General features: G+C 42.0%; 8 protein-coding genes across 11 annotated transcripts; 7 read left to right on the top strand and 1 right to left on the bottom strand.

Annotated features, from left to right (window-relative positions):
- Positions 1 to 4,227: 4,227 nt before the first annotated feature.
- Positions 4,228 to 8,857, top strand: LOC104038232 (ovalbumin-related protein Y). Its single transcript, XM_009492547.2, has 7 exons — positions 4,228 to 4,395; positions 5,041 to 5,091; positions 5,749 to 5,877; positions 6,650 to 6,767; positions 7,005 to 7,147; positions 7,492 to 7,647; positions 8,456 to 8,857. The coding sequence occupies exons 1-7, from the start codon at positions 4,228 to 4,230 to the stop codon at positions 8,855 to 8,857; spliced, it is 1,167 nt and encodes a 388-aa protein (XP_009490822.2).
- Positions 8,858 to 25,482: 16,625 nt separating this feature from the next.
- LOC104038231 (ovalbumin) lies at positions 25,483 to 30,991 on the top strand. Its single transcript, XM_009492546.2, has 7 exons — positions 25,483 to 25,650; positions 26,280 to 26,330; positions 26,923 to 27,051; positions 27,709 to 27,826; positions 29,066 to 29,208; positions 29,381 to 29,536; positions 30,596 to 30,991. Exons 1-7 carry the CDS (start codon positions 25,483 to 25,485, stop codon positions 30,989 to 30,991), a joined length of 1,161 nt encoding a protein of 386 aa, XP_009490821.1.
- An 11,697-nt stretch (positions 30,992 to 42,688) lies between these two features.
- LOC104027794 (leukocyte elastase inhibitor) lies at positions 42,689 to 50,014 on the top strand. Its single transcript, XM_075706256.1, has 7 exons — positions 42,689 to 42,856; positions 45,081 to 45,194; positions 46,831 to 46,965; positions 47,373 to 47,490; positions 47,873 to 48,015; positions 48,594 to 48,749; positions 49,610 to 50,014. The coding sequence occupies exons 1-7, from the start codon at positions 42,689 to 42,691 to the stop codon at positions 50,012 to 50,014; spliced, it is 1,239 nt and encodes a 412-aa protein (XP_075562371.1).
- A 1,889-nt stretch (positions 50,015 to 51,903) lies between these two features.
- LOC104027793 (heterochromatin-associated protein MENT) lies at positions 51,904 to 60,119 on the top strand. The gene is made up of 8 exons (XM_009478632.2): positions 51,904 to 51,991; positions 53,326 to 53,502; positions 54,430 to 54,516; positions 54,916 to 55,053; positions 55,598 to 55,715; positions 56,427 to 56,569; positions 57,685 to 57,852; positions 58,931 to 60,119. Exons 2-8 carry the CDS (start codon positions 53,335 to 53,337, stop codon positions 59,342 to 59,344), a joined length of 1,236 nt encoding a protein of 411 aa, XP_009476907.1. The 5' UTR covers positions 51,904 to 51,991; positions 53,326 to 53,334; the 3' UTR covers positions 59,345 to 60,119.
- An 8,144-nt stretch (positions 60,120 to 68,263) lies between these two features.
- Positions 68,264 to 79,651, top strand: LOC104027792 (heterochromatin-associated protein MENT). The gene is made up of 8 exons (XM_009478631.2): positions 68,264 to 68,313; positions 70,181 to 70,357; positions 71,456 to 71,542; positions 73,153 to 73,290; positions 74,296 to 74,413; positions 74,954 to 75,096; positions 77,603 to 77,770; positions 78,657 to 79,651. The coding sequence occupies exons 2-8, from the start codon at positions 70,190 to 70,192 to the stop codon at positions 79,056 to 79,058; spliced, it is 1,224 nt and encodes a 407-aa protein (XP_009476906.1). The 5' UTR covers positions 68,264 to 68,313; positions 70,181 to 70,189; the 3' UTR covers positions 79,059 to 79,651.
- Positions 79,652 to 80,108: 457 nt separating this feature from the next.
- LOC104024087 (serpin B6) lies at positions 80,109 to 89,379 on the top strand. 3 transcript variants are annotated; one of them, XM_075728206.1, is made up of 8 exons: positions 80,109 to 80,128; positions 82,304 to 82,412; positions 82,859 to 83,036; positions 84,081 to 84,218; positions 85,333 to 85,450; positions 85,688 to 85,830; positions 87,483 to 87,650; positions 88,578 to 89,379. In XM_075728206.1, exons 3-8 carry the CDS (start codon positions 82,869 to 82,871, stop codon positions 88,980 to 88,982), a joined length of 1,140 nt encoding a protein of 379 aa, XP_075584321.1. In that variant the 5' UTR covers positions 80,109 to 80,128; positions 82,304 to 82,412; positions 82,859 to 82,868; the 3' UTR covers positions 88,983 to 89,379. The 3 variants fall into 3 exon arrangements, with proteins under 3 accessions (XP_075584321.1, XP_075584319.1, XP_075584320.1); XM_075728204.1 differs by lacking the exon at positions 80,109 to 80,128 and adding an exon at positions 80,926 to 80,950; XM_075728205.1 differs by lacking the exon at positions 80,109 to 80,128 and having other exon boundaries at positions 82,276 to 82,412.
- An 889-nt stretch (positions 89,380 to 90,268) lies between these two features.
- On the top strand, positions 90,269 to 100,368 carry LOC104027535 (leukocyte elastase inhibitor). Of its 2 annotated transcripts, none has more exons than XM_075728208.1 (7): positions 90,269 to 90,298; positions 92,424 to 92,599; positions 94,632 to 94,769; positions 95,584 to 95,701; positions 96,298 to 96,440; positions 97,192 to 97,359; positions 98,112 to 100,368. In XM_075728208.1, exons 2-7 carry the CDS (start codon positions 92,432 to 92,434, stop codon positions 98,511 to 98,513), a joined length of 1,137 nt encoding a protein of 378 aa, XP_075584323.1. In that variant the 5' UTR covers positions 90,269 to 90,298; positions 92,424 to 92,431; the 3' UTR covers positions 98,514 to 100,368. The 2 variants fall into 2 exon arrangements, with proteins under 2 accessions (XP_075584323.1, XP_075584322.1); XM_075728207.1 differs by lacking the exon at positions 90,269 to 90,298 and adding an exon at positions 91,119 to 91,146.
- Positions 100,369 to 109,411: 9,043 nt separating this feature from the next.
- Positions 109,412 to 134,819, bottom strand: WRNIP1 (WRN helicase interacting protein 1). Its single transcript, XM_075705626.1, has 7 exons — positions 134,283 to 134,819; positions 124,534 to 124,725; positions 123,315 to 123,559; positions 116,430 to 116,659; positions 111,076 to 111,231; positions 110,179 to 110,258; positions 109,412 to 109,687 (listed from the first exon to the last, which is right to left on the bottom strand). Exons 1-7 carry the CDS (start codon positions 134,817 to 134,819, stop codon positions 109,412 to 109,414), a joined length of 1,716 nt encoding a protein of 571 aa, XP_075561741.1.
- Positions 134,820 to 142,130: the final 7,311 nt, after the last annotated feature.

Below are 142,130 nucleotides of genomic sequence, written 5' to 3'. Positions count from 1 at the left end.
CATGCCATTGCTAACTACATTAATGCTGCGAATTGGCTGTTATGAAACAACTGTACTGACTCACTGGACATGTTTGTAGCTACTAAGTTACAGGCTGTCTGCGATGATCCAAAAGTGATTCAGGTAGATGGTGCACAAACGCCAAGGTGGCTCACATATGGCGAACCAGAGCACACCGCTAGACAATTTGATTGTCAAGGAAAAAGATTCAAAGCATACTTAAATGTTAGAAGTGACAGGGTAAAACATATTGGCTAATCCTTTGACTTCTGAGCTGTAAAGTGTATAACAATGAACCATGGCCGTGAGTGTTAAAGCCTGTTTGAACAGAAACAAAGCAGTCTTAAACAGGAAAGACTGAAGAGGCAGCAGCTGCAGGAACAGCTTGGAGTTTAGGGAGCACTCCCAATTGTGTGATTAGAGGTATTCACCATGTACAGACACATTCACCCACTTGACCTGTCTTTCCACCAGCATAGTGATACCATTTTCAGCTAAATGGGACTCACAACAAGCACTGTCTTATTAAAAGTGGTGACCAATTTACTGTGCCATGTAAAGTACTAGTGGTATGTAAGTGCACCAGTCCAGACCGAGCTCTTCAACTGTTATTATTGCCCTAGCATCTTCAGCTGCAAGGGACTAGTAAGAATCATATTAGGGAGAAAGGTACAGATGACTCAGAGGCTTTCCACTTGCATAGACAACTAAAAGGGTTAAAGAGTCCACCTCTTCTCTCCAGAAGCATAATTTGTTCTAGACAATTTCAGAGGCATTTTGTGTATTGACTTTGGATTTCTGTTTTAAAATCACATGGCATTTAGAGAGGTCAAAGCAGTTTCTTTTATTGTCTGTTCATTCTTTTATTTCAAAGGAATTATGCGATTGCTTTCTGCTTGCTATTGTATATTATGACTGTCCTGCAGACCATGAATGTTTCTTCAGCTGTTTTGTTCACCTGATGTGCCATGAAGTTACTTGCAGAAGATCTGTAAGAATGGCCTCTGTATGTACAAAAGGCACATTTTGAACCTAGCATCTGCTACTATGACCTGTGGAAAAGGAAAAGAACAACTCACCTTAAACTACCCTTCAAAATTTTAGCAGTGAGTTCAAATCCTTTTCTGGTAGCATCTGACTGGGATCTAAATATCCCAATGCCTGAATTTAAAAAGCAACAGAAACCTTGTCTTTCTTCTCTGCTCAGCCCCTCTTTCCCCATCACACCTTTCTTCAGCTCTGTAATACTTTTCTATACAGATGCTCTGAATATTGCTTTCAAAATTAATTTGTATTCCTACAATATGCTCACTGAAGGTTTTGTTCCACTGATGTGTTGTGCAGACTGTGACCATGTCTGAGTTCCCTGAGTTAGATTGCTCTAGGATGAAGAACTGTGCTCTGTGAAACACTATGTCTGTGGTCTTTTACAATGCAGGCTGTAAGTGGCACCGGACAATTACATACAAGTTTTTGCAGAATAATCTATTTCAATATTATTAAATTTGGCAACTAACATTTGAAGGATGTGCTCTTTCTCAAGTTCCTTGGTAGCAGAAGTTTCTCCATTCCTCAGCAAGAGCTATGGATTCTGGTGGGAAGAAAGACTAGTGATATTGGTAGTCCAGCCAACAACAGGAGAGAGAAAAGTTGCAATAAGTATAGTGTGGGCACACCATAGCAAGCAGTCCTGCATATGCTGATCTTACCAAACTTTCTGAGTTCACAGAATGGTGAGTGTGAGAGGGATCTGGCCTGTCAGTACTCATTACAGTGGATTAATAAGGAAATTAACTCAAAATTCCTTAAAGACATTCTGCAAGACTGAATTTCTCACTTTTTTTGTTTTATTTTCACGAGCTATGCCACGCTATTTGCTGCCATAACCAAATCATACTTACTGTTCAAGTTCTAATGAATAGCTTTTATCATTATTTTGGCTTCAGCCATTTCAGTGTGCTCCTTCCTTTTCTGCAAGGTTTCATGTGCTATGATGAATGAATCTTCCATTCTGGAGATTTTAGGGTAAAATACTTTCATTCAGGCTTTTTTTTTTTTTGAAAGAATGGACTTATCCCCAGTAAAAGTGCATGTCTGACATTGAGCTCCATCCATCACTTTATTTGGTAAACACAGAACAGGCAGCATGGGGCGTGTCACAAAATTACACAAGATATATTTCAAGGAGTTCGGCAAGTCTGCCCCAAGTACAGCTGAGAAGCTGTACTACTACCTTCGCAGGTGAAGCTGATAAGGTAAGCATTTCTTTTGATTATGATGTAAGTTTTAATCTGCAATTTTAAACCAATTATCTGTTACAAAACTTACAAAAAGATTGATGTAACCTAGTGTTTATGACCTTCAATATCAGTTGAAGAAACAAATGATTAAAGGATACCTTCTGCAGAAACCTCATCTCACCTTCACATGTGTGTTCTGCATTATTTTACTGTTTCACATTCTGCCATGCATAAAGTCAAAGTATTTGTTTGTATGAACTAAAGCTTTGTTTACTAACTCTTCCACATTGGTGATATGTTATGACAGCCTTTCTTCCTTCTTCCTCTATACCTTCAACTTTTCATTTAGAATTAAAAGACAAAATTGAATTTGTTTAAATTCCAGAGGATGCAACTAAAGCTCAGTTGCAGGGTTTATGGAAAACATTCTCTGAATGAAATTAAGGAATGCAACATGTTCAGGTGACCCCAGCATACTGCAGCTTTGTGTTGTCTTTAATAGTTACATTTTCTAAGATTACCAAAAAAAAAAAAAAAAAAGCATTTGCTTCATGAATATGTTTCTTCACCAAGACTACAAATGGAGCTTAAAGCCTAAAATATAATAGCTAGCAGAACTGGTAAATAAATAAAAAAATCTACCTTGTATCACCTATATAAGAGGTTCAATTTAGAGAGAGATTGAGCATCCATTCTAGCACGGGAAGAGCTAGGTGCACTGTTGTTGAAATTATCCCACATTAAGAGATGACTGTCACATGAATGTGTTGATTCCATGGGGACTGTGATACATATGGCAGTGTATCCTGGATTTTGTTCTCTAGCAGCCACAGAGGGAAACCAATTAAAGTTTGCACTGCTTGAAGATCCCCAAGAGCTAGTGGAAATTCCACCCTAGCAAGGTTCTCTCTGCTTGTGTCAACATGTGGGAAGTTATAGGTGGTATAAACACTATACTTCTGCATGAGACTTTACAGTACTGTATTTTCTACTCTGTGTTGTCTTCTTTACTAAAAAATCCTTCCTTTCAGTGTTAGATGAAATGCTAGGTGCTGAAACTACAGGGAAAATTTTACAAGAACGTCAGAAAAAGGACAGAAAAACATTTAAATATTGAAGATGTGAAGATCTCTGCAAATTAAACACAAGGCTAAACAACCACTGTCTTATTAAAAGGTGGATTTTATGGAAAAGGTGATAAAAATTAAGGAACAATTTTTTAAAACAGAGTGAGATATAATTGAGTCAACAATGAATGGAATGTACTAGTTATAGATGTTTGTCAAAAACTGGATGAATTTGGTAAATCATTTGCCGTCTCCATTGCTGTGCCTTCATTATCCTATTTAAAAAAATTAAGGTAATGTTGCTAACATTTGAGACCTCTGACAATGTAGGTGGTGTAAGAACCTAGCTTGCATTTACACTAGGCTGAAATTAGGGTAAATCTAGCAAAACTTATGCCGTTGCTTCAGACTTGCACATTGTATATTGGAATTAACTGTAGTTTGGATCATAGAGGACTGACCTGTTAACTGATCTTAAAAGTGACGTTAAAAGCTATAGTGAAGAACCTGGTTTGGAGTCTCAAAAAAAATGAAGACTGAGAATAAATCTATGTGTGCTTTTTTCCTTAAGAGATGAGAAAAGACTGTTAGTGAACTTCTTTCAAGGTAACGAATATTCTTCACAACATTTTCAACAATATGGTATATTGTTGCATGTACAGAGAAGGAGAGCTCAAGGTTTGAATAAAACAATCACCAGCCTATGCATAACTGGTAGCTATCCAGCATTTTGACTGCTCATGAATCCAAAAGCATGTCTGCCTTTTAAATCCACACCACTGGATTCTGTTTGCTGAAAAAAAACCCTGTGCACCAAGTTCAGGAGTTCAAGCGCGCTGACTTTCTTGCATTGCAATTAATATGTTTCATCATAATAAATCAGAATCTTTCTGTTTGCTTTAGACAACACTGATTTCACAATGGGCTCCATCAGTGCAGCAAATGCAGAATTTTGTTTTGATGTATTCAAAGAGCTGAAAGTCCACCATGCCAACGACAACATCTTTTATTCTCCCCTGAGCATCATTTCAGCCCTGGCCATGGTTTATCTGGGAGCAAGAGGTAACACTCAATCTCAGATGGAGAAGGTAAGTTACTTACATGGATGTAAACTGACCTCTACTTGTGCTTGTTGTTCCTTCTAAGTAACATCACTGAAATGTATTATCCACTGATGAGGTTCTCACCTGTTTTAACGCACAAGAAATAAGCCAAAGTCATAAAATGGAGAACTGGATCGAGAGCTATTTAGAGAAAATACTAAAAAAAGATGTATATTTTCACTATCTGGGCAGTTAGTTTTGACTTAGGAAAAAAAATATCAAGGACAATAACAAAATGGGTTACCAGTCAGCAAATTTTATTATATGATTTTTTTCTAAATTATGACATGTTCCAGATAATGTGATCAGACATAAAAAAGATAAATCCCAGGAAGAGAGAAAGACAGAATATTATTAGCAGTACATAAAATGTAACTGAGTTAATTTCTAGACATTCACTAGAAAAAAGATCATCTAAGCAGAGTGGTATTTACAGTTTCCAGGAAGGCCACAGAGGGCATAAACCAGTTGGAAGCTCACTTGTAAATTTTTAGTTCATCTATGTTCTTAGCACTTTTTTTTTTTTTTTCCTGAGCCAACAGCTTTGCCTCAAGCATCGTATGTAAATCTCAAATTCACATCATTGTTGGTCATGCTTGTCATTTCTACCACTGGCACTTTCTCTTGCAGGTTCTTCACTTTGATAACATTACAGGAGTTGCAGACACTACTGACTCCCAGGTAGAGAAATAACTTGATCTCCCTTTCTGTCTTATTTTCTCCTCAGAACAAAACTAGAACTGTTCTGCCTCTCCTCCTGGCAGTTTCAGACCCTGTCAAAAACTATGGTAATGCTCTCAAACGAAGGAGACCTGTGGAGGGAGGGAAGGAGGGTGTAACCCACCTATTTGTTAAAACCCGGGGAAAGAAGGCGGGCTGCACATCTTGCTCCAGAACAAGTGAGGGTGTGGGGCAGGATGCTTTGGGTACCAGGGTGCCTCTCTGGGAAAGTGCTGCTGGGGGACAGCACGTGAAAGGGGCTCAGCACCTAGAGCCAGGGTACAGCAGTCAGACGTCAGACTTGCAGCTGAAAGACTCCAAAGCAGGGCAGGAAGATCCTGGGCAGAGAAGAGCCCAGAAGTCTCAGTGACAGGAGCACAACGGCACTCTTACAAAAAGCACATTTCAGGGGACTTATCTTGAGAAGGATGAACCTGTCGGCTCAATGCACCATCACCACAGCACCTGCTGTCCCAAAGGTGACAGCCCTATGTCTGTGGGGAAGGACTCCACTTAAGTGGAGGACTTAACTAACAGGGACAATCTTTTAGGGTCTTATTTCCTAGATAAGAAGCAGCTAATGCAATGTATCTTCTTATTTTCATGTCATCACCTCAGTGTGGCACTTCTGAACACATCCACAACTCAGTCAAGGATCTTCTCTCAGACATCACCGTGCCAAATGCTACATACTCACTCAAGATCGCTGACAGACTCTATATTGAAAAAACATACCCTGTTCTTCCGGTGAGTTGAACTGTGACCTGACTTCAGCGAGATTCCCTATAAAGGCCTCTGTGATTCTACCCTAGAGAAGCACCACCACCAACAGCCCACTGTCTGTTGATGAAGAGGTGATTGTGAGCCATGAGGGAAACGAGTCCAGAACGAGTTTGAACCTTCCTGTGGTTGTTAGGTGGAGGCCAGGAAAAAGTACAATGGTGTAAAATATGTCCGTGTTGCAACAGTCACAGGGAGTAATCAAGATTGCTGTTCACTTGCTAGAAAATGGCTTTTAATGAAAAATGTAACTTTTAAGGGAAATGAAATACATTTTATGACTTGAAAGCATGAAGACTGAAATTGTCAAATTTGGATTTTTTCCAAGTCAAATATCAAATCTCCCCAGTGAAAGGAAGCTTTGTTTTTGAAACCTAAGAATGTAAGAACACAGTATTCGAAATAAAAAGTGGGCACAAAGAGAAGGAAACAAACATTGTCTGACCTTAAAAATGTTTGTTAAACTGAAAGTGTTTTGGTAAAACAAAGAAAATATTTCAAAATTTTAACTTAGAATCCTATCTGGGAAAAAAATGCCAGACCTAAATATGTGAAGCAGTCTTTCTTGTCCAGCTTTAAGATTCAGTTACAGGAAGACAGCTGCGACTGACATGTTCAAACACAGGGGTAGAAGTTCACTGTTCTTTTAACCATTCTGCTTCATTTCACAATCTTGCATTTCACATCCATGCATTTTCAAGTTCCGTCAGTCTGACAACTGCAATCCTTGTGCTTACAGGAATACTTAAAATGTGCAAAGAAATTCTTCAAAGCAGGGCTGGAAGAAGTTAACTTCAAAACAGCTACAGAGGAAGCAAGACAGCTCATTAATTCCTGGGTGGAGAAAGAGACAAATGGTAAGGACTGAAAAATGGATAGCAGATATTTTCCCCTACCTACCACAACCTATACCCTTGTCTTCCTCTCCTCAGAAAATCTAGGAAAAGTGGATCAAGCAAGAGCAGGTTGCTTATTGCTATGAAAACAAAACTCCACAAATCAGCACCCCCCCACCCCATGTCCTTCATTGCAGGCATTTGTGCACACTAGAGGAGGTGTATCTTACCACTCTCTGCCCTGCTTCTTTCTTAAAGGACAGATCCAAGATTTCCTTGTGTCAGGTTCTGTTGATCTCGATACTGTGCTGGTCCTTGTGAATGCCATTTACTTCAAAGGGATATGGAAGACGGCATTTAAAGAAGAAGAAACTCAGGAAGTGCCCTTCAATGTGACAGAGGTAGGAGAGCACAGAGGTAGGAGGGCACGGACGCAGCTTCTGGCCAGGACCCAGCAGTCTGGGTGTCACACATACAAACTGTTGCTGTCACAGGTTGGGTGATTTAGCTGGGTCCCTCACTGTCAGTTTCTGCACCTAAGGACAAGGAGTGTTTGCAAGAGCTGTGTCTGACCAGGCTTCCAGAACATACCAGCAGGCAAGAGAGGAATATGGAGACACAGCTCTTCTTCAAAGGCAACATGCCTGAAGATCGAGTGCTGTCCCTTTCAAAGGGATTGTACATTTGCCTGCCTAAACGAAAAATTGCTCCCCGGTCACGTTGTCTCACGTTCCTGTTTTTGCAGCAAGAAAGCAGACCTGTGCAAATGATGTGTCAGAACAGTACCTTCAAAGTGGCAGTGGTGGCTGCAGAGAAGATGAAGATCCTGGAGCTTCCGTACGCCAGTGGGGAGCTGAGCATGTTGGTATTGTTGCCTGATGACATCTCTGGCCTGGAGCAGGTACGGCCCTGGCAGGGGAAGCAGAAGAGTTACCGCTTCAGTGGGACTTGGCTGCCATCAGACCTTTTGCTGTCCATTTACACCCCAGCTGCCCACACCAAGGCTGTGCTGGGCAGGCAGGGGAGCACACCCCACCCCACCCCCCCCAAGGTGCTACCGGGTGCTCAGGCAGAGACGCGCCTCTTAGGAGAGCTCTGGACTCAGTCTAATAAAACAAAGGCAGAGGAGCGTAGTGCTGCTGTAGCCCTGCACAAGAGGATGTTGCTATATGCAGTGATCTCCATAGGTGCCAGAAACAGACATGCTAGCGGGATTTTTTTTTTCATTTCAAGTGATTTCAATCTTCCAGGAGAGCACTCAATGGTTTGCTAAACAAGAAAAATTTATGCAAGGAGAAATAAAAAGGGAAGTGATGAGGAAATGATTCCAAGAGCTGACTAAAAGGAAAATGGGAAAAGTAGCATTAAAAGGAACGGAGGTGAGGGAAGGGATCAATAAAATATGCTCCAGGAGGAACAGATTTGGGGGCAATTTGATTTAATGTTTTCAAAAACGTTATTTTCACAAAAAAGCGCCTTGATCTGATGACGTAATTTTCAGATGACAAAATTTTAGAGAACTTCATCAAGACAATGAGCTATAGGCTGTAGCCTGGACGAAGCATACAGGATAAACAAATAAATTTAAGTATCAGTTCTATTGTGTACACAAAGCAAATGGAAAAAAATAGTAACAAGTGGTAGAATCGGAGCCATTAATGCCATTGCACTCTTGTCTGAGGCATTTAATTCCCTGACTCTCTTTGCAGCTTGAGAACAAAATCAGCTTTGAAAAACTTACAGAGTGGACCAGTCCTAATGTGATGGAAAAGAAGAGAGTGAAAGTGTACCTCCCGCGCATGAAGATTGAGGAAAAATATAACCTCACATCTGTCTTGACGGCCTTGGGTATGACCGACCTGTTCAGTCCTTCAGCCAATCTGTCTGGCATCTCTTCAGCGGAGAGCCTGAAGATATCTGAGGCCATCCATGAGGTGTACATGGAAGTCAATGAAGAGGGCACTGAAATAGCAAGCTCAGTGGAGGTGATGGGAGACATCAAACATTCCCCTGAGTTTGCAGAGTTTAGGGCTGACCATCCTTTCCTCTTCTTGATCAAACACAATCCAACCAACAGCATCCTCTTCTTTGGTAGATATTGTTCCCCCTAAAGAAAGAAAGAGCTGGAAATAATCCTTGCCTTCCCCTCAGAATCAGACACCCCCCCCTTACTGTATTATAGTAGTATAATCTCATCTCTTCAACATTTTCTGCAAGTGGAAAGCCTTCAATGTGTAGGGAGATATTCTTGAAGAAGCACGTGAGTTTTCAGCTCTCTAGATGCATGTATTTTTGCTCACACAACTTGTATTCAGGATTTATATCCAGAGTTGAATGAGAATTTCAGGACGTAGCTTAGGAATATTTTCCATTGAACAACTTGAGAGACAGGGCCAGTGTGTTGATTTTTGTGAGAAATCCTGCCACTGCTATTGAGAAACTGGTTTCTCTATAGGAGTTCTGTGAAATAAACACAACTTCCAGAATAATCCGGGTCCTTTCTGTTGAACTTGCTGGCCTATCATCCTGGAATTGGTGCTTAGACAACTTGCAGATGAAATTCTAAACTTCAGCAAAGCATTCTTCTTCCAGGAATGCATTTGGGCTTCTTTGTGCTGCACGTGCTATAAGGCTGTGTCTCTTGTTCTGAGAGAGCTTACCACTTCTTTATAAATCATCATGTCCTAATACAGCATCTTCCTGACTAATTTCCTGCCTTCATTCCAGTGACATATCATTGATTTATGAATGTTAATTGGTGGTCCTTCTATTTATTCTAATAAAAGCATTGCAAACTAAACACGTCATTACGTAGTCTGGGTTATGGCACCACACAACCTGAAACATGATACAGTGGGTAGTGATTATTGACAGAAGTGGTTCAGACTAGGATTTGGATCCTATTTTCAAAATCAGAATGTACCCATATATGAAGTCACTAAAGAGCTTAAGAATGTTTTCAAAAATTTTGATCTTAAGCAAGGTAAACCATACAGCTCCTATACTTACCTTGAGCTTATCTCCATATAGCATATCAAATAACTAAATTATTTGAATTTGTCATTGTATTTCCAGATAGTTTTAAAAGATTTCCTCTAAATAAATATATCAAGGTGATGCCTAAGAAATGTAACTTCAAAAACATGAGAAGAGTGTTTGTCTTAAAAGCTGGACTGCTTCACCTCTCTCATACCCACAAGGATCATATAAGGAAATCTTTCTTACCGCCTCTTGATGTGATGATAATCCTCTAGACATGTTATTTCCTATTTCACAGTCTTTTAGAGGGAAGGTTCTTTAGGTTACGGTTTATCTAATTAAAAAGATTATTAGTGTTAATTGCCAAGTTAAGCAATCTCCCTTCTGCTGGGATACACTTGCGAAATTGCAGATTACAGTATCAGTACTTAAAAAGTGTTAAAAAAAGGAGACACGTGGCGGTATTTGGAGCTGCCTCAACCATTTGAAAAGTCAGCATTAAATATAGCTTGCTATGATGATGCTGGCAGCAGGGAAACACGTTTTCATACTTGTTATGAAGTTCTATGGGAGAACTGCAAATACTGGTTGTCCCAAGACAGTTGTAAAGGACTAGCTACGGTTAACACAAGTATTCAAGCAAAAAAGTATTTCAAGAGATATAACATTTCAAGGTTTATTGTGTACATTATGTTCTGCTTCCTTATAGCCAAAAGTAGTCTACAGAGCTTTGCTACAACTAAAAAAAAAAAGAAAAATAAAAAGGCAGGACTTCTAAGACATTGTCCTAAGGAGCAGAGTGTGTAAGGTTACTAAGCAATTGTAACGCTGTTATTAACCTGAAATAAGCATGTCTGTCATTCTGCACTTTCTAGGTACAATACTAGTAAAACTATCAATGTTTGTTATGGAAGTATTTATTGCATAACATGAAGAAAATAGCTATTCTGTGGCTTAACCTTTCTTCTGCTTGATGATTATTTTAAAGCGAAGAAATGGAGAAAATCAAGGCAGAAATGGTAAGCAGCTTCCTAAAACTATACACGACAGAGGTTTTCAAGGCACAGAGCCCACCTAACGTCTTCACTGTGAAACAGAAGCATTTGACTCTTGTTTTAAACTGGTCCTTCAGGTGTCACTAGGGATATGAAGTGATGTCTATCAGTCTTCTGAAAGACAGATATCCGTTGAAAACTAGGTTTGGGAGCTTAATGTAGGTTCCAATTTTGTTCTTACTTTACTTTTGGTGCAAGTAGATGATTCTGACCAATATACTGAAAATGCAGGCACTGTGCTTGGAACCCAGTAATTTTTTAAGAAAAAGATACAAATATTATTTGGTGAAAGTCCAGAGGCATTTTAAGATGTCTGTGCCCTGAATGAAAAAATAATATCACAGTCAAATACTGTAGAAGGGCTAGAGCTATTTGGCTTATGAAGGAGAAAATGTCCTCCATAGAGGCCAAAATGAGAGGTAAAAGTGGAGATTCAACAAAGCTGAACAAAATCTGTACTCCCAGTATCAATGGCTGGGCCCAGAACTGTGCCTGTGCATTGCTGGTCTGGGCCAGCAGGACCTGCTGTAAAGGAGCTGTCACAGGGAATGTGGCTGCTGCAGCCCCCATGGGAAGCAACACTGCAAAGCAGCTTGGAGGGTGTTACAAAGGGATGAAGGAAGAGCAGCCATGAGGGGAGCAAACAGTGCCTGCTGCTTCTGAGCTCAAAGTCCAGCAAGAGTTTAAAGCCATGAATCCTAGTTCCTACGAAGTCTAGGTATTGTCCCATAGTCCTTTTTTTTCCCTGGCAGCATGATTGAAGTTGGTATGTCAATAAATTGCCATCTGTCCATCTGCTACACTCCATTTCCACTATGTGTTGTGTTGTTTTGGATACAGAGTACTCCTAGGGGTCTGTGAAACAACACCAGCCACATGCAATCACATTCTTTTTAATGCTGCATAGGATAGCATTAGAACTGCTGTGTGGACTAAGTGTGCCTTTCCTTCTTATGTCATTTGGGGAAGGGTTGGAGCTGACATATCTTCTCTGCCCTTTGGGGAATATACTTGTCTGACACCATTCCACACTTCTCTGCGCATTTGACTTGCAAGAAAGGCCTACCTTCTCCCAAGCAAACCAAATTCATGGCTGAAGGCACAAGACTTTGCAGGCATTATGCGCTCGTCATAGTCACCAGAGGAAGAGCACTCAGAGAACCTCCTGGACTCCAGGGGGAAAGCTGTCCTGGGCTCCCAAATGATATTTGAGAAAACATAGCATGCTGAATCAAACTGAAAGCTACATATTGGCTGGGAAGGACTTTGACACAGAGCAGTGGTTCAGTTTTCTGTTTCTTGCGGCTAGTGAGCTAAGATTCTTCAATCTGGAAAAGAGGCAGCAGAGAAGAGATTGTTGAGGAGCAGCAGGGGTGAGGCTGCTCAGCAAGGGAAGGGGACCCAGGGCAGCAGGTGACAGCCAGGCCAGGAGGGCAGGGGCCTCCCCGATAAGGTGTTCACTGCTACAGTTCCCAATGCTCCCGCCACAGTCCAGTGATTCCCGAACAAGTCTGTAGCAATGAGGTAGGTTCAAATATCAAGCCTGGAGGTTAAGTCCAGACCTGAAGAGTGTTGTACGTTGTGGAATTAGTGACCCACATAAAAGTTGACCTGATCAGGCACAGGCATGTGCTGTGCTGTGCTATGCTGTACATATTGCTTGGCTCCAGGCCTATACTATGCTGAATGTATCACGTGGCTGCAGGATAAATTTAGCCTGCTATTCATAACTGAGATTGTAGATGGCCCCAGATTGGCACCTGGTAATGATGCTGCTGGCACATCCTGATCTTTATCTTGAAGTGAAGCAGCATGTTTCTATATAAATACACTTTTCTTTGACAGTAGAAATGATAAACAGAGTTGTTTACTTCTAAGAACATACCTATAAAAGCTGTAAAGATCACACCACCAGTGAACCTCTGCATGCATGGGATATGCACAGTGTGCTGTGCCCTGAATAAAGATCCACCCAATGCCACACAGCTTGGGGTTCCCATCATCTGAAGGGACATGAAATTATCTATGCTGTCTCCTTTTTCCCTCTCATGTTATCTCCAATAAATTGCATTTTAACCAGTTTCTTACTAGTGTCCAAAATGAACACTTGCAGTGGTGCATTACAGGATCCAGCTCGGTGAGGTTCATGGCTAGGCACAGGCCTGCAAGGTAGCAAGGACCACAATCAAAAGACTCCGTTTAAATCCTTTTCTCAAGTGAGGGGGATGTAGACCCCCATGGAGGCATCTCACAGCTCTATCACAAACAGCGCTCTGATTCAAGGCTGGACAGTTGCTTCAGATGTGCCTGAGTCCAGGCAGCCAAACTCCTCGGAGAGGCATGTTGTTCTCAAGAGCAGAGGTTTCTGAACTCCTGGAAGATATGGAGATGATGACAGAGATTGACTATTCAGTATCTCTTCTGACACAGGAACTTAAGGGTATTAAAAGAAGTTAGTAGAAAGCAGTTAAAAAAAAAAACACATTGAGGTACCTGACCACAAACAGTGGAATGATGGACCTCATGGTCAAAGGATACTGGAGATGAAAAATTTTGCGTGACTTTAAAGGGAAACTTGACAAAAGCATGGAAGATAAATCCATTGAGAGGTAATAAATATATAGAAAATACTACCAGCTATTGAAGTCTGAGGAATGAAAACAACCAATGTTAGGACCCTGATGGCATGACCAGCTTCCAGCAGGAGCCTTCCTCCACACACTCTGCGCCCTCAGGAGCCTGTATTGGGCACTGGCACCATTTTGGTGCTAGGTGTGATCTTTGTGAGAGGAGGCCATGAACTGTCCTCAGCCAGTCACAGCCAGTTGCAGCTGGCCCTGTAATGGGTGAAAAGAACTCATTGTACGCCAAATCTTCAGACAGTCAGAGGAGCATATGGCACCTCTGCTCAAGTGTAATTAGGAAAGGGTGGCAGAAAAAAATGAGATGTTTGGAGAAACAAAACAGAGGAGACGTGTGGAAGGGAGCACAGCTGAAGCCACATTCCTGGGAGGAGGTGCTCTGTGCCAGAGGAGGCACCTCTGAGGGACTGTAGCCACAGACAACCCATGCCAGGGCAGTGACTCCCCAGAGGTACTGCAGCCCACAGATGACCGACACTGAGGCAAGGACATCTCTGTGGCACTGCAGCCATGGAGCAGACTAGAGCACAGGAAAAAAGTGAGCAGCAACAACTGGCAGATAGAAACAGTTATACACCAACCCCAACCTCTTGCATTGCCTGCTGCTTCATCAAAGGGACTGGGTAGCACTGGGTGTAACAAGAAAACTGAAACTAGGAAGCAGAGAAGCAGAGGTTGTGGACTGAAGTTGAGTGTGGGGAAGGGGGATGAAAGGTCTAAGTGTCTGTTTCATAGTTTGTTACATTGTTTTTTGTCAATACCTGAATCGACAACAAAAAATTTATGTTAATGAGCAAAAAATTATATGAAACTCCCCAAGTCAAGACTGTTGCCCACAACAGAAGCCCATTTCAGCTGAGCCTTGTCCCTTCAGTGCCTGTCTCCAGGCCTGCCTCCTGATGGACCTCAGACCCAAGCCTTGTAGCCTCATCTCCAAGCTCACCTCTTTTGCTCCTAAGTGGGTGACAGGGCCCTGAGTGCACCAATAAGCTTTTAATGGTCCTGACCAGCCACACCTGGAGCCTCTACCCACACCTATGGGCCCAGGAGCTCTATTTAAGCTATGGTCTGGACCTTCAGTCATCTCTATTCTACATCAGAGGTGTACCAGTCTCCAGTTCAAACACAGCTGTGCCCATGCCTGTCCCAGGACTCCTACTGTGACCTTGGCCCTGCCTTGTGATCACTGGACCTTAGCCTAGCTCTGACATGTGAATTGACTTCCTGGTTTGTCCTTGGACCTGCCTCATAGCCATGACATTGCCTTACGATCTGGACTTATGGTTGGAGCTGGCTGTGATGTCTTCATCTGCTTTTCAGATCCTGTGGGACTGAGCACTGGCTGGTGAGGCTCCTGCCATGCTGGCTGTGGGACCCCGCCTTGCCTCCTGGTTTGTCTTTACTTGGGGAGAAGCTAGCCCTTGCTGCTCCCTGACAGTGAAGCCTCCTTGAGCCCTCTGCCAAGCACCAAGGAACCCGGTCTCTGGTCATGCTGGGCCTTGTCCTTACAAAACTTCCTGATCTCTCCACAGCACTCCCCTGTTACTGAGCTCCAGGTGAACCCCCTTCCACCCAGCTGGACCCTCTTTCCTGCCTGGCTTTTGCCCACCCAGCCTCTGGGGCCCGTTGGGGCAGCCTGACCAACTCACTCAGCCCCAGGGTTCTCATGCCATGCCCCTTTCCAGTTCGCTACCCTTGCCCTGACTCTGCATCCCCTGAAACAGCCCGCTAACACCCCACAGCCACTGAGCCACTCCTGAGCCCAGGACTCTGTAAGGAGTGGGCACACAACTTGCTCAGAGGGGATGCTGCTCCATCTGACCCCTGAGGGCACTAACAGCCCTTGCTGGCCCTGACCTTCCATGGGGCTTCCCCTACCTGGCCCATGGCTTAGGACCCCGTGTCACCCCCCCCCCGGGGCCATCAGCACCTGCCCCAGTGATTCCACAGCAGGGCCAGTCTCCAGCTCCCCACAGTCCTGCCCTGCCTGGCTGTGGGCCCTCTTGACCCTAGCTTGCAGATTGATTTCCCGGCTTGACCTTGGACCTGTCGCTATGATATTGCCTTATGATCTGAACACTTAGTTGGATCTGGCCACCATTTTGTGGTCTGTCCTGCTTCCCTTGCTCAGGTACCATGGGACTGGGCCCTGGTCAGTGAGGTCTCTGTCCCACTGGCTCTTGTCCCCATGGCTCCCATCCCACAGGGAGCAGCCAGCTCTCACTGCTCCCTGACCCTGGGCTCCCCAGATGGATCCTGGACCTGTTTCTTCTCTTGCTGTGTCCGGGGCTGTTGATGGACCCTGTTACTGGCATTCAGCTCTGACTCCCTGGGGTCAGACCTTGTGGTGTAGCACCAGTTGGTGAAGGCATTGCCCACCCTGGGGCGACCTCTGGCCCGGCTCACTGTCCTCATGGAGCAGCCCTGCTCCTGCTGCTCCTGGTAGTCCAGCTAATTTTCCGCCTGCGTTATCGTCTGCTTATTCAGTCTGTATCTCTCTAATCTGGCTACAAGGATACTCTTGGAGATTATGCTGAAGGCCTTACTAAAGCCAAGGTGTACAACAGCCTTTGCTCTCCCCTTGTTTGTAGAACAAGCCATCCCATCCTAGAAGGAAATTAGGTTGGTCAGGAGAAATTTGCCCTTGGTAGAACCATGCTGGCTTTTCCCATCACCTTTTTTTTCCTTCATGCGTCTTGAAATGCTCCCAGGAGGCTTTGCTTCATAGCCTTCTGTAGCGATTTGAACTCAAATACAACTGTACATCAAGGAGCTGGTGATCCACATAACAGTTGACACAAGAAGGCACAGGCCTATGCTGTGCCAAGCATATAGGTTGGCTTCCCATCCTGTGCTGTGCTGCCCATACCCCTGGGCTGCAGGGTAAACTTTACATTGCCAGTCAGAAGGAAGGAACCTGCAGGTAGCTCCTACTTGGCATAGGTGGTTGCACCACCTGTGTCTTTGTATTTATTGTAAAGTGAAGCAGCATGTTTTCATATGAACATCCTTTTGTTTCACAGTAGAAATGAATAGAATTGTTTTCATTTTTAGAAAATCCTGCAAGAGCTCTGAAGCCCAAAGTGTCAGTGAACATCTTTCTCCATGGATGGGACCTGCACTGCATGCCATGCCTTGACTGGTGGTCTGTCCAGTGCTGCACAACTTGGGATTCCCTGCATCTGAGGGAATGTAAGATTACCTACATTATCCTCTTTTTTCCTTTTAATGTTAGCTGCAATAAATGTTATTTTAAGCAGTATCTTACAGAGTCTGAGTGCCTTTCTTAACACAGATCATAACAAACACTAGCCCTAGTGCCTTGCAGCAGTGTGCTACACCTTTTCAGTGACTACAGAGACCTGCAGTCTCCTGAATTCTCCTCCTTTCCCTTTCTGAAAATTAGTCACTTTTTCAAATCAACAGGAACCCTCCCCAACCATTCTGACTTTTCCTTAGTTTTCTTTTTGCTGTTCTACCTAAAGAAGCTTTTCTTACTGCCCTTCACACCCCTAGTCAGTTCTCCCTCCAGCAGAATTTTCACTTTTTAAATTCTATCACTGCATGCATGGGAAAAGCTTCTGTACTCCTACCAGGTGGAGTGTCCTTGCTTCCACCTCTTGTGCACTTTCTTTTTGTATTTGAGCTCAGTCAGAATGAAGGCACCTTCATCATCAGAGACAGCCTGTATATTGCTTCAGCAGCAAGATATGTGGCATGTATGGGAGCAAGTGAAAGGCTTTGCATGTAGGTGAGGCTAAAACTTATTCAATAACAGTGAGGAAGACCTTCAGGTTCTGGGTCAGATACTCCCATCCAACCTGTTGCTGGCCTGTGGGATGTGATCATGCCATGAAGGCCACATCAACCTATGTCAGATCAAATATTCATGGGGAGCATTAACAAATCATCAGCTGTACAATGAAGGTTGAGCCCATGTCAGGTTATAATGAATGTAAGACCTGATATGACATATCCCAATGACAATCAAGAGCAATGACAAATGCCCCTGTCACAATCTGTGAGAGATCAAGGCAGCGCTGCAGGCAACAATGTCAGTCTCTTCAGAATGGCACAGCACTGCTGCAGAAAGATGCCAGGTGGGCTATTATCTCCTGTCTGAAGGAGCTTGACCAGAAACCTCATTTTATTTGGCCTGGGAAAAAAGCACAGTCCCACAGAACAACTGAGAGAGAAACCACCACTGAGAGCTACAGCACCAAGGTCTCCAATGACAACCAGTTAGACAGCTACAGTCACTCTGGATAAAATGATTTCTCTCTATGTGAATGGTTGCTTCTGTTCCTCATGGAAAGGCAGCTTTCAGATTCACAATGTGGAATGAAGAGAAACACAAAAAAATTAACATACTTCTTTCTACTGGCAAAAGAGCAGGAACAAGAGGAGAACAAAATCTGAAATTCTGCGTAGGTTTTTGTGATTGGATGAGAGGCTTTGGTCTGGGAGCTGACCTGGACTTCATATCCTTTTGGATAAAAAGTGCATTTTATACTCTCAGGTGTCCAAGGCTCAGGTACTCAAGAGTCTGTTGGTTTAGGGACAGCTCCACAATGAAATGCCTGGCAGAGGAAAGGGCAGCAGAGCCTTAGCTGACCTCTTTTTGGGACAAGCATTGTCAAGCAAGGATGTGTGACAGAACTGTTTGTACTGCTTTGCACAGCTGTGCTGGACAGGGCAATCCATTGCCAGTTGTCCCAGGTAGCCTTCCAACTGCAGGAAGGTTTGCTTTACTCTCTCTAGACCCCATGTCAAGCAGACTATACAAGACCTTTTGTGTGTTGACGCTATCACAGAATCATAGAATGCTTTGGGTTGGAAGGGACCTTTAGAGATCATCTAGCCCAACTCCCCTGCAGTGAGCAGGGACAGCTTTAACCAGATCAGGTTGCTCAGAACCCCGTCCAACCTGACCTTGAATGTTTCCAGGGTTGGGGCCTCCACCACCTCTCTGGGCAACCTTTTCCAGTGCTTGACCACCCTCATTGTAAAAAATGTCTTCCTTATATCCAGTCTAAATCTACTGTTCTTTAGTTTAAAACCAGTACTCCTTGTCCTGTCACATCAGGCCTTGCTAAAAAGATTGTCCCCATCCTTCCTGTAGGCCCCCTTTAAGTACTGAAAGGTCGCAATAAGGTCTCCTTGCAGCCTTCTCTTCTCCAGGCTGAACAACCCCAACTCTCTCAGCCTGTCCTCTTAGGAGAGGTGCTCCAGCCCTTGGGTCATTTTTGTGGCGCTATCCTGACAGCCTGTTCTCATCCAGGTCTTCATTTGCTCCTGGGTAGATTCTGTTGCTTGCAACTGGCCTTGCATTAGCTACCAGTATGAGCACAGAAAACCAAAACAGGCTTCTAGGAAAGAGCACAGCATGTCTTTCTCATACACTACCAAAGCAGAGCTTCTTATCCTCCATGCCTTTGCTTATTGTGGGTGTGTTCTGAACCTGAAACTCCAATTCTTGGAGAGAAAACATGGCTTTTGTATAACTCATGAAACAAAGCTCTGCATCAAACACATACAAAACTGTTGTGCAGGTCTGCAACCAGGACACCACACAGAAGTCAAATTCACCAGGTATAAAAAAACACATCTGGGTTCATTTTTATTCATAGACTTGTAGAATAACTCAAGTTGGAAAGGACCCATAAGGATCATCAAGTCCAACTCCCTGCTCCTCACAGGACTACCTAAAACTAAACCATATGACTAACAGCATTGTCCGTCCAGATGCCTCTTGAACTCTGACAGGATTGGTGCTGTGACCACTTCCCTGGGCAGCCTGGTCCAGTGAGCGATCACCCTCTCAGTGAAGAACCTTTTCCTAATGTCCAGTCTGAACTTCCCATGATGCAGCTTCATTCCATTTCCTCGTGTCCTATTGCTGGTCACCAGAGAGAGGAGATCAGCATCTCCCCCTACGCTGCCCCTCTTGAGGAAGCTGTAGGCTGTGATGAGGTCACCCCTCAGCCTTCTCTTCTCCAAGCTGAACAAACCAAGTGACCTCAGCTGCTCCTGGTAAGTCTTGCCCTTGAGGCTTTTCACCGTCTTGATCACCCTCCTCTGGACACACTCTCATAGTTTGATGTCCTCCTTAGATTGAGGTGCCCAAAACTGCACACAGTACTTGAGGTGGGGCCGCACCAGCACAATGTAGAGCAGGACAATCACCTCCCTCATAGCTAGCTATGGTGTGCTTGATGCACCCCAGCACAGGGTTGGCTCTTTTGGCAGCCAGGGCACACTGTTGACTCATACTCAACTTGCCATCAACCCAAACCCCCAGATCTCTTTCTGCGGGGCCTCTCTCCACCCTCTCATCCCCCAGTTTGTATGTACAACCAGGATTACCCTGTCCTGGCTGGAGAATCCTGCACTTGCTGTTGTTAGATTTCATATGGTTGGTGATTGCCCAGCTCTCTAGCCTATCCAGATCTCTCTGTAAGGCCTCTCTACCCTTGAAGGAGTCCACAGCTCCTCCTAGTTTAGTATTGTCGGCATATGCTCACTTTGGCACGTTCTCTTCAGCTTTTTAATCTTCAGCTTTGAAGGTCGCCTGATAACCATTACTTTGTGGACATGAGGTGGGTGTTGGCCTCTTCTCCCAAGTAGTTAGTGATAGGACAAGAGGAAATGGACTCAAGCTGTGCCAGGGGAGGTTTAGATTGGATATTAGGAAAATTTTCTTCACGGAAAGGGTAGTCAAGCATTGGAACAGGCTGCCCAGAGAGGTGGTGGAGTCACCACCCCTGGAAGTGTTCAAAAACCGGGTAGACGTGGCACCTGGGGACATGGTTTAGTGGGCATGGTGGTGTTGCGTTGATGATTGGAATGATGATCTTAGAGATCCTTTCCAATCTTAATGATTCCTAGTTTTTACTTTCATTATAAATGATCCAGCCACCAAGCCAGGAGGCGTGGGGTTGCTACTCTGCCCTTAATTGGTTTAGTGGTGGACTCGGTAATGTTAGGTTAATGGTTGGACTGGATGATCTTAAAGGTCTTTTCCAACCTAAATGATTCTATGATTCTAAGATTCTATGAAGCTTAAAAGCAAAGCAAGGTGTGATGCATTCCCTGTGACTCTCAGGGTCCAGGCACACCTCCCAGTATTTTATTATATGCCAGATATTCTTCTGGCCACCTAGCACTAGAAAGCACTTCTGCCCCTCCTGATGTCTGTGATACCACCTCACCTCCTGAGCTACACAAATGAAATGGAGACCCACTTTGCCAGTGGACACAAAAGAGGGAACGTGGGTACTTGTTTAAGTGTTCGGTGCCTTGGCTTACTGGTACGCCAAACTGTTGGGTGAGAAACACCTTGCTGTTATTCACCACTCTTAAGACAGGTTATGGTGAAGTGTTAATAAAAGCGTTTATTCATAACATCCAAAGGAGGCAACACACTGAACAATATTCATAAAAATGTAAGTAATTAAAAAAAAAAGAAAAAGAAAAGCTTGATTTTATATGCCAGGGTTACTTTAGAAACACCTTGCCCTTACTGACCTGACCTGGTGTCTGCTCAGACAAAATGGCTGACAGTTTTGGCCACAGTGGATAACTCGCCCCTTTTCTGTAGCGGAGACTCTTGAAAGACAGAAAGTATTCAGGATCCTCCATCTGACAGCTCAGCCAAGGACAGAGCTTCTCCCAGAGCGTTTCCATTAAAAAAGCACCATATTCTCCTAGTTTCACAAGGCTTGCTCACCCCTACAGCTGCTCTACCTTTGAATGCAAGCGAGAGTGAGTTAGGAGTTGTGGTACTAGCTGAGCTGCCCAGTCCCCTGGGCGTATCCATGTGACGTGCTCTCAGACCAGGCCTCTAGAAAGACTGAAATTTTCCTTCTAAAACCGCCTCCTTACTGCCTCCCTCTCAAGCAGATCTTCGACCATTCTTCTCAACTATGGTAGCACTGTCTTGATGCTTTAAAGTATCTGGAAGCATCCCTTTGAGGCTGGATGTCTTCTCCAGCACCTGGCTGGCTGGTAAACAGTTCCTTGCCTCAGTGAGAGGCGGACCTGTCCTTCTTTTCCTTGTTATTTCACCAGGACGTTTCAGCATGGCAGGACCACCTGGTCTACACTGATTTGTGTATTAACAAACAGATACGAAGAGCTAAGGAGAATACATGTACACAATTTGTTACTGGTGTTTGATTGACCAGATGGTGGAGATTTTTGATTAACAGTGCACCTGGGAGACTCATTCCCCATTCCCTTTCTCCATCAGCATACTAATACATATTTTATAGGTAAGGATGTTTTCTGAGAAGCACTTCTATCATCAGAAAAAGCAGACAAGCTTTTTAGGATTTCTTAAGGGCTGAAACAGAAACAGTAGGCCTGACTTAAAAAAAAGTGAGAATTATTCTGTGCTTAAGTATAGATACGTATCTGTCAGCCTGTCTGCGGGAAAACAAAAAAACCAAACCAAACCAAACCAAACCAAAACACTTGGCTGATACCTGTGTAGTAGAGATCTAACAAAAAATAACATTTCCACTACAATCTTGCTTAAGTCCTCAGACTGCCTTGGTGACAACAACTCAGCAAGGAGAATGTAGATTTCTATGGCACATTTATTTTCACAAGAGGAAGCAGACTGAGGCAAAGAAAACTGCAGTGTCTAAGCTTTTGACAGTGGTACAGAAGCCTACCTCTTCTCCTTAACAGAGATCACAGTCATCTCCATATACATTCTAAAGAATTATGTTGTACTGACTTTGGGATTCCCTCCCCCCTTTTTTAAAATCACATAGTGCTTTACAGAGGTCAGAGCAGTTTCTTGACTGTTTGTCCATTCTATTATTTCAATATAGAACAATAGCTTTTATGACTGAAATGCTTTTATAACTGAAATATATTTGCTATTGTATATTATGATTGTCCCACAGACCATGAACACTCCTGTAGTTGGATTTCACAGTTCCTCTGTCATCTGCCAGGCCATCAAGTTACCCATGGAAGATCTGAGACATATATTGCAAGTGCATACCACAGACGCATTTGGAATTAACTACTTTTTACTTTGTCTGGGGCTATACTTTGCTATTACTCCCTGAGAATAAAGGACCTTCACACCCAACAAAAGATCTTTTTTAAATAACCCAACTTTTCAAAGAAAATGTGCCTGCTTTTGGCTTTCATCTCAATTGGTTTCCTCACATGCACCCTTCTTTCCCCAGTTTTCTTAGTAGAATAATAGGCCAAGTCCTGTTCTCACTTATCTTCTGTCTAGCATGGTTCAGCTGCATTTTGTACATTCAAAAAGGATCAGTTGAAAGAATCATAGAATCATAGAATGCTTTGGGTTGGAAGGGACCTTTAGAGGTCATCTAGCCCAACTCCCCTGCAGTGAGCAGGGACAGCTTTAACCAGATCAGGTTGCTCAGAGCCCCGTCCAACCTGACCTTGAATGTTTCCAGGGTTGGGGCCTCCACCACCTCTCTGGGCAACCTTTTCCAGTGCTTGACCACCCTCATTGTAAAAAATGTCTTCCTTATATCCAGTCTAAATCTACTGTTCTTTAGTTTAAAACCAGTACTCCTTGTCCTGTCACATCAGGCCTTGCTAAAAAGATTGTCCCCATCCTTCCTGTAGGCCCCCTTTAAGTACTGAAAGGTCGCAATAAGGTCTCCTTGCAGCCTTCTCTTCTCCAGGCTGAACAACCCCAACTCTCTCAGCCTGTCCTCTTAGGAGGGGTGCTCCAGCCCTTGGGTCATTTTTGTGGCCCTCCTCTGGACCCGCTCCAACAGCTCCATGTCCCTCTTGTGCTGAGGGCTCCAGAGCTGGACGCAGTACTCCAGGTGAGGTCTCACCAGAGTGGAGTAGAGGGGCAGAATCACCTCCCTCGACCTGCTGGCCACGCTGCTTTGGATGCAGCCCAGAGAGTTCTGGTCTGTTACTACAACCATAATAACAAATCGACTAATTATTGACAGATTGACTAGTAACTGCTAATTATGTTTTACATCACTAAGGTTTTCACATTTTTTGTTTTTATTAACATCCCAGTATCTAGTTGCAAATGAGGCTTAAAGGAACACGACCGTTATTTCCCTGTCTTTTCTCCAATCCAGCAGTCCTGATGTACTGGTGGAAAACGCTTTGTTATACAGAATAAAAAACTAATATTTGCTCTCCCTTCAATCAAAAATGGACCCATTGAAATTAAAATCTGACCTAATCCCATTCAATTATTATGGTGTCAAAGGTCAAACCTGTGAAGGGCAGCAGCGGGTAGGTCACAATTCAGACTGTATAAATTCCCAAGGGCTCAGCCAGTCTGTCTACATACAGCTAGAAAGCTGTATTGCCTTTGGTGCTGAAGCTTGAAAGGTAAGCATTTCTCTAGTAAAATTTACTTTCTCACTATATTATTTATTGCTTATGCCTAAAAAGAGAGCAATTACTGTGTTGTGTTTGGTATCTTTAAGGACAGAATATTTACATGATATTCTCTACAAATCTCACCTGTGTGTATGCATTCTACACTATTTTATTGCGTGTAAAACCTGAGTATTTGTTTTCAGGAGACTTTTTAAAAGTTTATTCTTTGTGCTTAAAATATTATTTTGTGCTTAAAATATGATTTTATTTCAGAGCAGCTTATCCTCTTGTTCAGTGTCTTTTAAGTTTGGTTTTGGCAGCCAAAGAATAAGTTTGCTTGATGACCTCCGGTTCAACAGAGTGCACTGAGAGCAAAACTGTGTCATTCAGTGAATTTGCTAGGATTAGTGTGAAATTTCTCTAACAGTTGCATCCCTGGAAAATACAGCTGGTGAACACTACACAAGATAAAAATGTGTGTGGGTGTACAGACTTATATTTTTACAATAATCTATAAATGTGAACTTGCATACAGAAAGAAGAGTGAGAGAAATGTGTATGCGAGTGTATGTGCACACTCACGAGCATGGCCACTAAAAACCTTGGTGGAGTTTAATATGCCTAAGACAAACCTGAGATCCCAGCATTAAGTGCCTACATAAGGGGCTGGACTTTGAAAGACAACAACTTTCACAATTTCTATAAATTACAGGAAGGAAACTAGATTCATGCTGACCTCAAGAGTTGTGCTTTATATAAGCACAGTGGCTACACAGGACTTATACTGTCCAGCACTTTATAGCAGCCTCAGACAGAAACAAATATAAAGCTTTTACTGGGCCATGCCACAAACAAATATTAATTTAACAGTGCTGTATTACGGTAGACATTGCTATTTTATCATGTCTGCATTTCTATTCTATCTGAATGTCACTAACAAAATTTAATTTCTCAGAAAGGTTATAGTGTAGTATATCTAGATATATTTAAGCAAAGCAAGCTGTATCTGAAAGCACAATAGGGTGGAATATGAATTTTGTGCATCAGTCTCTCTCCTAGACTAGGTGACCTTAGCCAAATTATATTGCCTATCCATTCTTCCATTACTAAAACAAGGGTAAAGATACAAGCCTTTGAATATCTACTGACAGTAAGTACTGTGCAACAAATAGATATTTTACTGCACTTATTTATTTTTAGAAAAAAAAAATAGTCAGGCAGCCTCTGCTTTTACTTATACCTGTCCAAACCTAGAGCAAGTCTACTAAAATTTGCACTTTAAATTTCCAGCTTTGCAAATATATCAGAGACAGATCATATTTTCTTGTTTTCATCAAAGGTACTACAAAGTACCAAGGAATTCTAGCCTTCACTATATGAGAATAAGTACAGGCAATTGTTGCTTGACTGCTTTGAAAGGGTAAACAGAAATCACATACAGATTTAAGACCTCTGAGGAACTTTACTGCCAAAAAGGCAACTGAATACAAATGCGGAAGGAAATAGAATTGTGAATACAGAGATTCTAACATGCATGAGAGGTGAGCATAGCAATAGGCATGTTATCACAGAATGACTTCAAAACTACTTGTTTATTTTTCATTGCCTAAAAACTACTATTAAAGTGCATTGTGCTATGTTTGTATGGTATTCCATTGTTACATTGTCATTGTACTTCTGCTGTTTGCTCTAGACAATACTTGTTTCACAATGGGCTCCATTGGTGCAGCAAGCACGGAATTTTGTTTTGATGTATTCAAGGAACTGAAAGTCCAGCATGTCAATGAGAACATCTTCTACTCCCCCTTGAGCATCATTTCAGCCCTGTCCATGGTCTACCTAGGTGCAAGAGAAAACACCAGGGCTCAGATTGATAAGGTGAGGCTACAGTTAAGGATTTAAACCTTCCCACTGCTGAACAGAGCCATAGCACTTAATTATATGATAATGTTTCTTGCATATCTCACGGGCTAAAAAATCTGTGTCCAGAGTTATCAAAAGCTGTGGCCACCTCAAACTTCCATAGTGTTAAACAAATGCATCAGCCAGAAATCTTGAAACTGGATTTCAATTTTAATTTTATCATTGCTAGCAGTAGGATTCTCAAGGAGAACAACACATTCCAGTGGTCCTTTGTTTAAAGGAGTAGATAAAATCTCCAGGAAAGAGCCAAAACATGTCTCCACACTGCAAAATGTTTCTCATGAGTTTCCTACAGCTCTCACTTCCTTCATAGAGAGTGCATGGCTTATTACCTAGAATAAAGTTAGTATTATTAATAGCACACACTGGAGCTGATTTCTAGATGTTCAACAGAAAAAGAGATCATCTAAGCAGGCAATGGCAGGCATGGCTATTCACAGATGGTACAGATGGATTGCACCTTTTGAGTCATCCAGCTTCTCAGTTAGCCAATAGGTTTACTTCAAATACCATGTGTTAATCTCACTTGCATAACCTTTTTTTGTCATACCTGTTATTTCAACTACTGTTATTTTCAATTACAGGTTGTTCACTTTGATAAAATCACAGGATTTGGAGAGCCTATTGAATCTCAGGTACAAAAATAATTTCATCTCCTCTATGTCACTTTCTCCTGGGAGCAAAATCTAGCAGATAAAGCAGTCTCTTAGCAGTTCCAACCCCTCTCTGATGAGCAGCTAGTGCTCTGCATCCAGCTGTTAGGTGAACGCTTCGTTCATGAGAACAGAGAGAGAAGGGAGACAACAGAGGGTTCAGAACAAGCATGAGATGAAACTCAGCACCATAATATTGGGCAAATAGGGAAAATTTTAGATATTTGTATGCTTAGGCAAGGTAGCTGGATGTTACTGCTTAAATGGGACTTGTTGGGAATGGAGGAAAGCCTACCTCATCTGCTGGAGCTAGATTACTGTAGCGGATAATTAAGAACCCCCCTGAGAGAGGGATGAGGATATTACAGCAGAAAAACAGCACAGAATTGTGTATATCAGAAAATTACTACATCAGTGTAGTTATAGCAATAAGACATACAGGATGAGCAACAGTTTTATAAGCAGAAGTGTCTGAACTACTCTACTCTTCTCATATAGTATGAAAAAACTACTAAGTACTAAAACTAGAATAACATCCTCTATCTTTTTATTCATATTCATGCCAATGATTCAGTGCGGCATATCTGTAAGCGTCCACACTTCGCTTAAAGACATGATCACCCAAATCACCAAACCAAGTGACAATTATTCGCTCAGCTTTGCCAGTAGACTTTATGCTGAAGAGACATACCCAATCCTACCGGTGAGTTGCTCTAAGATCTGATCTGAGTGTATTTCCATGTCAAAGCTGTACCATTCTGTAATGCAAAAGCACTGTCAGAAGTCTAGGTTCTGCTAAAGAAATTTTATTCCATATGGAAGACAGGATTCACGACTTCTTTCTGTCACAGCCCTAACCCTCTATAGTCTTGAGAAAAAATGTGTCTAGCCAAAAAGATGTTTGTGCAAAGTACAACTGTGATCCAATCATGTCAAGATATAATTAATAAAGGTAACTTCTGCTGGAAAGAGTTAACTCCAGCTGTTTTCTCAACTTGTAAAACAAACCAGAAAAATAACTTCAGGTTCTCAAAAATATTCCAAGTTTTCCCATTGAAAGGAACATTTAGTTTGAAATTAAAGGAAAATACCATTGCAAATTAAAAAAGTTAAAAAGTGGGCAAAATTAAAAAACCCCATACTTCAACTGAAATGAATGCCATTTTTTGATCAAATGCAGTTCTGGAAAATGTTTTAAAAAATGAATGTCAAATCTTAAGATAGTTATGAACTACAATCATGGCTTACTGATTAGCCTTAATAAGCAGATTATTCATATCTCTTAATTTCAGTCTTGCATTTCCCATTTGCAAAATGCTTTGACATTCTGACCTGAAAATTGCATGTCCTTCCTTTGCAGGAATACTTACAATGTGTGAAGGAACTGTATAAAGGAGGCTTGGAAACTATCAGCTTTCAAACAGCTGCAGATCAAGCAAGAGAGCTCATCAATTCCTGGGTTGAAAATCAGACAAATGGTAAGAGCAAGCCAAGTACCAGCATAGGTATTTTCCCTTCTGCCACCGTGTGTGAACAGCATATGAGAACACTTAAGTCGGGAGACAAAAAACCCAAACCCTCTCCTTCTGTTCCTTCTCCTGGATAATAGATCAGTTCCCAGATACGAAACTATCATTTAACATCTTTTGTTTTCTTAAAACACATCCCTTTTAGAGGACTCTCTATATCTGTAGGGTCTTTGCAGGTATGTAATACTTCCAGTCCTGATGAAAGGGACAGCACTAGAATATGCTTTGTACACATTGACAAGTCGTTTTACACTAGTGTTGAGAATCTGGATACCCTTTTATCAGTGTGCTTTGCCCTCAAGCTTCCCAGAGTTGTTGTGTGCCTGTTGAGTAGGGCATGCAGTCATAAGGTACTTGAGAAATCTTAACAGGTAAAAGGCAATGGAAAACCACAGAGTTAAGGAATGGTAGGGAGGTGTATGAAATGCATAGAAAAAGGTATATCACAACTGGGATTTTTACCTTGCTGCATCTCCAAGTGGTTCCTCCATTCTTCCACTCTCTTCCTGACCCCCTCAAAACATTCCTTTCCCTCAAGCATGAAACATATGGCCTGAAGAGGGGACACAGATAAAAAATGCTGAATTTTAACTGAAATGAAAATATTCACAATCACCCAACCTCTGGTGTGGTATCATACTTTGAAGGAGAAAACCAGGCCATGATTAAGGTACTGGTGGGAAAGGACTAAGGGAGGAGCTTGCTACGTGCGTGAGGGAGGACTGCAGAATAAAGAAGAACAAAGTATAAGAAGAAAGCAGAGTAAAATTCTGGTTTCCTTTCCTGCTACCTTCTTTATCTAGACATCTCCCTTCAACTTTGGTTTGAAGCAAGAAGTATTTATGTTTACTGTTTGGGTTGGAAACCATCCTGGGATAACAGGTTCCAATGGTTCTTCCCATGGTCACAAAATATACAGTTTACACATTTTGTAACAAGTAAATCTCTGGGTCTTAACTCTCTATAATTCTTTACAGAGAGGGAACCAACAGCTATTGGCAACAGCAGTGAGCAGATCAATCTTGGAAGTACAAGATTACAGCTGCAAAACCAAAACAATGTCCCTTCCCTAGACACTCCTCTCCACAAATTCTATACCCTTAATTTAAGGTTGTGATTGCCAAGTAAGATGTGTTATACACAGATGTGTTATGTACATGTGTTCTCTCTTCCTATGCATTCTTAAAGGAATGATCAAAAACATCCTTCAACCGGGCTCTGTGGATCCCCAGACTGAAATGGTCCTTGTTAATGCTGTTTACTTCAAAGGAATGTGGGAGAAAGCTTTTAAGGATGAAGACACGCAGGCAGTGCCTTTCAGAATGACTGAGGTACATGGGCATACATCACCTTAAAGGTGTCTTCCAGAATTTATTAAGAGTAGACAGGTTGTTATACAATCTTCCTGAACAAGATCAATCAGTAGTTTTAACCATAAGTAGACATTTCTACATTCTAGGGATAATCTTTGTGAAAACTATATTATCTTATTTGGTTTTGCAGCAAGAAAGCAAACCTGTGCAGATGATGTATCAGATTGGTTCATTTAAAGTGGCAGTGATGGCTTCTGAGAAAATTAAGATCCTGGAGCTTCCATATGCCAGCGGGGAGCTGAGCATGTTGGTGCTGTTGCCTGATGATGTCTCTGGCCTGGAGCAGGTATGGCCCTGGCAGTTGGGTTTCAGAAAAACATAAACATAGTAAAATTTAGGTGCTGCAAAGGCCTTCACAGTAAAGTTATCCTAAAACACTTCACCAGCACAGACCTGAACACTGGCAACATGGGATTGTTGCACAGAAGCATGCAGCTGTCTCAGTGGTCCTGCAATAGTTTGTGCTGATCATGGATTGCTTAAGGAACTGCTTTATTGGGTTAAATATTGGTCACCACAGAACAGAGTCTTCTCAGCTAAGCAGCTGTTACTCCAGCAGCTTGAACTCCAAAGGTTTTATATCTGCATTCCTGCACACTGAGGAGCTTCCTGGGAAGTTCATGTTAGCTTTACTAGTTGTAATTATTGTTTGGTTTGGCAGTCCTCAACATGCTTTCTTCATACCTTCAAAAATTAAACTATCTAAAAACTGGGTATGTGGGGTACCAGAATGGTTAAAGCAATTTCAGAAAATAAAATGTACACGACATACTATTGTTGATATGAATTGTCATTAGCAGGACTGTAGTTAGTCTGAATAGAAAAAGTTATGTAATAAATGAGAGTTTATTGAAATGTTTGTACACTAACTGAAAGAATCTAAATTACAAAAATGAAGAAGCATTTGAACACAGCTAAATTTCCTCAGTAATAACTGATAGTTCAGGTATTAGTAATTGGTTACCATCAACACCTGGTTACTTGGAGGTCTTAAATGTAGATAGAGCTTACAACTCAAAAGCACAGAATGACTTTCGGAATTTATTTCCCAAGCAAAGAAGAAAAATAAGGAAGAGCTTTAGGTGAAATTTGCTGAATAGCCATCTCATTAAGAAAATTAATTGGCAGTGAGCCTGTTAAAGAAACAGAAAGCAGGACAGAGCAGAGAAGAAAGAGTCATAGTTTTTTTTCCTCTCCTAGATACATTAATCTGTATATACCTAGGAAAAATGCCATGCCAAGAGCAGTCAGTTTAAAAGAGAAAAAAACCCACCGCCGGTGCTGCATTGCCACAAAGGAAGTTGTGCACTCATCCCAGAGATCTCATTTGCTTGTCTCCTTGCAGCTTGAGACTGCAATCACCTTAGACAAACTCACGGAGTGGACCAGTTCTAATGCCATGGAAGAGAGGAAAATGAAAGTGTACCTCCCGCGCATGAAGATTGAGAAAAAATATAACCTCACATCTGTCTTAATAGCCTTGGGTATGACCGACCTGTTCAGCTCATCAGCCAATCTCTCTGGCATCTCTTCAGCGGAGAGCCTGAAGATGTCTGAAGCCATCCATGAGGCGTTTCTGGAAATCTATGAAGCAGGCAGCGAGGTGGTAGGCTCAACAGAAGCTGGGATGGAGGTTACAAGTGTCTCTGAAGAGTTTAGGGCTGACCACCCTTTCCTCTTCTTGATCAAGCACAACCCAACCAACAGCATCCTCTTCTTTGGCAGATGCCTTTCCCCTTAAAGAGAAAGAAGCTGAAAGAATTTCTGTCCCTCACAGCAAGACCCAGAGCACTGCAGTATCAAGGCTAGAAAAAAGTGTACTCTCTTTCATCCATTTAAACCAAAAAGGCTTTATTTAAAAAAAAAAAAGTTAAGTCAGAGAAATGAAAACAGAGGCCCTTTGCCTTTTCTTTCAACAGAGTAAAATTATTTACTCATGGATGAAGAGTTAAGGGGATAAAAATTGGACCCAAAGAAAGCATGAGCATGAACAGAGATGTTCCTGGTGCAAGTTATCAATAATAGTGTTGAATCATCACACTGAAAAAAGCCAACCCTGTTTATCAGCAGAAGTTTTATGGAAAAAAATGCAGCCTTCTAATTAAGCCAGGTTTCTCTATGGCCAAGCTTTGTGGTGACTCCTCTAGAATTAGTCACTTGAAAGCTCCCAGATTAAACTCTAAACTGTCACCAACCATTCCTACTCTGACAACGCAATTGCTTTTTCTTTGTGCCCCTGATACTGCAAGGCTCTTCCTCACTTTCTAAAGATGCATTACAGAAATCTTCAAATGCATATTTCTCCTTAAACCTTTTTGGCTCAATCGTCATGACCAAATATGGCATGTTACTATTCAAATTGTTTTCCGTGCATCCATATGTAATGGGTCTTGCAGATGTACTCTTTCACTCCTTTAATCATAATAAAAACACGTTTAAGCAAATGCATTTCATTTGGAGTATTTCAAGTGCACCTGCGACAGGGTAATCCTGGTTATACATACAAACTGGGGGATGAGAGGGTGGAGAGAGGCCCCGCAGAAAGAGATCTGGGGGTTTGGGTTGATGGCAAGTTGAGTATGAGTCAACAGTGTGCCCTGGCTGCCAAAAGAGCCAACCCTGTGCTGGGGTGCATCAAGCACACCATAGCTAGCTATGAGGGAGGTGATTGTCCTGCTCTACATTGTGCTGGTGCGGCCCCACCTCAAGTACTGTGTGCAGTTTTGGGCACCTCAATCTAAGGAGGACATCAAACTATGAGAGTGTGTCCAGAGGAGGGTGATCAAGACGGTGAAAGGCCTCGAGGGCAAGACTTACCAGGAGCGGCTGAGGTCACTTGGTTTGTTCAGCTTGGAGAAGAGAAGGCTGAGGGGTGACCTCATCGCAGCCTACAGCTTCCTCAAGAGGGGCAGCGTAGGGGGAGATGCTGATCTCCTCTCTCTGGTGACCAGCAATAGGACACAAGGAAATGGAATGAAGCTGCATCACGGGAAGTTCAGACTGGACATTAGGAAAAGGTTCTTCACTGAGAGGGTGATCGCTCACTGGACCAGGCTGCCCAGGGAAGTGGTCACAGCACCAATCCTGTCAGAGTTCAAGAGGCGTCTGGACGGACAATGCTGTTAGTCATATGGTTTAGTTTTAGATAGTCCTGTGAGGAGCAGGGAGTTGGACTTGATGATCCTTATGGGTCCTTTCCAACTTGAGTCATTCTATGAGTCTATGCTTCTTTTATCAGAGTTGGTTCATTGCTTACAGAGAGATGAGGAATGAGAGTATGTCCTAACTCTGGGCTAAGGTACAATATTGGACCAATCTTCTTCCAGGAAGGGACCAGCGTGACCCATAATCCCTCATGCATGCAATTTAAACTAGTCAGATATAACACTTTCAGCACAAACCATGATTCATCCAGTCTCTCTGAAACAGGAGCTGATAAGCAGTTTGGAAGGCAGCTGGATACGTGCAGAATCTACATCCCACTGAGACACAACACTGCCTCAGAGAACACATGGGAATGGGAAATAGGAAGGAGTTTTCCAGTTATCTTTGTGGTATATTTATAAAGCTTTATAGGCTATTATTTTGTAACTAAAGAGAATAATCATGCTAAGAGAAACAATGTCTATGGCAAATTATAGCTTATCTCTGGAAGGAATTATTCTTCCCTTTGTCACTGAAGCAAGAAAGGAAACAGACCTGTGAGGAACTGTCACAGAGAAGTACCAGAAGAATAAAAGAGAAAGGTTTTGGGGGGTGAAGTTACTGCAAGAAAGCTATGCTCTTTCCTGACTTCAGTATGCACAGCATGACACCAGTGCCAGGTGGTCGGCGGTGGCATCTTTTTACAGTTCCACCACACAGTATTTTGCTTGTCCTACTTGTTTTGGCTTCCCCCTGCCCCCATCCCCTAAGATAACACATACTTTGGCAGGACCTAGGGGGCATAACTTGCTGGTAGCAAACATGATCTTGCAAAAGAAGGAAGATAACATGACACCACCTTCACTGGTGTATAAATAGTTCAAATAGTTTCCTTCACTTTCCTGCTGTTCAGGAGATAACAAATGGGGAAATTTATTGCAAGAGAGCTAACAATGTGTTTACTACTGTCCTGGAGTTTCTGTTGATCTAGTCATGTAAATAGGGCACCTAAAATCCTCAGGACACTTAATTTTCAGCAGATTTGTTCTAAAACTGCACTATTTCTAGGCTGTTGTAGTTCTTATCAATTAAAACATACTTCCTCACAAAGAAGTATGCAAAGATGTACATCTGCTCTGGTATGTAGACAGATAGATTCAGTGCTGGCTCCTGACTTTTGCTGACTTCTCCTGCCAGCACAGCAACGAGCAGTCATATTCGTGTCCTCAGCAGTCACTTCCTTAACCAGCTGTACAGTCCATCCATCTCTAATACACAAATGAAAAAAACCATAAACGTGCATTCTCAGTCCTACGTTTTCAGAGACTGAAAACTTCAAAACCATTTTGGGACTTGACAAATCATACACCCACTAAGGAATGGATGCTGGAGTCCTCAAATCTCAGACAGAGAAATATTTGTCTAACAGCTAAAAACTTCAAGAGCCTTCCACGTGTGAGGCACTGTAGCTTCTGTAATAACAGGCACCTAAAGAACAGGCCTCTAAAGGACAGGCCTGGATGTATCCCCAAGCTGGGTGACAAATATCAGACCCCCATCACCCAGCATGGAACAAGTTCTCTCCTTTGTGCCAGCAGAGGAGGCTACAGCTTCTTGCCATCCCCAAAGAAGCAAAACAGTCAGCACCATCTCCCAGAGACTTCGGTTCTCTGCACTGTCATGAAGTACACGTGGATAACACTCTCTTTTACCCCCAGTATTTCTTTCACCACAGGTATGGAAGAAGGCTCAGACTCACAGCTTTAGGACCCATTATAAGAGGCTTTTACTGCTCTACCACCACACCCCATATATATTTGTAATTTCACATGTGCAAACAGACACAATTAATTCAAATGATTAGTGAGTTGTGCAGATACAAGACCACACTTTTTTGCTTGCTTGCAGTCTTACAATGGGAAGGTAATCCATGTAATGAATTTCCATAGAGATGACAGAATTTGAGCCTGGAGCCCTACTGTTTATTCCAGTCCTAATTCTTCAAATACATAAGAATGTAAGTAATATTGCTCAGTTGAACAAAGTCAGTTATTTGCAAACATTGGTCTCCTGAAGTTCACAGAGTTAGAGAGTAACTTGGGTTGGAATGGGCATCTGACAGTCATCTGGTCCTAACTTCAAAGATATACCAGGTTGCTTGGGGCCCTTCCCAGTCAAATGTTGCATATCTTTAAGGTTGGAGAATCCACAATGTTCTCATTAATTTCATTTTAAACATAACTCCAAATCTCACTAATGTAGAAGTAGTGTAAGCCATCCAGCCAGCTTAGCTTTCTCTCACCAAATGAGAGCTGGCCACATGTAAGAATGAGCCCCAGCAGTTCCTTCATTTTGATTCTCCCATGGTCAGCCCATAAAGCTCTCACTGTCTTTCCTCACTTTTAACCCTCTTTGAACCAAAGTCTACAGAATACCTCTGTAAATCCCAAGCAGTACTTCGTTATCCTGTGACCAGCAAATTCCTGGGATGGTTAACAATGCTTAGGAGCAAAGGTGAGATAATACATAGCTTCATGCTACACGTTTTCAGTCCCAGTAGCATAATTTATACTGTCTCCATTTTATTATATGTGGATATCCATGGGCTATCATTTGTATCTGGCGTCCCTTTCCTCACTGTTATACTCTTTAACATCACAAGATAAAGATTTTAATACCATATGGTCTAACTGTCTTGTGACTTAAGCAAATGCTCACAATTGCATGCTACTCCTGGGAAAAAAAGGTTCCAATCTGATTTCGAGCTTTTATTTTTTCAACTCATACAGCACTTTCCTACTTTTTCTAAACATTAGCAATAGCAACCCACAGTCTAAAATCAATGCAGGCAAACAATGAACTTCTACTAGTGTCACCTTACAGACAACAGGAACAGGATCCTGGAGGTGAACAAATCGTTATAGTGGAAGGCTGACTTCTTAGTCACACAGGTAAAATTTCAGACTTGTGGCTCTGATAAGAGGTCAATATGGAGAGGGAGAATAGTGAGATGTCAGATGAGTTCTTGTAAGGAAGGCAGAGATATGGGAATGTCGTGGTTTAACCTGGCAGACAGTTAAACAACACACAGCTGTTCGCTCACTTCCCCCCAGTGGGATGGGGGAGAGGATCGGAAAAAAGGTAAAACTCATGGGTTGAGATAAAGAGAATTTAATAGGACAGAAAAGGAAAGGAAAATAATAATAATGATAAAAGAATATACAAAACAAGTGATGCACAATGCAATTGCTCACCACCCGCTGACCGAGGCCCAGCCAGTTCCCAAGCAGTGGCCATGCCCCCCGCTTCCCACCAACTCCCCCCAAGTTTTTGTTCAGTGTGACATCATATGGTACGGAATATCCCTTTGGCCAGTTTGGGTCAGTTGTCCTGGTTGTGTCCTCTACCAGCTTCTTGTGCAGCTCCAGTCTTCTTGCTGGCAACGCAGTATGAGAAGCTGAACGGTCCTTGACTTAGTATAAGCACTGCTCAGCAGCAATAAAACATCAGTGTGTTATCAACATTATTCTCATCCTAAATCCAAACCACAGCACTATATCAAGCTACTAGGAAGAAAATTATCCCAGCTGAAACCAGGACAGGAAATTAACGGTGAACAAGAGGGCTGGAGGAGGAATCATTAAACTTCACAGGGCTGTGTGTAAGAGCAGTTCCTCTCTCCTCTTTTCTCTTTCATTCTGCCTCATTTCCCTTGGGCATGGTTCATTGCTACCCAGTAACTCCCTTCTCCCAAGGCACTGACTATCCCCACCCTCACTATGTCCTCCTTTATCCTTCTTGCCCTTCAGCAATCTCTATCTACTTTTTGGGGCAGTGAGGGAAGAGGGCGGGGCTGGGGTCAAGCCCTGTTTCTGAGAAATGTCAGGAAGAGGAAGGTTTGGGACTAAGGAAGAAAGTGGGAGGAGAGCGTTGCCACTTCTACTGCCTAGAAGGATCATCTGCCATACAACAAGGCTGCATCAACTAGAGTCCAAGCTGCATCTCAGCTGCATCTGCAGGAGGTGGGGTGAGGGCCCATTCTTCCAGCCACGGAGAGTAAGTGCTCTGCCTCTCCTTACACGTACTCTGCTAACTTTCCTTAGCCTGATGTTGCCTCTGTACCACTGAATCCAAATTAGTCTTGGTCTATGGCTTGGTGTGTCTCTGTTCCCAGACAAGGAATTAACAACCACAGAAGCAAGGGATATTAAGAAAGCCTTGGAAGATAAAGCTCTAGAAAATTAAGGGAGATAGACCAAGGAGAAATAAAAGTCTAAAGCAGCTGAAAGGGATGATCCTCTATGCCCTGCTCTTGCATGTCAGCACAAGGCTCCTGTTTAGGATGCCTTCTAAACTCGTTTAGAAATGTGTTTTGAAGATACATTCACTTGATATTCACATTCTTCATCCTGCGACATGGCACATCTTGCACATCTTGTTATAACATTGCAGCCTGGAAACTCCCATTAACGCAAAGCAGGGATCAGCTTTCTGATTCAGTAGTTGTGCAGCTGACGTACAGCTACACCCTTTGAGAGATTTCTTCGGAAAAATAGTAAGTTTCGGGTAAAGTACATACAAGCCATACATACGTCATTATTCATAATGTAGTACTGTGTATCATGATTGAGAAATTCAGGCTACTCTTCATATATTTGATGTTAGCTGCTACTTGGGATACTTTAAAAATGCTCACTGCCTGAGTCATTAAAAGGAAAACTGCACTCTTGCATATGTGAAAACAGTGTGCATATTCATTAACAGATAAATGATTTCTTTTCAGATAAAGAGATCAGTCCTTTCTCAGAAGTGTTACACTTCTTAACAGGGCTGAATTTCTCTGGACAAATGCTACCTTTATTAATTACAGTGTCTAAGCCAAAGCATGCAGAAATAATAGTAAAGTATGACGAACTGTGCCAGTACTGTCAAGTTTCACCACACCTTTGCTTTCTGCAGGCATGGAGCAAAATGCTTCAGTAATATTTATACAGGAACCTCACCACACCCTCTGGCAACTCATAAGGTTTTAAATACTGTTAGGGTATGTCAGCAAGGATTGCTTGGCAAGGAAAGACTTGCAAAACTTACTTGTAGGAGGTACACAACAGATAGCTATCTACTCTGTTTCAAAATAAAGACACGTGTGTTCTCAACCAACGCGCTGAAGGGAAAAAAGATACCCATAGAACTAATCTCTCTCAAACTTAAAAACTATTTGAGATTTCAGGATGGTACAAACTTATCCTACATAAAAATCTGTTACAGCACAACCCAAAATCTGTTATAACCAGTCTAGGTGAAACACATACATTATTATTGTCTTTTAGTTGACAAGGTTAGGAAAAGCTCACATCGTGCTCTCAATTACACTATGGCAGAGGCATCATCCAGAGGAGAGTTCTCCTTAGCACAGAAAAGTTCATGTATCTAGTCAGTCAGCAACCTTACTATTTCCTCAGTTTCTGTGCCCCTGTCCTTCTTACAGTTTTTAACTTTAAATCACACGTAGACTGAAAAAAATTACATCAGAGCTCTAAAAGGATGAAAATATTCTCAGATTTCAAAATCCTTCTCCTCCCCATGCTTCTTGTGTCTCCTGAAGTCCTTTTAAAGTTTGGGGACATTTAAAATCCTTTCATGTTTAAAATCTACTGATCTGCTCTGGCTGAGCCAAAAATGTGAATAGACTGCTCTGCTGGCTGAACCAGAAATTCTTCCCTCCCAAATAAATAAACAGTGCTTATACTGGTAAAAAATATTTGAAGATGTCAGGGAAACTGAACACCTTTCCTTCAAACATCACTTTTTCTTTTGACCTACCTGAAATATAGAACATGTTAGCTTTGAATTAAATCAGGTTTCCAAGAGCTATACAAAGTTGACAGCTAAAATAAGCTACCAATGAACACGGAAATTAGCCATGCAAAGCTGTATCCTAAAATACTGTGTGAAAGCAGAAGCTATCATTTTTCTGTGGCAGAAAGTCTTTCTCTCAAGACCCTCAAGAGCCTTTATAGAGCACTTTATAATGTTCTGTTTAGACATTAAGCATTTCACCTACTCCTGAACCCAGGTGCTAATGAACAGAGCAACATACTGTAAGAAAGTCACAATGACATGTGCTAAGTTACACTGAAACTGAAGGAAAACAAAATGCATTCATATAGCTGAGATCTGGCCAGGGCACTGATGTCCTGCCAATATTTGCCCTGACCAAATGGAAACATGAATGGCTATGTGAAAGAGCCCACAGGTTTACTTCCCACAGGGAGGATACTGTTAATACAAATAGAAGTCTTCCAGTGTGCTGCTGTGTTGACTTAGTATACAGTGGGCGTGAGACTACCGCTGCTACTGAGTCAGCAGTAGTACCACCCATTGAACTGTGTCTTCTGGTGGTGCTAATTTAAAAGGATATTGGAAAATGGTATCAATTCATCATGTTGATTTAGCCTACATTGTCCTTTGAGATGTGTATAATTTTAGTTACTCGGTATGCTTTTTTTTTTTTGTTAATGACCAGCCATGCCATTCAAGAGGTGTTTTAAAAATGTAGCTTTAAAACCTTGTACAAAGGCACAAGCCTTTCATTCAGTCTAACCCAGCATTTCTGCCTAAACAGAACACCTCAGCCACTTCTTGTAAAGCAGCAAGCAGTATTACAAGTTAGCAAATTAAATTCACCCCTGCTTTAAAACCAGAAGATCCACAGTAATTGCTCTAAGGGATGAAGTCTATCCAGTGTATCTATGACTCCTTCAACAGCATGGCTAAATTTGCAAAGATTATTTAAATCATTTAGGCTTTGGAAATCACTTAAGGCCAATGTAAACAGATTACAACTTTCCCAGGCGCAATGGAAGCAATTAATTCTGTGAACACCTCTCCTACACTATGCCTCTCTCTGGAAAATGTAACAGATGCATCTAATTACAACTCACACTGAAACATGCTGGTTTTGTGTAGCTACAATTTCAAAAGACCCAAGGGGCAAGAAAACACCATCCAATTAAAGTTGTGCCGTTCCTCGCAAGTAGGAAAGCAACTTTAACAAAGCCTTCGGTTCCCAAATTATATTGATGCAGAAGGTTCACCATTGGCAAGGGACCCTTTGCAGCTGCACCCTCCTATGCCCTACACCAAATTTTGCAGGTTCTCGCATGGCTCATTTCTCATTACAGGATCCTCTGTGCCAGCTGCTGACCTACAACATAAATCCATGTTAAATGTATGCTCATAGATAGCCGGTCAGAAGAAAGCTGTCAGAAGGCAGTTTACGCCAAGGAGATAGACCTTGTGAGCAAGTCTTGCTCAGTGTCGAGGAGGCAGCCCTGGAGAGACAAGCAGCTCCAGGTTTTCAAGGTGGTATTATCAACAGTGCAGAGAGGTAAAGAAAGAAAGAAAGGGCAAGGGTAGGATTACACAGGGTGTTTCAGTTAGAGGCCAGAGTAGGAATGACAGCTATAAAAGGACAACAGAGGAATGGATAGCATGACTGCAAGGAAAATCAGGGAAGGAGGTATTTTAGTGGCCAAGGCAAGAAGAAAAAGAGGAATGGAATGGAAAATAAGGAACAGATCTCTGAGGTGTTACATTGGTCAAACAGCAGCTTTCACATTAGGGTGGGGAAATGGAAGCAGAATAAAGCAGAAGCACAAGAAAAATTAAGTCTAATCTAAGACCCACACCAGGTTCTAGTGATGTCACCACTGATAATAAAAGCAATGGTCTGGTGCCTGTTTCTCAGCCTTCACTATCTCACAGGGACAACACTTCCCTGGTTGTACTGTCTTAGAATCCTCCAAGATTAACAAAATCCATTTTTCTAAAACCGAAACCCACCAGGAGTGACAAATATTTTCTCAGTAGGAAACGGACAACACAAAAACTCACACATAAGAAGTCACTGTCTTTTCTCCGTTTGTCTGTTCCTCAGAAATGATTTCTATTAGACGAATCATAAAAGACATAGGTCAGCAACTGCCTTTTTTTTTAAACCCTCCAGACAGCAAAAGAAAGGTTGTTTAAAGTAGCGTGGGTTCAAGCTGTTACTAGGCTGTTGCCACAAAAGTGTTTACAGAAATACTTCTTCAGTCAGTTTTGTAAAGATCTTGTATGGTATCATTCTCACCATCACTTCACATCCTACTCCGAGATGATTCAGTTCTTCCAGAGGGATGTGGCCTTCAGGGCATAATAAATTGCTCAGTCTTGAGTCATAAGAACCTTTGCAGAACTGGCCAGACACACTATAAATTCACCCTACCCTTCACGTGAACCGCAGAAACCTTGGAGACACCCAGAGCAGCAGTGTTCCTTCCTGCACAAAACAAGGTACTGTAATGATTTCTAGAGATTATTTATTTCATATACTCTTGGAAGATGTTGCTTTGTTGACAAATGCATACAAAAAAAGGAAGCAAGGATCTGAACTGGAAACAACAAATGCTTGGGAAAGTAATTTACTGAGATGGCACAGGCATGGTCTAGAAGGTGTCCTTGACAGGACAATGGTTTTAAACTAAAGAACAGTAGATTTAGACTGGATATAAGGAAGAAATTTTTCACATAGAGGGTGGTGAAGCACTGGAATAGGTTGCCCAGAGAGGTAGTGGGGGCCCCATCCCTAGAAACATTCAAGGTCAGGTTGGATGGGGCTCTGAGCAACCTGATCTAGTTAAAGCTGTTCCTGCTCACTGCAGGGGGGTTGGGCTAGATGATCTCTAAAGGTCCCTTCCAATCCAAAGCATTCTACGATTCTATGAAGGTGGATGTCTTAAAAATATACAGGAAGAGCAATTTATTGTACAGAGTTCTATAATTTCTAGAGCTCTGTCCTGGTTTCGGCTGGAATAGAGTTAATTTTCTTCCTAGTAGCAGGCATAGTGCTGTGCTTTGGATTTAGTAGGAGAAGAATGTTGATAACACACTGATGTTTTTAGTTGTTGCTAAGTACTGCTTATGCTAGTCAAGGACTTTGCAGCTTCCCATGCTCTGCCAGGTGCACAAGAAACTGGGAGGGGGCACAGCTAGAATAGTTGATCCAAACTGACCAAAGGGCTATTCCATACCATATGACATCATGCTCAGTATATAAACTGGGAGGGGTTGGCCAGGGAACAGTGATCACTGCTCGGGAACTGTCTGGGTATCGGTTGGCGGGTGGTGAGCAATTGCATTGTGCATCACTTGCTTTGTATATTATTATTATCATCATCATTATTATATTGTTATTATTATAATTACCATTTTACCTTATCTCAATTACTAAACTGTTCTTATCTCAACCCAGGAGTTTTTCTCACTCTTACTCCTCCGATTCTCTCTCCCATCCCATTGGGGTAGAGGGAGTGAGCGAGCAGCTGTGTGGTGCTTAGTTGCTGTCTGGGACTAAAGCATGACAAGCTCTCTGGCTAGCATATATATCATAGCAGAGTAAGAACGACTGTGTTTGCTTAAGTCAGCTAATTTGTTCCTGTGTTATTCAGTTCTTATGAACATTGTGTCAGCTCCTGGTTTGCAAGCTGCTCAGGACACGAACTGTCTTTATTCTAAAGCCATCCTACACCAACCAGAATAGCTCCTAGTCTCTGCCTAGAGCTCTCAACTAAACCTGCAATGCAAATGACAAATAGCAGCACTTGTGGTTTACTGAATATGGAAACCTTGTCCTGCAGAAGAACTGGGAAGCTATGATCTGGGCTAGCACTGTAAGACAGAGTTTCAGGACATTTTTGAACGTCAGAAAGGGAATTCAGGATGCTTAGCATGCAACAGTTGTGGCGGTGCTTGCCCAAGCATTGGAAGGAGTATTTTGTCCTGTCCTAAAAGTATAGTTTGACTGTTACTGTTACCAGAATATTTGATCACTGCAGTTATGAGCATCAAAAGGCTCTTGCACAAATTGAAGCATAAAAGATGTCACAAGAGACAGTCTCTCATTATCCTCTAGCCCAGGCACTGGTGAGTAACATTATCAACTGTCACTCTAAGATGCTGTAAAGGACAGCACAGTAAATGTCCCGGTGAACAAATACAAAACCAGGTTGGAGGCTGCTTTTTCCCTAACCCAAATGATAGCTAGTGTCATCAGTGAAACAGGAATGCCACCCTTTATATGACTTTATAATACTTAATCCTCCTCATCCTTCATATAGATAAATACTTTTAGAAAGCTTTTAAAACAAAAAAGCAGCTTCCAAAACTGAAGAGAAACTTGCAGGCACATAGCAGTCATAATTAGTGGTTTGCTAATAGCATCTTTTCTCCCTTTCTGTGCAGGTTCAGAACAATGGAAGCTTTGAATAAAGCAAACACAAGCTTTGCTCTTGACTTTTTCAAACACGAGTGTCAGGAAGATGGTAACAAGAATATTTTGTTCTCCCCTTTAAGTATTTCATCTGCCCTGGCTACTGTTTATTTGGGAGCCAAAGGTAACACTGCAGATCAGATAGCAAAGGTGAGTCTGGGCTTCAAAAGGTAACTGTCTGAAAGGGTTGATCAGATGACACCAAATTGGGTGGGAGTGTCAATCTGCTTGAGGGTAGGATGGACCTGCAGAGGGACCTGGACAGGCTGGATCGATGGGCCGTGGCCAACTGTATGAGGTTCATCAAGGCCAAGTGCCGGGTCCTGCACTTGGGTCACAACAACCCCATGCAACGCTACAGGCTTGGGGAGGAGTGGCTGGAAAGCTGCCTGGCCGAAAAGGATCTGGGGGTGTTGGTAGATAGCCGGCTGAACATGAGCCAGCAGTGTGCCCAGGTGGCCAAGAAGGCCAACAGCATCCTGGCTTGTATCAGGAATAGTGTGGCCAGCAGGAGCAGGGAGGTGATTGTGCCCCTGTACTCGGCGCTGGTGAGGCCGCACCTCGAATACTGTGTCCAGTTTTGGGCCCCTCGATACAAGAAAGACATTGAGGTGCTGGAGTGTGTTCAGAGAAGGGCAACAAGGCTGGTGAAGGGTCTGGAGAACAAGTCTTATGAGGAGCGGCTGAGGGAACTGGGGTTGTTTAGCCTGGAAAAGAGGAGGCTGAGGGGAGACCTTATCGCTCTCTACAACTACCTGAAAGGAGGTAGTAGTGAGGTGGGTGTTGGTCTCTTCTCCCAAGTAGCTAGCGATAGGACGAGAGGAAATGGGCTCAAGCTGTGCCAGGGGAGGTTTAGACTGGAAATTAGGAAAAATTTCTTTACGGAAAGGGTGGTCAAGCATTGGAACAGGCTGCCCAGAGAGGTGGTGGAGTCACCATCCCTGGAAGTGTTCAAAAAACGGGTAGATGTGGCACTTTGGGACATGGTTTAGTCTAGTCTACCCTTGACTGGCTTAGAGTAGACCTGGTAGTGTCGGTTAATGGTTGGACTGGATGATCTTAAAGGTCTTTTCCAACCTAGACGATTCTATGATTCTATGATTCTATGATCTCTTGGAACAACATCCTCTATGCCAGAAATTTACTATGATGGAACAGAGGAAAGTCATAAGCAGAAAAATTACTCTAATCAAAACTCTACACACGTATATGCCAGCTCCTGTCTCACTCCTGATGTGCACTGCAATGAATAGACCAGTTCTCCACTTGGGCAGGTCAAAGAAATAGTCCACTCTAGTCTCTGGAAACAGGCCCCCAACAAATGAGAGAAGTGGCACTGGTGACACTGCCTCCTTTTAAATTTTTGCAGCAGAAATAAGGGATCTTTATCCCAAAGCTCAGTAACTCAAGCACTCACCAGGGAGTGGGAGACCCAGATTCTCCTACTCTGCCAGAGACAATTCCCATCTCACATCTCATCTCTTTGGAAATGACCCCACACAAAAAGACTCTCCCCTATAACTATTATAAGTTTTGCACTTTGCTAAACATAAATCCAGATCCACAAGATCAGAGAAGAAACACGGTGAGACTACAACCCTTTCTTTGGGGTACGTATTTTACAGACAAAATCACTTACTGAAATCCCTAAGCCATATTTGTGCAAAGTTCATAGCTTCAGCAGGCAGCAGTGAAAACAGCCCCAGTGCAGTTACCTAGGTCCTATAGTAGGAGTTGCGGCTTGTGACTTTTCATCTGCTAAGGCAGAAGCAGCTGTCTCACCTGCTAAGGCAGTGATCTAACTCCTGATTTACATGATGAAAGGGGGCCAGCAGGGTAACAAAGAAAGGAGTAATCTTCTGCTAGGAAGAAGGGAAAACAACAACAAAAAAAAAGGCATAGCTCTTCTGAAAAATGTTCCAAGGTTGGATGCAACCCTTTGTAACCTGGCTAAGATGCACGTGCCCAGAGCAAGGGATCTAAGGTATGAAACTTCCCTCATCGTTTTCATGCTTTCTGACACATAGCAGTGCTCCATTTAGACTTCTGCTTTGATGGTCTCCATCTGCACATAACTGGTTCTTCCCAGGTATTAACTGGTCAGCCCAAAGTATAACTCAAAGCAGGCAGATTCCTCTAGAAAAGCTAGTGACAGGAGAGTTTTGCCCTGCAACCCTCAGCTTACTGCGCTCATGCCATTTTGTCTCAAGGGTCTCAAGGCCTAACCAAAGATTTCATATTCAGTCAGGACTGGACAAAAGAATAAAATCTGAGTTCGACTCTCTTCATCACCAGTCCCAAGACATCACTGAAAGATTTTACGGAAACCGCAAATTTTCTATCTTTGTATTTATTATTGCTTTTTCCACTATAGGTACTTCATTTTAACAAAGCTGAAGGAGCCATAAATGTCATCACGACCATAAAAATGCAAGTCTATTCCAGGATGGAAGAGCATCTATCGAATCAATATGCCTGTTCCCAGAAGGTATCTCACCAAGTCCAGTGATCAAGCTATGGGCACGGTCAGATCTTCTCTTGCTTGTATTTTCCTTCCACATTTGCTTTTGCTTATGTTTGCCTTCCTCAGATGTAGTGTACACAATTAATTGGTACAGCATCTGTGACACCTTCATCTAATGTAATACTTATTACAGGCTTCCCCTTTTTAGGCAGAATTGCAAAAACTAACCTCAAATTTGCGAAATTTAAAATGTAATGTTACCATTCTCTGTCTCTTGATCTTTTTCCTTTAGCTTTGAGGATAGATTTCTTTCTCAAATTATTACTGTTCAATAGCTAGCTATTTAGCAAAAACATGCTATTTGAACAGGCATGGTCCCCACCTCAGAGAGCTAATCACAAGAACAGAGCTGTTGTCCCACACATTTGATTGCAGCATTAAGACAACAAAACCCCGAGTATTAACTTTTCCAGGCTACCTATGCTTGGTAGGTAGCCTTCTTCAGAAATTAGTCTCCATTTCAGTTGACTAGTTAACAAATAAATTGACACATTGGAATTTCCCAAGGTAGACCAGTTGCTTGCAATAAATATTAGAGAAGTGGAAATCATCATATTCCTGAGATATTTCTTTGACATACTGGTGGGCATCTTGTACCAGAGCATACATAATTTAAGATAGCAGAAAAATACAGAAAAGAAAACATAATCGCTCTGAGTCAGTAAAGGCAGGTTTTCCTCATTGACAATTCAACCATGGTGGCGTCAAGCTCTTCTCCCTCCTCTTTCCCGTCATCCTTATTCTTTGTGGGAGTGAGCCATTTCCCTGCATGCTGCCCACAAAGCCCCAGTGGCCACGAGTTCTGATGAATGGGAACTTAGATCTGCATTCCACAGCCAAATCCCATGGCAGAAAGATTTATTTTAGGGGCTGTGTCAACAACTCATTTGCACTGCATGAACAGGAGACGGATTGTAATTGAGTAATGCTTGTCTGAATTGTAAGAATTACAGAGCACTGTGGGTAGGGCAAATGGACCCTTCTAACAGTTTAGAAATTTAAGTGTCTGTTCATGCGGCTGTCTCTGATGTAATGACAAGATGAATACAGCACCAATTTTTAGTTTACTAATTCACAGCTTAAGTTCCTTGAGCTCATTTGAGAGTTTGACCCCACATTCATTTAATCCTGTTACTTCAAGATAATTAATTTACTGCAATTACTGCAGCAAAAAAATTTACAAAATATTAACATTAAGAGCAAGATTAAGAAATCTAGGGGCAAGCTTTCCATGTAACACACTCAACTTTCATAAATGAAAGGAGTCACACAGCCAAATCTTCATGCATTGTTTAACAATTACATTCTGTCTCTCACTCTCTGGATATACTTAGTTTCACAGTCTTCACTTAGAAACCCTTAGATATTTTACATAGTTCAGGCTCTTACCACCTGCATTCTGAGCCACTTACAGTGTGCAATTTTTAATACTTTCAAATGATTCTTTTAATAGCTGTCTGGTTTAGAATACCTCTTGTGTTGCAAGGTAATAGATCGCCTCAATAGAAATATATTACATGGAGCTGCATGAACAAGAAATTAGCAATTTTGAACTAGTTTACACAACAGATGAGTAACTTTTTTCTTCCTTTTCTCCAAGACAGAAATTGGCAAACCGGGTAATATACATACTGGGTTTAAAGCACTCAACTTTGAAATCAACCAACCCACTAAAAATTACCTGCTTACAAGTGTCAACCAGTTATATGGAGAAAAAACATTGCCTTTCAGTAAGGTAGGTAGGCCATTTATTCAGATTATGTAGTGCCATTTAACCTTTATGATCAATCTATGACAACATACCATAAACTATATACTTTTAAATATTTTCATTACATCTGCAAATCATGTTGTTATCCTTAACATAAATATTTTCTGTGAGACTCTTCCTGAGACTTTGGACACTAAAATTTTAGTTTTATGGGATGTGCATCTAATTTCCGGGTGATTTGCAGATGTGGTTAGGTGCAAACATTTAAATTGAGTATTTCCACTAAAAAATACTTTGTTCCTTTGACAAAATGCTGTGCTTATAGTCTATGTAATTTTTATCATGTTTTGCCTCTATTTGGCTGTAGTTATTTATTAGCATTCATATTGGCAGGCAACAGATATAAGACAGCTATCTCTCTTGCACTACAGGAATACTTACAGTTAGCCAAGAAATACTACAATGCAGAGCCAGAATCAGTTGACTTTGTGGGAGCAGCAGATGAAAGCAGAAAAGAGATCAATTCCAGGGTCAAACACCAGACTGAAGGTAAGCTCCTGCCTCTCTCTCTCCCAAATCAAAAAGAAGCCATTTTGGTATTGAACAAAGTCTTTGTACCCAAGGGGCCCAAGGCAGGTAAACAATTCTCCTCAGAAAGGTAAATTAGATCAGTTTTCCTAAAGCAGTCATCCACTGACAAGCCCTTACTAAACTTAGTGTCCTCCACCTGAACATGTGAGGAATGTGGCTTACTCTTTTTTGTAAATCAAGGTTACTCCAGTAATCACTTATTTGTGAATAATCTCAAGTTAGAAGCATGCTGTATCAGCACTTACTATTTCCCTGGCTTATATCTGCAGAAATTGTGCCAAAACTTACTCTGAAACAGTAAAACTGCACAAATGTGCCAATGTCCTTCTGTGTTCTCTAGGTAAAATCCAAAATCTGCTGCCTCCTGGATCCGTAGATTCGCTCACCAGGCTAGTCCTGATAAATGTGCTCTACTTTAAAGGAAACTGGGCAATGAAGTTCGAAGCTGACGCTACCAGGCAAAGGCCTTTCAGAATAAACACGGTATGGGAATATACTGACCTATATTCTACACTGTAGGTGGAAAAAGCAATTAAAAAGATGAGAGAGAGAAATTCCTGTCAGTCTTTAAATCCACATGAAATGTGGCATGAAAGTTATTTCATTTAATGCACACAGTATATTTTCTTCACCACATCTTCAGCACAAAGACTGCACACACATACTAGCACCTGAGCCACAAGTACAATTGTCAGAAGCTGACGTGAAAGAAACTTCCATTCTCTGAAGGCAGGGAAAACAAAGAGGTGAACAAAACTGTATGGGTTAGTTCTTTACATTTTCATTTTTAACCATACGACAAATCAGAGTGGAATACACCTTCCTGTAATAGATGTCATCTGAGACAGCTTAGATAGCTTTCCTAGCATCCAAGTGCCTTTCCAGAAGACCAGAGATCCTCTGTAGATCCTGTGTCCTACCACTTAGGACATAAGGATGTCTCAGACACACTGGGCAGCTTGTACAGTAAATACAATAAACTTCCACTGTGCTACTTTAACTCAGTTCTTTACTGTTCAGTCAGAGCACAAATAGCAAACATCTAATTTGATTTGTTGCAGCATACAACTAAACCAGTGCCAATGATGTACCTGAGTGATAAATTTAACTGGACCTACGTAGAATCAGTCCAGACTGATGTTCTTGAGCTTCCATATGTCAATAATGACTTCAGCATGTTTATCCTGCTACCAAGTGACATCACCGGCCTACCAAAGGTAAAGCAACTGAGAACATAAATCACATGAAAAAGCAAGAGTGTCATTATTTACTTATTTTATGCATGTGCAAGGTAAAACACCAGGTTGCAGTCATGTTTCTAAGATGGAGGGTACTGATCAGACTCAAGGAAAAGCAAACCCCAAACTTGGTCTAGCACTGTGAACTCGAACCTCTTGGAGCTCAGACTAGGTTTCTTACTCTTGGCAGCTGACAATTTTGTGGTTCCTAACGTTGATCAGTCCTGGAAATAGGTAACCCAAACCTGACAAGACTGGCTCTTCCTCCAGCTGAACAAAAATGAGGAGAGAAAGCTAGCCCTGCTGAGATTCACTATACCAATTTATTTCAGAAAAGAAAAAAACCACAAATTGGACGGCCTCCATTACTTTCCAGGAAGTCCAGAGGTAATACATATGGACACTGCCACCTTCTGTAAAGAGATGGATCCTGCCTTTGGAAAATAAACTCTTATGAAATTCTCATTTATGTTAGTGGGTGTTCTGTAGGAAAAATCTCTTTTCAGTAAATTATAAAATGTAGGGAAGACAGAAAAGTGAACAGCAAATCAACCAGACTATCATTACTGGGCACTGATGTTTTTGTTCTTCAACTATTTAACCCTGCTATATTCCCTGACAATTACTGAGAACAGTTCAAATACTGCATTGACCTACTGTACAGCAACATACTCCTTTAGTCAAAAAGACCTCCAAATTGGTCTTTCACTACTGCTTTTGTTTTGTACTCTTGTAACAGCTTGAAAAGTTCTCTGTTTAAGAAAAGAGAAGAAATAGCCCTTAGGGCACAGGTTTTTAAACACTCTGTAATTTTCTGATTCTCTTTTTGCTAACTGCAGCTGGAAAGGGAATTGACTTTTGAAAACTTGTCTGCATGGACCAGCCCAGAATTAATGGAGAAAATTAAAATGGAGGTTTATCTGCCCAGGTTCACGTTAGAAGAGAAATATGACCTCAAATCTACTTTGAGCAGGATGGGGATACAAGATGCCTTCAGTGAAGGTCAAGCTGATTTCACAGGAATGTCGGAGAACAGCGAGCTGGTTTTGTCGCAAGTTTTTCACAAGTGTTATCTGGAAGTCAATGAAGAAGGCACAGAGGCAGCAGCTGCCAGTTCAGCAGCACTGGCATCACGAAGTCTTGGTGCTACCATTATTTTTGTAGCAGATCACCCTTTCGTCTTCTTTATCAGGCACAACAAGACCAAGAGTATCCTCTTCTTGGGAAGGTTCTCTTCCCCCTAGAAACTCAACCATTACTAAACAGGCCCTCGCAACAACAATAATGAACAAAATACATACCACAAAGAGCATCCCAATAGTCTGTGCACTACTTAATTTTCCTGTACTGTTGACAAATGTCTTGATGTTAGAAGAGAGCACTTATTAAAAATAACCTGGAATTCAAGCCTCTGGCTCATTTTCCTACCCAAAAATGGTTAGCATACACTGTAAGTACCAAACTGCGCACAGAACAACACTGATGCATCTTTTCAGCGCTTTCTGAACCAGAACTGCCACAATGCAGAACAGATTAAGTTGATCTAAAACAGCAATTCCCAACACACTTGCTTTGGTACACAAGAAGAAAAGAAATGGGAAAAACTCCTTCCTGCAGAACGCTGCTGCATCTCCATTTCAGCTCGCTAAGCTCATCATCCCAGGAGGGCTACCTCACCCATATTCTTGTCAGTTTTATATCAGCTTTGCAGCCTGGCACAGCTGGTAATGGAATAAACCTGCAAAATCCTCTGTGCTCCTGATACTGGTACTTTCTTTCGTGCATACAAAGGGGCTAACACATGTACTTTCTAATCTCTGTCCCACAGCAATTGGAAAATATTGAACAACAATATAGAACTGGAGGAAAATAAAACATGTGCCTTGAAACCTTCTCCTTTGTACCCTTTCATGCATTCAACAATGTTGGCAGCCCAGCACTGCACTGCTTTACTCTTATTCTGCTTTGTCACTTATTTCACCAGTTTGAGGCAAGCCATTCTGCCTTGCCACCTCCTTTTCTCATCCTGCCTGGCATCCTTGCATCTTGACTAGCAAAGGGAGCTAGCTTGCTCACTCTCAGCATACTACTTTGGCACCATTCAGCTGAGCTTTCTGCTATCCTGATTTCTTGAGGACTTACTCATTGTACTAAAACCAACACTTGTTTAATTTCTCGCATTTCTTCATTGCCTTGCACAACGTTGATTTCTGCCACTTTTTGGAAGACTTGACCCACTCTGTTCCTGTAATCAGGCTTGCAGCAACATGCTTAGCACACAGTACAGTTTCCTTCCTTTCCTCCATTCCTCTTCCCATGTCTCCCAGGGTCTTACGGTTGTTGCCACCACCTTCTCCTCCTTTCACCACCCAACAGCAGCCCAGCTCTCTTCTGGGACTGCAGAGTGACAACTACTGTGCCGTTGTATTTTTTCACTCCACCCTTGCTTGAGCCCTCCTAGTGGGGTTGTTTCAGTCCTTGCCCTCCTTCACTACATGCAAGTACTGTGCACTAACTCAGTGTTTTGCGGTGTTTCTCTAAAATGATTCCCAGCCATGAGATCATGAGAGCAATGAGATTTCTTCACCAACACAACCAGTGGGGGGTCCATGCCTTACCCTTACCCTAAGTGGTCCTTCATGGCTTTGCTGTCTATGCTCCTAATGATCTTCAGTCTGAAGATGGACTCCCAGTGTCTAATTCAATCACTAAGCTTGATGTCTTATGCTGACATACTGCATCTGAAACCCAGGAGTCACAGCTGCACAGAGCCAGACAGGAGAATCAGGCCTACAATATCATCTTATATCCAGAAACCAAAACCAAGCATTATAGTTGTGTAACCTTTGTACTAGTCATTTATTTTAAACAACAGACCAGTTGTCTCCACAACACCAGAAGGCCACTGGAATGTGTGAACTGTTCTGCCATCCTGTCAGTAGACTATTGTGGTGTTAACAACAGAGCTGAGATTTTAATTCTATTGTCCTTTTGAAATGTCTAAAACTGAAAAGTGACAATGTCAACAAGGAGGACAAAATTACGTAAGATCTTTTCGGGATTTGGTAGAAAGGAGCTTAGGGTAGGCGGAAACAACCCGGGTGTAGGGGAGAAGGGAGGTGCAAGCAGTACTATATTTCTAAATTTATTCATTGCTTAACACACAAACACAGAACCTGATCGAGGACAAGACCTACATCTTCTCTCTCACAGGATCAGAGGTAAATATTTAAACCAATTTAAGTAACTTTTCTGATGTTTTTAAAAAGTGACCTGTGGCTTGCATGACTGTATAGGTAAATTATAATATACCAGTGTTACACTGCATTATTCTTGCCTCATGTTTTTCTAGATGTCAACCCTTAGAGAAAATAAATCTGTGATGCTAAGAGAAACTGATAATTCGGGGCAGAATTGATCACAAGAAGGAAAGTTTTCTTAGGGCAATAACTGTCTTATTAATCAAAGTCTTCAGTTTGATAAAGGAGTCCCATTCTTCAGGTGAAGAAAAGGCCATTTTTGTTCTGCAAAGGCACAGTGCTGCACATTATCAGGCCAGGGACTCAGAGGAGTATTCATAAGTGGAAAATAGAGAAATTTCCATCCAGATGCTCTCTTGGTTGGGTTCTCCAAGGAAATAAAATCACGCTGTGGTACAGATTTGGTACTGACAGCACAGTGACTGCCAGAAGAACTGTAGTCGTTTGGCAACCAAGCACTTGGTAAGTACCTGCAGACTTCAGAGATTTCCCCGCAATTTCTGTAGCTCCATTCCATAGATATAAATCTTAATAATAATAATAGCAACAACAACAATAACATTTCTTGTCTTTTGACTGGAAAACAACATGAGGCAGGTACTACTGGGCAGATATCTTAAAGTCTGGAATATTCATAACCTCAAGAAATCTGTCGGTTTCTGGGGAAAATAAAATTGCTGGAACATACAGAAGGGGTGGTAGGTACACATCATGAATAAAACTCCATCAATCTAAAAGCAAGTAACAGCTTTGTTATTCATGATACTACTCAGACTAGGTGGCTGGCCAGGAAAAGCACACAAGTTTAAGAATTATGCCTAAATTCTTTCTCAGTATCAGCTCTCAATTATATGCAGATCCAAAATGAAGTAGTGGGACACTCAGGCATGTTGTGAACCTATGTACTAAAACTGCATTTAAATTCCTCTAGGAACATTACTTTGATAAATCATTAGTTAAGGACGAAAAGGAAGAAAAATGCACAGTTTAGAAATCTGCACATTTTTGAAAACCAAAGCTAGAAAGAAACACAAATAAAACTGCAGCTGCATAAAAGAGGACATATGTACAATTATAGGAAAATATTATCTGGATCAAAAAAAAATATAAAAGAAATTGCTGCTCCGAGAGGTGGCAAACAGTATCTGTGTGGAAGATAAAACACAGAACTAGGCTATTAGTTTTAGTGGGTGCCAATGCATTGTGTTGCACATGTAACATCTCTCACTAATATGCACTGTGTACATAATTTTAAACATTCAAATAGCATAATTCTGCCTGTTGCCTCTTTCCAGGTTGTAGCAATGGAACTGGTCTCAACATCAATTGGCAAGTTTACAGTTGATCTTTTCAACACGCTGAATGAGAAAAACAAAGGCAAAAACATTTTCTTTTCCCCTTGGAGCATATCATCTGCTCTGGCTCTGCTGTGCCTGGGTGCAAAAGGCAATACAGCAACAGAGATAGCAGAGGTAGGTTGCTGTATGAAGCATACACCCCATACAATACCGGTCTCGTGTACTGGCTGCAAAATTTAGTGCTAGATAGAAAAACTTGCCACCACAATGACAAGGAACCAAGGCAGACCAGAGAATGTAACAAGTGAATGATAAATTTTATTCATTTCATAGCAGGTCCCCCACTTCTCCACTAAGAGAAAGTGTCCTGTGGGTATCACTCGCTGAGCACAGAGGTTCTCTGAACCTGACTTCTAAATTATTCTACACCTTCTAATTTATCCTGTGATGCTATGATTCTGTCACAGATGGGATATTCCCTTTGAGAAGCAAACAGCTGATGCCAGTAGCTCCTAATTAACTGGCAGGAGGCTTGCAGATCCCAGCACCCCACCTCTCTCCCCTGGCCAGGATGCATCTTTCTATCTTGATTTATGCTGTCCTAAACAACTGCCTGACAATCCAGCAGGAAAATGGGAAGGGCTTTAGTATCTCCACAACCCCCGACCCAATCCTTCCTAATGCCACATGGGCACATTGCTGGCTCAAAGGGAGCTGTGATGCTTAGCACTGCCCAGCACTCTGTGTCACCACACTCCTGTTTAGATGCCTTGGTACCGTTATCGTGGGGAGAACCATTTGGGTTTGCACAAACACATTACTATTGCTGAGAGCAACAGCTGTGGAAGGGAGTTCAGCCTTGCAGCATGCAGACAGGAGCACTGTGTCAATGCTCTGGGAGGTGGACAGTACTGCTCATTGTTACTCTGTGGGATTTATGTATACTACAGCTTCAGCATCCCTTTAATTAATCACCTAAGTGGCAGATAGCACAGTGAGTTATTATACAGAGCAAAACAAGACAACCATTTGATCCCCATTTGGCTTTAAGTGACACCAGTTCCTTCATGCTTTTTTTACCTTTGGAAAATCTGCTTGCAGGTTCTTCATTTCACTCAAGCAGCAGGAGCTGGACCCTCTTCTTCTGTGGCCAGACCTTCTCGGGGGAGACCAAAAAGAAGAAAAATGGTATCTATTAGAACTGAAATCCCAAGACAAAGAATCTCCAGAATCAAAATGTCCAGATACAGCTTTAGGAGTCCCATATTTCTTGCCTGCACCTCTCTTTAAAGTATAAACCCCAACATACTTCACTACAGGTTCAAGTTCAGTTCCTTTCATTCACTCAGACTCTGAGAAGCATGGAAGGACAAGCCACTGGGATAGTCTGGAAGGTTTGCTATATGGCAAATCAGTTAATCCAGTCATAATATAAACAGAGCCCTGCAAATTGCAGTGATGGTAAACTTGGAAAAATAAAAAGTAAGAGAGAGGAACACAAATCTGTCTTCCACATACATCACTTAGCATGTTTTGAAAACTTAATGCAAGAATGCAATTTCTGAATGTATGGTTTCTCTTTCCAAGGATCCTGAGCATGAGCAAGCTGAAGATCTCCATTCTGGCTTCAAAGAGCTCCTGACTGCCATCAACAAACCTAAGAACTCCTACTCGCTGAGAAGTGCCAACCGCATTTACGTGGAAAACACCTTCACTTTATTGCCAGTAAGTCAAATCTTAGGGAGGAGTAAGAGAAGGTGCAAAAAAATATTTCTCATTTTAGTTACTTGTCATTAATAGAACAGGTTTGAAGCTGACCCTGAATACTGCAAATGAAGAGCCCTGGATTCCAGTGATAAACTTAACTGCAAAATACCAGTCAGTCTGCTCACGGTATTTAAGGATGCATTGCCCTTTGAGTGTAGTGTAGGGATTCCTTTTCATGTGATATGGCTTTATTATTGGAGCCCCCAATATACACAACTGTAAATTAGACATTACAATAAGCACATCCATGGGATGTGTGTGGCCTTCCTCGCTTCTCCAAATAAAAGTGGGAACAAAAGAAGGGAATTTTCTGTCCCTTGGTTATTTCTCAACTGTTAACTCACAGTCCAACAGAGAGTAATAAGCAAGATCCTGCAGTCCTCGAGGCCCAAGAAACTATCAGAAAGTCCAAGAGCTAACAAATTCCCTTTGGGACTGAAAAATCCGGTACAGTATAGAACTTACTTTCTTTTTTTTTTTTTTTTTTTTTGCTTTTTTTCAGAGATACCTGCAGCTCAGTAAGAACTACTACAAAGCAGAGCCTCAGAAGGTTAACTTTAAGGCAGCACCGGAACAATGCAGAAAGGAAATCAACACTTGGGTTGAAAAACAAACTGAGGGTAAGCTGAGCTCAACCCCAACACCTTTCCTCTCCTATTAAGTCAGCCTGCTGTTTGCCTTGGGCAGGTGCCCTTGCTTTCCCACATGCTACTGCAGCAGCCAGGTCATGCTTTCTGATGCAGACAGTGAGCAGAGATGCAGCAGGAGGACAGAGAAAGAGCAGCACACTTAAGCAGCTTCAAATACCTGATCCAGACCTCAGTGAGCTCCTTGGGGACACTCCCATTGACTGCTGTGTTCTGCATCAGCTGGTCCTCAAGCACAACTGCTGCCCTGGTGCTGCACCTGTGCACACAGGCAGAGCAGGCAGAGGGGAGAAACAGCTCTGTCTACCAGTGTGCTCCAAGGCAGGTGGGGATGCCTACCTAGCGTTACCATCCTGCACTGGCCAGACATGCCAGCCTCCTTTTACCTGGCATAACCAGCTGGCGAGGCACAATATGGCTTTCTGCTTCTAGCTGCTTGCCATGAAGCTGTGACATTTTGGGAGGAAGAAGTCAAGCCCTGTCAGCTAGCCAGGAGAACCGGGCAGCAAACAGCTTTAGAAACTGTAAATAAACTAACTGATTTACGTCAGGGGAGTATTTTAGGGAGCAGGGCACTGAGGCATGAACTTTTTCACTAAGCAGTTGAACTGAGAGTAAAAACAATCAAAAGATGTCCTCACTGTGCCACACTGGAATGAAACCTGACTCTTCTGATTTCAAAAGGCAAAATCAAGAATTTGCTGAATCCAGGCGATGTGGTAAACTACACCGTCCTGGTCCTGGTAAACGCCATTTACTTCAAGGCAGAATGGAAAGAGAAATTTTTGGCAGAATATACGGAACTGCAACCCTTCCAACTGAGCAAGGTAAGCTCCTCCTGTATCCTTCTTACTGTAAACAGCCTGGTGACAACAGCTATTGCCGAAATCTTTCCATTTCGTAAGTCTTTTAGGTATCCCTGTGGTAACGACCCTCTGTGAAAAGCTGATTACAGCAAAATGTGTCAGTGCTCAGCTCACTGTGACATTCAGATGCTGCTCACTTAAATGGTAATGAGCTCCAGATAACAGCTACCATTTCCAAAAGCACTAGAGTCACTTAAGACCTTTTTCTAAAACAGTGCTAAAAGGGCTAGACTGTAAAAACATGATTTTGAGAGTCCAGGCTTCATGGACAGGAACTACATGCCATGTCATGTGTGAGTACAGTGCCTGGGCCTCTGTGCTGTGCAGCCTAGCTAGGTGCAAACATACTTGCTCAAATACAGATGCAACAGGGTACCCTGAATGGATGCATGGTCAGGCAAGACTAGAAGAAATGTTAATGGCATGTATCCCGAACAGATGTCAATGAATTCACATCAAAAGACAAGAGCTCTGTGCAATTTCCACCAACTGTAGCTTCTGCCTTCTGATTAGCACATATACATCAGCTGCTTCCCTGAATGAAGGGACGTAGATGTTAAGAGAGGTTACATACTCCTGCAAAGGTGACTGCTTGCCAGGAGCTCCCCTCATCATGAGCCCCTTACTGTTATCTTCTGTTAAGGGTTGTGACATAAAAAGCAATCAGCTAGTCACTTTTTATTGTCAGAGAGAGGAGACCACAGAAAAACTGCACAACACTCGCCCTCTTAAACCATAGCTGTTTCTCTGTTGTAGTGTTGTAAGGCCATATCCCATATCTGCTCCATCCCCCTAATCCTTGCAGACATTTCTAATTCTCTTCCTCCCTCCTCTGTGGGCTGCTGTGCATGTTTTGGGGAGAAGGGAAAAAACAGTCAGTTTAGCCCCCAACAAAATGCTCTGGACAAACACCACGATAACCAATATTGTCCAGTCAAGAAAAGCTTTGGAAAATGAATGACAAATCACTGTTATAAAAGCTGCTTACAAAAGTTTCCTCTCCCTCCACTGCACTAAGTCATCGTCATCCTTCCTTTAAAGAAATGATTTCTTACTTATAAAAAAATACTTTACAGAACAAGACCAAGCCTGTGAAGATGATGTACATGAGACATACATTTCCAGTTCTTATTGTGGAAACAATGAATTTCAAAGTGATTGAGTTGCCGTATGTGAAACACGAACTCAGCATGCTCATCTTCCTTCCCGATGACATCAAAGACAGCACCACAGGTCTCGAACAGGTAAAAATGTATGGTACATCCATTTTGTATCGCCACCCAGTCATTACAAAAAAAAAAAAAAAAAGGGCAGGCTGGCAATTATATCTCCCCCTCTGAAGACGTGCTGTTTGAGCTCCTCCACTAGCTGAATTTATTTCCTTTAATACCTATCTAATCCCAAGAAAGTTCCTCCAGACTGAGCGCCCTCAGTTTGGTAAGAACTGAAGACAGTCAATACTGTGCATAATCAGATGCTTAGCTCTTCAACAGCCCATGACCGACACCCAATCCTACATGATCTTTAAGGGTTAAATTTCCCTTCATTGCACATTCAGGAGGGACAGTACCGCACAAGTAGTCACAGCCTCCTCCTGAGATAACAGACACCTCTTCTCCATGGTGTGGAAGTTTATTCACCATCTTGTTCTCATTCTGTTTGCCCACACACACTTTTGTTTGCTATCTGAAAAACCAGGACTTTGGTGAGTCTGCATTTGCTACAATAATGAGATCTGCCACTGTAGTTACCACAAGTGCAAGACTGTGAAATTCTTGGCATCTATCATATCAAGAATACCATTCATTGCTCTCCTCCATTTGATCTGAGCTGAATCCTGGTGACACAGTGCACAGGACACAGAGTGGCAGTGAAAGTTTTTGCTGGAAGCAGTTTGTTTTGAAATTGCCAAGGAAATACATGCAATATTAACACCTGTTTCTATGGAACTGGACCAAACCACCTGCTGCACAGCTGGCAATCTCCCAGTAATTTCATTCACATCAAGACTGAATTAAAGAGAGGAAAGAACTACCTCAGGGGATGGCAGCTGCAGGTGTTGAGTGCCCTGTCTTTCTTTTGCAATGAATTTGGCAGGGGTGGTGCTCAAACCCTTGCAGCATTAAGCCTCAAACATTTGTTGCACACCCTGCCTCTGATCATCAGTAAAACCAATTTATATTTCACACTTGCAGCTAAATGTTAAATTTGCTATTTAAAAACTGTTTAATTCATTACATTGCCATAAAATTGATTAATTCATAGTTAATTAATTTTGTTTTCCTTGCAAATATCAAATTCCTTCTCTTTCTTAAACGATAGCTGGAAAGAGAACTGACGTATGAGAAGCTGTCTGAATGGACTGATTCCAAGAAGATGACCAAAACTCTTGTGGATCTGCACCTACCTAAGTTCACAGTGAAGGAGAAATATGATCTCACTCGTGATCTGAACAGCATGGGAATGCACAGGGTCTTCAGCAGCAATGCTGATTTCAGTGGAATAGCTGAGAATGGTGGTATAACGGTCTCCAAAATAATTCACAAGTCTTTTGTTGCAGTTGATGAGAAAGGCACTGAGGCAGCTGCTGCTACTGCAAATACAACAATAACAAGTCCAGGACCTGGTGACCATGCTTTGAAATTTAAGGTTGACCACCCCTTCCACTTCTTTATCAGACACAATATATCCAAGACCATCCTCTTTTTTGGCAGATGCTGCTGTCCCCTAGAATGAGTTATTACCTGCTCCCAGACAGCACTCAAGGTTCACTGTTCAATGGAAAAAAGTGAACTGCAGTGTTAAAAGCACAACCTTAAGTCATGTAGCCATATATACTGAAAGTGTATGCCCTTTTTCTTCCCCCGCCAAGTAAGGCAGCACCCAGACACCACCCTGTACCTCAAAGACCATCCCCTTACTGCTCCCTTCCATTGTCTTAATGAGACAGCCCTCCACAGAAAAAGAGTCCAGAATTTTGCTCCCTTGCATCAAACCTGCTCTTCTGGCTTTATTGTTTGAGAGTAAGGTGGAGCCAAAAAAGCCCTCTAGACATAGGCCATCATCTAGCCCCATGCCAAGTGCTGACTTCAAGGGAAATGCAGTTCATCCTCTTGATTCTTCCTGGAAGGAAAAAAATCCCTGAAAGAAAAAAAAGAAAAAAAGAACTTGTAAAAATCTATTATGCTCTCTTTTCCTCATTGGGAAACCTGCATTTGCATTACAATGCAGTTTCCTTATGTTCATTTCAAATCTAAAGACTGCTGGAAATTAACAAAATTTAATACAAACCCAGAATAATCTCAAAACGCCCCTCACCTTCCCCTGTCTCACCGCGTGTATACCGGCACATTACATTCATTCTCTCATGCCCTTGCAGCTTCATGACAAAATGAGGCAGCAAGGCAAAACGGTCCAGCCCTTAACATTTAATCGCTGATTTCTAATCACCTTGCATTTTTGCCTCATTTTTCTAAACTTTGTAGGCTAAGGTTGCTGAGAGTTCCAATCAGCAAAAATGCTAAGAAAACTATGAGCACCATGCTTCTTGCTACCTCTTATTGATATGCAATCCAAAACCTCCAAAATTCAAATCTGCTTCCTCTTTTTAATTTAACCTAATTATACGTGTTTCCTGGCTAGTATCTGCACTATCCTTGCTACCTGTACCATTGATCAATGTATGACTTCTGTAATGATTTATGATGAATTATGTAACTTACAAATGCATTTCAGCAAAGACAGTCACAGTATTGACAGAAGCACCAGTGCGATTTTGACTGCTGCTTTACTTCATAATTTTACCATGATCTGCATATAATCCAATAAATGAACTTAGAGTTGTGTTTGTGTTATTCAAGACACTGACCTACCTGGTTCTCTTAGACCATCATGTAAGGTGCACAGCTGGAGCACGTTTCCATTCTTGCCATTCCAAATCAACCACCACATCATCCCAATTGACAAAGCTGACCCATTTAGTGTCTTATTTCCACTAGGCTTCAAAGAGCCCCAACCACTGTTATCCTAGACATTTACTAAACATACCAAATCAAATTAAACTCTATAATGAGCAAGTTTTTGCTCACCAAGACAAGGCATTTGAACTTTTCTTTTTAAGCATTCAGTTTCCCATTTTTGACCACTGCTTATGGCACTATCGGCCCCCCTGGGACCTACTCAAGAGGCTTGTTTTCCTGCCACAACACACTAGAAATAAAGTCTGACTAGAGCCTATAGCCCAGAAGAGCGGCTTCCAAACATCCGTTTTGCCCATGTACAACAGTGAACAAGCAATGCTGCACTGGCAACACCAGTTCCCTCCGTCAGCTTGGGAGGGCAGCAGTTGTGCTTTCCTGTGGCCATGAGGAATAGCATAAAGTTTTGTAGCCATTGTGGTACTCAGTAACCACATGTCAGAGAACATTACTTAAGGCAACAAGATTTGAATGCAGGAGGGAGGTACTGTGAAAACATCTACCCTCAGCAAAATTCCACCTATAATTAAAACTCACTCCACCTCCACAAAAGGTATTCTATTTGGAAATACATCTCCACCCAACAAAGTAAACATGCATCTTCTTCCCTGTACAAAATGCTGCTTCTAAAATTAGTGCCCTCCCTTGTCTGTAGCCCTCAGCTCAGGGTTCAGCTGTCTGTCATCCAGGTCCTACGCTGCTGCAGCCCAGTTGTGGGCTATTGACTCAACTTTACTAAGAAGTTTGTTGCTTAGGTGTGGACAAGCACCCAAGTGAAGGCCATGCAAAATAAGTAAAAACACAAACAGAAAAGTTATTGTCAGGATGGAATAGTCAGCATAGCAAGGCTTCAGGAGGACAAACACTTACATGAAGAGGTATAAAATATCAATTTTTTAAAAAATTAAGAATTGGAAGACAATGATTAGCAACATCAAGGCTAAGCCTCTTCTAGGGAGCAACAAAGACCAGCCCTCCTCCACTCAAGTGGTGAGCCAGCAGACTCATCAGGGTGGTAACCATGTTAATTCTTAGCCTTGTAGCATGTTAATCCTATCTCTCTGCTGTGTGTATTCAACAATAAGTAATTACTGGGAACTCCTAAATTGTGTATACCTAGTTTGAAGAGTCACTTCACATAAGAGCAAAAGTTGCCCAAAGAGGTGGGAAGAGTACCATGCCAAACCAAATGAAAGGTCTTCCCATGCTAATTTTTGTGCATCCCCTCACTCATACCACACTGCAGGGCTCTGCAAAGTGATACCTCTGAGGCTCTGAGGAACAGTGTCCACCAGCTGGTGAGAGGTGCAAAGGGTCAAACAGGCTGGTTTTGGTACCAAGCTACTCCCAGTCTCAGCTTTCCTTGAGAGACAATGCCAAAGAGCACACCTTCCAGTATAAGACATACTTGGGATGCAGGTGAAAAGGGTGAAAGAGAAGGAAAGGAACCCATCCAGGGGGAAACACTCTTTAGAGCTCAGCTACTGCAAGCAGCATTGGAAGCTGCTTCATTTGTGCCTCCCTGTACTATTTTCATGGTAACCAGTGTCTGGCTCTCAAGTCAGGCTAACCCTTATGGAATCACAGAATTGTTCAGGCTAGAAGTGACCGCTTGAGATCATCTGGTCCAACCCCCTGTGCAAGCTAGTGCAGGTTGCACAGGACCACGTGCAGTTGGGTTTTGAATATCTGCCTCCACCAATGGAGACTACACAACCTCTCCAGGCAACCTGTGCCAGTGTTTGACCATCCTTGCAGTAAAAAAGTGTTTCCTTGTGTTCAGATTGAATTTCCTGGTTTTAATCTGTGGCCATTGCCTCTTGTCTTCTCACTGGGCACTATTGAGAAGAATCTGGTTCCTTCTTCTTTGTTACATCCCATAAGGTATTTATGCACATAGATAAGATGCCCCTGAGCTTTCTTTTCCCCAGACTGTAAGTCCCAACTCTCTCAGCCTCTCCTCATATGAAAGATGCTCTACTCCCTTAATTATCTTTGTGGCCCTGTTCAGGGGGAAGATATGGAAAACCATATCTTCCTTATACTGAAGAGCCCAGAACTGGACACCGCACTCCACCCATGGTCTCATCAGGGCTGAGCAGAGAGGGATCTCCCTCAACCTGCTGGCAACACTCACCCTCATGCAGCCCACAATGCTGCTGGTCTTCTTTGCTGTGAGGGTGCATTGCTGGCTCATGGTCAGCTTGTTGTCCACCAGGACCCCAAGGTCGTTCTCTGTAGACTTGCTCTGTAGACAGTCCCCAGTGTGTACTGATGCCTGGGGTTATTCCTCCCCAGATGCAGAACTTAGCATTTCCCCTTGCTGAACTTCACAGGATTCCTCCCCTCCCAGTTCTCCACTGTGCCCAGGCCCTTTTGAATGGCAGCACAACCCTCCTGTGTATCAGCCACTCTTCCCAGTTTTCTATTGCCCGCAAACTTGCTGTGTGTGCACTCTGTCCCAGCATCCTGGTCATTAATGAAGATGTTAAGCAGTACTGGTGCCAGTATTGACCCCTGGGGTACACCACTAGTGACTTGACCCCAACTGGATTTTGTGCCACTGATCACAACCCTCTGGGCCTGGCTGGGTTCACTTATCTAATTCATACTTAGTCAGCTTGTCCACAAGGATGTTATGGGAGACAGTGTCAAAAGCTGTACTAAAGTCAAGGTAAATAGCAACCACTGTTCTCCCCTCATCCAACAAGCCAGTCAACTCATTGTAGAAGGCTATCAGGTTGGTTAAGCATGATGTCCCCTGCATAAATCCATGCTGACTACTCTTGATCAACTTCCTGTCCTTCATGTGTTTGGAAATGGTTTCCATGAGGATTTTCTCCACCACCTTTCCATGGACTGAGGTCACACTGACAGGCCTGTAGTTCCCTGAATTGTTTGAAGTCAGTTGTGACATTTGCCCTCTTCCAGTCTTCAGGAACTTTTTTCAGTCACCATGGCCTTTCAAAGATAATTGAGAGAAGCCTCGCAATGATATCAGCCAGCTCCCTCAGCACTTGTGGGTACAAGTCATCAGGCCCCATGGACTTACATATGTTCTATTCGTTTAAATGTGAACCTGGTCTTCCTCTGCCAAGAGTAAGTCTTCCTCTTTCAAAACTTTCTGCTCCGGTCTCAGGCATTCCTGAAGCGCAGCCTTACCAGTAAAGACTGAGGTACAGAAGGCACTGAGTACCTTGGCCTTTTCCATGTCCTCTGTCAGCATTTCCCCTGTGTTATTCAGCAGTGAGCCCATGTTTTCCCTAGTCTTTTTGTCTTGTACTTGTAGACTCTTCCCTGCTGCTCTTCACATCCCTTGACAGACTGAACACCAGATCAACCTTGACTTTCCTAACCCTATCTCTGCAAGATCAGACAGCAACTGTATACTCCTTGTGGGCCACCTCCCCTGCTTCCACATCTTATACACCTCCTTTTTATGTCTGAGTTCAGTTAGGAACTCTTTGCTCATCCATGCAGGCCTCCTGCCACATTTGCTGGATTTCCTACTTGTCAGAATGGACCATTCTTGAGCGTGGAGGAGGTGATTCTTGAATATCAACCAGCTCTCCTGGACTCCTCTCCAGGGCCATATCCCATGTGATTCTTCCAAGCAGATCTCTGAAGATCTCTTGAAAGCCAGGGCTGTAGTCCTGCTTTTTGCCCTGCTCCTTCCTCTTAGATTCCTGAGCTCCATCATCTCATGGTCACTACAGCCAAGGCTGCTTCTGAGTTTCACATCCATGACCTTCCTTGTTTCTGAGTATCAAGTCCAGCAGACCATCATTCCTTGCTGGCTCCTCAGTCACTTGTGCCGGGAAGTTGCCATCAAGGTACTCTAGAAATCCCCTAGATTGCTTGAGCCCTAATGTATTGTTCTTCCAGCAGATATCAGAGTAGTCCCCCATAAGGACCAGGCTTCTTCCACCTGTCTGAAGAAGGCCTCATCTACTTCCTAATCAGGGAGTCTATAGCAGCTACAACAGCACTTGTGTTGGCCTGTCCACTAATCTTGACCCATAAGCTCTTGACTGCCTCCCGACCTGTGCCAAGGCAGAGCCCTGTGCATTCCAGCCACTCTCTCACACAAAGGGCAACTCCCTCTCCTTGCCTTCCCAGCCTGCCCTTCCTGAAAAGCCTGTATCTCTCCACTGCCCTCTCCCTGAGAGACATCCCATGGCTACAGAAACTGAATCCCTGCTGCTGACAACAGCAGTGCAATGAATTGTTAACGCACATGATCTGTCAAGTCCTCCTCAGGCCTGTCCACCTCACCAGCAGGATTGAGGAGAGCACCACCTGGGCGCCCATGCCCTTGAACGCTTCCCCCAGAGCCCTGTTGTCACACTTTGTACTTCCTAGGTCAACCCTGACAGTATCATTTGTGCCTACATGGAATAGCATCAGGGAGAGGGACAGGAGCCTCAGCAGCCTCTGTACAACATCCCAAATGCATGCCCCTAGCAAGCAGCAAAGCTACCCAGGTGACAAATCAGGTCAACAGATGTGGGCCCTGTCACCTGCAGTTACTTTCACTCCTCACACTTGTTAATGGCCTTTGAGATCTGGAAGGTGCACCTGCCAGTGCTAGAAGTTAAGAAAAGTTGCAAGTCTTTTAGTTTCCATGGTTTCACAATTATTTCCCCCTGTTAGGTTGGGATGCCACACTTGGATATAGCAAAGGAGGCAGTCCTGGGAATTTGAATTTCCAGTGCAATGTCCTAACTGTGCTTGCTGTTGTTCCAGAAGGCCTGGGGGCTCCTGGAGGTGACAGGCTGGCCAGCAACAGGCTTGGATGGGGGAACAGAAGAAGAGACAAACCTGTGGCAGAGCAGATCCTATGCCATGAACAGGTCATGGTGTTCCAATGCTCCTCTCAGCAAGGGTTCTCCCAAGCACTGTCCTTTCTCTCCTGTCTGCCACAAAGGGTTGCTTGATGTTTTTGAAAGACAGTTCCATTTTATTCTTCCATACTGGGGAAAATGCTATTTAATCACCTTTCTAAAATACTCCAAGGTAGCCAAGTAATAGGTGTTACATGACTGCATTTCCAAATGACTGCTTTCAAGAAGCTCTGGGTTTGTTCTGTATCATTAAAGTTTGTAACTTCAGGTCAACAAACGCCTCCTTGAAAGTTCCCAGGACTTTGAAATCTAAAGAAAGAAGTATGAAACTCAGTAGGAAACTACTGAGTTAAGCCTCAATAGAAAGACATTGTGAGCATGGACTGCTTGTCACTTAGTGATTCCATGGCTGTCAAAACACAGTAGATTAACATGCTTCCGGTTTATCTGACAATGAAAGATGGGGCTTTTTCTTATCAGTGCAAATCTCAGCTTCATAAAATAGTCCCTGGCACCTCTGTGGTAGACAGACCTCATGACAAGCAGAAATGGCAGACACAGCACACAGTAATAAAGAGAAGAAAGTTTACAGTGCTGGTGTACTGTTAGTATTCAAGACAAGGCCACATTAAAAACCCCTGCTTTAGAACTGAAATACAAATGCATCCATATTTTTAAAGGTTTTATTTTGCCATCAGTAACAGGCACAAGAAATCCCTTTTTAAATGTTATTTGTAGTACAATCCTTCAGAGTTCTATTGTAACAGATGTGATACTTGGTCTCATTTTCTTCCTGGGGACATAGCTGAATGGGATTTCCTGCAGAGTAAAAATCTGTAATGGACTTAGTCTAGCACTGATTGTAAATTGTGCTGCTTTTTACTAGATGTAACTGAAAGAGAACTGATCTTCAAGAAATACCCAAATCATCCACTCAGAGTGGACCATTTACAGAGTACAGGTATGGGAGTACGACAATCAAATAGGCAGAAAGATACAACCTCACATCCATGCTGAGCAAGATGGGGATGAAAGATGGTTTCAAAAAAGGTCAAAATGACTTCATCAGTATACCATAGGAAAATGACTGGTTTTAGCAAAAGACTTTTTATGACCATTTGTCAGAGGTCAATCCACTTGAGATCAACAAGTTGGACATTGTGATACTGTGAAACTGTGTTTCTGCTGTTCTGGTTGCAGCAATTCACTATTTCCTCTCACTATTTCCATCTGGCACAGCAAAACCAAGAGCACCTCTTCTTTGGCCAATTTGCTCCCCTTTGAAACTCCACTCACTCTTACTAAACAGGATCTTGCAGCAGCTGGAATATACCACAAAAAGTGTCAACACAGTTTGGGTACCCTTTCTTCATTTTCCTGTATTTTTGGCCAATCTTTGTAGCTTGTAGTACCACTAACTGTTGTTTGGGTTTTTTCCTTCTCCTACTCATTTATCTAAAAAATAGACAACAGCAGTTTCAGATACATAGCAGAAACATTTCTTAAGCACATAACTAAACATAATAGTGTCTAATACATTCCTGAAGCAAGAAAATAAGATGGATATTCCAGGCACAAAAACTGCACGCACTTAAAAACAAAATGTGTGAAAAAAGAGGCACATAAATCACTCTTGAAACCTTGTATGACACATGTACCAATCAGATTTGAAATGAATATAAGCACAAAAATGTAATTCTAGTTCAAAATATGGACTTGTACTCTTTATACTGATGCTTTTTCCGTATAGGTTGACTGCATGCCGGTAATTGGTTTACTCTGCATGTGTCATACTAGTGGGCAGAGGCCATTCCTAACTAACTGCAAATGTATCACAAAGGAAATTTATCAATGCAGTTTCATCTAAGTGACACAGATAAGAGCAGAGTAAACCAGGAGAATTGCTAATTACATTGGTTTAGAGTAAAACATTTGTGTACACATAACTGTTTTGTATTACACCTTTGCTGATATCCAATTTTACACATTCTGCTGGTTTGGCTCTCTACTCCAACACAACAAACAGTTTCAATAAAAGAAATCATTACAAGCAGAGCTTCCAAGCAGTTTTGCAGCTTTTGGTGGATGATCCAAACTCCCTCAATCCATCACAGAGGAATAATAAGCTTGGTACAGCGTAGGCCCTGTAGGTATCTAAAGCACCTTCACCTCCTCTGCTAGGAGCAGCAGTCTCTTAAAACAACGTCCACCAGTTCAAATGAGTCCTGTGTTCACTCTTATTTCATCACTTATTTTAGGTCACTGTGTAAATACCTTCTAAGCTTCCTTTATGATCGGCTTTCTGAAACAAAAGAGCAAAAATGTAAAATATCACAAAATAAGGGCTTTATGCAACCTGAGGGCCACAAGTATTCAAATCCTTCCCCTCTCAAATTCAACCACAGGATGAATGAGACTAACAGCCTATTTCAATATTCCCTTTTAGCCATATCTTTGAGATTAGTTTCTATTCATTTCCCAGTTTGTAGAGTAAAAAGAAAAGGAAGCTGTAAAATTATTTCAACGTGTCCCTTGCCAGTGCAGGGTGGTTGAATTCTTTTCTGCAATTCCTCCATTTTTGCAGGCCAAATGTCAAGGTTGTGGAGGACACCTGTGGGAGAAAGGCATCCTGGCCTTCATGTTTCAGGACACAGAGCCACTAACAGTGGCCTTGAATTGAGGAGGTCTCTCTCTCTAAGTTCTGAAAGCAGGTGAGAGAGAGAAGTAGGAATAAATGAGGGAACACGCACATTAATACAAGAAGAGGATGTAGAGAAGAAAAGGGAGGTGCAAACATTTCTACATTTCCAAAAGTATTCATTGCCTCACAGACCGCCACAGATCCTGACTGAAGACAGATCTTAACTCTTCCACAGGATTTCAGGTAGTGTAAATACTCATATCAAAATAACTACCTTTACTTTGGAAGTCTTAAAAATTCACGTTAAATTCTTTGGAACTGAGCGGTTAAATGATCACGTGAAAGTCATGCAGGGGAACGGAGTGCTTGTTTTTCAGTAACGTGTATCCCTTGGGAAAACCCTATGCCAAGGCACAGTGGATAGAATGCAAGCCTAGGTTGGGCAAAACCTACACAGCCTGGGAGGGCAGAAAGTTTCCTCACCTGTAGGAAGGGTGCCTTAATCACCAGGCTACTAGTCGATTTAGGATCAGAGGACTGAGAACAGGCTGCAGGAGAGAATACACTCCTACTGATCCTGGAATTGAACACACAAGACAGCATGACTCTGTAGCAGTGGCAGTGTTTTGGATGCTCAGCATGGGGTGTATTGATTTAAGCCTCTGCTTTATTAATATCAAATAACTACTGGATCAGGCATCCAGACTTTTCCTTTCCCAGATGACTGAAGTGGCTAGTAGACCAGCAAACCTCACAGAAACACACAGGTTCTCTCCTTCAAGCCTGAGAAATGCTTGTTTGCTTCATGCAGATCAGTTCAGGTACTCTCTGGGAACAGGAGATGGAGATGTTGGTTTGAAATTCTTCAGGCAAAAATGTTCCCTAGATATGCTCTGGAAGTATCAGCATCTGCAGGCACAGCAGTAAGAAATATCTGATTTGAAGATCCTAAAAATGCTTAGGTATGAGGTAGACTGCAGGGCACTTGCCTCTGAAGCACTCCCAAGAATGCTTCAAAGCAGTTGTGGAGCCCTGGAAAGCTTTGAAATTAAAACTCGAGGATCCCAGAGGCTCTGGGATCTAACACTGCATGGCAGCTGGCTTTGAGGACTGCAGTTTTTGATTTAAGCATGTAAATTGTGGGTGAAGATAGGTTTAAATGTCCAGTTGCTTTTGTTGATCTAATGCTTAACCTTTCACCTGATGCCACCTTATGCTGACTTTAGTACATGTTTTAGTAGTCCTTATACTGGTGAAGACAATGGAAATTTCTGAATTTACCCTAATATTTGTGAACAGTACTAGATTAATCTAAAGTATGTTAATAAGAAGCACAGGTTTGTTCAGGGTCCATGTATGGAAAATCAGTTTAATTCTGGGGTTGGTTTTTTTGTTTGCTTTGTTTTTTTCCTGTAAAAACATACTTGGAAAAAGAAGCAGAACAAGGACAGAAAATCTGCAGGTTCTGATAAGACAGCAGAAAAACAGGGAGAATTTCTTGTTTAAAACAGGAATTATTGCGGGTTGTATGTAAGATACAAGAGTTTACTTGAAAAACAGTAATTAACAAATCCAGCTACAGCTTCCAAATGTGGGTTTACCTACACCAAGAACATATAAAAATCTACAGATCTCTAGTAGCCTTCAAGATACATGTAGTGAATCTTATGAATTCACCATGCTTTTTTCAGCAGAAAATAGCATAGGAAGTTTAAAGAAATAGAAAAAAGCTCAAAGCAGCACAGTGAGAAATTATTCCGTTTCAATCCCTCAAAATCAAAGAATAATTCTATGAAACTTAAGAAAACGGGTTTTTGAAACAAGTTTGGTCTGTGAAAACATTTCTAGCCAAAACCATGCTCATCTGATGAAGAATCAATAAAAAAGCTGAGGACACTGAGGAGTGATGGGGAAGGGAAAAATAATGCCAGTCTTAAAAAGAGACCTACTAGCTGACTGTACTTGGTCTCTGTGCAGTATTTTACCCATTAGAGGGACACCCTCATACTGTATTTGAGAGGGTGCAGGCAATCTCCAACTAACAGCTTTGTGTTTTTTAAAAGAAGTGAAGAACCAGTCATCACTTCTCTCTGACACTCATTTGTCTCAGGCTGTATCAATGGAGTCTCTCTCAGTGTCAACCAACAGCTTCACTCTGGACCTTTACAAAAAGCTGAATGAAACTTCCGAAGGCCAAAACACTTTCTTTTCTCCTTGGAGTATTGCAACTGCTCTCGCCATGGTCTACCTGGGTGCAAAAGGTGACACTGCAACCCAGATGGCTGAGGTAAGCTCTGAAATTAGCAGTATATCACCTTACAGGTGGTTCCCACATAACTGCATTATTCTTCTGCCTATGGGGAACAGAAAGGAACAGCATGGGAGAACAGTGACCTGCCATAACATTGGGTACAGGAAATAACGCCATTCATGCTGCCAGCAGTCCTACAGGGCACTGTTCTTCCACTTTATTTCCAGCATTTCCCTGCTCTGCACTACCCCTACATTGAGCTTAGACTTACAGTTCCCAGAGCATTGCAAGTGGTCTGCCAGAGGGAAGTTATTGACATTAGAGACTACTGCTGGTCTTACTTGGAACTCTACCTTCTATTTTAATTGCCTATTGAACAGAATAATTCACCTGATACAGTGCTCAAATAGTTATAATAAAGTACTAGCAAAATTAATACAGAGCTAAGATAATCTAGAAAAAGGAGTGCCAGAGATAAATTCACTGCTTCTAGACCTCAGCTGGTTCTGGAGGCAGTACATCTGCTTTCTCATACCACATACCAAAGTTAGTAAGCTCTCCTGAACACATGCTGGGCTGCACCAGAGCAGTACACATACCTTTGCTTGTGACACAGTTAGTCCATAAATAAGGTACTTCTCCCACGAAAAACAGAGATGTACTAACACTGAAAATATTATTTCACTTATGCCCGCTTTAGCAGAACTTTTCAGTCTTGTACTCTTTTAGGTTATATGCATTTTCTTAAACACATTAAATGTATAATTTTACATTTCTGTCCTACATTCTGTAGTAAGACTCTGAAATGCACTATGCTCTCTGTTGTGCTTGGTCATGATCTGCAAATAAATTCTATGTATCCAAGCATGAACTGACGATTTATCTAAATAAATTCATATTTGAGCCATAATATTGATCTATGATTAAGCTGTAAATGTGACTAAAATCTATATAATAATGATACAGTTATAGAGACTAAATCAAGAGTAAGGTCTTGTCCTCAGTAACTTTTAATAGACTGTCATTGGGCATGACTGGTGAATTACCATAGAAAATGAACATCATTACATAACCCTTGGGCACATTTATCTTCAATAACCAAGCTGTCTTTATGAACATTTGTCATCATCACAGGTTCTTCATTTTAACCAGACTGCAGGAGAAGAAGGTTCATCTGAGACAACAAGGCCTTCTCCGGGGACACCAAAGAAAAGGAAGATGGTATTTATTACAATAAAAGACTCGGAGAAAAAAAATCTCTGAGAAAGTGATAGTTCATCACAACTACTGCTTTAGCCTTCTAACATCTGCTTGTCTTCAGTCTGTATCTTACTGTTCAGTAAGAACTATATATAAAGAGAAAAAGTGAACAAGCAGATAATGTTACCATAAAACTCAGGCCTCCAAAAGCAGAACTGAGACACTAACAGCATTTTGATTGGCCCTAATACTGTGTTACTTGGTTTTAGCTGGTCTATAGCAGTATCAACAAATCAACTGTCCTAATGTGCTTAGGACAATTCTATCTCTTATCAGCTTCAGGGTTTCTTTTTCTGTAGTGAAAAACAACTACTGCATTCACCCCTGACTCCAGCCTGACCCAATAAACTCCCTTCCACCTTTTTCATGCATGGACACATCAGGCAAAAAAAATCCCCTTTTAAGCTAGAGCATGCTGATTCATCCATGTTCATCAGCTCCCCAGAGACTTGCTACCAGGAGGAACTGCTCAGATCTTCTTCATCAAATGAACTCCATAAGCACCAAAAGGCTTGTAAACTCAAACAAGCTCTGTTTCTTTAGCATAGAAATTAAAAGAAAGCTCAGAGAAACTAGATGATTAGACAAACTGGAAATAAAAAGGAGGAGGAGGAGGAGGAGGTTATCATTCTCTCCCTAGGTGGTGGGGGATGAATCTTCAAGATGAATCATTACATCCACATTCATTTTAGCAAATCACTGACTTTCTGAGTTGTAGCAAAGTCTGCCTAATCTGGTCCTTCAGACATTTCCCTCCATTACCTCTTCAGTCTGTTCCCATCCCCTTGCAAAACCCAACCTCTCCTATCCTGTGTCCTCTGGCTACCAAATTCTTTCCCAAGTGTCCTTCCTAGCAGCCCATGTCTCAGGCTGAGTGAGAAAAGACCAGAGCAAGGAATGCTACCTGACCAACCTTATGACAAGTCACCATGAGTCAGTGGCATAGACTCTCAGTGTCTCACATGCAGGGCATGGTATATGCCATGGAGGAGGAGACTGCACCTGAGCAGCTGGAAGGGAGCAGCTGACAGGTAGCAGCTTATTTCTCCATTAGTGCAGCAACAGCTGGCAAGCAAGCTCATGCTCCCCAAAATCATCAACATTGACATCCAGGACAAAATCCAAAAAGCAACAGCAAAATCCATGTGAAACAGAAAATCTGAATAGTTGGTAAGTCCATACCCTGACGTTAGTGTCTGTCAGAACAGAGCACCTCCTCAAAAGCTGCAAGGCTGCCTTGATGGGTCCCTGTGACACTGAAAATTAGGCCTGACCATGACTGAAATGAGGAGATTCAACTCCCTGGGTGCACCATCAGCTGAGGTCCCCAAAGGCCTACATAGCACTGCAGAAACAGATCATCGCCCTACAGACAGAAAACAATTTGTCCAGTTATACATAGAGCTGCAAACATGCAACATACTCAAAAAAGAGCTCCATGCCCTGAAACTCCTTGTTAGTTAAAATAACCTGGGCATTTTAAATAACCTGGGCATTTTAAATAACCACAGCAGGTGCAACACTTCAGACAGAAAAAAGATATTTCATATTAATTGATGTCTCTTTCCAAGGATCCTGAGCACAAGCAAGCTGAAAACATCCACTCTGGCTTCAAAGAGCTCCTGTGTGCCATCAACAAACCCAGAAGCACCTACTTGCTGAAGAGCGCCAACCGACTGTATGAGGAAAAGACCTACCCGTTACTGCCTGTGAGCTGAACATTTTTACTTAAGAATACTTTGATATTAAGAGGGATTGTCAATAGAGATGATAAAAATTTTCCAAATGACATCACTGTGGTTTCAGTGAGAACATGAGGGCAGCCATACAGACAAGAGGTCCATTTGTCTCCAACAGTGGTCAAAAAGTTTAGGAAGGGTATGGGAACATGGCATGCTGTGTAGTGATGCTTCTCCAGAATCTGCTCTGGTCACCAAGCAATCTGCAGCTCAGGGACTTCCTGAACCAGAGAGCATGTCCACTTAAGAGACCTTGATGAGCCATTCTTTTATGAATTTGCAGATTTGCCTCTTGAATCTACCACAACTCTCAACACCAGGAGTTTCACAGCTGAACTATACACTCTAGGAAGCACCTGCGTTTGAGCCTGTTATCTGTTGGCATCATTATTGGTTCATTTTTCCTCTAAAGGACGCTTCTCCATATCTTTGGTCATCCTTGTCCCCTGTCTCTGTATCTTTTATACTCTAGCATTTCTGCTTTTCTGCCATAACTTTACCAGAACATTCCCTTTATAGCTGATCCTCTATTGCCCTCACAAACTCTTGGCAGGTTCCTCACCTCTGAAACAAACTAAAAGCCTTGTTTCAACTTTATATGAGACTATTCTTCCCTCTTACATTGAACTCTACATCATAAGGCAGGAAAAAAGTATTTAAATGATATAAAATGTCATTTTGAGAAATTAAAAAAAAAGGTGAAGAATGTTTGTTTCATGGGATATTTCGAAATTACAAATTTGCACTTTGGATTTCAAACACAAAAATTTATCAGTTTCCTTGAGACTGAAGTTTGATCAGTACTTACTTAATATTTATCAGAACTTATTTTAAGGGTTATCCCATTTCAAACAAATTATATTTTCTTCAATTATGTATTAGCAGATTGTACAATCTGTTGAAGTAATTATTTCAAACATTTTTATAACTCAAATTTAACTAAATAAGCCTACATTTTCCAATTCTATCTTTCAGAAATTCTTACAGCTCATTACAAGCTATTACAATGCGAAGCCAGAAGCTGTAAACTTTAAGACAGCTGCAGAACAAGCCAGAGCACTGATCAATTCGTGGGTTGAAAATGAAACTGAGAGTAAGTACCACTCTGATGACATTTACTGCTCTTGCAGCCAAGGATCCATAAAAGATGGAAATTTAGGGGAGGTGATGAGCAAAGTGCAGTTAAATGGCTTGAAGAATGCCCCTCCGCAAACCTAACTGCTGCTCCTTACAAGGTCCTTCCCTTGATTCTTCATGCTGTAGCCTCTTCTGAATTACCTCTGTTCAGAGGGAGGCACAGGTAGATAATGAGTGGCTCCACTCTGATTAGGGTTTTACTTCGGCATGCTTCAGCTGCTTGCATCCAACTTCACAAAACATCCAAGCTAGTCCACTTTACCCACTTCCCAATGCCATTTACTACCAAAATTGAAATAAATATATTAAAAAAAAAAAAGAGAGAGATACTTCAAGAGCCATTTTTACCATATGTAAACCATGAAAAAAGTACAGTTAAAAAAATCTCCCAAATGCAAACATTTTTGCTAGATAGCTAGGCACAAAGAAAGCACAATTAAAACTGGCGAGTCACAAGTCACATTGGAATAACAGTCCTATCCGTCTGATTTTGAAGGGAAAATCCAGGATCTGCTGCCTGCAGGATCTCTCAGTTCTCACACTGTATTGGTCTTAGTAAATGCCATTTATTTCAAAGGAAAGTGGGAAAAGAAATTTCTGGAGAAAAATACTTCTGAGATGCCCTTCAGACTGAGCAAGGTAAACTCCTTGTCTATATGCCTATTGTCCTATGTCAGTATGTCTATTACTGAAGAGCAAGAAACTTCTAAATATTTCACCTGCATTTCATATGCCACTGCAACACTACACATGGGCACATGGTATAAACTCAGTGAGAACAGCAATTGTGAAAATAAGTCAGCATTATCTTATTTACGTGTATCCATGAGAATATGATTTTCACTTTAATTAATAGCTCTTCAGTATCAAAACACTTGAGAACACCATGGTTAAGTAGCTTAAGGACAAGAGGAAATTTCCGTTAAGTACCAAGTTCCATTTTCAAAAGGGACTGAGTTGCTTTTGAGAGCAATGCTTACACACCTACCTCTCTTTTCTGCTTTTGAGACACAGTCTATACTCTGAGTTCAAGGAAACTGAACCAACTGTTCTTTCCTCACGCACCCTGGGTGTTGTGTAAAACCTCAGAGGGAATTTTCATGAGGGCTCGTCATTTTAGCCAAATGCGTGAGGATGATGTATTCTATATACACTGAGGGCACGTTATTGAGCTAGCAGTATTCAAACAATCATGTGCTGACGATTCACAGTAGCTGACTGCATGCGTATTTTTGGACTGTGTCAAAGGCAAGCAAAATTATTTGTCAATGGAAGCATGTATCTTGTTTGACATAGATTATGAGTGCAAATACCTTTTGTATGCCAGGCAATGTGAAGCGATTGTGTCAATGATGTGACTGTGTATCCAAAATCTACTATGCTACATGTGTGGTTTCAGGATCTGTCACGGTACATGGTTGCGGTGGGCTGACCCTGGCCGGCCACCAGGTGCCCACCAAGCCACTGTATCACTCCCCCTTCTCAACAGGACATGGGGGAGAAAAATAGGATGAAAAGCTCATGGGTTGAGATAAGGACAGGGAGATCATTTTCCAATTACCATCCTGGGCAAAACAGACTGGACTTGGGGAAATTAATTTAATTTATTGCCAATTAATCAGAGTAGGACAATGAGAAACAAGACCAAATATAAAACACCTTCCCCCCACCCCTCCCTTCTTTCTAGGCTCAACTTCACTCCCAACTCTTCTACCTGTCCCCCAAAGCAGCGCAGGGGGACGGGGAATGGGGTTTGTGGTCACTTCATAATCCTTTGTCTCTGCCACTCCTTCCTCCTCACACTTTTCCCCTGCTCCAATGTGTGGTTCCACCCACGGGACACAGTCCTTCATGTCCAACATGGGTCCCTTCCACACGGTGCAGTCCTTCAGGAGCAGACTGCTCCAGCATGGGTCCCCCACGGGGTCACGGGTCCTGCCAGCAAACCTGCTCCTGAGTGGGCTTCTCTCTGCAGGGGGTCACAGGTCCTGCCAGGAGCCTGCTCCAGCACGGCTTTCCCATGGGTTGCGTCTTCCTTCAAGGCACATCTACCTGTCCCAGCATGGGGTCCTCCATGGGCTGCAGGGTGGATATCTGCTTCACCATGGTCTTCACCCCAGGCTGCAGGGGAATCTCTGCTCCAGTGCCTGGAGCACCTCCTCCCTCTCCTTCCTCGCTGACCTTGGTGTCTGTGGAGTTGTTTCTCTCACATTTCCTCACTCCCCTCTCACAGATGCTGTGCACTGCAACTTTTACCCCTTCTTAAATATGTTATCACAGAAGCACTACCATCATCACTGACTGGCTCAGCTTTGGCCAGTGGTGGGTCCGTCTTGGAGCTGGCTGGCACTCACTCTGTCTGACATGGAGGCAGCTTCTGGTATCTCCTCACAGAAGCCATCCCTGCAGCCCCGCCGCTACCAAAACCTTGCCACGTAAACCCAATACATTGGTGCACAGAGAGGGTTTAAGTCACAGGGTACCTGATACAAAGCCTGCAAACAGATAAACTTTTGCACTCCAATGTAACTCAAATGTAAAGGAGACAGGGGATATATTAGTGAAAGCTCTGTGAACATAATACAGCACAGGAGTTCAGAAGACCATTGGGTAATCCAATTTCATTTGGTAACCCAGTCCTCTATGGTTTGGGAAAGAGGAAAAGCCAGCCCAGGTCACAGAAAATATGGTTCAGAGGCAAAGTGAGACAATCAGTATTGCCTGAAAGTATAAAATAGGCAAAAGAGTTGATGGCATCCAGGGAAAGAAAGTGAATGTTTTTTCCCCCCAGTCAACGTCCTCACTCCAAAAATGTAGTATTTGGGAGAAAACATGAAACACTTATAGTAGTTACTTGTTTATCAAAGCTAACTCCTTTATTTTAAAATGAAAAATATATTACATTTGATTCAGTTAGCAGGTAGATACTTATGTGTCTATGTCGATTTTTTGTAAAGATCCCAATGACTTTGAAAAGGGGGTGTATGTGACACTGTCCAAAGGAAAGGGTACTAAGTATCCAAATGCTGCTGAGTCTTGCACTTGTTTAAAAATTTTTGCTTTCAGTTCAATGAAGCAAGTAATCTTCATCATGCATTTTAAGGAATGAAGTAACACTATTTTTTATGTCTGAATTTTTTCACAGACCAAGACTAAACCAGTACAGATGATGTTTCTGAGAGATACATTTTTGATCCTCCATGAAACAACCATGAAATTCAAAATCATTGAGCTGCCATATGTGGAAAATGAACTCAGCATGTTCATTCTCCTACCAGATGACATCAATGATAACACTACTGGTCTGGAGCTGGTAACAGTGACCTGTTGCAACCACTGTTGCATCACATACACTATGAGACAGTAACACAAACAGATGAAAATTGTGAGGAAGAATGAGCTTCAAAATCACAGTAGGATATGTTCTGATGTGTGCATACTTAACTCTAACTGTAGCATCATGATTTCTCAGCTTAGGATTCAGGGCATCTGATACCACTGCAAACATAGTATTTTACTTAGGGATACATCTAAAAATTATGTCCATACAACTGTCTTAGCCTATTTTGTGTCCTCTTTTCTATTGCCAGAATAGCACAAGGAGAGCAAGGACCACAAGTGATTCACTGTGCCCTAGAGTTATCTTCCCCCAAGGGCTGTATTAATTCATTCTTGTGCAGTCCAAATTTGCACCTCATATTTTGTGGTGAGGTTTCTCAAACTAAGTGCTGACTACCCTGACGCAGAAGGTATCAACAGCTGCTCATGACCACACCAGGATCAGTTTCAGATTCTAAACAGATCAGGGCAAACATCTTTTTATTTGTACCTGAGGTCCCATGCATTCCACTTAGTTACCACTACTAAGAGAAAAATTATCCATATACACACATAGCAAGCACCTATTAATATCATTATGAGTCCCACATTGCAAAAAAGCAATATTGTTCACACCAGAAAAAAAAAACCAAAAAAACTACTCTGAGGGTTCAGGCCTATACCTCGCAACCTTTAAGAAGATAAACAGGAGTGTAAGTCACTTGACATTTTGCAGAATCACACCCTATGAATATGGCACACATTCCAGCTGTATCCACTGCTGGTAGCTGGGCTTTTGTTCTTGATGAGCGTTAAGATACTGGTGGGTGTATGTCTTGTCTCTGTCCTTTGCATTCCAACTATTTTCTTCCTCATTGCAGGTGGAAAGAGAGCTAACATATGAGAAATTGGCTGAATGGACCAAATCAGCCAGTATGATGAAAGCAGAAGTGGACCTGTACCTGCCCAAATTGAAGCTGGAAGAGAATTATGACCTTAAACCCACTTTGAGCAGCATGGGGATACAAAATGCTTTTGACCCAGTTCAGGCTGATTTTACAGGGATGTCAGTGAAGAAGGATCTTTTCATCTCAAAAGTTATTCACAAAGCTTTTGTGGAGGTCAATGAAGAAGGCACTGAGGCAACAGCTGCCACAGGCGTCCTGGTGCTGAGATCAAAAGCACCAACAATGACTTTTAAAGCTGACCACCCTTTTCTCTTCTTCATCAGACACAACAAATCACAAACCATCCTCTTCTTTGGCAGACTCTGCTCACCCTAGTCAGAATTCCTCCTTGGCCTGCAGAGTAGGAGATGCTCGCTTGCCAGCTCAGAAGCAAATACCAGAACCTGAAACTCCTGATGCAACTGGAGGAAGTGGGACCTGAACCCTTTCTCCATCAGACCACACACCCCAGGGCCCAAGACACAGGTCCTCCTGTGCTTCTCTCCTACCCCAAAGGGACAGCCGTGGCAGTGGGGAGCGCACGATGTGGTCTTAGCACCAACTCCCACCCCTCAGCAGTTAGACCCTGCTCCTGTTCGGCCCCTGATTAGGTCCTTGCATTACAAATGGAGGCAGACCCTCCCTACCCAAGGCCTGTGGCCATTCCCTTACACCTTCTTTCCAAATCCCAGCTGTAAGTCTTCATCAGCTCCCAATTTCACCTCAGCTAGCTTCACGTCACTTTACTGATTCCTTAAAAAACAAAACAGAACAAAACAAAACACCTCTGTGAGGGCTATTTGCCTCACTCAGACCCTCAGGTACATGAGGAGAGGCCAAGCCTGTACGGTCTCCGGCTACAGCAACACCTCACTTTCATTCAAAACAACACCTACTTCAAAAATAGTTAATAAAAATAATAATAATAATGCCACATGGCCCAGCTCTGCCACTAGAGGGAGGCAGAGGTGAAAAATTACCGGCCGAGGCGAGGCCTGAGGCAGTAAAGGGGGAGTGAGGGAGGCCGTGAGGATTCTCCGCGGTGGTGGGCGGCGGCCATTTTGTCCGGGGGGCTGCGGCGCATCCCCGCCGCTACGGCCAAATGGCCGTTGGCCGCCGCGGAGGTGAGGCGCTGCCGCAGCCGCCGGCTAAAGCCCGGGTCGCGGCTAAGAGGGGGGGGGGCCGAGCCGAGCCGAGCCGAGCCGAGCCGAGCCGAGCCGAGCCGAGCCGAGCCGAGCCGAGCCGAGCCGAGCTCCCGCCCTTCGCCCAGCTCGGCAGTGCTTCCGGGGAGAGGGAAGGAAGGGACGGGCTCCGGGCGGAGGGGTGAGTGCGGCTGCTCCGCTGTCCTGCCGATGTCGTTTTCTGGGAAGCCTGCGCTTGTCATTTCTTTTGAAGAAGCAGAGGCTGTATGGTGTTGCTTTTATCCCCCCCCCCCCCCCCCCCCCTTTCGTGACGGGTGTCTGCTTCTTGTCAGCTGGTGTGTAGGGAATGCTTTTTATGCATAGGAGTGACGGGGGCACCGCGGAAATGTTGAGTTTTTCCGTGTTTCATGGGGCCAAGTCCAGTGCGAGGGTGGAGGAGGGTCTTTTCGCTCCTTTCCTATTCCCCAGCCTATGCCCTGATGAGTGCTAAACCCTTGGCTTCTTGTGCCTGAGTGTACTGGGACAGCGTCGGATCTTTGGGGTTCCTTCCTGCCCCTCCCCGCTCCTGCTGAGGTACATGGGGGCGAGAGCCGGCAGTGCTGGGCAGTTGCAGGGCTCCATCATCCCCCGTGTCCCACCGCCTGCCCCTGGCGAGGTGGGGAGCTGTTACCTGGAGCTGCCAGAGATCTTACCCTGCCAGTGTTTTAACATCACTCCCAACTCTCCAAATTCTGAATGGCACCCCTTTCTCTCAAGAAAGCATGCTTTGGTTCAGGGGACGGGAAAAGGGGCCTCTGTGCTGCAGCCACAGCTTCCTCTGTGGAGATGGATGCCTGATGTTCACCACCCTGAGTTCCCCCTTTGCTTGCATTTGAAACAGTTGGCTTGTGATTCCTCTGAGGCAGCTGAGCTGAGGTGGGGAGGCATCCACATATACCAGGTGTTAATCTGTGTTGTAGTTTTGGTGGGATGTGTCTCTTCAGCTGCAGGCTGGGGGATGGCTGCACCCTGCTCTGGCCAGGTTCCCGCATGGCAAAACTGGTAGTTGGGGGAGATGCTGCAGTGTGTATCTGCTGTTTAATCTAGGTGCAGCCTTTCTGTCCATAAAGACTGTCCTAAAGCATAGGTGTCTACCACTGAGAATATATGCTTCGAATTCATAGTAGTAGGAATACACAGGGCCAGTGCATCCAGAAACCTCCGCGCGAGTGCCTCACCACTGACCTACAGAGCCCATGGGGAGACCAGAGTGAGGAATGAGTTACTGTGGGCAAGTCCTCTGATCACTGAGGGTTTTGCAGCAAGTAGTTCACAATCGACTGACAAATATGTACTTGTATTGTACGGTTTTTGTTCCATTTTTGTGCAGTCATTCTGTATTCTTTCCAAAACCGCTCTGATGAGAAGGGTATCAGTAGTTACATTGCTGTTCATGAGCTGCAGAGAAAGCATGGATAACTGTAGAGATATAACTCCTAGCCTTGTGTCCCAGCTGTTGAAATATTACTTACAATTTTGTTAAATGCACTGATTTTCAGGTAGGCAAATAGTATGAGTTGTGTCCTTTTGTCTGTAAATTCTTGTCTGTCATGGAAGCCCTACAGAAAACTTTCTAGATAATACTGCTTGCTGCTGTCACTGTTCCTGTGCGTTTTGACCTCCAGGTCAAAAAACCTTCTTGCTAGCAATCTGACAGGTATCAGAACAGTAGCAAAATTCTGGTCTTCATTGCAACCAACATGAACTGAAAATACTAAGTGCTTCCTACTCATGCTGTAAAGTACATGTAGTTAAATGAATCATTTCAGACAGAATTGGAGGATTATTTCCATCCAAGCTTGCCTTTTTTTTTTTTCTTTCAGTTATGGGAGAAGAGAAACAGGAGGAAAGTTACTACTATTTATTGCGAAGCTACTAGCAAGAAATTTTCTTAGGTGGAAAATCATGCATGCAGAAACTTGTTCTTTCCACTTATTTGTTTGAGATAATGAATTAGTAATATGAGTTAGGTGTTGGTTTTGTATTTTGTAGCAATATATAAACACTAGGCAGTGCCTTAAGGGGAAAAAAACCCACGGAAACCTTTACTACCAGCTGATATCTTACGATGTTTAGTGATACTTATCTGTAGTTAACTCAGCATTCTAGTATTTATTGCTCCTTTTATAGGTGTGTGGTTTAATCTTAGATTAGTTAACTACTGACACAGGTGATGTATATAGAGTATGACAGGCATCAAGTTACACATACTGAAGTGTAAATAAAGTACCATAAAGTCATCCATAAGCAGGTCTCTTTACTGTGTGTGTTTGTGTCATAGGCAGTAAAATGGAACTGAAATGGACTTTGATTTTTCTTTGTACTACAGCAGGGAATTACAGTAATCTGTCCTGCTGATGAAATAACTTTTTTCTTTTCTTTTCTTTTTTAATCTTGTAGGTCAAATCATTCCACTTACTTCTACCAGACTGGCTGTTAGGTTTAAAACACAGCGTGCACACATACAAGTAAGCTGAAGGTACACTGAAGATACATAGATTTAGAGAAGGTAAGAGTTTATAATTCTGCCATTCTGATGCCTAACTTTTTGCTCTGGTTTTCCTATAAAGACAAATAATTGTCTCTGTGAAGTCAAAAGAGACTTGTTTTAATAAATCCTAAACAAAATATTGTTGTATGTGATAATTTCAAAAGATGTAATATTATTTACCCAGTGAAGAGTCTAATGACACCGTTGGGAATTGCTGTCTCTGTTACAGGTATGGGATTGAAATAGCAAAGCAAACAAAAAATCCCTAAAGTGACTCAAGTGCCTAGTACGGGATTTAAGGTGCTTGTTCCACCAAATCAGTTTTTCAGTGAGATAATAATTTTCTAGCCTAATTATGACACGTGCTGCATAGTTCATACTGAGAAATATAAAAGACAGAAATAACTTTCCAGTTTGTATTCAAATATATTTGAGCTGTTCTTGTTTTGTGTTTTATCTCTCAGGCTCTGAACCATGGATAGCCTCCGTGCAGCAAATACCACTTTTGCACTCGACCTCTTAAGAAAGCTGTGTGAGAACAAAAGCGGGCAGAATCTATTCTTTTCTCCTTTTAGTATTTCTTCTGCGTTGTCTATGATTTTGCTGGGTTCAAAAGGTAACACCGAAGCTCAAATAGCAAAGGTATGTCTAAATAAACTTGGTGTATTGAATTTGGGACCATATGAACAACAAATCTGTGGTCATGTCTGTGACCTGCACTTATGCTAAACTATTATTGTCATTCTGGTCTCGGAGAGCAGAGGTCTTACTTTAGTATGTATGTAAGCAGTAACTGTTTTTATAGGGGGATCTTCCTTCAGCATGAAATTAAGAGGTTCCTGGTTTTTGTTGTGTGTGGGGTTTTTGTGCTTTTGGTATTTGACAGGGAGAGATCTTCCTTCAATTAAGAGGTACCTAGGATTTTTTTTTTTTTTTTTAGGTTTGTAGGTTTGATGAATCTCTAGCTACATAAAATATTCTATCTTCTTTGGGCTTAATATTAGACTATACGTGTTTTGAAAATGTAGCCAGGCACATAAAAAAAAAAATCTAAAATCCATCCTGTATGCATGTCAGAATGGTAGCTGCACCTTGCTTTAATTTTTTTTAAACTTGCTCAGGTGGCAAATACCACTTGGCATATTTTTTACATATGTAATTGACAGTATTAAATGCATAATCAGTCACTTTTGTTATTATGTTTGCCTCTTTTGCAAAGTGGAGACAAATATAAACACATACTTTGTTTTCATTTAAATCTATAAAAGTTTCTCCAAAGTTATGTTATATTATTGCCATACTTGGAGATACTCAGAATCTGTCTGGACACTGCCCTGGGCAACTGGCTTTAGGTGGTCCTGCTTGAGCGGGGGGGTTTTACCAGATAACCTCCAGAGGTCCCTTCCAACCTCAACCATTCTGTGATCCTCTAATGCTTGGCTTGAGTGAGGGAACCTAAATACTGCTGACTCTTCTGCACCCTAATTTATTACTTGTACAACATTTGGCTGGTTGTGTCATATGTGACTTGCATGATAAGTTCCAGATGGGAGGTGTGATGAAAAATCTTTTGTCTTCAAATCACAGTTTTTAAACTCAAAAGTCATTTAAAAAAAAAAAAAAGTGCTGAAGCAAGTGTGTTTAGAGAAGTCATGGACTCCTCTGAGGATGTTTGTCTTTCTACAGGTACTTTCTCTGAACAAAGCTGAGGATGCTCACAATGGGTATCAATCACTTCTCTCTGAAATTAATGATCCAAACACCAAATATATACTGAGAACTGCTAACCGACTTTATGGAGAACAGACATTTGAGTTTCTCTCGGTAAGTTATTGTTAAATTTGTGGCATTTTTTTAGTATAGTGTACTTGCTACCTATTTCCTTTGGAAGCCAAAGGCAAGCTTTGGGTTTTACTTCCCAAATTTTCTAGGCTGAGACCTACCATTGTGATAGATTGTGCCAAAGCCTGGTATCTGAACTTGGTGGAGAAGCTCCTTCTAGGTAGTGTGATCTGAATGCACAACTGGTGCAAAGCACTATAAAATCCATCAGACTCTAAATCTTCAGGGTTCCGTGATCCATTCATATTTTTGGCTGTGGGACAAATGGTTGACGTATTGCTTTTCCCTTGATCGTGTGTAAATATGATAAAAAAGAATTGTTACCGCTCTTCAGCATGGGCAGTATTTTGCAGTTTTTCTCTGTCATGTAATTCATTCAGACAACATCCTGAGAGCAGTACATGACTTTTGAGATTTACCTTATCAGAAGATGTAAATAAGGATAATAGATACTGTGTTATACGTGTTCCTTTAGATGCTTCCCTAGAAGCAAGAAGATGCAAGGCTCTTCCCCTCCACACTCCACCCCCCACCCCCCCGCCCCCCCGGGAGTGATTTACAGTGATTCTTTTTATGAAGAATGCTAGTGTTTAATTTGTCTAGTAGATAAAAATTACATGGATTGTACTCTAAAACTTTGCATCTATGTAATAAAGGTCTTAACTATATTAAATTGGAGAGAAGGTGTGATTTTTCGTCTCTCAAGAAAAATCAGTTTTCCCTCTGAACTAAAAGTTTTCTGTTAGTCTGAGAGGTTTATCAATGAAACTTATGTAGAGAGCAGCTTACAAAATCATATATTCTCATACTGAAGCAAAAAACCCCCAAAACTAGCCATGTCATTTCTCCGTTAAGTTATGTAGAACTTTTTAGCATGGTAAACAAGCCATTTGACTTAATAATATACAGTGGACAATTCCTAGTTCAAATAGGTGGTATAAAAACCTAATAGGAACATGTCAGACAAAACTTCGATGACTCTGTATGAAGCTGGGGGAGGAAGGCGGGCAGATTTTCTTAGTGTATTTAAGAATTGTCTGTGGCTGAATTAGAGTAAAATATATTGCTGAAAAGCTGTTTTGAATGTCCGTGTTAGTCATTTACAGAGTCGAGTCAGAAATTGTACCATGCTGGACTAGAACAGACTGACTTCAGGCATGCTTGGGAGGATTCCAGAAAACAAATAAATAGCTGGGTAGCGGAAAGGACTGAGGGTGAGTGTTTTGCACAATGCCCTGTTGTATTTAATGGCAGCCAGGGCTTGGGTAAAAAGCTATTTCAAGATAGAATATTGTGAATGAAAAAACCGCAAACACTGAGCTCTTGCTCTGTTTGGTACATAATTCTCTTATCTATCATGTATTAATTACCAAGTAGATACTATATTAGATAATAATTAGATACATGTTGAACTGTTAAAAATTGGAGGGTTTTTTCTATGTATCATAAAGGTAAAATTCAGAACCTGTTGGCGGAGGGGATTCTTGATTCACTGACCAGACTTGTGTTGGTGAATGCCATCTATTTCAAAGGCAACTGGGAAAAGCAGTTCAACAAGGAGCAAACAGCAGAAATGCCATTTCATATTAACAAGGTATGATGTGCTAAAATGCTGACAATACACTGTTACTCTGAAGTACTCTGAAATGAATACATTTAACTCTGAAGAATCGTTCAAGTAGGTTAGCTTGGGTGGGCTGTATGAAATTCCTTATAGCACCTCCCTTTAATATGAACACTCTCTTTGTTGAGTTTCTGTTAAGTTTCACATAATTACTAGAAACTTTAATATAACAATTATTTCTTTCATTCTGTCTCTTTTCCTTTACCCTTCTTGTTTGTTTGAGAGAGGTAGCCCTCTACATAGTTACAGAACATAAAACAGAACTGAGGAGAAGACGACAGTTAAGTGAAGCTGTCAGCCTATTTGAGAGTTGTGAACAATTTCACAGAAGTCAGTGAACTTGATTATTTTAGCATAAAACTGTGGTGTGGATAAGAAAAGAAATGTTCCTTTAGGGTATAGGGAGAAAAGAGCACTTCTACGTGTGCAGAAACTTCTGAATGTAAGTCTTCTTCAGGCAATTATTATTATTTTAAGATTAAAAAAAAAAAAGATCCCAGTCTTTGGGATCCAGGTGACTATTGGAGAAAGTTGTAAGATGTAAGGTTGGGGAATGCTGCCATGGCTCACCCAAGGAGCTCACTTTTAGATACGTAAACAACTGCACATCTCTGTCCTTTTAAAACTAAATGGCTTAAGTTTGTATTTTCATCCTACTAATGACTAGCCACTGATGAGCTGCAGAAGTCTGAGTAAGCTCAAATGAGCAGTTGGAAATCCCAGGTGTAACCTGAAGTTTTAAGCTAGTTATTTTACAATCTGTCCAGTAGCAAAGATTAATGTCCCAGGAGCCTTTCCTGTGTCCTGTGACATTATTTCTGTGATGCTTGCACTTCTTACGACTTGCTGGATGATTTTCATGTGCTGTGTGCCCTTTTCTTTGCTTATCCATCCTTTTCATGTGTCATTGCTGCTGCAAAATAATTTCTGCCATGTTCTCTGTGGGCATTGTTTCAGTGGGCTTTCTTTTGAAAACAAAAAACTACTTGCATAGTTATCTTGTGAAGGTAAGGGAGAAAGCAGTGAAACTCTAAACTGAAAAGGAGGAAATAATGACATAAACAATAGTGGCTGATGCTCCCTGTGAAAATGGAAGGAGATAGCAGAGAATGAAATTAAGAAAAAGCTTTCCCCTCCCTACTATCCATGTGACTTTTAAGAATTCAAAATAATGCTCTCACTTTCTTGGCATTTTTTAGTATCATTTTAGAAAACTTTAATTCCTCTTTGTTATAGCACTTGGAGCCACATGGACTAAAAATGAAAGCACCTACATTGAATTTGTTTTGTATTCATTTAAAGCAAGGAATGTGGGCCCTGCTTCTTACCAACTCTGTTTAGTGCTTGCCACTAGTTCTTAAGTGAGCAAATTTATGTGTCCTTGCCTCTGTGCCTTAAAGGAAACTTCACAGACATTTCCACATTAGTAATTAAAAGTTAAATCTCAGGGATCCTTACTTCTTATCTTTTGCTTTATGGAAGACAGTGGTGGGGCTGTACTCTGTGGTGTGTTTAGTTCTCTTTAGTCAAATTCTAAAAAGCCCTGAGTAACTGGATGCCTGCTTCATATTTTGAGACCATTATTAGCTCAGTACTAACTGTTGACATCTCTTCCTTTTTAGAAAGAGACCAAACCTGTGCAGATGATGTTTAAGATGGATAAATTTAACATGACCTATATTGGGGACTTCCAGACCAAAATCCTTGAGCTCCCTTATGTCGGTAATGAACTCAGCATGATCATCCTTCTCCCTGATGCAATCCAGGATGGATCCACTGGCTTGGAAAGTGTAAGCTGTTGAGCTAAATGCAAAGACAGTCTGCATCCTTCCAGGGAAGAGAGTTTGATGTTGCATATAGACCTGCAGTTCAATTCCAAAGCTAGTATGTCGTCAGTGCTCAACTGTAGCTGAAATGTCCCACACCTCCCTGCCCCCAAGGTGACTGGCATGCCTTATATCAGTACTGGTCAAGCTGTGTGCTGCACCCTTAGCCAGAGGCTTTGGAAGAAGACCTGACCCTTTTCAGGAGCAGAGGTTAGCGGAGGTTGTGGTGAAGGCATAGTATGGTGAGCATCATGTATAGTGAGAGGGGATTTGGGGGAGCTCTTAGGAAGCCCTATAGCTCGTCCCGTAGATCTTCTGTTCTGAACAGCTGGCAGATTGTCTGTGGCCTACCACCTGGAAACAGGCTCACAGGAAAGCGTGGAATCTCTTCTGTAGTGGAGATTAGATACAAATTTTGGATATTTCATGCTCTGGACAAGGAATTTATTAATAAGGCTTTCTAACACTGACTACAAAGGGCATTGCGAGCAGACTTTTTCATCAGCCTGTCAACCTGAAGGAGGAACCTGTTGTTAAGAGAAACAAGAACTGGGTTCAGTTCCTTTTGGGACCTTGTCATCAGTTCTTCTGTGCCTTTGCTTCCCATATGTAAAAATGTAAAAAAAGCCCAATCTACCATGTTTTATAAAAGTAAACTTTGTGTGGAAGGGACTGATCCTTATTCTATCTACCAAAAAACAAATGGGATTGATCTCAGCTGGGGCTGTAGTCTCTAGTGAGAATAACTTGCACTTTTGGCTTGAGACCCTCTAAACCCTGGAAAAAAGATGCATATTATGCACTGTGTAAACAAACACAGTAATAGCCACTTTTAGCTGTGTAAAACTGACTTGTCATTTTAACTGTGTAACTTCTGGGTTTTTCCTTTAGCTGGAAAGAGAACTTACATATGAGAAGCTGATAGATTGGATCAATCCTGACATGATGGACTGTACAGAGGTGAGGGTGTCTTTACCCAGATTTAAACTGGAAGAAGATTATGATCTGAAACCCCTTCTGAGCAGCATGGGAATGCCTGATGCATTTGACTTAGAGAAGGCAGACTTCTCGGGAATCTCAGCTGGCAGTGACCTGGTGCTCTCTGAAGTAGTTCACAAGTCCTTTGTGGAAGTCAACGAAGAAGGCACGGAAGCAGCAGCTGCCACTGCAGGAGTGATGGTACTGCGCTGTGCACCGATTGTTGCAGAATTCACTGCTGATCATCCCTTCCTCTTCTTCATCTGGCACAACAAAACTTCTAGCATTTTGTTTTGTGGCAGGTTTTGCTCTCCCTAAAAAGGAGATGTCTTGGCCAAAAAGCCGCCATTACACAATAACGCTCTGTTTCTTTACAATAGGGCTACTCTTTTTGCACTAATTGCCTCTTTCTACTGTGCCTGAATCCACTTCTGTGGTCTTCACCTCTGGCTTGAATAGAATTACAGAGCCACTTAGACATATGCAGCATCTGCCATTTACAACAGCTCTCTTGCCCTGTGCAGCTGAGTGCAGAGGTCTCCAGCTTCTTGCTGACACAAGAAACATCCCACTTGCTCAGCGAACACTTCATCTGTCCTTGCAGGCCCCATTGCATTTCACTTTTTGTGGCCATTGGGCAGCAGCTTGGGCAGTGACATCTCATAGGAAAGGCCAAAGTTAATTTTGTTTCTGATGAGGCTGGAACACATGTTTAGCTCCCTTCCCCCTTCTTCTTCCTATGCCCCCCCTTTTTTTTCTTTTTTTTTCTTTTTTTTTTTTTTTTCCTTCCAGACTCGTCCATCTAATGTCTTGATACATTCCCTGGAGAGGAAAGGAGTCTTTGGCAGCCTGTTCCCAGTTTAACTGTGTAATACCAAAGACGCAGCTGAAATAGCTTTCATAATGCAGTGGTTTGGTTTGCTGTTTCTGTTCCTGAAATAATAAAAGAACTGTAAGTGCTGTAGGACTCTTTCTTTTTTCCAACCATAAATTATTCATTTTTTTAATCTGCAGTATGAAGAAAACAATTGGTTCTTGCAGGGGGGGTGGGCTAGATGATCTCTCTCAAGGTCCCTTCCAACCCAAAGCATTCTGTGAACTTATTTGGTTGATAAGAGGACAATCAGCTTCTATGGAGCTTGTTTGGAATTCATTGTTAAACATGGGATTTTCTGAATACTGCAAACCTGAGGTGCTTACTTGGGTTGCTGTGAGGTTTCGGCTTGGCCTGGCAAGGATTGGCAGCAGAGAGCCTTTACAGCAAAGGGCTCCGAAGCCAAGCGTTTACATTAAAAAAAGTAAAGATAATTGTGACCTAAACGTTGAGCATAAGCAAAGCAGCGCGATGGGATGGGAGAGACGTGCTACCCTAGGCGGCCGCGGTGAGCCTGTCCCACGGGGCAAAAAAACCCCCAATCCTGTGCCGCCCGTGCGCTTTGTTTTTTTAACCAGGCTCCCGAGGTCCCCTGCTCTCCTTCGCCGGGAAATGCAGGCCTCCCCCGGGAGAGCCGGGGCGGCGGCGATCGGGGGCTCCCGTCCCCGCCGCCCGCCCCTCGCCCCGCCCCGCCCCGCCGCCGTGCGGGAGGGCTCGGCCGGTCCGGCGGCTCCGCTCCGCTCCGCGCCGCTCCGCGCAGGTAGGCAGGCGGCCCTTGGCTGGGCTGGGGCTCCGCGGGGCGGGAGGGCGTCGGGGGACCCCCCTGCCCCCCGGAGCTTTATACAGGAATGGGGAGATAAAGGGACGACAAGCGGAATTTTTTCCGCCCTTCCTTCCCCCCCCCCCCCCCCCACCTCGGCGGCGGGGTCTGCGCGGGGCGGCCGGCGCCGCTCGGGCAGCCTTGGGGTGGGGGCTACAAAACGGCTGGCTTCGGTGAAACGCTTGCACGGTGCGGTGGTCTAAGTAAATGAAAGTAAAAGTACGCTTTTGGGTTCGTGTTAGGGGTGGGGGTTTTTATTTCGGTTTGGGATCTTTTTTTGGCGTAGAGCTAGATAACATTGCAAAGATGCAGGGCGTTTATCCATCTGGCAGTGGAGGCAGGCGGTGTTATTTTGCAGTTCCTGTTCTGGAAATACCCAAATTCTGGTGCAAACTCCTCCATGAGGTTGGGTCTGGACAGTACTTGTAACAGTATTAGCGGGCTGCTGCACTGGTTGCTGGGGGTAGATGCGCAAATGCCTGCGTCTAAAATGAAACTCCTTGGGGAAACAAGCTAGAAACAGCCAAATCCAAAAAATCCTGCTGCAAACAAGCAAAGAGAAGCAGGAATCGAGCTGGACGGGCAGGAAGGTTTTGCAGTATCAAGCAGTAATGACTCTAGCCGTTGCGTAGGTTTTTGCACCTGACCCAGCCCTCGTACCTTTCATTCCATCTGGCTCCAAGGGCCTCTTCGGGAGCATCTCGCCTAAAAGAATCGCTGCTCTGGCTGCGCAGCGTCAGCCCTGAAGCTTTGTCTGTTCTGCGCTTCGCTTCTGCTTTCGCTAGCTGGTAAGTCGCCTTCAGCTGGCAAAGCCCCCGGGCTCTCTGCCCGTGCGTTTAGGGCTGCTCAGCCCTGTTGGGACTCAGGTGCATTTGTACCTGCATGCAGCATGCAGGCAGCTCGCTTGTTCTCAGCAGAGCAGGCTGGTGAAAATAGTGGTGCTTTGCACTGCTGAAGGTAAGCGTATACTTAAAGACTTTGGCAGGATTGACACCTTTTTGCGGCATGGTTTGTGCCGTGAAGATGGGCAGCTTGCTGAAAGGTGTCTTAATCTCCCCGAGCAGTGACCGTGAATGCTTTCTGTGCGGGATGCAGGTAGAAGACCTGGGGGGAAGGCTGCATGAGTGAGCTTTCTGGGGTGTGGTGGGACTGTGAGACTGAAAGACGTTAACCTGCAATCCTGCTGGCACATAAACTTCCCATTTTAAGGTAGAAAGCAAGGAATTTTTTAAAATAATGTCTCTAAAGTTAATGTGATACGGAAGGCTGGGATATGCAATTTATGTGTAAAAAAAAAAAAAAAATAGGCTTTCTCAATGTGACTGATTTTTTTTTGAAGCAGATGCACTGACAATGAAATTCTTGCTCTTTCTGTACTGTTGTGGTTTAGCCTCAGCCAGCACCTAAGCACCACGCAGCCGCTCGCTCACTCCCCCTGCCCCGGTGGGATGTGGGAGAGAATTGGAAGAGTAAGAGTGAGAAACACTCCTGGGTTGAGATAAGAACAGTTTCATAATTGAAACAAAATAAAGTAAAATAGTAGTAGTAATAATAAAAATATAGTAATAACAGTGATAATAATATACAAAGCAAGTGATGCACAATGCAATTGCTCACCACCCACCGACCAATACCCAGACAGTTCCCGAGCAGCAATCACTGGCCCCCCGGCCAACCCCCCCCCCCCAGTTTCTATACTGAGCATGACGTCATATGGTATGGAATAGCCCTTTGGTCAATTTGGATCAACTATTCTGGCTGTGCCCCCTCCCAGTTTCTTGTGCACCTGGCAGAGCAGGGGAAGCTGAAAAGTCCTTGACTAGTGTAAGCAGTACTTAGCAACAACTAAAACATCAGTGTGTTATCAGCATTATTGTCATACTAAATCCAAAACACAGCACTGTGCCAGCTACTGGGAAGAAAATTAACTCTATCCCAGCCGAAACCAGGACAGTACGCAGCTGCAACCAGGTCAATCCGCTCTCTACTCTGAGAGTCACACAAGGTTAGGCTAGGTTTTTGAAGAGTGTTTCCCAGAGTCCTTACTGACTGTTTTATTTTTCAGCTATAACCATGGAGAGCCTGCGTAATGCCAACAGCAGATTTGCACTTGATCTGCTCAGAAGGTTTAATGAGACCAACCCAACAGGAAATGTTTTCTTCTCTCCTGTCAGTATCTCTGCTGCCCTGGCCATGGTCCTTTTAGGGGCCAAAGGTAATACAGAGGCCCAGGTGCTGAAGGTTAGTAGAAAGAAAATAATTCTCTTTTCCTTTATATTTTATTTACATTAAAAATTGTTGTGGTTTAGAGGAGGGAAAATGACAGAACGGTATTATTTTTATGTGCTCAGGACAAGATTTCTGTCATGCTCACTGAGTCTTCCTGGGGCTCCTTTCTGCGGTTACCTTCTGCCTGCCCGGCTCCAGAGCCCTCTTTCCATATTTGCTGTGGCCCTTGTTTCTTATTTGATTTCACTTATTAATTCTCGAAGTAGGAAACTAATTTCATTAATTAATCAGTCTCCATATAAATTGACCAGCGTTTCCAGCAGCATGGCCTTACTAGTTTTCATTGAGACGTTTCAACAAAGAACTATTGCTTTGTAATACAAGGTTACGAATGGTGTGTGCTTATACTAATAATACTGTGTATTTTGTAAGAAACACAATATATAGTTTGATATTTAAAGCAGAACAACTATGATAATACATGATGATGCTACCTAAGTATCAGTATCTTAGTAACAGCTAGGCACTTGGATACGTGAGAGGAGCTGGGCCCACATGCTTACTCTTACCATAGCCTTAGGTTAGGTAGGATAATTTAAAAAAAACTCATTATAAAATGCAAAAATGGTATACGTAGTACTGTGCCAGTTTCCCCCAGAGGCCTCCTGCACGGAAGGGACTTAGTCACTATTATTTTTCCCCTTTGTTAGGCTAACGCCCGCTGGTGCAAAAGGGCGTATGAGACTTCTCATTGCGGTCATCATCATGTACTTGCCTATGAACAATTTCACCTTTGTATTCTGGACGTTAGGAGGAACTGTTTTATACTGTTGAAGGAGGAACTGTTTTATACTGTTGAGTGGTGCTGTGCCTACTGAGTAAGACAATAAAATTATTTTCTCACGACTTGTACAAACAGACTTTGAATGTATATGCCATGTAATCAAACTGACAGCCCCACCTAGGATAAACCTACTGACAGCAGAAATCATGCAAAAGGAACTTGAGGAAAAAAATGTATTTCAGCAGTCACCTTCAGTAATGCATGTTCCCATACCATAGTGCTTTCCTTATGAAAACATAGCTAATTAGGGAGGCAATGATTGATAACTGTCAAGGGCTGTTTGCAAGCATATAGAAATTTGTTTCTGTGATCATAATCCTATTGTAAGTTGTCTCCGTGATGTTCTTGCTCAGCTATTCGTATGTACAACACAGCCTGCATTAATGTGGGCAGCAATTCCTGACCAAAAACCCAGTAAGATAAAATGAGGGCTTTCCTTTGAATCCAGTGGCTGTTTGACAGCAGCCTTCCCTACTGAGAAATACATGATTTAAGTTCGAATGTGAATGTCCCTGCTTTAATCTAGTCTTCCCTGTCAATGAGGTCTGGCAGCTCCTGCTGTCGTACCTGTAAGCCTTGGCTGGCCAGCTTGCTTCTGGGAAAGGAGGTACTGGTAAAGAGATACTGCAGTGATGCATTTGATTTTTAAGATGATACAGGGTTTGGTTTTTTTAATATATATATATATGTAGTTACACTTTCATAAAACCATAAAAGATAATTGTTCTAAGTTTTCTTAAGACCTCACCTGTGCTAGTGTTGATTGTATGTTCTGAAAAGCAAAACCCCAGGTTCCCTTGGGGCCCAAGGGGGAAGCCAGAAAGCTAAGAAAGCTAAAGTGTCTCTATGGCATTGTCTCTTTTCAATTCCCCACCTGGGAATGAGTCCTTGTGCCCAGTGGTCCACGGAGGGGAGGCCTGCAGACGTCACGCGGACAGGACTCGGGGTTGTGATCAACAGCTTCAGCTGTGACTACGTATAAACTAGGAGCTTAATACAGGTGGCTGACACAGGTAGCGTAGCATCAAGAAACAGTTTCATTCATTCTTCGAGGTTTGCCGAAGTCTCTAAGCAGCTTCCAGCCTCTTCTTTCCTCTTTCTTCAGCCTACCTACCTGCTGGGTCTGGCCTACTCTATAGATACACTGTATGTTCTTTTAAGACAGTAGTAGCAGCAGCTTGTTCTGTTCTGTTATTTCAGACGCTTCATTTTGACAAAGTTGAAGGTGTTCATTCAAGATTTCAGACTCTGACTATGGATATAAACAGAAGCAATGCTCCCTATCTCTTACGGCTTGCCAATCGGCTTTTTGGAGAGAAGTCCTACAGCTTTTTGCCGGTACGCTGGTGCAGATCATGATGGTGTGGTGGAACCTGGTGGGAAGATGCAGCTATTTGAGTATTTATGAAGTATTTCTAGGCATATTTCTAAATGTTATTGGGCAGATGACAAAAGTGTTGCATACATGCATATGCATTTCCATATCTGTAGGCATCTGTGCATCTCACCTAAAGGGTGCTACACAGCAAATCCTTTTCATTGCTTGTTTGGTTCTGCTGCTCTTGGGCTCAAGAGAAAAATCTTTTGTTTAGGTTCTTAGTTTACAGCAACTATCGTAACATCCCACTCTGTTGCAACCGGCTTTTTAGGATGCAACCAGCTCTGTGTCTGTTGCAATCAGCTTTTTAGGATTTTCATTGGTCTAGTACCACATTACTTAAGTATTTTTTAAAACACTGTATTTATTTGGGAGGGGTTGCCCAACATGTCTAAACAACATACCTCTTCACCAGTGAATTATACCTTTGTGTGTACCTCGGTTGCTATTTTTATCCATCTTCAGCTCTTTTGGAGAGTTTAGTTTTATCCTAGCTGTGCTTGAGCCTATTTCAGGAGAATGACAGGTAAATATTGCAACACCTGCAGTAAGCACACCATCAGCTATATATGTGGCAAATGTACTATGAGGCTTACTCTGAGAGGGGGGAAAAAAAAAAGCAACCCAACCCTAGAAACCACCCAGGCAGTGCACTGTTAGAGCCCCACCTCAGAGCAGGTGATAATCTGTATGACATGCACCTTATCTACATCATAAAGAGATGTTTTCTTATCTGCATGCAATGAAAGCTATTCTTATCATTCCAAAATCTAGGATTTCCTGACTAATACTCAGAAATTATATGGAGCTGATTTGGCTACAGTTGATTTTCTTCAGGCTTGTGATGAAGCCAGGAAAGAAATTAACCAGTGGGTAGAGGAGAAAACTGAAGGTAAACTACTTTGGTTAATGAAGTAACTGGTAGTGTTTCATACTTTGGGAGCAGGAATAGGCTTTATTTTCTCCTGCCTTTACAACAGTTTAATTTTGCCCTGGGATATTCACTTGATGCGTTGACAGAACCAGAAGATACCTAAGCAAGACATTTAAACAGTTCTGTAAGTCCTGAGACTGACATTTTTTGTCTTCAGGCCAATGAGTGTAGGAGAGATGTCTAAACATAGATCTATACTCATGAGCTGGAGAATTTGTTTTAGGTAGTCCCAGTCCATATTGTATGTATATTTCTAAATCCAGTAATCCTAAATGTGTTTAATGTTCTTGTATGATGAGTCATATGTGACAGTTTAAGCTAAAAATATTACATTTTCATCAAATTACTGTATATCAAAAGTTATAGTAGTGTGTACTATTAAAAACTATGGTGAAGTAGAGAGACAGGTACCGAAACACACTTTATTACAGGAATGGACTAGAGTTTTATATTTGTAGTATTTCTGTGGCATCAGTTTCTTCATGTGTGTTTTATATGCCATCCACTTACTTATTACAAGATTTTGTTGTGACTTTTTTTTTCCCCCTCTGAAGGTAAAATCCCTAATCTGCTGTCTGAAGGCTCAGTTGATAACACAACCAGGCTCGTACTGGTGAACGCTATTTATTTCAAAGGGAGCTGGGCAGAGAAATTTAAAGAAGCCAACACCACTGGCATGCCATTTCGGTTAAATAAGGTAATACAGATATGCCTTGGTAGTATATATGTAATGAAAAGGTCAAATAATATAGGTGCTAAAGTGAAGCTTTGCTTACAGATAAAATAATAAAAAAATACAAAGTCTTGCATTAATCTTTTCAGTTCACCTGAAGGGTTTTTTATCGATCTTAGTATTTTTCTGTATTCAGCAAGCTATTTGTTGTCTCACTTACTGCAATACTATCAGAGGTGATTCTCACATATAGATTAGGACCCTGTCTGTGCCTAGCAGAGTTTCTGTCTAGCAGTTTCAGCTGCTATGAACTGTGCCTGTTTGTGATGCTAGGTAAACAGTATTAAAACGTTTGCACATTTTGGTTAAGCCCCATTTTCTTGTTCTATATTCTGCTTATGTTAACAGCTTTACAAGATACTGTATACAGTCATTTGCTTTATGCTGAACAGTTGATCGTTGTTGATTTTTAATGTCATTTTGGGGGCTAGAACAATACAAAGGTACAGCAACTCAAAGAAATTGTTTCAGTTTCTGTGAGGACTGTGCTGTAGAAGCCAAAGGAGAAACACATATAATACAAACTCATTATGTCTTCAGAAGAAGCTGGTGTTAAACAGACAGTCAGGAGTATGACAAAGGCAGTTTTACAATCACCTGATATAACGGAGGAAGAGTTTTTGCAAGGATGCAATTTTTAACTTACTTGTTTCCTATCAGTTCTTTAAATTAGTATTTTCTTAACTGTTACTTTTGGTACCTTTTATCCATCCAGAATGAAAGAAAGACAGTGAAAATGATGTATCAGAAAAACAAATTTCGTTTTGGGTATATCCCTGAAGTGAAGATCCGCATTTTAGAGCTGCCTTATGATGGAAGAGAACTTAGTATGATTGTCCTGTTACCTGATGACATTGAAGATGACTCCACTGGACTGCAGAAGGTGACCCATCTCAGCTAATGCAGTTATTTAATGGATAAGTTCAGCCATGCAAAATTAAAGCCTTAATGAACCCATGTTCTCGGAGCCCTGTATCCATCAAGCATATTTTTAGACAATGCTCTACTAGCACTGCAGTGAAGAACATGTGCATGTGCTGCATCAAGAAGAGAAGTTGTGTTCTGGTTTTGTAGCTTGTGCTCATGTGTCCTTTGGCTTGCTGAACTGAACCATGAGGGAGAATGAGAAAACAAAGTTAACTATGAGAATTAACTTGCTACACTTATTTTTTTTTAATGACAGAACTTTTCTTTCATTACTTTTGAAAGTCTTTATTTTCTTAGCCTTAAAGTAGTGAGACGGTTTTCCATTAAATGACCAGGAACACATCAGCTTCTTCAAGCTCTCTGATGATTATTTTTGTTACTTGGTTTTTAATTATGTAATTCCATTTAGTTAGATTAAACAGTAAGAATGACTGGGTTTAGTTGCTATCAGTACATGTTTTTCCCTTCTGTACATTGCAGCAAGAAGCAAATGTCTGCATTACTTTGTAAAGTAAAAACTGCACTGACTCCACTTAATTTTAATAGCATTTGTTTGATCTATACGTAGCTATCAAAGATACGGGTATGGTCATTTTTGTATAGTTGCTTTATAGTTGTATAGTGCTGCATAAAGCCTTGTAAATGTTACTGAAAATGAAATATTTCTACACTGGTGATATGTAATGATCTCTGTCTTTTTAATTCTAGCTGGAAAAGCAGCTTACCTTAGAGAAGCTCCAGGAATGGACATGTCCAGAGCATCTCTATTCCACTGATGTTCATGTGCATTTGCCAAAGTTTAAGCTAGAAGAAAGCTATGACCTTAAATCCGATTTATCCGCCATGGGCTTGTTGGATGTATTTGACAGCGGCAAGGCTGACTTGTCAGGAATGTCAGGGGCACGTGACCTCTTTCTTTCTAAAATTGTCCACAAGGCTTTTGTAGACGTGAATGAGGAAGGCGTGGAAGCTGCAGCTGCCACTGCTGGCATTGCTATGCTCTGCATGGTTATGGAAGAGGATTTCAATGCTGACCATCCTTTCCTTTTCTTCATTCGCCACAACCCAACGCAAAGCATACTTTTCTTCGGCAGATACGCTTCTCCATAAAAGAGAACTTGGCATATGCAGACCACTTCTTGCTGTAGTCAATGAACGCTTTGCTCTTGAATGAGCTGGATTTTGATGTAGAAAGTTAATGTTCTTGTCTCAAGTTCCTCGTAAGTTTGACTGATATTCTGCCTTTCCCATTACAACAATCCCAGAAAAACTGAGGAGTAATTAATTTTTCTTTCTTGAGATTGACAGCATCTTCAATACCTAGGAAAATCTTAACTGTAGGCAGAAGAAACCTTTTGAAATTGGACTAGAACTAGAAATACTCTCGGAATAAACTTGTATCTTGTAAAACACAGGATCACCCTGTATGCATCTTTGCATGGGTTTCTCTGTGTTGACAGTCCCCTGTTGTGATAACTTAAATAATCCAGTCATTCCTTATACATGTATACTAGGATGTTCTTGCAAAGCTATTCCTCCCCTAAAGTCTTGCTTTTCAAAGATATCTTAATACAATACTCTAGGCACCGAAAGGCATGTTCCTGAACAGCTGAGTTTACTCGGTTCTGTGGTGAAATAGAAGGTCGGATAACATTTGATTAGAGATATCTATTAATAGAGAAAGGATTAAGCTATTTAAACAAAAGTAACCCCTTCCAGTCATTAGCCAGAAAACTTGCAATAGAGCTTTTGAATGAGGAGGAGGAAAATAAATTAATAACAACTTTAGGTGACATGTCTAAAGAGGATTTTTAAAATTTGTAGTCTGGTGCCATTTTAGTTATTGAAAATGTGAAAATGTGTCAGGGCTTAGGTGTTTTAGGTGCTTGAAGCTAATGGGTGCCTTTCTGCAAGTTCAGAAGCTTTCAATATAACATAAGATTCTGGCCAGAACCTATGTGATCCTCCAAAAATACTTCAGCTTCCCAGAGGATGACTATGTATAATCTGCAGTAAATATCTGATGTGTCTCTTGATGTACAAGGATTCAATGTTTACTGAGCTGACTTCCGCTACTTCTTTATACAGAAACCTTTTGTACTGTGCAACAGCCTTATGCTTGGGAGCCACTGTAATTACATACAAAATGGAAATTTCTTGCACACAATTTTGTATTTCAGAGTACAAAAATAACTGCATACCTGAAGGCTAGCGCCAAAGAAAACTACTGGTGTAGCAGGTGTGATCAGCTGTATGAAGTCCTTGGCCTGTTCAGAGTAGGTGAAAATACTGAAAAACAAATTACTCCTGTAGAAGAGATGATTGCGTGAACCATCAGCTTCCCCTGTTAAGTGTAATGACCCCAGCTGCTAGCACCTGCGGGGAACAGGGCAAGGGTGACAGTTTATGTGAAATGACACAAGCACTCGGTCTGCACATTAGTAAACATGTTTCCGTGTGTTAGCAATACCTCAGTTGCGAAGGCTCTGGTAAATTGGTAAAGGAGAGCGTGTATTGCAGGGTGCAGATGTGAACATAACCCTTTCTATGCTGAATGCTTTGAAAAAAACATGCTTGCAAATAAGCGAGAAAAATGCTAGCACAAAACCCATGTAAAAATTTGGAATGGTTTGATGTTGCATTAGTTCTGGGTTTCTGGGCCTTCGTCTTCAGCCTTTTAGCAAATAAAGCTGCTGCTGCCATAGATGAGTTTTGACTAAGTAAGGCTCAAAAACTCCGTCGTAATTACATCCTTGTCTTTATATGCTTAAACTCAGTCAATGCATGCAAAATATATGATGTCTGAAGGCTTTTAAGGCGGTAATTACCAGGAGATCAGAAGAAAGATAAAACCTTACATAGTAGTAAAATCAGGGTAGCTCTATGAGGAGATTCATATACTTCTTTATTACTTTGGTCTCAGTACTCAGAAACTGAACTGTTATATTCAGACAGGATGTTTGTTACAGATGATAGGATGCACAAAATAAAGTCTCAGCAATAACAATCTCAATAAAGTCACCATTATTTGCTTCACATTCAACCATTTTAAAAAACCCAGCAAACCTACTGGCAAACATTCCCCTCCCATAATTCATGTCCCACAATAAGACCATGGTGAGTGTTCTTCCTTAATACTTTTTTTCTGTGCTCCTGTCAGAACAAGTGACTGACAAGGGCTGACTCCAACAGGGAAAATTGGAATGCCAACTATATTCACATTTCTGAAAAATAAAGTGCTGCTTCAACTAGCTCATGCGAAGGGCTTTATTTTTAGAACTAGTGAATGAACGCAGGTCTCACTGTGTTCAAAGCTTTGCAATTTTTCAGTATGAGATGCTTTAACTGAAGACCAAGGAAGAAACTCTAATTTTAATGAGTTAAAGATATGACGTACAAGATGAGAGAATGTCACATCAGAAGTCTCAATAGAAAATCAGGAGCCTGGCCTTAGTCTTAGCTAAGTAGCAGTCATAATCCACACACACAATATACAAAAATTACTTTCCATATATAAAATCTTTTGTTTATATCCATCTAGGAGACTGCAAGATTAAAAAGTCAGACTGACTGCAGTTAAATTTCCTAGGAGGGGACCGATGAGTACTTGAGCATGAACTTCCCTGTTCAAAACCAGTTTGCAACAGGCTGCTGGTTTGAGAAGACAATGTGAGTTTCTTCCAGTGGAAGCAGCAGATGGAGTTCACTCTCCATTTTGGCCTCTCCTAAGTAGACCAGGCTTTACAGCAATCCAAAACTCAGAGCAATACTTGCTCACTGTGATGTGATGAGTAAAGCCAGCCTTCGTACTACTGCTTACATAGACTCTTTACGATAGCCCTTCAATTTCAGTAACTTAAAAAGAAAAACTACCGCCCACCACGACCATTTGGCTGCTTTCTATCTGATTCATACAGTTTAAGTTGCTCTTCCTAGAAAGTAAATACCGTAGTGTGGATAAGGAGGACAGTTATCTCTGGGTTTTAAGTCACCTTATCCTAGAGAGAAATCTACATAGATGAGTTAACTCAGAGCATGACTTTCACTGTTAAATATTTTTATGTATTTATGTATGACCAAAATCCTGGTAAAGTACATAAACCTGATCATGGCCCCAGATATCTTGGAGACAGGTATTTGTCTTGATTTTTTAATAAGGTTACATTAGACAGGAATAAGACCAGTGCAATTCACTTGAACCTATTGAGACAAAAAGGTGCAATTGAAATCAGAAACTGGCTTTTGTTTGGTTTTGGTTTTTTTTACTATAGCGAACCTGTCTAGCTCTGTCATGTCATCTTATGGTACCAACTAAATACATATTCTTATCCATATTTATTAAGGGGCCTATGCAATCCCTGACTACTTAATAAAAAACCAAAAACCACAGCCAAAATCCTGGAGAGCGCAGCCTGTCTGGAAACACGCTGAACATGCACAGTGGCTGCTGGCAATTCAGATGAGGAATTCATTATGTCAGCCAGAAAATGTTGCATCTTCAGGCTAAATAGAACTTTCGAACAACCAGCTTGTATAATCACTTTTATTTTTAAGTCGTATCATGGGAAACGATAGACAGTCATTTTGGCCAAGAACTTTTAACACGAGAGAAGACACTCACAGAAGAGGGAAAAAAATGTAGCCCAGAGGTTAACTGAGGATTTAAACTCTTTGTGCATGGAAAACAGTACAAGAAAACGAAAATAGAAGTAATGATTTCACGTAAGTATTTAGTATAAGAGACTGGACAACTCCTTACCAGCTATATCATCCGGGTTTTTATCTGCAAGAGTCAAACTAGCTAAATAATGGAAACAATATTCATTAGATAATTTTCTAAAAAATTGCAATGGAATTGATTGGGGGCATTATTTAATTGATGTTTCTGGTCTTGCTATCCATATCTTTAACATTGGTATGTTACTACTGGGAGAACAACTTATATTGGTACAAGTTGTTTCTCACATGTATTGAATTCCCCAATATGGGCTATGGCATGGCCTTTCTTATGGTCTGTGTTACTTCTTAGTGGAACAACTTATATAAGAGAAAAAGAGATCATGGTATGGCAGATTTTGATGCTCCTTACAGTGGAAGCAACTGTCACCTGATGGGATCCAAATCTCATCCCCAATTTTTAGTGACACTGCAATATTTGGTATTTCCTTAAAGCTCTACACTCTGAAGATAAATAAATACACCAGTACATCAGCATGTGATTTTTAAGAAGAGACCATTCTTGCCCTTAAGTGACCTTCAAAAGGTAAGCCCCAGAGACTCAAAAGCCAGAAAACAAAGATGTATACGTCAATAATTTTTAATTTCATTCTTCCATCTTGTGCTTTTGAAGCAATTTGACTACGAGATTGGCTTCTGCTTGTTGAAAGCAGCATTGCCAATCCTACGCGGAGACTTTACATATCATCCTGAGAGAAAATGGACATGTTTGCCTTTGGTCTGTTTCAGAGGGACAGGAAATGGTGCAGGGTGGAATGTCTGTTTGTGAGTGCATCTGGTCCTGATGGACTTTTTAATGGAGCGTGGAGTTCTTCAAACAGTGGAGATGACCCTCTTTAGAGGGACTATAAAAGAGATGTACAACAGTGGGAGGGAGAGAGCAGGGAGCAGCCACTCGGTTTCTAGTGTAGCATCTTGCTAACTACCATAGGGAGGAAGGGAAAAGGTAAATAATACTTTGCCTGGAAAGAGGCAACGAGGCACAATGGCTTTGAAACTTTAACTTGTTGCCAGCATTTTAGTAGGCTGTTAAACTGCACTGTCTGATGGAGCTGTCCTGAGGGGCACAATCACTTTTCATGCAGGACTGACAGAAAAACCCAAACGGGGGCTGCGGAATGAAAAAGCATCTCTGAACATTTTGCCAAGCTGTGCTGCCCTCTGAAGGTGAGCACATGCTGCTTAGATTTATTCCAGCACTGGAAAAGATGCCCTGACTAACCCTGCTCTGAAATTGGAGGGTTTAATAAACATACAGTTTATGGAAACCCAGGACTCTGTCTCACCCCACACTACACCTACTCAGCTCCTTTCCTGCAGGCTGAGCTTGTCTCAGCGGTAGGCATGGGGATCAGGGAAGGAAGACACAGAATCACAGAATGGGGATGGGAGCTTTGGGACAGGTCCCCACAAAGCAGGTCTTCCAGCACTGGAGCAGAACAGCAGTGGTGAGTCTTCAGAGTCCTGGGTTTCCATAAACTCTATGTTGTGTGTTTGATGTGGAAGAGGGGAAGGAGGTTTGATCAAGCTGCTCTTGCATTGGTCACAATTGCTTTTTTTCAGCCTCATGGCTGGTGCTGATCACAGCAGTCCTGGCTGCCGGGATTATTCTGAACCAGTGTTTCAGGGGTGCCTCCTCATTCCATTACTCTTCTGTGTAGATTCAGCTACATTTGTACAATCAGGAGTCCTCTACCCCTACTTCCACCTCAGCCCATGTGTTCCTCCACACAGCACCCAAAAGCTCCCAGGTGAGCACCAGACAAGATACCTGGCTCAAATCTATAGGTTATGAAAACTTTCCCTAACGTGGACTTGTACAGAATAAAAGTCCATTAACTTTTCAGGGTGACCCTACCATGACCACATCTTGCCTTATTTCTCTATATGCCTTTCAGAGGACTAGCAGGATAGAAATACTAATCTAATTAATTACTGCATTAATTCAAGCAACAAGAAAGTTCCAACCAAACAACAAAACCAAGTGAATTATGGGTTAAAAACACACAAATTTACATAAATGAAGCTTGTCGAAAGACTTGCTTGTCTTTAGAAAGACACTTTGCTCAAAGCTTTCAAAAGCTATCCGTATTGTCAGCTTCTGGGCCTCATCAGATGTCGTGGAGAGATACCAAGCCTACTGCCAGTTTTATAACCCACTGTTTAGACAAGACAGGGCAGCTGTTGACCAAAAACATTGGCAATGTGTGTCCAACCCCAGAAGAGAATAGTTGTGACATATTTTACAGCTGAATTATCTCAATAGTTTCAATTTCTTGCAATATATAAAAGCTAACATTACCAAGAATAAGAGTCTGAAATGCCTTGCTGGTAATTCTAAACCTGTCTTCACACTTCGCTGGTATTCTTCATCACTAAATCCCCTGCCTAGCATACTCCATAAGCATGTACCAGGAAAGTCCTCTAGTATCTGACCCAAATAGCAACACTTTATGTCCTCCAAACACTAGCCCAGCAAAACAAAATAAACCCATGTTTTTGTTGCTGTCTTCAGTGTTTGTTAGTAAGTAAATCTTGAGTTAAACTGTCTTGAAAAAATAATTATAGCCTACTAATGGGTTGCAACTAAGCAATATATCCTCTATTCTAGGCAATGACTTCTCATACGCATGTCACACAATGTAAATTGTTATATCTAAGCACTCACAGACATGGAAAGCCTTACTTATTGCATTAGGACATGTATGACCCTGGTTAGTCACTTTGCATTTAATCTCAGAGCTCTATGAGTAATCATCTTCTGGCTATCATACACTGTATCATGAAAGGCTGTGGAAAAGTTCTACAAAGTGTGAGAAATTCTTCCCCTTCAAGTACAATTTTTGGTGTCATATATTTTATGATTCCAGTACTATCCTGAAGGTCCTCATCTGCTTTTTTTCAAAAGTCAGTTAATCTTTATTATGGGACAAACACTGTAATTATTAATTTTAAAAAAATTTAGTCATATTATGATTTCACCCATGTCGGTGTTTTTTTACCAGATAAAACACAATGCCCCTGCTAGACAGCTGAGAGACTTTATAGTTTATGGTTTACAGTTACGGTATTTTCTCTGTAATATGAGGAATAAGGAATGATCCTTTGTGGGTACTTAATATAACAATCTTCTGCAACTTCTGTTGTTGCATAACTTGTCTGTAAAATTACAGGAAAGACAATGCCCACCTCTCTATCCCCACATACCCATTTAAGTTACACCTTATCTATTAGTACAGAATACTTCATTTATTACCTTCATGATATATCCCACCTAAACATTTTTTTCCTGCAGTTTTTAGAGAATTTGCAATTTGGTCCATGAACAGGCATAGCCTCATCATCAGTAGGGGAGTGTGGAGAATAGATCCCTTATCCTTTTTCCTTTTTGTGAGGCGGTAGATGAGGAAAAGACCCAGGCTCTGCATACGGCTATGGGTCTTTGTCTCCTTTCAAATAACAGAAGGAGGACTGCCAAGTCGGAGAAAACTTGTGGTGTAGCACTGTATGAATAATGCACGAGTGCTTAGAGGCTGATGGTGGGAGAAAGGAGCATGGAGTAAGTATGTATGAAGGGAAAACCACAGTCTATTCAGACCAGGGCAGAAAAATCTGTATTTGCTTGAACCACAATTCATGTCAATTACAGAGAGTGCCTAAGTATCACCCCTAGACCATCTTCCACTGGAAACCCAAGGTATTTGTTGCACAGACTGTACAGCATTGTTGCAGTTTCCTGTCACCTCGAGCTCTTGCTTCTATTGATGCAGAAATGTTTAGGACAAACAGCTACAGTCAAAAACTGCTTTTAAATTACTTTGTCTTACCTGCAGGCTTTCTTAGTGTCTCACTTCCACTCTCTCCATGCAGCAGCATATGTTAATTTTCCTCATTTTGGCTACAAGCTCAGCAATGCCAATTTTCTTCCTCTGCACTTTCACTGCAGGACAGAGGCAGGACCATCACAGGAGCACTAAGAACACAGGAGAGAGTGTCTCTGTTTGCAATTTTACAGTGGCCTGCAAACAACTCAGAGGAGTTACCACAGAGAAAATAATAATCTCTGCACAGCTGGACTGGCTGTAGCATCTACAGCCACAGATTTTTTTGGCTGATAGAGACACTATCAGCTAAACTCCACAAAGTCTTTGCTGACTGCAGACCACCACAGAGGATTTTCATCAGGTTCACCTTGAATACACCAAGCTGCTCCAGAATAGAGGGTACTAGAGAGGCATACAGGCAAAACACGATTATCATTCTGCGAAACCTCTGTGCAACTTTTGCTGTAACATCTGGGATACAATTGTTGTAACAAGGGAAGTTTGATCAAGTCTTAAATAACTAAAAGAAGAGCTGTAAACAGAACGTTAAGGCTTTCAGTAAAGATTTCTGTCAACTGCAGGCAAGAAACTAGTTTGGGATTTCCCTTGGGTAAAACTTTATAGTAAATTAGATTTGAGCATTAGTAAGTACTAGCAAAGTTAAGGAAGTCTGGTGAGTCCCATTCTTTTTGCTAATAGAAGAAAATAAGAATGGAAAAATACCTCAGACTGCATTAGCCCAAAACTTCTAACTGCCGTCAAAGGGAAGCACACCAACCTCTCCTACATCTGTAAGACAGAATGACATCTTTAAGTTTATCAATCCATTGATTTAATTTGTTTTGCAAGCTGGGGTCAGCTTGCAAATCATGGGCCATTTAAAGAAATATTTACATCAACTCTCTGTGTCTTAAGAATTAAAACGAACAGTGGTTGATAGCACAAGTAATTTTGCCAAGAGTATTTTGGATTAACATAATCCATGTTTTCACCTCTGTTCCATCTTTCTACGTATCTTGAAAGGGCAGACACAAACTCAAGAGAAGTAGCTCCTACCCTGCTAAACCACCCTCCTGTGAAGAATACGGGTACTTACTTGAAGAACACATAGAAACATTTAAAGAATCTGACTCAAACCCTCTAACAGTACGCAGTCATGCAATCAGTTTAATTTCTCAAACATTTCAGTTGTACCACAGTCCTTGGCTTAAGTCCTATGTTTTTGTCATGCAGAAGAACTTAATATGAAGACTATCAAGCTGGGAGCCTCACAGCAAAATTAATCTCCAATACAAATACCCTTTGGTCAAGAGCAGGCAGCAACCAGAAAGTTTCTTCATGGACTGTTAGCGTAAGGTTTTGCAGGTTGCATATTTAAAACCTTTGATCAAGGCTGAGGTCCAGCAATCTATCTTGAAACATAAAGTGTAATCAGATGAATTTCCTGCTCCAGGAAAGTTGAAGTTGGCTTCCTGACTTGGAACCACATCCTCAGACCACAGACCTCCTGGTCTGCGGAAGTTGCTCTGAACGAACTCGGGGTGCGCAGTTGTGGCATCTCCTCTGATCTAAGCTCCCTACAGTACCAAATACCTCTGCTGTCAAGAAATACCTACCTGCAATTTGTGTATACCAGGTAGCTGACCAGCAGGTGGCTGGGTTGTATCACACATGCAGCTCCAGAGACGTGCAAAGAGCTTGGTATGGCTTCAGTGCAAACCAGTCTTCTTCCTCTGCCCAAAAATGAAATACTTATTTACAAATTTAATTAGGTTGCCAAATAGAAGTTTTTAAAAGCTGTTAAATGCAATACTGTAAATGTGAATTGAAGCACCAGTCATTGTTCAGCCAACACAACCCATCAGAAAAACCCCAAATGATTCAGTATTATTAAAAAAAAAATTTGTGGTAAGTAGTCCTTTTGGAGGAGAGTTAGTAACCTTCTGACACCTCTCAGGGAAGTCAGCAGAGCCACCTCCTTCTTTTAGTGGGACCATGGCATTCTTAGTTGAACAGCAAAAAGAGCAGAAGCTCTACATAAAGCGCTAAGTTTTGACCTCATCACATTTCAAAACCTAAGCAGGATCAGGACAGGAATCCCTGAAGTCCATGAGGTAACCAGTACAGGCCTGGTAACAAAGGTACATGGGATATGTAGCAAGCAAATCCTGAGTAGTTACTGAGCAAATCCAGCTGTAAGTGTGCTGTGCTGCTGTGCAGGTGGTAATTTTCAGCCAAGACACACATCTTCATCACTGGTGGCCAGATTACTCCATGGCACTTTGACAAGCGTGGACAGTTGCCTCAGTGGCTCCTCAGCATTTCTGTAATGAAAATCATCTTCGCTAATTATCTGCTGTAATTCTAGCCAAACACAGTCCTCTTCTGCTACCCAACTGCTAGGTAGCACAGTCATATGTTGTTTTAGCAGTTGCTAGCTTTTCAGCACACTGGACCACTGCACACTTAAGGATTGAGGAGAAGAAAAACAATCAGCACTTAAGTGAAGGAATGTTGTCAACAACAGGGACACTGCCATGACCATATGTTCCACCTACTGAAATGTTTAGTCAACAGCAATCTTGGATGTGGATATGTTTTCAGCAGGAAGAGGAAGCCAAACTCTCTATTATAAAAGAAGGAAGACAATTTGTGTCTCCGCTTTCCAATTCAAAGCTATTGGAATTCCTGAAGGACAACTGGAAATACATAAGCGTGTTTCACTACCAGGAATCTTATTTCCAAAAGCACTTCCCAAAATGTCATCACACAATAAAAATTTTAAGCGATACAACTTCAAAACCTAACATAATTCAGCTATTTTCATGATTATTCTACTTCCAAAATGATTTAAACTTGCTCTGAAAAGTAGGAATGATAAAGTTAAAGGAACCTCAAACTTTCAAAACCACACTGCTGTCATAAGAATATTTAAACAAATGCACAGACACCATTTTTAACAACTTTATTGGTTTAATAAATGTTGTACAAAATTAGTCTCTGGAACATCACAAGAACAAGAATTACACTGTAATTATATTTTGTTTACCATATTTTAGCAGAGGAGGTACAATTTACTATTTTTCCAGAAAACAAACATTCTTAAAATCTGAAATAGATACTGATTTTAAAAAGCAGCGCAACAGTATTCCTTGTTTCACAGCAAGAGCCAGAAATACAAATCTCTCACTTTTTCTCCATTTCGTTTGAACCTGAGGGTGACAGAACTATACTAATAAAGCTTAATTTTGCATTTTTATACTGCCTAACTGCAATTCTTTACAAAACATGTTCAGAATAACAGCAGTAAAACCAGAAGGATAAGAAAGTATCTGAAAGGCTCAGTGGCTTGATACTTTCAACCACAGTAACAGATGGCTGAAAGTGTGAGGGGTTTCAGTACAAATGTACAAGTCATAAAATCAAAACCCATTCCAAGCAAGGCGGTCACGTTTTTCGTTCCTTGAAGAAGTCTGATCCTTTCAACTCTTCTGGTAGATAGTCCTGCTCCACAGGTTCCTTGTACATGGGGTTGTATTTATAACCTTTACCATAGCCCAAGTTCTTCATCAGCCTTGTTGGGGCATTTCTCAGGTGCAGCGGAACAGGCGGCAGAGGTCCTGTGTGCATTCTCAGACATTCTTTGACATTGCTATACGCCCTGTATACCTCTATAGACTTTGGTGCTCTGGCAAAGTACACTACACATTGTGCTAGAATGACCTGGAAACAAGAAAAGGGAAAATGTTAAACGACTTCTTTTAAGCTCTTTGCAAAAAGGTCTGTTATTCAGGTTGGTTGTGTAGCATGCCAGGGATTATGTTTTTAAACTGACCTCTCCCTGCTACTATAGTATGAATACTATTATTTAACAACAACACAGCTCTTCACAATTTTCACTACTGGAAAGGAATAGATACTTTAAAATATCAGAATATATTATTTTATTTGTAACAGAGAGAAAAAAAAAAGGACAGAGCAAAATGACATTGGTTCACATACACCATTATAACAATAAATATGCAGTGAATTTTATTTCAAACTACATCTATTTTAAGAGCTACAATGTTCTCTTACTTGTCAAAGAAGAGGCGTGGTGAATGAACAAGTAACTAAATTTGCCTTGGTCTTTCAATCTCTGCTTCTTTTTATAATTACAGATAGGTTTTGCAGTATGCAGTACTTTCAGATCAGTAAATTAATGAAGCCTTTACCTCACATTCTGGCATTCCAATGAAGTGACAGCCTTGATAAGCAGCAACTGCTTGTGTTAAAGCCAGAGGATCGGCCAGCCCTGCAAAAAGGGATCAGATAAAAGCAGGTTAAAGTCAGTTTACTTTAGTTACGGTCTCTTTTTCTTTCAAAGTTGCTTTATCAGATGCTGGAACTTCTGGTATAATACTTTGCAGTATGTAAGATATACTCCCTCCATCCACAGACTTCCTTCTTCTGTCCACCCCCCCAAAAGAAAGGTCTAAATTTTAGGTATGATTTTCAGACTGAATCTGTTGCCACATGGTGGCAGCCTGAGCAGTAGCTGCCCGTGTATGGTTCACTTATTTTTTGGAATTGAGAAAGAAATGGGGAAATACTGCTATATAGACAATGCTTCCCCAGATCTCGTAACTCTTCACCCATCACATATGTGCTAAAAGTGTTGCTGCGTCTGTTACTTTGGATAAGTCAATCAAGATGCCTTACAGCTAGGGAGTCAGCTATCAAATCTGAGGTTTGCAAGTCAGGGTAGGCATTCACCTTCCAGAGTCATTAAAAAACCAGACACCCCTGAAATACACGTTCTCTGTGACACAAGTTTACTGGTGACTACAATCACCAGAGTTTAAAAGAATCCATATTAATACACTGCCAAAACTTCACCTTAAAAACATTTGTTTCTCCTGCAACAGGTAATCATCACAATGACACCACATGTAGGTTTCTGCATACACAAAGTTTTTGTTGGATGTGGAGCATTTCAGTATTTGGTACCTATTTTGCACATAGCAGTTTTGGGGTTGGTTTTTTTCTCAAACACCAATTTTTGGAAACGAGAAGTCTGGCAGGTCTTCATTTGACATAATATTCCAACATGAAATACTGCAAATACTGACCTATATCTTCACTTGCAAACCTCACCAGCCTCCTTGCCACGTAGAGTGGATCCTCACCACCTTCAAGCATTCGAGCAAGCCAGTAAAGGGAAGCATTTTCATCCGAGCCTCTCATAGACTTATGCAGGGCAGAGATGCAATTGTAATGTTCTTCTCCTATTTAGAATGGGGGAGAAGAGATACCCAAAGCTGTTAGGAGGAAATTAAGTGAAATGCATTTAAGGGAACAGAATATATTTTACTAGATCACAGCAGATAAACATAACATGCTTTTTCAAGTTCTTTTTATGTATATGTGATTATGGTGGTCATTAATATTTTCAACATCTTCATGCTTTGCCACATGGATCATTTCACTAACTATATAAGCATAAGATGCAGATGCAAAGGAGGGTGGTTTTTTAAACATTGCAAGGCAAACTATTTGGTTTTGGTATCCAAATGACCTTTCCTTCAAAAGAAAAAAAAAAACCAAAACCACAGGTATTTCAAGCAGTTAGGAAGAAGACTCTATAAAAATATCTCCTAATTGACAAAGAATAAAGCATGAGCACATACAAACCACTGACCATTGCTTTTGGACATGCACACAGCTCTGAGAAGACAACAGAAGAATCACAGAAATCCAGTACTATACACTAGTGATATTTTAGAAAAAGAAATTTCACATCAACTAAAACTTGAAAATGAAGTGTGCAGTAAATCAAACACGAGCTTGCTGTAGTATATAGGGGAAAAACGGAAATGTTGCTGTGGATATACAATTATGGCACATTACACAATCTGGAGGAAAAAGGATTGCAGCACACAACCCTGGCAAACCCCTAAGAAATGCTGAGTTCACTTGTGGATACCTGCACTACTGGAAGGGCCCTGAAAACTGTAAGCAGCTGAAACAAAAAAAAACATGAACAAAACCTGAAATGCCAGACTGCTAAATAAGGAGTGGGAAGACTGAATGAATTACAAGGACCTTTTTTTTAACATTAAAGTTTAATATAAATCAGACATGGACTCCAAGGAGAAACAAAGCCATTCCACAGATCTTTTAGGGCCACAGTTAAAAACAGAGGGTCAACATTATGGACACCGAGTGAAACCCTCCTTGCTTGCAATTTTTCTTTATGCAGCTGGTTTTGATTCTTATGCATTTCTTTTAATCAAACTTTTTGCTGCAATATTGTTGTTAAACTTTCCACATAATCTGTCTTTTTTATTTTTTGAAGTGCCTGGCATTCCTTGGCCCACAGCTAAGTGTGTATCATAAAGGCAACTGGCTGCAAGCACAGCCATCTGTTAATACTTCTCTTCTTCCTATGGCTAAAAGGATTTACAACCCGAGGGACGTATCAGAACACATCACTGTCACTTGTAGACCCTGCAAAATAAAAGGCTGCATGCATGAGTTTGAAAACCAAAGCTCCCATACCACTGCAACTGCTTCTTTCACAGCCAGCAAGACCTCCACCTCCCAGGTCAGAAACTGGGTCCACCTTCCTGCATTGCTACTCACGCTGCAGTGGTTCTGTGGGGAATTCAACACATGCGCTGCTGGCACATGCAGACCAGCAGACAGCTATTTTTGCTAGGACTCCACACAAAGAGCCCTGTGGTATGCAGTCATTACTCATGCCAACACAAACAGCGTGTCTGTGCTCCGTCGTAACACTTGAGTTAGTAGCAATAAACCCAAGCAGCTGAACTCGCATCGTCCTCTTGGAAGAGGCGTCTCTTGGTCTCTTAAAAGTAAGGAAGATGGCCTTTAAATATCTCCAGAGGTTGCATTCACCCAGATATTTTTTGCTGGAGTGCTTTTATACACTGTTTGGGCTACTGTAAAGTGCCATATCTGGGGATTCCAGCTGGAGAGGCAGAAGGAATCCAGCGATTACGTTGCGACTAGAGATACATACCTGCACGGGACTTCAGAGCACACAGGCTGAGAAAGGGGACAGTTTTCTCCCTTTATCTCCTTCCTCACAAAGTTAAGTGTTGGTGACTGAGTCATCAACATAATGACAATATGTATATATTATACTTATTATTTATTATATTTTTATATACTATATATTATATATTATTGCATATAATAATAATTATAATTATTATAATTATATATTATAATCATACTTATTATATATATGTATATATTATTATACACCAGACCTGGACTTCTTCAGAAAAACTGTGCAGTTGTACTTTAAATGCAGTTTCAATTAAAGGCAAAATACAGTTACATGCATTGGACAAAGAGGTTTTCTGTTTCTTTTTAAAAAATACAGTTTTTATATATTCTATGTGAGATACGAGAAGCAGTTTAAAAAAAGCTGACAGAACTTTTTACAGACCTTTATTTATTAGCTCTGTCTCTCAGGCTGGTTAGCCAACATACAGATTTTAGCCTTATCAATTCAGTTGAGAGACAGACACGTGCCAACTTATCTATGACTGCTGTTCTGCATCCTGGATGCCGCTTGAAAATGAAACTCTAAAGAGTTTTTGGAATCAAAATACATTTGCTCTATGCAGTTCCCACACAGGCAAATACCTTTCTGAAGAAAAAGGAGATACTACACAAGAGGCTTTATAGATGACAGGATTTTCTAGTGTCTAATGTATACAGATGCATAAATCTTGTTGATTTATGCCCCTAAATTGCTTTATGTGCTCACAAAATTTTCCAGCTAATTTAAGATGTTGATTTATCTAAAGTCTTATTGGCAGAAAACAGGGAAAAGGCTTCATTCACTGAGCATAATTAATATCTGGACTTCTTAAGCAATCCCTATTTATATGGTAGTGAGCAAAAGTAAAATCACAGTCCCCATCTCACATTATTTTCTCTTAGCCAAAGGTAAACATCAACTGCTCATCGATAAAGGACAGAAGAAAGCCTTGGAAGAAAGACTAGAGCAACAGCATGGATAAAAAGACTTCTCATTCTGGTCAAACAGAAAACAATAAAGCTGGCAAAAACCATTATGGCGTGAGACACCTTCTCTTTCCTCCTCCATAGAAAAGGAAGGAACAACTGTGTTCCAGATTACAGAATAAATTAACTTCAGCTTAACACATTCCTAGTCTCTACCATAACTGAAGTTATGTTACCACAGAGACAGCGAGACAAAATCCTGCAATTATTCTGATACTTATCTTCAGTATTTGCTTTTAAATCAGTGTTAGCAGAGAGACAAAATACATAAGAGGAAGAAGAGACAGTACAACTCTATCTTAAAAACCTATTTGCTGTCCATCTGCAGTTAAACTTTAATTAATTTGGTTGCTGCATCATTTTCTCCAAAAATCAAAACTTTAAAAGCTGCAATTAAAAGCTAAAATATGACTAAATAGTTTGTTTCCTCTCACACTGAAAGGGCTGCAGGCAGCTGCTGGCAGTGACATTTGACTAGAGCTATTTCTTTTTCCTTCCAGCTAAAATGCATAGATTATCTGCACAAAGATCCTGACTTTACATATCTGCACACAGAGCAGAACAATAGCCTAATTACTGGATTACAAATAATTTCCTTCCTAGACCGCTTGGTGAAAGTACATAAAAGAATGCCCAACTACATATATTTGGCAAATTTTGCTGAAGCTGACCAAAAATAAATAATTATGTAAAATCAAAATTCCATATTTACACAACAGATTGAGCACTAATCAATTATTTGGTGCTTTCTACATGAACACACTACACTCAAATGAATGCTGCTGCTATCATGGTTAGACAGCATCATGTCCCTCCACTTTATAAGGCTGAAGCACTTTATATTAGAGGATTGTAGATTCCACCACAACAACTGTGATTCAAAAAGTATTAGCTAAAACATGCCACAAAAACACCTATCCAGAAGCCCGTTGTACATAAAAGGACAAACAGCTATCTCTACTGTGGACAAAATTGGTCAACTGAGACACAGACTACTCCACAGAAGAGAGACATTTTTTAAAGGCACGTTGTCGGGCAACCTGCTACTGTGGCAGTATCTGTGGCAGGCTCTTTGGCATTTGTATCATCAAGAAAAACAGAATTTTCCACCGCTCTCACCCCTCTCTGAAAATCTCTGACAAAAAAAGCCCTACACAGAGCTTGAAGGATTTCTGTCACGGAGAAGGGACTGACACATGCCGCCTAGACTTGATGCAAGCCACAGGAAGAGGCACTCTGTGCCATCTCTGACAGAGCAAATAGGTGTAGGAGGGCTGAGAGCAATGGACACAGCCAAGAGTTCTGTGTGACAGCGGCCACAAGGCGACAGCAAACACACAAGGGACCAACACGGTGCAAGAAACTCACATCAGTAAACCGGTCAGATTTTCTGCTTTCTCCTAATCATAACTTCTTCCTGCCACAGACCCCATAAAATTTTTCTTCTCCCTCCCCCCCGTCTACCCTCAATATCTCAGCTGCCATAATATCAATACCTGCCCAGCTGACTTCTTCCTGACAAAGAACCATCATTTCCTCTTTGTAGCAAGAGGGCTGCAAGCAGGCATATACATTACAACCAACCTCGAGAATTCTCTTATCACAGGTTTTGAGTACTGACTGTTAATTGAGCATATCAGATACAGTGGCAAAAAAAAAAACCAACCCCCAAACCCAAAAAACCTATCACTTCTCCAAATACTGCTTGGCATAATTGTTTGATACTATACTGCACAGTGATTCAAGCCTTGCTGAGAACTAGCATATGCGTTCAAGGGGATTCACCTAATCTCTAATATTCACTCTCTGATTTTTAACCCTCCCACATAAAATGGTATAGTGGCCAAATATTGTGATGCCTAACATTGCAAAGTCAAAAATTCAGCAAGAGTGGTTATTAGGAAGCCTTAAATGCAATTAGATTTATGTGACCTGCCCTAAGCATTACCTTAAAAAGCAACTCTAAAAATAAAGCAAACTGCTCATGTTTTCACATAACATATTGTTCTGAATGTGAGCATTTCGAAGACTTTCAAAGGAGTGAAAGTGCAATGGAGTATTTCCAACTTCCCAAGAACAAACCTCCTCATCAAAATACTTCTCTCTCTTTACATTGCAATCCTCTTAGAAGATAATATTCTAAAAATATTAACAAATAATTTCACCATGCAACTGTTTGCAGGGCAGCCAATATGTCTCTCAGCTAACCTACACTTCCTAAGGGGTAAGAGGAAATCCTGTTTAGAAGGAATTTCTGGGTGAGCCTGCTACACTGTGAAGGAAAAGTAATTTTTAGGCCCAATTTCAGTACAATCACTGTTTCACCAGAGCAACTGGTATGAAAGTGGGAGAAGAAACAGAAATTATAGAGGCTATCAGCTCTTGAGAATGCTGCATCTCAGAAACTCTATCAGGTACTCACCTGCTCGGTCATACAGGATATGAGATCGCTGTAGCCCTTCCTTTACATGCTCTTCTGTTATCAGAATGCCATCTGCAGAGCTACCTTTGGTAATATTCAAAGGAGTGGTCTTTCCCACTGCTAATCTGGCCTGAACTGCTAACTGGAGCCCATTCAGTCCAGTCCTCGCATCACCATCGCAAAGGTAGGCTAGGGTATTTAGAGCTTTCTCCTCTATGTACACCGGGAATCTGCAACAGAACAACCACACACTGTTAGCCCCCATCACGCTCCTCTCCTTGCGTATTATGCTAGAGATGGCATTTGTTTGAGATGCAGCTGGGTTTAAGTATTGTTCTTAACTCATTCTGTCATGATTAAGCATTGCAGGGCCTGGGAGAACACTGTAGGACCTGACCCCTCCTCCTCCTGCCCCAATGCATGTTAAATACAATTGCACATGAAAAAGGTAAAGCATGAGCTCTCATCTGAACCCCCTTTTTTTCCTCATCTCATATAGTTCAATGGAAATGAGAGTTAGGGTTAATGCCAGGGTACAATTCTGGCACAGCCAGTTGAACTTTAAAAGATTCTACTCCATCAGCATTTCATAGCTAGCACTTCAAATTCCTCATGGAAGGACAATGAAAAGGTAGGAAGCTATCTAAATGCACGAGAGAATATAGTGCGGTATAAAGTAACTAGCATGAGGTTTTAAACTAACTACCTACAGTAACATCTGCTATCAGACATTCTTTTAAAAGCAACAATTGGAAGAACTGTTTACATTGTAAAGCATATATGCATCCTACATTCTTTTTTTTTTTTTAAATTTTAACAGGTATTACAACTTAGTCACTCAGGTACATAAAATATCTTACTAGAAAGAAAAGGCATCCCAGTGCATGCAGGTCACTGTTCCTGCCACCTACTACTCCAAGTGTGCCAGCACTATATAAACACATGAAAAAGGCCAAACTCCAGCGAACAATCTAAATGAACAAGTCAGGACGATCTGAGAAATGCAGCGACAAGATCTGCTGAGATCTTATAGTGGGTCTATGAAAAATCTGGGAAAGTAACCAAGTCCTCCAGCTCTTTCTCCAGGTTTTCATCTGCTGCGCTGCAGTCCCCACTCTCAGAGCACATGCAAACCAACTCACCTCTGCACATTTCATATGCATACTGTTGAGGATTTGACCCTCACACTTCAGTTATGTAGACAAGGTAGTTGCTAAGGTGTTTGCCAGGCAGAGCGTACAACTGATTTGATTTGGAAACAGCAGCTGGTAGAGTTAAAGCATGGCATAAGAAATGGCGCTAACTTTAGCCATTTCTAGTAACTGGACTGAAAATCAAGGATGACATGTATCAGTGGGGATTAATGCACAAAGCTCAGCGTGAGAGGCAATTTCGTATGAAACCCTTGCGCGCCAAATAATTAAGGATTCACACCAGCCCTGCACTTCATTCACCAGAAAGATTTATTACTGTTATTACCAGTGGTGTACAAAAAGGCAATGCCAGGGTTCCCAGACACACATACCCACTAATCTTCATTATTTGCCTCCTCTTCCTCCTTGCAAACCCATTTTGCACTTGTCACACAAAAGAAAAATAGAGTAGGTGCTGGAAAAACTTCAAAGTCAGTATTTGAGCCCTCTCATGCCCACATGTGAGAGGGAAAAGCTACTAGAGCTGCAACCTTTATCCACAGCACTGCAAGTGAAGGCTGACAAATGTCTTCTAGGGCCATAATCCATGCTGCAGAGAGTAGGCAGCAGGAATCATATCCTGTGGGAAAAATATATCTATCTATATACACATCATAGTATGACAGCACAGGGACTCAGTCAGTCAAGTATCTCATGCATCAAATTCCTTGAAAATCAGGGAGCAATGTTCACCCTTCAGCACTACAGATGGGCACCGAATTTTTCTATATGCAATGAAAGAAGCCAGAAAAGCAAGCAAAAGCTGTTTTTAAAAAAACAGCAGGCACTACACACAGATGTCCTGCTGCTAATACCTCCACCAATACGGAACAAAACCAAATATGCTGCACACTGAGCAAACACTTTGGATACACCAGCAGGGCAGACTGAAGAGAAGGTTTCACCTGCAAGGACTAAGCTCTTTGCCTGCTGTTGACCACCATGAGCTTGAGGCTTCCTCACACCGACACCCGCAACTGTACTCAGCAACTGCAAATGGAGAGGAAGTGTTGAGAGCACTAAAAAGCAGGTACTACGCTTGCAAGAAGCTAAGAACAGTCTGTCCCAAACAAAGTTGAGGCCTCAGAGCACTTTTGCCATTTTTTTGCTAATTAGAAGCTGGGCAAGAAAGCTGAGTTGTATTCCTGTCTCTTCAGTTTCATTATAGGACTCTTAAGTGCCCTGTTGACTCAACACAAGCAATTAGCGTTACAGGTACTGAAACAAATATGCACAAGGAAGTACAGAAAATCTGGTTACGAGCAAAGGTCTTGTCCGCTTCCACGGTGAAATCCAAGTTATAGCATATTGGTAATGGAAATTCTGCTCCAAATACTGTATTCTGTATTAGGCTGATCCAGTCCATGTCTACAACAATAGCACGACATACAGGATGTGATAAAGAACAAGAATAAATGGAGAAAATTTCCACATGCAAGCTGTTTGCATAGCATATTGCCAACAATCACTAATTGGAAATAACATAATGCTTCTCTGTTCCATAATCTCAGCTCCATTCCCACTCAGTATTTCAAAATAGCAACACTTTATACTCAGAATAAATGAATTCAGTTATTTTTTTCTGAGGAATTAAAATCTTAAATTCCATTTTTTTATGATTTCACTAGGCAGGAGCATAATTTCAAAATCAGGATGACAATCATTTCAATACCTCGGCTTCCAAAAGACACTCGCTGTATTTTACATTTTTAAGCCCATGCTGTCTTCAGAAGCTCAAGTGCCCTACAACCTTCCACTTTACCTGACTTCTGCACACCCTAGAACTGCAAGGCAGAATAACTCCCATGCTTTCTGACCTCTTCCCAAACTCCTGATCCTCTTGCAGATGGGTAATCTTGTGGTTTTTTCACTCTCCAAAATTAACACCGAACACCCACTGGATGCCAATGCTCAATGTTGGTACCTTGTAACAGATGATACTTGGAGACAAAAACATAAACAAGCCAAAAGGGACACCCCAGGATCCATCGCTCACTGAGCTGAAGGTGATATACTAGCTTAAGGAATTGAAAACTACCACTACAGGATAATAAATCCTCCTTCCAATTCCTCCTGATCTCCACACCCTCAAGACTGTACCAAAACCAACACGAAATGTATGATAAACTACCCATAAAACCCGGACGACACTTCAGCGTTTGATCCAATGACAAGAGAGTGTAGGCAGTATCAGAGTAAATATAAGGAAGTCCATGCAAGGAGAACCTGTATGATGAAACATTTAAAAGTAATTGAGCCAGGAAACATGAAATTACTACTCTACCCTTAATTGGTTTAGTGGTGGACTTGGTAATGTTAGGTTATGGTTGGACTGGATGATCTTAAAGGTCTTTTCCAACCTAAATGATTCTATGATTCTATGATAAAGTACCCATTGCTTCTTTAACATAAATCAGTACTTTCTTACTTTCTTAGTGCAATTATGCTCACTACACTCACTCCTTGACAGATTGCAACACTTTTACAGGCAAATACAGTTCTTCATCTGAAATACTGCAGTATGATATGCATTACTCATTACCTTAACAGCATTTTCTTTGAATGTTGCCTGTCACCGCAGCAACTCTATTTCCTGCAAGGAAATTGGATGGATGTTCCAAAAAGGGAATACATTTCAAAAAGGTATTGAACACTGAAGACCCAAAGGAAGCTCATCTTCAACACTGATTTACAAACCAGTGAATTCAAAACCTGTCAGTACTTGTAATACAGCCACTAACAAGCTGAATTGCATGATGTCTGGGCTTGCCAAGAGGAAACTGGGGATCCTTTCATTTCTCTCAGCTGTGTGCCTTCTGTGCTATCTAACTTCAAATACTTAATCCATCTTCCAGTTTACTGTCTGAGTTCAATTAGAGATACCACTCTGAGGGCAGCACTTGAATGATAAAAATAAAAGGCCAAGAGAAGAAGAATTTGGTTTCCTCCATCACTGACACAGTACAAGTGTAGTGTATCAGTGCACATCTGGAACACTTTGTGCTATTGCTGAGACAGTGTAAACTGCAGAAAGCACAAGCAAAGTTTCAGCAATACAAAGCATCTTTAACATCGACTTCTCCTTACTTTTCTTCTTCATGAGTATGCTTCTTTCTTTCATATTTCCCTGCCTTTCAGCTTAATTTACTGCAGGCTTTAAAAGGCATAATTTGATGGCAGTAAAGCTGATGAAAGTATAACACAAAGCACATCTTATCCTAAAGAAATCTAGTAACTAATATTAAAAACTGTCAAAGAAGTTACGAGCATGATGATAGAACAAAGAAAAAGATACCAAAGTAGGTAACACCTCCTGCTAGTTCTATTTCAGCTTGACAGCAAGAAAAGGCCACAGTGGGAAGAAAGAGAAGCCAGGTGACCTAACCTTATCAGAAACCTGCAGCAATGGTAGCAGCAAGATAGGAAAAAGCCACCAAGAAAATTTAAGGAAACAGATTTGGGTAAAGCACGCTTTCCTTTTGATGACTCCTGCATGTGCATGGAGTGCAGAGATGATGATACCTATTGAATCATTCAGCAATGGCTGCATTCTCATTGAGCACAGAAGATGCCTGTAGAGACTAAGGAAGATCCACCCTCACCTTATTCCCCAAGGTAATAGGACAGACCACAAAGAATCCTCCTCCTCTTCAAAATCTCATCTAGGTCAGCCATCACTTGCCAGACAAGTGATGTGATACCAAGACCATCTGATAAACTGAGGCCAAGCAGCACATGCAGGACTTCATAATACACTTACGTGGTTTGGGAAGGGAGACTTACATGGGAAATGAAATCTAAAATTCAATATACACATCTCTTATGCCTTCTGGCTAGATCTCTGCAGCATTTTCAAAGTGGGCATGCCCCACATTTGGGGACATGCTGCCTTACAGCTCCTTTTCCAACTCTGGAACAAAGGTGAGCACAGTGAACAACCAATTCAACTGTAATTGTTGACTTTCATTTATTCCTCAGGACAACTTGAACACCGTTATCTGCCTGCATCTAATGACAGCCCTGCTTCATAGAGGGAGAGAGGTGAAGAGCTAAAAGACAAGACACAACTGCTCCTGTAGAGTAGTAGGTGGAGAGGAAATGAAGGAGCAGAAACGGTATGGACAGTGAAGCAAGAAGAAGGAATTAACAAGGAGACCAAAACCGGAACCACAATAAGGGGCAGAATGGCTTATAAAAAGCAAAACCCATCAGCAACAGTATGTATCAACTATAGACCAGAACCAGATAGCAGCAGGAAAGACAAGAAAGACTTAATACACAACTGCAACAAACGTTCCTAAATTCTGAACCCAGTTTTTATTTTTAAATGCTTGGCTCCCACATTAGCCATTGGAGTGGGGCCCTCTCTCCCCATGGACAGATTTCTGAAACTGTGCTAGTCTGACAGTCTGCCTGCCAGACTTCTTTCAGTTTGATGAAGCACCACACCGCGCTGTTTAAATCATCCATAGCTAACAGAAGGTTACAGATATGGAGACTCTAGCGAAACCCAAACCCAAACAACTGCAGCTGAAACTATGCCTTGTACTTTAATCCCATACAGAAAGAAAAGTCTTCAAACCCCAGTCAGGGTGTAGCCACAACCACAGCTGTGCCATTACATTAAGGCTGACATGCAGAACTGCCCTTTCTTCTAAAATTCACATTACTACAATATGTAAAAGCTACAAATGAGTAAACAATGACGCAGCGTACCCTAAAAATGGAAAGGGAATAATTTTCCTTCCCTGCCCTGACCTCAGCATTCAGGCTAGTGATTCTTAGTGCTTACATTCTCTGATAAAGCTAAAGGACAAAGTGGATTCCCTCTCATTTATTTCATACAGAGCGCCTGCCCAATTACCACCATGTCAATACACGGTAAATTACTAGGAGTACAGACAAGCATCAACATGACAAAACTGTAATAACTTGCATGAAAGTAGTGCAGTACCAAGCATTATACTTATTTGCCAACTAGCTGTTTCAGAAGGCAGATAACATCCCTTATGGACAAATCCAGACCTCCTTTTTTCCAAAACTCTCCAAATGTTTAATGTGACTCCATCTGGCTTGGACAACAAGGAGCAGAGAAAAACAAAGTCTTTCTTAAAACAATCTATTAACACCTCACAACAACAGCCCCCTCTCCCCACAGCATACCATAAAACATATCACGGCAATTATCCTGCAACTAAAGAACAGTAGTATCCTCCCTGATCTTATTAGAAAAAGTTCTCAGAAACTTTTGTCCGGCACTTCCAAATTAATTTAAGAGGGGATGCCCCATCCATCACTTAATAGTAACATGATGCTTTTACAACCAGCAGCAAGAAGTAACACACGTTAGGACATGACAAAGACCCAGTTACAGGCTTCCACAGCAAATCCTCAGCAGCAGAACGGATTTAAATATCCTGGGAGGGCAAGTCAGGAGCTACAGATCCAAGTATAAAACTCTCTCTCCTAATCCAGACAGTGAGATTATGTTTTGGATGGAAAGAGCCAGTGCTCTGAATTCTCTCTCTCCTGTCACCCCCTGCCCCTGCCATATGCTGCCACTTCTTTTCTTTACTATCAGAAGTGGTTAGGGTTTCTCTTCGCACCCACCAACTGCTTCATTCTCTCCCTGGCAGGCAGCCAATTCCTCGGGCTGTGTGCATTAACACCCTGCAGCCCATAAAGTACTCACTCTGAGCTCTCGCTGCTGCTGCCAGTCACAGAGCTGCTGTCCTGGTTGCCCTGGCCCAAAACCTGGACCCCTAAAGACCTGACGGCCCGCATCAGAATTGCCTCCATCGCTTCAACTGAGAGCTTCTCCAGGACGATCACCCGGCATCGGCTCAGAAGAGCGGCGTTGACTTGGAAGGAAGGGTTTTCTGTGGTTGCTCCTATCAGGGTCACCATCCCACACTCAACGTGAGGAAGGAAAGTGTCCTGAGGATGGGAGGGAAGCAGAAAAAGCTGATCTCAATCAATGACAACCTCAAACAGCCCATGTGAGTAGGCTACGTTTTTTGTGTCTTGTGAGTCTTTGTGTTCCCTGCTGATATGACAAATAACCTCACTGACAAGGCAGCTCAACTATCTAAATGATTTAATTCCACACACACACAGCATGTTATGGACTGTTCATCTTAATAACCTGTGCTTGCACTGAGAATGACCTTACCAGCTGAAAAGAAACAGTGTCAAAAATCTGCAAATTTTTAGTTTATTTATGTGACTTTGGTTTATTGCTTGGCAAACATAAGATACCATGAAACTGATTTATCAAATATAACAAATAGTGAGGCTACTTGTAAATACTCTTTGAATCAATCTTCAGGGCTACAGTTCCCTAGATTAAGTCTATGGGATGGCTCAGAAAACTATAGGAAGATTGGAGTATGATTTGACATAGAAACTGCAACCTGTAGTACAGAATCCAAGCCTTTGTTCATATGACTATGGTCTCTCTTTTTTTTGAATAGTATTATGGTCTTTTCTCACATAGAAGAGGGGAAAACACTAAAACCAAACACCCTAGGCACATCCACATTCCAGACCTTTTTAAAGGTAATGCAGAATGCTGCCCCCGGGGAGGAGGCTGAAATGAAGATATGTATGGCAAACATTACTAACATGACTTTGCAGAAATAAAATTTCAGAAAAATGTCATATAAAGCCCAGCACATAAGTCAACAGTAAGTATAGCTCAGACTTTTATTTAAATCTTTGAATCACAATAATTAAACATTGATTGGAAGTTAGTTACGGAATTTCATTTTTATGTTTCTCCCTAATTCATTTACTAAAAACATTAACATTAAAATCAAAAGCCCGAAGTAAACTATCATCTTAAGGCAAAGTGGGAAATTTTACAAAAGTGCTGACAAAGCCTTTTTCCAAAAAGCGGTGTAGTACAATACCTGCTGAGATTTATTGAAACGATGGATCTCATCAATGAAGAGGATGGTTTTTCTCTTGAAGAGTCTTTTTTCATTCTGGGCTTGGCTGATGACATCTCGAACATCATTTGTCTTGGCACTTGTGGCCGACAGTGTCACAAACCTTGTGCCGTTCTTTTTGCTGCTGTTGGCTATGATGTGTGCCAACGTAGTCTGAAACAGCAATAAGAAAAAGCTTTGTAAAAATCATGTTAGACACAGGAAGTACTAATTTGAAGGAAACAGGTAAAGAACAAAGCTGTATGTGTTGACAGTTTATAGAGTAAGGTATTTTAGTTCATGCTACTCTAGCACACAGAAGACTTAAAAGCTTCCTGCTAGAGGTAGCTGCCAATTCCACCGCTGCATTTCTAATGCCTGCACTTTTACATACCAGACCTATTCAGCTGCAATACTGAAAAGGCCAGCAATGACAGCTGTCTCCTTTACCACGGAAGAACAACTCTTCGCCAAACATATTTCTGTCACAGAAGATGGGCTGACTGCAATTCCCTGTGCCGTTATTTTGTAAAGTGTGTTAATGGATAAAGAACAGGACTACCCCAAGACACCTGCAGGAGAGTTTACAGTGCAACCACATTTAAGAAATAAAAAGCTACAATGTTGTTAATTAAAACCTTTTCTATTTCCACTGCACATAAAAAATAAAATAGTCAGAAAGCAGGTTCTCTACAAAAGCATGAGAATGTCAGTACTGAAAAATTATATGTATACTTAAGAAAATGTAACTCTTTAAATCTAAATAGTGAACAGTAACCAAATGCTGGCCCAGGGAAGTAAAAGGCAGCTGACTGAACAAACTGTTGGCTGATTTTAGTAAGCAGCTATGTTGTTTTTCTTTCCTTATAGACAACTCCTTCAAATCAGAATTTATTTATAGGGAATGTCTCTGAGCCTACCAAAGCAAAGAAGCAACCTCCAATACTACCTCCCAGGCAGATTCACTACACCTGAACACAGCACAGGCATTATTTTCAGACTTTCCTTCATAAACCTTGGTAAAAGCAAGTGTTGTATCTGCATGTCCCAAGCAGAGTGTATCTCTATTTGAAAGGACTGCTAGAGAAAAACAGGTGATTCTTCCATTGAGCTCATTCTTCTATTAAAGGAGCCCACGGAGACTGAAGACAGGAGAGCCTCAGCAGATGAGGAGTGGGACAGGTGCCGACAAAACTGCTTCAGAAGATATTCCAAGTACTGAGGTTAAAGCAGCAGCTGCTGCCAACCTGATCCTCTTGCAGGGAGGCTACAGAAGCAACCACCTACCACAGGGCTATCAGTGGTGTTGGCAGGACCTCATTCAGTGCCCTAACAGCACTGCTCTGTCTCTTTAATGGATCTCCTTGTCCCTGAAATGGCAACCAGCCCAAGATGGGGAAAGTGAGGCTAAGGGGGAGGATGTATCACTATTTATTCTTGCTTTAGTTTTAGTAAGGGCTTCCTGATTGTCTTCAGAAGAGGTGTCATTTCATGTCCTGATACAAGACTTGCATCCCGTGTCAGATCCTCTCTCACCCCCTGGTGCTCAAAGCACCAGCCCCTCCCCTCCTCATATTGCTGCAGAAGACAAGACTGGAAAGACATGCTGGAAAGTGCTTGCAGCAAAGCCTACAGAAGTCAGGAAGGTCTGGGAAACCAAAAAACAAAAGCAAAACTATCTTTGAAACTAAGCTAACAAAATAAAACCAAAGTTGGTGTTTCCTTACAAAGAGGCCTTGATTCAGAATGTACCTTCAGAGTATGTACCCCTGCCTTAAAAATCACTGAAAGCATGGAAACCCCCAGTACATCTAATTTGAGGATGAAAAAGGAACCATGTACCTCTTTCTTCTCTAAAAGTGGTGATGGGGCAGATCAAGTGGCTATTCTTCTTGTAGCTCCACTTGACCTGGTAGCTCATACAGCATCCTGGCTGCCATTTACCAGGTCACAGATAGTTTTGTTGTTTAAACAAAAGCAGTGAGGAACTGTTTTTAAACATATGCACAGGAATCCATATTTCTACCCCTAATTTAGGAAAAAAAAAGCCCCAGAGAGATTTGTTTGAAAGTTACTATTGGACCAAGCATCTACTTGAAAACTGCTGCACAGCTCTCAGCCAGCATGTACGCCTCCTTCTCTGCCAACTTCTGGGTCAACGAAGGTTATAAGAATAACATACATTGCCTTTCAAAAGCAGTGCTCAATACTGACAGACATGTTCATGGCCTCTTCTTTCTGTTCTGCACAGTCAACCATTCAGCAAGTCAAACTGCACATCACATGTAGGTTGAACTTCCCCCATTCTTCTGAAAGCCTCTTACTTCCCATGACCTCAATTTTTTTACACTGCTTTTTCTCCTACCACCTCAAGCAAAAGTCAGTAATACGCTACACTGTTTTCTCCCTCTTTGTTACCATCAGACTACAACCTAAGGAACATATAACCCAGTGGAGACTTAACTTAAGCAAGGTAGCCTAAGTATGAAGGCACTAGCACAGAACTGCAACTAGTATGCTAAACCCCTAGTTTCTCTCACTAAATTCAGGGGCAATGTATTTGAGGGATAATAAGAAAATTAAAAATCTGATATGGAATAAGCCAGAAGAAAACACACTGAATATCCTTCATGATCTGAAATAAATTTTGAAGTAGGTTTGATTGTTACATTAGGAAAAAAGTCTTTTAAAATAGTGACACTGATATTGCAATTTAATATGAATGAATACGTCCATGTCAGAACCAGCATAACAAGCAGGAAGAAGAAATCTAAAGTTAGTATTCTGCTCCTTTACTTTACAGGTGTTTCTTCTTTAGATTGTGTTTTTTCCTTATGGGGAGGACCAGAAGTACTGTTTCCCATAAATTGTTATTTATATCAATGAGAAGTGATCCTGCAAACTAACCTTTTGCTAACTTCACTAAAAATTACACCTTACAAAGCTCACAGTGTAATAGCCTTGCCCCCTCGAGAAGTCATTCTCATTTATCTTCCATTATCCCACCAAACTGTCCAAACTCACACTCACCATCTCAAGTTTTATGCTGAAAATTGCAAGACCTTACTGACTTATCTGTTTAGACAGGCTAAAGAAGTGCCATCATAAGGAGCCGTTCTGAAACATGAAAACATATTCACCAAGAAACTCACAAACCATTACTCACCAATGAATAACACTTTCAACTGGAGCCTATGGGCACTTACTTCCAGATGCATTACACACAGAACAAACACTTAACTACTGAAACTCTCCTCCACCATCCTGCAAATTTCTTCATGTCAGCCCAAATGAGAATATGCTTTCCCAAAGGCTGCAACCATCCGAGATTTACAAAAACCCACCAACCAACCAAAAAAATAGCCAAACAGGCCCACTCCCAGCAGTGCTACCAGTTCTTTCAAGCTTTGATACAAGTTCTGGATGAAACAGAAGTAAACCACAAAGTGTGCTTGGCTCCACACACCTCTCGCTGTCAGAGCAGATAAGTCACTTGGATTTGCTGTTTTGGTTAGTTGGATGTTTGTACTAGGAGACAAGAATTTTCTGTATATCCACAAATTTCCTTGACTGAGCAACTCTCTTTGAGTGTAACCTATTTCCCTATTCCCTGCACAGCCCCTAGTCAATGCAACCTCACACGCAATGGCTGGAAGAAAATAGTAAAAAGCAAGTACAAATTAAGCCTGTCCTATCGATGCTGATGTTCAATGACTAACATTACCTGCTTAGAAGGTGGTCTTTTCATTTTTGCACCTCTTTACCAGGCCGTTAAACCATGCCCACTGCATTAGCTCACCAAAGCCCCTTCCAGGAATAAAGAGTGGTACTGCCTAGTTCACTTCAGAAAGTGGAATTGAAACAACTGGGAAGAGATTAGTGCATATGGTCAGATCATAGTCAAGAAGTTGACTGTGAAACCCAAGGTCATTCTTACCTCATTCCTGTGGAAGATCTGGTAGACCTTGTTTAGGGATCTGCCTATGGTTGCCTGTTCACGGAGACTTTCCTTATTCATTCCTGAATTGCATAAATTTTGCAAAACAGCTGTTGTAGATGTCAGTCACAGAACACACATGGTCTCTATCTCTAGACTGTGTTCAGCAGTCACATCAGAGAGCTCCTGCAAGGTGTGCAGAGCAGCTCATAGTCGTTCTGTTCCAGCCTCACAGTCCTTTTCACCACTCACAGCCTTTTCATGAGGAATTGACATTCATACTACATTTTATGGGACCACACTGGTGCAAGAGCTCTCCTTGTACCTGGATGGGCTCTTCCGACACATGTGCTTCTCCCAGCAAGTCTGGAAGGCTGCATGATCTGCTAGGCCATGTTTAGGTGACCAAAGCAGATCTGGCACAGATGTGCACAGACTGCAGTGCAGCATGGATTATTCCTGAGCAGGGATAATCTGGTTGGCATCTGGTTCCCCACCAAGTGACTTTGCTGGTTTGTTCCAGAGCAAACCACAGTGTGAATTATGTTTGCGGCAGGGATGACAAAAGACTGACAGCCTAGTGCAAAACACAAGCCCAACAGCCTAGCTGTTGGGATCTAGCAGGATCTAAATTGCATTATCAGAGTTCTCAACTGGCATCCTGCTTTTTTCTGCTGCCCTCTGACCATGACTTTTCCTGTATTTTTGCCTCTTCCTTTATTCTGGCCAGGATTTCCGTATCTTTGCTTATGTGGTGTTGCCATCAACAGCCTCTCCTCACCCTCAACCCTCCCTTTGAGGGCAGCAGGGCCATACTGTGGTCGACAAGCAGTCAGGAAAGGCCACTCTCAGTTTCACTGCTCTGAGTGAGACACCCAACCGTGCCAGCATCCTTGCATGCCAGCCAGGGGAGCAGTTCCCTGTGATGCAGCTTAAAAAGCTGGGGTCTGTGCTACCCAACACTGCTGAGCTGACCCCAAGCTACCACACTGCATCACAGGAGATGAGCCAGGCTGTGTTTAAAGGAAACTGGCAGGATAGCAGATGAACTTGGCCCAGGGACACTGTCTATAGAGATAAAGGCAATCAAAAGTGGCAGCAGTTGGCACATATGTAAGGGCAGATGCTATTCTTACCCATCTTGTTTGGTTTCTCACATCCCAAATAGCCCACTGTGAGACTACTGGAGGAGTAAGGTGTCACTGAACAACAGCCACAGCGTGTGGTTTACAGCACTTCCAGAATCCAAGTCCGACCAAGCATAAACAGAGGCAAGGTCATTGCATAATGTTTACTGAAATGGAGCTGTGCCTCCATTTGCCACATCCAGATTTGTCTCCTTATATTCCATCTGCTTTACAAATACAATTGTATTTTCTCCTCCAGCTTCCATCTCCTAGAGAGCTACCCTAAGTTATTCCTGATTTAGACTGGCATAAGCAAAATCAAGCACCCTGTATTCGAAGACTTTTCCCAGGCAACTGCAAAGGCAAACTCATTTTTCAGAGTTGTTCTGGACTTTCACTCTACACTACTGTAAAAGACATAATGCATTTTCAGTTAAAAATCTCACAGTAATCAAAAGAACTCATTACTTCAAAGGGTTCAAATCAGGCCCCAAGCAGTACGAATATGAGAAGATGAAATACACTCACGTAATCAAATAGCCATTTAAGTAATCACTTGAATTAGCAAAATAGAAAATGCTGGAGGGATGGTAAGTATGTGGGGAGCAAAATATGTAAGTTGGACTTGCTATCTTGTGTTTCAATGTGTCATATAGCAAAGTCGTGAGTAAAAACAAAGAAAAGAAATACAAAGGAGTCCTAGAAATAAAATATAAATTCAGTGGAGATTTGAATGAAACTTCAAAGACCACTTACTGGCATTTTTAATGTTTTGCATTCATATCAACATGGCATATTTTACCTTAGTACTAGACTGCAGATATGGACCCCAGAAAACCACACATGAATGTTCTTTGTCTTATCTTTTGTAGGGAGTGGGTTCCAGACGCTTGCTGCCTACATTTTTTCTTGTTAAACAGCAAATTTAAGAGGGAATGTTTACCGTATTTAAATACAGAATGTTCAGGTTTATAAGGCTTAAACCGCATCTGTGGCAACAAAATTTTTCAGTGCTCAAGTTACGCTGTGTCCCCCCACTGACTCTTTACTAAAATTGGTGCCCCATGGCAGACAAGCAAAGATCTAAATCCCTGCATTAAGGTGTCATAAATCACAGTACGGCTTACTCAGATTACACTAGGATTCATACAGGCTTTTAACAATTTGCATAGTCAGGATGAACAAGCTAACTGTTCCTAAGTTAATAACCACTGCATCTCTTTGATGCAATGTTTCTTCTTCTGGCCTGTGTCTGTTCAGCTTCTTAAAAGCAGAAAATACGTTCTTGTGTTCAACACTTAATAGTGACAAAAGGAAATACAAAGAGTCAAAGCCTTTTCATGTAGAGCACCTTGGCTTCCTAAGAAATTAGGATGACAAATTAAAAGCACAAAGATCATGCTCCCTTAAAATAAGAAGGCTCAATACAGATGGAAACTCAAAATAAAATAAACTCACAACAGAAGTACCCTGATTTTGTCTTTTCAATTTTGATTGTGCTTCCTTGAATATTCACGTGCAGCTGAGACTGAAATCAACATGGGCAGAGCAGTACAAAGCAGATGTATTTTCACTCAGGTACCTAGCTTTATTACTTTCATGACAAAAATTCTCCAAAAGTACTCTTTACCTACAATATGAAATACTACATTTTTAGCAGTTTAATAGCCAAAACTATTCTCTTCTTGCTTAGAAAAAGTCTGTTGAACTACTACTTCTCATAAAGGTCCAGACTGATAAATAATACATAAATTAATTTGAAATTTGGCCCCAAGGACTAATTCCATCTCCAGTTATTTTATTTTTTTTTACTTAGTCCTGCCCTAGCCTCTTCAAAAAGTATCGGTTAGCATGGCATTTGGCTGTAGAAATGGCAGAAAGCACAGATGGGCTGCAATAACCAGATTCCATGGGTAGCAGGAGTGTGAAGAGGTTTAAGGACTCTATGACTATCTTACACAGCACTTCTGAATTTAGACCAACATATCTAATTATACTCCTATTTTAGCACCTACCCTCTAATGTGAGGCTGTTTTCTTTGCTGGGCAAAGCTTAGCATGTGGGCTTGTTACATTTGAATCTACATAATACACAATTAGTTCTTAATATTTTTCCTACTGAAAAAGACCATACTTAACAGAAGAAATTTTTGATTACCAGTCCAACCAGGTCCTGAGGCAGTGAGAATACTTATTTCTCCTTCACAAGATCTTTCAAGTTTCAAGCACTAAGTTACGTGATTCTTCCCATAAAAAGAGAAATAGGCTTCCTTTTCATCTGTCCACCCTCCACCTGCTTCAGGTTACTTCATGAAATGTTTTCTTAGGCATGTTATATACGTACAACCCAAATAGTAAGTAAATGAGGCAGGCAGGCAACCACAGACTTCTTTTTCCATCTTTAGGGGGACTACTTTGCCTTGCATATTAAATCTTTAAGGACAGCGATTTAATAAAAAATATCCAAGCAAAGGATAGAACTTTCAGCCCTTCATCCGAGACAGACAATACGATTTATGGGGAAGAAGGCTTGCGATGAAACTATACTCTAGCACCATCCTACCATTCATAAGCATGGGTGAAGGGAAAAGTTCCAGTTTTTGCAATAGGAGTTTCTGGTTCAGCCAGGAATGGATGGTCCATCAACAGCTAGCTGAAAACTTGTAGCCTCAAAACTGTTTGTTGAGAGGGAGTAACCTAGAAAGGAGATGAGCTACCCAATAGCTTAAGTACTTGGAGAGAGCAAATGCAGCAGATAAACTGTGGAATTGTTCCTTGATGGGGCAAAAGGCCCAGTCTTCAGACAGGTCAGATGACTGATGAGCAGTAGAATTTCAACTCTGTGAGAAGCAAGCTGACTAAATACAACTCTGCATAAGGCACATGAGTGAGGAAGAAGGGTCATGAGAAAGGAGAGTGGAAGCTGCGGTATTACAGGCATGAAACAGATCACTCATGATTCAAAGACAGTCTTAGTAGCACAGAAGGTTCCTAAAGAAGACCCGAAACACAAGCTGTTGCAAGCTCATAAAAAAGCATTTCCATAGTCAAAAAAAGGTGGGTACATCAGATCACAACCCAGAGGCCAGTGAATTCAGTTCCGATTTCCGGAAACTGTACGCGGCCTTTGCTTTGTTACCACTATATTTCTGACAGAGCAAGCAGGCACCATTGACACAGACAGAAGAAATCAAAGGCAGAATAGTATGAAAAAATACAGAAGCAGACTCCTGAACATGTTACTCATTCAATAAGGTAGATTCCTATTTATTAAAGGATTCAATTCCACTTCTCTCTCTGGCTGTCTTGCTTCAATCCACCTCCCCTTTAATGAGTTTTTAGAACTAACCCTTCTTCACCTCATCTCCTCAGATCTCTCTCTTTCTGACATTACCTTGTTATTTTAAAGAAAGTGGCAATTATTTAAGTTCACCAGCTGGTTCTTTTCAGGTGTATGTTATCTAGCCTAAACAACCTGTTGCATCATTGCTAACAGTATTCATCTACCAACTATTCTCATACCTGCTCCTTATTAACTGTGATTAACTGGCATTATTATTATTCAAATACCATACATATCAAGTCTCTTTTTATCGTCAAGTATGCTGAGAAGAGCAAGCTGCTGCTCTGTCCTTAACTTCTCTGCTAGCATTAATTTGTTAGTCATTACTTTCCCTATCCTGGTTTTCCCATACATACTCTCATGCATAACCAAGACATCTATCTATCTATATATAATATGCAAAACTTCGTGCTGTGCACACATTAGACTGACAGAGATAACCATATATTTTGCTTGCTTGGCTTCACCCCCCTGCAAATCGGGAATACAGAGAAAAAGGACAAAATTAAGTCAAGATCTTTGAGTGCTCCCTCCTGACCACACCTGAAGCATCCATTTGGTCCTTCCCTCACTACAGCTGTGGAACCTTTCCCTGCTCTGCTGTAATTACAGGGCCTTTTGGGATTCACTGCAGTCAGCCCTGGTATCTTAAAAGAGGCAGAACAAGAGTGTGCAGCAAGCAGACCCTGCAAAGATGGATCAGTTTCAGAAGGTTTTATAGGTGGATAAGCGCCTGGCCGCAATGTTAGATCCTTTTGACACCCGAGATGCTGTCTGTCAGGGGTCAGAATTTGTGAGCTAAAGCAAACCCTACACTAGTAATCTGCCGGTATTTCACCATGTTTCCTAGGCATTTTTACAGATTCTGCTTTGTTGCTGGCTTTAAGCTTCCGAGTTTTAGTTAATGGCTTTGGAGCTTACTAAGTCTAAATCGTGTGAAACCAACAAGGGCATGCATAACCAGGGTGCAAGCTGCAGGGAGTGGGGTTGGTGGGGGTGAACCACTTCTATTTTATTCAGAAGGCACGTTGTGTTTTTGTAATCCCAAGTGAAAACTTGCAGGCATCAGCCAACATAAAGACATCACAGAAGCGGCCAAGACGACAGGAAAAAAGGAGCGAGTTGACAAAAATGAACAGGTCCCACCCTTGAAGTTCATCAGCCTCGAACGCCACATGAAACAGAGAGGGGCCTGCAGAGCCAGCCCGAGCTGCGAGCCTGTGCCTGGTCGCTAATGGCCGCCCCCGCGGGCCCGGGGGCCCCCCGGCCGGCGGGGCCAGGGCAGGGCGGGAGCAGCGGCGGCGGGGCCCGGCGGCGCCACTCACCTTGCCGCAGCCCGGTGGCCCCCAGAGGATGAGGGAGGGGATTTCGTGGGACTCCAGCAGGGACCGCAGCAGGGTCTGGGCCCCCAGCACCCGCTCCTGCCCCACGTAATCCCCCAGCGTGTCCGGCCGCAGCCGCTCGGCCAGGGGCTTCCCTTCCAGCTTCTGGGCCAGCCTGGCCGCCCCGCTGCCCGCCGCTGCCGAGCCTCCGTCCACCGGCTTCACAGCGGCCTCCTCCCGCCCCGCCCCGCTGCTCCTGCCGGGGGCTCCCGGGCTGTGCCCTCCGCCGCGGCTCTTGTGGAAGAGGGAGAAGACGGGGGCCGCGGCGGCCCGGCGGGCCTCCTCTGGCTCCCCCTGCGCCTGGCTCCCCGGTGGGGCGGCGGCGAGGCGCGGCCGCTTGCAGGGGGGCGAGGAGCCCGGCTCCGCCTCACCCTCCCCGGCCTGCAAGCAGCGGTCCAGGTGCGAGTTGATGTGCGCGCCCAGCAGCTCCCGCAGGCAGACGGGGCACTGCACCAGCGGCTCCCCCTCGGCGCCCTCCATCGGCTCCCGCCGCGGGCGAGCGGACGGCGAGGCGAGGCGAGGCTGGGGCAGGAAGCGAGGCCGCCGCGCCTCGGCGCCCGCAGCCCTTCGGGAGCTGTAGTCCGCCCGGCCCCGCTCCCCGGCTCTAGCAGCGGGGGAAGGCGGGCGCCGTTGTCCCGCCCCGCCGGGAGCCTCGCTGGCTTCGAGGGGAGGAAGGAGACCACGTCCCCGCCGAGGCCGCGGCGCCCTCCGCGGTGCGGAGGCTTCCGGCAGGGGCGGAAAGGCCGCGGGCGGCAGGTACCAAGATGGCGCCCTGAGCGGGGCCCGCCCTCTGCCCCTGCACTCCCCAGGGCATTGCGGGGCAAATCCCTCAGCGGCACAGGCCCGTCCGCCCTTAGTTGCGTCTGTAACCCGGGCTACTGTTTGTCTGCCTTGACATAAGATGTAGAAAAATCTATTTGGGATGCGCAGTGTCTCTCTGGTCTCTTCAGGCTGTGATTCCGGGACAGCGTAGGGTCCTGGAAAGTCACCGCTGGCTTTGTGGTGCGCAGGTTTCCAGCCAGCACGCCGCCTCAGTGGGGTTGTGCGGCCAAGGCTGGGGAAGGGGTGGGAGAAGAGCAAGGCCACGCCAGCCCCATTCAAATGGCCTGAAGCACTGTGGAGCTACTTTGGGGTCATGCTAATCAATATTGTCAAGGTCTGTGGATTTGGGGGTCCACCTAGTCGGTCGTTGAAATATGTGAAAACTTCATTCTCAGTTGAAGACCTACCAATAAATTCTTTTTTTTTTTTTTCTTTTAATAAAATACATCGCTTGTATTACACAGAATGCAGGGCAGGTTGTATTTGAAAGACAAGCATAGTAAGCGGCACCATTTGCAACCCAATTTACTGAACTTGACCCACTGGTAATTCTTTCCACATTACATCTTGTTTTCTTTCTTAAATTATATTTTTAGGTTTAATTATATACTGTTACCTAATCGTTCCCAGCTTGTAAAATTCAGGTCAGTCTAATGTCAAGATGGTAAACAAGGCTGGCTGCTGGCTAACAGTACCTGTCCCCAGGCTTAAATTTTGAAAATGGCTGGTTTGCCAATGGCCTACAGGTCAGAAATAAAATTTTTATTTGAACTGAAGATGGAAACCAAAGGACTGAGTTTTGAGCAAAGTGCTTTATGGCCCATCATGTAAACCTAGTTCTGGCTGAAGGGGTTACAATCTAAAAACAGATGATGAAAGAAAAAGGGGTTGTTTGTGGATTGGTCTTTTTGGCTGATATCTATTTGCCTGCCCATTTCTATTTCTAATCAGTTTTATAAGCATTTACTGTATTGTTTATATTTTTGTTGTGCAAATTTTGTTACTTTATTGTTTATCATTTTATTGTGCAAATTTATTTATTTTCTGCTATTGGGCAGAAAAAGCAGTAGGACTGTAGGTATATTACCCCCCGTGCATACAGCTAGGCAAGTTTCTGTGTTTTTATGACGTGTGTGTGGTTTCTGAGTGTGTAAGTGAAGTTGTGGTTTAGGAAGCAAGCTATTTTGCTTAAAGTGAGAGATTGGCTTGCTGAAGATGACCCAGAAGAAAGCATCTTCCAGGCCAAAGTTGGGGAATGTCAATGATGGGGGGAAGGTTTTCACCTTCCTTTGAGGGAAAGGGAGCTCAACACCCATTTGAACTTTTTTTTTTTTTTTTTTTTTTCCTTTTAATAAGGTGGAAGGCCATAGCCTTCCATTGCTCAGTGGTACATGACCAGGGTGGGACTGCTTCTCTGGGACAGTGGAGGAGGCACTTGCAAACAAATTTTGCTGTGTGCACCTCAGAAACCTTCCATTGTTTAGCTGCTTGTTTCAGGGATATATTAAGGTAATAATGGGGGAGAGGGCAATCATGTTTGGACTCAGTCCTAGTCTCTGCTTGGTAATAGAGCCCAGTAATACCTTCAGGCTTGCCATTCCATTAATATTTTCCCAAATAGCTGACTCATTGGTCAGCTTGAAGGAACAACATGTCCTTTCAGTAGGACATGTCATTCTCTTTAGATGGATGGCCACGTTTGGTGATCATAACTTAGAGGATGGTGTGCTCTTTGAAGAGCTATGGAGAACCTGAATCATCTTTCCTTGGTTGCACTCATGTCAGGCCAGAAGTAGTCTTCACAGCCAGGTTGCTCTAAAACACTTGGATTTGAGTAGCTGGAGACATGGAGGCAGCAGGAGGGCATCTGTTTTTTCTGACAGCTTTGGGGTATGTTGCATTCACCCCTTGGTATGGAGTAGATCAAAGGATCTGTAGAATAATAGCTTGAAGGTTAGACTGAGCACTTGTGGTACCTACAATTGTCAGCACATTTAGGAAAACTCAAGAACCCTGCTCTTGAGAAACAGGGGAAGAGAATCTCGTAAAGTGTCCTTTCACCTGAAGGGGATGGAAAGGGATGTCAGAGCCATGAGAGCTGCTGACAGAGGTGAGAAGCAGCAGACCTGGCATATTTACATACCAGGTGCACGACTTCTTCAGGTGATGAATGTCTTGCAGTCCCATGCTGGTGTCCCTGCACCTCACATATTAACAGCGAGCTCTAGGGCTGCAATAATGTGGTAGCAGGAATCTGTCTGGAAGGCTCATTTACAAGCTGCAAGCTTGTACTGTCCTTTGCTGTCCATCATCTATATGTACGACCACTAGCAAGCCACCTCCTGTGTCACGTGATAGCACGTGGCACCTTTTGCATCTGGGAAGAGTTTGGAGGGCTAAATATGGGCAACGCAGTTAGTTGATGTAGGTATGCATCTAATCTGTTGCATGTGCACAGATGTGGGGTCAAAACAGAGTGAGGAACGTTTTCTGTTGGAAGGTGTTTGGGTAAAAATTGTTTTTTGAAATTTGGTCTCTGGTTGTACACTGAAAGCTGTTTCTCTGTGCTGCTAATGACTGTAAGGTTGTATATACATTCTTAATTACACCATATAGTTTATGGTATTTATGCAAGTTAAAATGAAAACCATGAGCTGTGTGACGAGATTGACCAGATTCAGCTTTCTAGAGCTAAAGCATTAGCGCCATGCTTTTGTAGCTGGGTTTCCAGTACAGTGAAGGAAAGGTTTCAATAACAACAACGAAAACACTTTTTTCCTCTATTTCCTGGGTTGCTAACAGAGTTGCTAAGTGAAATTTTAGAGTAGTTTCTCTTACTCTTTCAAAATTAATTGTGCAAAAGGACGTATTTTCCAAGTGTAACCAAGTGATTACTTTGGGGGGGGGGGGGGAGGGAGGGGGCACTGTCTTGCTGTGGAATAAAAGCCCTTCTACAGAGAATTAATCAAAACTAACAGCTTGACTTGCAATAACTTTCCAGCCAATCTTACTATTAGACAAGCCTTGATGATGCTACATTGTATAAGTACTAGGCACATAGTGAGGGCGTACAGTGGGAAGGAACCCAGCTGAGGACTGTGCTTTTCTGCAGCCTTCAACAGAGGGCCTGAAATCAGCACCATTTTGGAAATTACCTATTTCTATGGTATAGGATAGTGGGAAGAGAGGGAAGGACTGTGTTCAGGCCTAAACCACTTTGTTTAATATCTAAAATCTTAATTGACTTAATAAGAAGGTCCTTGCATGTCAACTTGCTGGAATTGCAACAGAGAAAAGGAGAACACAGTGAGCAACAGGGAACCACTGAAGTGGTTAAAAAGTGGGGAGTGACCTGTAAGCAAGGTCTGCAAGCAACATCAATATGTATTGATTTGATAGAGCTAAATAGTTTCTATGAACAAATTAAATTACATTGGTCTTACAGACTGCTTGACTTACCTGGTGTTGAATGTAGATGAGTGGTAGAATGGCATCTGTGAACAGCTAGTGCTGTTAACTCTGTATTTGTGTATTGGTTCAGAAAGTACAAGGAGAGAGTTGAAACAGAAAACATTGCAACAGCAGCAGTATTCTAAGCTAAAATGCATGAATAACACTGATGCTTCTTATTTGTCTTTCTTTTATACAGCCAAGAAGGAGGAGAAATCAGAAGTTACAAGTGTTCACTGGTTTACGAATCTAAGGTGGAGAGGAAAACGGACAGTAAATTAACTGGGCATAGTGTGAAGCTACTTAAGATTAACAGGCTGGAAGAGATCAATACACGATGCAATGGCAACAGACTGGAAAAAACAGCCTTTTTTCAGAGCATGGAAAAAATGGAGAGGACTAGAAGCTTTCAGGAAGAAAAATTTAATGAATCACGTCCTGGAACAGAAGATGAAAAGGTAACTAACTAACTGCATAATTAATTTTGTCTTCCCCAAAGCACTGTCCCTTTCTTCTTTCAGCTAGTTGAAGAGTTTACTATGTGTGTTTCCCAGTAGAGTTGAATTTTTGCATTACCATCTGTGAAAATGTATTGCAGCTGTGAAAGACTGGTCAACATCTTTTAATCTTTTGGATTCATAGAAGCGAGCACGTGTGTTTTTATTCTGGGGTTTATTTACAGCTGGACTTATATTCAGAAGTTATAAAGAAATTTGTGTGGTTCTGCAGCTCTTCAAAATCAGAAGGTAAACATGGATTTTGTTGGATTCATGTAGTGAAAGCATTTGTCCTATCTGACAGCTCTGGAATTAGTGGGAATTGAATGAATCCCATGGAAAGAGCAGATTTCCCAGAGGAACTAAGGCAGCTTTTTCCTTTGCTTCCCATTAACACTGGGGGAGCAGGGCATGATTATATGCTGCGTGCCATGCTTGCAGAGCTGAGTGTGGTCTGATGTATCTCTGTGCTGCACCTGTCTCCAGTAAGAACAGTGCTGGGCATCATAATACAAGGTCTCTGGCAGGAAGATGACTCTGTGATCAGCCAAAATCTGTTTAGAAATAGCAACACATTTCCTTGTATTATGCTTTTGCTATGGGAGGGTCTAGAGGAACCAGTGTTTTTATTGACACGTCATTTAGACAAGAACTAAGAAAATGTGCTTGCAGTAGGGCAATGGGAAATTTATTTTACACAACAGTTTGTGAAAAGACTTGAAAAATTTGTGCTGTGGCTGTTTGTGTGCTAATTGTGCTGATATGGTAGAGCAGTTTTTCAAGTATTCTGAATTATTTTTTTTGTTCAGGTGATACCCTGGAGCATTAGTGCAAAGTAAAATTCATTATGTTTTCATTTGTATTCACAACTCAAGAAGTTGAATTTTTGGTATTTCTTAATCTGCTGGGTCACTTTTATACAAAATTATTCCAGTCTTCAGTAAGCTACTACAATTTTTACTTTGTAGAGAAAGAAAATGATCCGTATATTAAAACAGACAAAGCATGTCTCACATAAGTAGGATGTGTTTATTTTAGAGAGTTTAATTTAGTGTTACAATGAAAATGAGAATTAAAGTAAATAAATCTGGGTGGTCAGGGTTTGGAGGATGTTATTAGCTCTTTTAAGAAAGGTTTCTTGTGGTACAAATATCACAACTTGCACAGGTGAGAAAGTAAAACTGCTGTTGCTACAATGTAGCTCTTCCTTTGAGTTTTGTCCCTTTAGGGTCAAGAAAAAGGCTATGTGAGCTGCTTTGCCTGTGTTAATGTATTTTTAGTTTGATGACGAATTTCAGAAAGTAGCTGAGATAGGGGGATTTTCCACCACTTTTTTCTGAAAAAACACTTGATGTTTGCTTGTTCAGTCTAATGGCTGGAACTGTCTCTTTGTTAGGAATGCTGTAAGAAAAGGCAGGGAGAGTTTGGAGGTGCAGTAGGGGAGAAAGGAATAGGTTTAGAAGACGAGCAGCTGGTGGCTAGTTGCAAGCTGGAGAAATAGCTCTGTATTCCCATTTTAGCTCATCAGTCTCCTGGGGACAAGGCTTCAAAGGTGAAAGGCAGTCCAACTGAACTCTGGTAATATACCTCACTGGAGTGAGGTTTCCAGATACATAAACATTAGTTATATTTCTCCTAAGCTTTTACAAGCTTAGGAGTTAATTGCAAAACTTAACTTTCACAGAGATTTTTTGGGAATTTCTCAGTGGGATACAGAATTGGGCCCTAGCTGTGCTGTTAATGTTGGTGACAGGAAAACCAAGACCTTCCTTTGAAAGGTCTTAGCTTGGTCTGCTTGCCTGATGAACAGTTCTATTATACTGATCAGGAAAGGAAGGAAGGGAGATTGTGCTGGCAGGAAATACAGTAAACTTTGCTCAGATGTATGCTTGTGGGCATATGTACATAATTTCTGTGAATGAAGTCCTGCTCACTTTGAAAGCAGTGACAAAACATGTTAGCTTCAATGGGAGTGGGTTACAACCCAAGAAACCATCTAGAAGAGAGTGGTCAAACTGTGTACTTGCTGGAAGAAATAATTATTCTGAGACTAATTGATTATAATTACAGCAGAAAATGATCCCCTTCCTCAAGCCAACTATTTTTCTGGATATATTTTTTTATAAAATAAGTAAACACAATTTTCATCATCAGTATATTCTTGGGAAAAAAAATCTAAAAAAGAAAGAAAAAAAGACTTTCCAGAGCCATTAAAATACAACTATGGAAAGCAAACCCAGCAGCTGTTGACCATCAGTTACGAATGTTGACTTTACAGTGTGATGTACGCCTTGACACTGTGAACAAGCTGTGGCATTGCAGTCCTCTAGATGGCACTCTTTGCCACACCAGCTCGCCACCAGGACCATTTGCTCTTGGAGAGGATGACCCAAAATAACTCATGGCAAACTGCTTTTTACCTGTTTTACATGTGTTTTGTTCAGACTGTCCTCTTGCCCCCTGTTTGTACAGTTGGCAGCACATGGCTTTGTGTCTCGGCTAAGTCTTGTCTTCAGGAATGAACACAAAGTTTTGCTTCAGGTGATACATTATCAAGTGAAAGACATTTTGTTTTATAGGAGTGGTTTTCATGTGTGAGAACCAGATTGAAAAAAAGAATAAAACCCCAGATCTGTCCTTGACCCATTGCACTGAGCAGCCACACCAAGGGGTCGTGCTGGTCCAAGGGAGGGGGTCACACAGGGTAAGAACAAGCAGCTGTGAGAAGGTAAAACCACCTCTTTTGACAATAGTACCAGCTTACGCAAAGGTAAGTTGATTGTGAAACTACCACACAATTTACCCAGCTGCATTAGCTCCCAGTGAGCTCCACGTTCCCCACCTAGACTGCTTCTGATGGCCCAGACAAAGCTGCACGCTGTTGGTCGACAAACCTGCAAAGTATCTTCCTTCTGGCTCTTATCTGGTAAATGATAGGTGCAAGAATGCAATTGAAATTGTTTGACTTTTAATCACTATCTGAAATTAGGGCACTAATTCTCTCTCCCCAATGATGGTTGAG

The sequence above is a fragment of the Pelecanus crispus genome, chromosome 2 (genome assembly GCF_030463565.1).
Source record: "Pelecanus crispus isolate bPelCri1 chromosome 2, bPelCri1.pri, whole genome shotgun sequence".
NCBI lineage: Eukaryota > Metazoa > Chordata > Aves > Pelecaniformes > Pelecanidae > Pelecanus > Pelecanus crispus.
The sequence above is the reverse complement of the archived record's forward strand: the minus strand, read 5'-3'. Positions and strand labels throughout refer to the sequence as shown.

Coding starts and splice junctions, on each gene's coding strand:
- WRNIP1 (XM_075705626.1), bottom strand. CDS start 134,819: ATGGAGGGCGCCGAGGGGGAGCCGCTGGTGCAGTGCCCCGTCTGCCTG. Junction 123,560..124,533: donor GTTTCAATAAATCTCAGCAG/GTATTGTACTAC, acceptor TCCCATCCTCAG/GACACTTTCCTTCCTCACGT. Junction 116,660..123,314: donor AGCAGCAGCGAGAGCTCAGA/GTGAGTACTTTA, acceptor GTTCTGTTGCAG/ATTCCCGGTGTACATAGAGG.
- LOC104038232 (XM_009492547.2), top strand. CDS start 4,228: ATGGGCTCCATCAGTGCAGCAAATGCAGAATTTTGTTTTGATGTATTC. Junction 5,878..6,649: donor AAACATACCCTGTTCTTCCG/GTGAGTTGAACT, acceptor TTGTGCTTACAG/GAATACTTAAAATGTGCAAA. Junction 7,648..8,455: donor ACATCTCTGGCCTGGAGCAG/GTACGGCCCTGG, acceptor CTCTCTTTGCAG/CTTGAGAACAAAATCAGCTT.
- LOC104038231 (XM_009492546.2), top strand. CDS start 25,483: ATGGGCTCCATTGGTGCAGCAAGCACGGAATTTTGTTTTGATGTATTC. Junction 25,651..26,279: donor CCAGGGCTCAGATTGATAAG/GTGAGGCTACAG, acceptor TTTCAATTACAG/GTTGTTCACTTTGATAAAAT. Junction 29,209..29,380: donor TGCCTTTCAGAATGACTGAG/GTACATGGGCAT, acceptor TTGGTTTTGCAG/CAAGAAAGCAAACCTGTGCA.
- LOC104024087 (XM_075728206.1), top strand. CDS start 82,869: ATGGATAGCCTCCGTGCAGCAAATACCACTTTTGCACTCGACCTCTTA. Junction 83,037..84,080: donor CCGAAGCTCAAATAGCAAAG/GTATGTCTAAAT, acceptor GTCTTTCTACAG/GTACTTTCTCTGAACAAAGC. Junction 87,651..88,577: donor GATCCACTGGCTTGGAAAGT/GTAAGCTGTTGA, acceptor TTTTTCCTTTAG/CTGGAAAGAGAACTTACATA.
- LOC104027793 (XM_009478632.2), top strand. CDS start 53,335: ATGGAACTGGTCTCAACATCAATTGGCAAGTTTACAGTTGATCTTTTC. Junction 55,054..55,597: donor ACACCTTCACTTTATTGCCA/GTAAGTCAAATC, acceptor GCTTTTTTTCAG/AGATACCTGCAGCTCAGTAA. Junction 55,716..56,426: donor GGTTGAAAAACAAACTGAGG/GTAAGCTGAGCT, acceptor TGATTTCAAAAG/GCAAAATCAAGAATTTGCTG.
- LOC104027794 (XM_075706256.1), top strand. CDS start 42,689: ATGGAAGCTTTGAATAAAGCAAACACAAGCTTTGCTCTTGACTTTTTC. Junction 42,857..45,080: donor CTGCAGATCAGATAGCAAAG/GTGAGTCTGGGC, acceptor TTTCCACTATAG/GTACTTCATTTTAACAAAGC. Junction 45,195..46,830: donor AATATGCCTGTTCCCAGAAG/GTATCTCACCAA, acceptor CTTTTCTCCAAG/ACAGAAATTGGCAAACCGGG.
- LOC104027792 (XM_009478631.2), top strand. CDS start 70,190: ATGGAGTCTCTCTCAGTGTCAACCAACAGCTTCACTCTGGACCTTTAC. Junction 70,358..71,455: donor CTGCAACCCAGATGGCTGAG/GTAAGCTCTGAA, acceptor TCATCATCACAG/GTTCTTCATTTTAACCAGAC. Junction 74,414..74,953: donor GGTTGAAAATGAAACTGAGA/GTAAGTACCACT, acceptor CTGATTTTGAAG/GGAAAATCCAGGATCTGCTG.
- LOC104027535 (XM_075728208.1), top strand. CDS start 92,432: ATGGAGAGCCTGCGTAATGCCAACAGCAGATTTGCACTTGATCTGCTC. Junction 92,600..94,631: donor CAGAGGCCCAGGTGCTGAAG/GTTAGTAGAAAG, acceptor CTGTTATTTCAG/ACGCTTCATTTTGACAAAGT. Junction 96,441..97,191: donor TGCCATTTCGGTTAAATAAG/GTAATACAGATA, acceptor TTATCCATCCAG/AATGAAAGAAAGACAGTGAA.